This window comes from Pelophylax lessonae (genome assembly GCF_965119305.1).
Source record: "Pelophylax lessonae genome assembly, chromosome: 2".
Taxonomy (NCBI): Eukaryota; Metazoa; Chordata; class Amphibia; order Anura; family Ranidae; genus Pelophylax; species Pelophylax lessonae.
The window spans coordinates 296585422-296721955 of record NC_138769.1 but is presented as its reverse complement, the minus strand read 5'-3'; the positions used below and the strand labels follow the sequence as shown (position 1 = coordinate 296721955).

The following is a 136534-nucleotide window of genomic DNA, read 5'->3' as shown; positions in this document are numbered from 1 at the left end:
TGGTGGACAGCCATTTTTAGGTCTCTCTAGAGATGCTCAATTGGGTTGAAGTCAGGGCTCTGGCTGGGCCATTCAAGAACAGTCACGGAGTTGTTGTGAAGCCACTCCTTCGTTATTTTAGCTGTGTGCTTAGGGTCATTGTCTTGTTGGAAGGTAAACCTTCGGCCCAGTCTGAGGTCCAGAGCACTCTGGAGAAGGTTTTGTCCAGGATATCCCTGTACTTGGCCGCATTCATCTTTCCCTCGATTGCAACCAGTCGTCCTGTCCCTGCAGCTGAAAAACACCCCCACAGCATGATGCTGCCACCACCATGCTTCACTGTTGGGACTGTATTGGACAGGTGATGAGCAGTGCCTGGTTTTCTCCACACATACCGCTTAGAATTAAGGCCAAAAAGTTCTATTTTGGTCTCATCAGACCAGAGAATCTTATTTCTCACCATCTTGGAGTCCTTCAGGTGTTTTTTTTAGCAAACTCCATGCGGGCTTTCATGTGTCTTACACTGAGAAGAGGCTTCCGTCGGGCCACTCTGCCATAAAGCCCCGACTGGTGGAGGGCTGCAGTGATGGTTGACTTTCTACAACTTTCTCCCATCTCCTGACTGCATCTCTGGAGCTCAGCCACAGTGATCTTTGGGTTCTTCTTTACCTCTCTCACCAAGGCTCTTCTCCCCCGATAGTTCAGTTTGGCCGGACGGCCAGCTCTAGGAAGGGTTCTGGTCATCCCAAACGTCTTCCATTTGAGGATTATGGAGGCCACTGTGCTCTTAGGAACCTTAAGTGCAGCAGAAATCTTTTTGTAACCTTGGCCAGATTTGTGCCTTGCCACAATTCTGTCTCTGAGCTCTTCAGGCAGTTCCTTTGACCTCATGATTCTCATTTGCTCTGACATGCATTGTGATCTGGAAGGTCTTATATAGACAGGTGTGTGGCTTTCCTAATCAAGTCCAATCAGTATAATCAAACACAGCTGGACTCAAATGAAGGTGTAGAACTATCTTAAGGATGATCAGAAGAAATGGAAAGCACCTGAGTTAAATATATGAGTGTCACAGCAAAAGGGTCTGAATACTTAGGACCATGTGATATTTCAGTTTTTCTTTTTTAATAAATCTGCAACAATGTCAACAATTCTGTGTTTTTCTGTCAGTATGGGGTGCTATGTGTACATTCATGAGGAAGAAGAATGAACTTAAATGATTGTAGCAAATGGCTGCAATATAACAAAGAGTGAAAAATTTAAGGGGGTCTAAATACTTTCCGTACCCACTGTATATATTATATATATATATATATATATATATTTTTTTTTTACGTGTATATATATATATATATATATATATATATATATATATATATATATATATATATACATACATACATACATACATGTGTCTGTATATGTGTATATATGTGTGTGTGTGTGTAACTGCTTGTATAAATGCAGTGTTAGCTAGAGTTTGGCCTAAACTTGATAGTGTATTTAAATCCACTTGCACTCCCCTCCCCCCAGACTGACATGCTGCTGTTCAAAGGTGCCCCTGTGCTCCTTCATCCAAAATGGGGGACACTCTAATACAGGAGGTGTGTTACTGGCCAGATCACTAGGTGAAAACAGAGGGAAAAAGCTAAAAAATGAAATCTAATGCAGCCAGCACATTTAATGATTGGTAAGCTGCAATTTAATACATTTTTTAAAATTAATTTTAGGTTTATTACTGTTTTAACTGTATAAATGCTGTGTAGGCGTCTGTCTGTGTATATATATATATATATATATATATATATATCCATACATACGTGTGTGTGTATATGTGTATATGTTTGTGTGTGTCTGCGTGCCTCTGTGCATTTGTGTAAATCCAGGAAGTGAACAGGCAGCAGCTTCAGCAGCCCACAGTTAAAATGGCCACAGCCAGACTTAGTGGAGGGAGATTTCTGCAGTATATTTGGTAAGTACAGAATCAAAGTTTATATAAAATAATATGCAAAGTGGTTGGAAGGAAGCTTCAAAATGGCAAATATGTTTTTATTACAAATTATGTGAGCAGACTGCATTTCCTCTTTAAGTTGTTTGCAATGCCGTCAGTAAAGGTATATAAAACACCTGGTGATCATGTGAGTTTCTGTAGTCTATGGCCTTTCCTAAATAAGCTGACAAACATAACCATAAGCTTTTGATGCTGTGGTAGCACTGTTGTTCTCCCCTGTGCTCTCCTGCATGGGAAATACAGGATGTTGTGCTTATGCGCAACCTGCCTGCAAGGTGTTACTAGCGGTGGGAATTATTGCAAAAAAGCCTGAGACATAAGGTCCTGAACCTGACAGTGATGTGTCAAGCATTTGGAATCTGGTATAGACAGTGAATTTAGAATGCCAAAAATTGTATTTTATTGTGATTTCACTTATGAAAAGTAATACTTATAGCTCCCAACTGTCCCTAAATTTGAGGGATTGTCCCTGATATGGAACAAAGTCCCCCTGTACCTCCTTCCTCCTCATCTGTCCTTCATTTTGGTGGGATCTATATACAGTAGTTGTTTATAAAATGCACTATTTATCTATCATAATGTGTTTCACAATACCAAACCTTTCATTCAATTTCTAAATTGCTGAATTTGTACATTTCAAAGCCAGTATAAAGCAATAATAGCGGGGGGTAAAAAAATACTTTTGGGTTTAACCAATTATTTTTTTTTTTTTTTTGTATAATTCATGCATGTTTCAGCATAATTCATACAGATCTGTATAATCCTATTTGTGTAGAATGATGCAAATTCACTCATCACCACCCAACAACACAGGCCTAATCGCATGTTATATTCCTATTTTTTTTATATAGGGCAAAAGCTCAATCTCTATATGACCAGATATATCAACTGGAGGCTGAGAAATTTGACCTTCAAGAGAAATTCAAAATGCATAAGTATGATGTAAGTTCTCTGTGCAAAAACCTATCAACCAAATAAAATTTGGGTTTATTTGACTTATATGATCTTACAAAGTATGAAGGTGTTTATATGTCTAAACAAATCTTTCTCCTTCTTGCAGATTAATGTTCTAATAAATCGAGTCACTGACCACCAGAAGCTGTAAGCAATTTTTAAAGTTATAAGTTTATATAATGATAAAAGGAAGTGATATCTGTGCTTGGACATATAAATCAGGAAAAATAAATGCATACATAAATATGAGAAAAGGCAGCCAGCTACATAGGTGATATACAAAACCTATAAAATACATCATAGAAGCAGCGCCAATTGGTATAATAAATCAAATATATAATATATATATATATATATATAAGAAAAGTCCCAACAGGCAATATGAATGCAGTCCAAAAGTCCTTGAACCAGGAAAAGGTAAGTAAACTTGAGACAGGATCCCAATCACCAGTGACACAGTATAAGATGAATGAACACCCAAATGTGACAGCCAGAGGGAACTCTTACCAGATGTAGTTGACCCTCATATAGAGAAGTCAAAACAGGCAAATTGTAATCAGGACTACAGGATCATCTGAATATACAGGGTAAATCCTCCTGAACTGATCATAAGCAATCCTAAACTCCTTCAGGCTGCATATCAATGACACTGTACATCCTCCGTTTCCACGGTCCCAAATGACCTGCTTGTACAGAAGGCTGTTGACTTCCCACAGAAGGCTCAGGACAAACTTACTGGGTTTACTACTACCTCTGAGAAACAACCTGCACCAGCGTATGGGAGGGGGTGCAGCTGGCAGGGGGCACAGGTTTGGGGGGGGGGAAGGTCAGAGAGTCTCTGCGGTGGTCTGCTTTGCTTGGGAAAGCTCAGAACGCCTTGTGTCTTCTTGGCTGAGTCTGGGATGGTCGTGGCAGGCGATGTGGGGTGGTCAGGTGGTGACTCGGGTACTCATAATGTAGCTAACAGAGAGAGAGAGAGAGTCAGCGGTGGCTGCTGCTGCTGCTATGGACTGTGGCAGTCTTTATATATTAAACTATATTCATACATGTACAGTATGTATGGTATATTTTTTCATATATTTAATATGGTTTCCTGTACAAGCTGTACGTGTATCTGGCATGTTATACATTACTTAGCATGGTATATAGGGTTATTTGCACTGTACATTGAATCCTGGTTTCTGTGGTTCCTATACAACCTCATTTTTATCAGATGCTATTTAGCATTTAAAAAACGTTGTAGCTTAAATAAATAAACCCATGCAAGTATTGGGAAAGCATGCAAATTCCATGTAGAAAATATCCTGATGAAATTCAAACCCAAGACCCCAGCACCAATCAATAAACCACTTTGTTGTAGAGGTTACATGAAAAAAGCTTTTAAATTATCATTTCACTACACCATATTTAAAGCTGCACTCAGACATAACTCAGGCATTTTTGTAATTTAAGTGCAAAAAAAAAAAATTTACCTCTGTAATAAATGTGCAGATCAATTTACTCTACTGTACAATTCATTCAGTTATACATCCCAGATACTACAGCTTGTGCTGTTATTTCAGCCTGCTGTAGCTTTAAGGGATATGGCTCTCATACACAAAGGCAGTGGGGCCATTTATTCACCTATTCTCTCTTCTTGGTCATTCTTAGATCTCCATGTGTTCTGTGAATGGGTCACAGAATACACAGTGTTTTGTATTTTCTATACCGTTCAGGCAAAGTGGCCTATTGATTATTGCTGGGGTCATGAGTTTGATTTCCATCAAGATAGTTTTTATATTCGGTTTGCATGCTTTCCCAGTATTTGTACAGGTTTACTGCAGTTGCTGAAAATAGGTATCCAACATAAAAAAAATGTATGAATTGTACATGTAGCACCCTACAGGTAGGTGCTAGGTAAAGATCTAGTGGGCCTTGTCTGCCTAACAGCGGGGCTGTGATTTAGTAGTCAGGGTGTCATGGTTTCCAGATGTGCCTGCTGAAGGGGGAGTCTCCCCACTGGCTCCTGTGAGAGGCTTCTCATAGGGCGGTGGAGGAAACACAGTCAGGGGACACATCCAGGCTTGTAACTACCCCAGGAGGCAGATTGTGCTGCAAAGGATTCTGGGAGTGGGTACAGGTTTGGGGGTGGCACATGACACAATGTCTTTGGCGGGAGCAGAGTCCCAGGAAGGAAAGTTTGGCTGTCTCTCCTCCTGTCTTAGGAAGGTGGATGTCTCGGGGTGTCGCCTGAGTGTCCAGAGCGTGCTGAGTGAGCTGAGGGGATCCGGTGTGCCGAGAGCCTGCGGAGAGAGAGAGGGGTCCAGTCCCAGGAAAGCCTACACAGGTCGTGAGTACTGAGGATTGCCCCTGGGGGTCTGCCTGAAGTTAGAGGGGACCACTCCAGAAGAGGTTCTGGGATCCAGTGCCAGCTAGTTTTAAAGGGGGTACCTAGGTTGAGGACCCTGAAGCTACAGAGGGGGTACATAGTCAGTGGACCCTGAAGAGTTCAAGTTAAAGGGGGCGCCTGCGGTTGGACCCTGAATTGTACAGAGTGTGTCAGTTGCATGGACAGCTATACAGAATTCTACTTCATACTACCTCAAGCTAGTCAAAGCCGGGGGACAGTATTCAGTAACTTCCACAGCACAACAGTGTCAGGAGTTCTACAGTTCTCAGTCCTGGATCTTCTGGCTACAGAAGCTACATACAGTATACAGCACTGTGTTTCAGCAGTGGGATGGGAACTTCCTGTCTGGCTCCTGTAAAAAAAACTGAGTTGGCTGCCATTCACAGGAGGCTTTGTATTTTTTGAATGAATACAGGGTTTCCCCTGATTGGCTGATGTGGAGAGCCCGGCAGATGACATCACAATCTCCTCAGCCAATCAGAAGAAGCTTTATATTTATTGAAGGAAAATACAAAGCTTACTATGCCTGAATCAATTTTGTCCCAGGAGCAGTACTGAAAGTTCCTGTCCCACTGCCAGAACACAGCACTGTGTAATATATGTAATTTTAGCTACATACAATTTATACAGCAACTGCTGCATCTCTTAGTGAAGGAAATAGTTTGTTTGGACCATCCTCCTCAAAACAAATTATTAAACGTGTATCTAAAGGCTGTATTGTTTTTAAATAACAAACATGTTATACTTACCAACTCTGTGCAATGGGTGCACAGAGCATCCCTGATCCTCTTCTCTTTGGGTCCCCCGTCACGAGCCACGCTCCTGTAAATGGACATTGCTCACATGCACATCCCGGGATCGAGATGAGGCTAAGGTAAGTATAAGGAGGGGCTGCAGGGGGGGGGGAGCTTCACCCAGAAGGTTTTTTTTATTTTTTCACCTTAATGCATAAAGGTAAAAAACATTCTGCCTTTAGAACCAATGTAAACTTTACTAAAACCTGGAGTTAGGCCTAAATATCCATGGATATTACTTTTTTCCTTTCTCCTAGTTGACTGTAATACTTATTTAACTTGTTTCTAATTTGTGTGACAAAAATAGATTACAATTCGATTTTTGCAAATTAAACACCCCTCTCTCTTTTTTTCCTACTCTCTGTCTCTCAACTGTCTTCATCTTACCTTTTTTTCTCTCCACCTATGTTCCTATCTTTCCCCATCTCCTTGTTTCTTTTTTTAACATGGCTGCTCCCAACAGTAAAAGGTAAGTGGTTTCCATTGTTAAATTAGTTAATTAAACTTAGTTAAAATATACACAAATTACCGGTTACTGTTAATAGGGCAATTTTGCATTATTACTGTTTTTAGATACTTGTTAAGGATATCTGCTTAAATTAAATAGATTTATTATGGGTTGAAGCCCACTTGAAAGTCAAAAGCAATTGGACAAGGTGCATGTAAATATTACACAATCTCCCCTTGTCCAATGATAGAACTCCTTGTATTTTTTAAAAAGAATACAAGAAGTTTTCTGGATGGAGAAGCTAGACCCAGGGGACAGGACCCTCTGTGATTGTTGTGCTCTAGTCCCTTTTGTCAGTGTCACTTCCAGAGCAGCACTGTCATAGACCGCATGTAAGCACAGTCCTCTTATCTGGAATTCAGTTACAAAAAATAACCAATGCTATATGTATGTTGAAGTAGCAGGGTCCAAAATGCCCAATGCAGGGCCAGCACAACAGGTCTGCAGTCAGTGTTGCTGATTAAAGAGCTCTATCTCTGATTCAGTAGACTCTACTGAATAAAGGATATATTGGATGCTGCAGGGAGACTGCTGCTTCCAGACATAGTAATAATAAAAAGTGCAGTGCTAATAAGTAAATCGTGAAAAATGTACAATTGTGATGAAAAGATTGATTCAAGAGACCAATAAATGAAGTAACAGAAATTGGTCTACACATGTGGAAGTGATGTAAATCAATGAGTCCATACAAATTAATATAACCAAATGAGAACACACAGTCCAGCCAGCAAGGTGTAACTTCTGTTGTAGGTGTGAAGTTCAATCCACTGCAAACAGATAAAGATGATGAAATCTCATACTGATGTAATAATATGCGCTTACCGCAATATATGGACTCACAATACCTTATGGTAAGTAAGTCAAAATAGGCCAGTAGAAACCACTGTAAGGAAAGTAGGACATAGATCTCGCCACTCCTCCTTGATGTATGTTTCTCAGATAGGGAGCAAAAAAGAATCTCTCATTGGCCAGAGGTATATAATCCACCCAAAAAAAAAGGAAAAGTATATAGTGTAATATTGCCAGGGTATGTTACACTAGGCATACATATATATCACTCCAAATCAGGTGAAAAATTGGTATCACTTAGTGATACAGACAACCGTCACCAGACATGTAAGTAAATTGCAAGTACCAAACAGATGATGACAATCGTGCAAGAAGGAAACTCCGAATTGAAATGGTCTTCATACGGAAAGAACCTTCACAATCCATCCATAAGGGTTGTGCTAAGTAAAATAAGTCCCATAACCCGCTAGAGGATAAATGAATACGCTTACCAAATATAGTGAACCTATACTGCTATAAAGCAAGATAGGTCAAAATAGGCACTCATGAGGATTAATCCTCATGCAAAGTGTTCAAAATCTAAATATAGGTGAAATGGTCCAAAAGAGTGTGTCAGGTCCCATCACAGAAAGAAAGAAGCTCATGCACGCTTACCAGAAAATGTAGACCTGTGTGACCATATAGCCAAAACAAGTCAAATACAGCATGGTAAAACCAGGGATTCCTTTGGAGTTTTGTTTACACAGGATGTATCAGGACTTCTTCCAGAAGGGTGCAGACATGTAGGCATACGAGTCCCTCAATCAACAGCCATGTAAGCAAGCCAAATAAAAAACATAGCGTAATACTGCTATATAAAATTTATTAAAAGAAAAGACTTGTACTTACAAAACATCCATTAGTAAACAGCAAGGTAAAATCAAGAAAGGACGGTTAAAAAATCCTGACGTGTTTCGTTGTAAACAACATTATCAAAGGATATAGCCTTTATAGCTTCCATACATAGGCCCTACCTCCTGTTTAGTAGGGCTGCACAATAAACAGTAGCTGTGCTTTATTAGTCCTTCAACCTTAGTGCAAGTCTATCAGAAAGGTTTAGTTCAAATGAAAACAATATACACTCTGCAGTCTTTAAACCCTTCTTGCCCCTTCCTAGTGGCCCTTTAACTGGATTTTAACGCCGGGATTAGGGACAAACTTCTCCATCCTATGATTACTGTAATTGGCTGTGTAACTGAAAAAGTTATCAAATGCACCAACCACCTCCACAACATGAACTGTAACATTCTTTAGGTTTCAGTTTAACAATAGAAGCAGTACCTAGAAATTAAACATAGCAGGGATTATTCTTTGTGGAAGGGGCAGTGATTGGAGAAAATTATCATCAGAGAATCATAGGATTTGTCATTAGTAACCTTTCTTTCTGGAAGTACTGTATGTAGATAAGGATTTCTGACTTATACAGTATGTGATTTCCTCATCTGTGTACTTGTTCTGGGTCATTAAACCAAGGAATTTCATTTGTGTCACCATTTTTGATCATGAGGTCTTGAGTGACTGGTAATCAATTTTACTGAGGACAGTCAAAGCTTCAATACATATATATTTTAGAGAAAATTACTTACAACTACCTGAAATGTGTTTATCGGAAACATTACTGAATTACTGACTTCTTTCATCCTGGGGATATTTGTATGCTTCTGACTTAGAATTAACATGGACCTAATTACGGTAGGTCTTTTCAGATGGGTATGTTTGGTCAGTGTTAAGTTAAGCACAAATACCTCCTTACTGGGCTATGTCTAAATAATGAGTCCAGATTATATCCTGATAATGTCTACTGTATATATGATACAAGAATAGAATATTAAGAAGTATACTTTCAGGGAAACTGTATAAGCTTACAATTTATACTTTTTTTTTTATTCTGTAGCGCTAAGGGTCCCAGATCTGGCAAGGGAATTTTAGGAGGAAGATGGAAATAATCTGGAACAACGGACAGATATGAAAATAATGAAGAAGAATCCTCCTGAAATTCAAGCTTGTGAATCCACATTTTACTCTCCTCATGACACATAAATGTTCATTGTTTGTTCATTGCACATAGAAAGCTTAAAGGCAGTTTAGCTTAATTTACAATTTAAAAAATGGTGGAATTTTAGTAGAAAAAAGACTCTCTAGGTTAACCATTCCAGCTGGAATCACAAAATATGGAGTGAAGTAAAATATTTATGCAACACCTACCACAGAACCGCTTTTCCTCTCCACCCCATCGCAGCACCTGGAAGATCGTGACCATCACTGTAGTAGCTTGGGCTGCTACAGTGATTCACAGCTTCCACAGAGTCAGATCAGGTATCACATATGAATACTTACATTGAGCTAAAATATATCATTGCTGGAGTTTAGCTTTGTAAATAAGTAGTGACCCATGGGGGAAAGAGAAGGGAAAGGGGACAGGGACTTGGGGAAAGGGGTGATTATAGGGACAGATAGCGGAAAAGAGAAGGAAAAATAATAATAGAACTACTTTAAAAGTGTAGAAACCAGTTTTCCAACACCTGAAATTACTTCTGTATTCCCTCAACTAGTTTTGAACTACTAATTTTATTTATTTTCACTTTCTTCTCTTCTTTGATATAATGATCCTGCTCTTAAGTCCTCTAGCATTCGAGTACCATTAAACAAAACTTGTTCCATGACAAAGACAGCTTCTAAAGGTGAAGATGTGTTTAGAGGGATCCATGTACCTAATGGAAAAAACAATAAATTTGAGAACATCACAGGCTAGAAAAAAATCTTGCTCAAATACCCTGAATAGATGAACAGTTCATCTTGGTGTTACTGCCTAAGAAAGAATCTCCTGAAGTTTTCCTTCAGTTGCTGTCAAACTAGAAACTCATTTTAAGGTCACAGTACTCACTTTTGCTCTAATATTGTGCAGAGCTGCACTCCGAGCCAATCTAGGCTCACTTGTTAGGTACAGTGCCCGTTAGCCATAAAAGTGTCATGCTTATATGAGAGGAGAGCAGACTCATAAGGATTGATTTACTAAAACCGGAGAGTGCAAAATCTGTGCATGGTAGCCAATCAGCTTCTAATTACAGCTTGTTCAAATAAACTTTGACAAAAAAAAAAAATAAAAACCTGGAAGCTGATTGGTTTCTATGCAGAGCTACACCAGATTTTTCACTCTCCACTTTTAGTAAATCAACCCCATAATCTCATCAATATGCTATTATTCCTTCACTGAACAGTCATTGGCCAGATGAGAAATACAGCAGCCATTTATTTCTATAGTCACTAAATGTATTGAACCGTGCTTACAGGAGAGTCTTGGTCCAATACAAAACTAGAACTTATATATGGTGTGCAACTTCCATTCGAAGATTAATATTTTTCCCTCAGTTCTGCTTTAAGGCTGAATTCTTAAGTCTCTTCTCACTTCATATTTTAATAAACTATTTTACTAGCAGAAATTGTCTTTAATTTTCAAAGTTATTCAAATAAAACACGCAATAATATATATTTTTTGCAATTGAAATGTCTTTTTTATTGTGAGATTGATCATTTGTGCTGCAGGTTGCAAATCAGTTGTAAGGAAATGTGCAGGTCCCCTTTTTGGTGATTTGGAGGATAGATTATTTGATCCATTCTCTAATGTATAATAGCTAGTTGTTTCATTCACTACCCTTAACAATGACATTTTGGAGGTAAGCTTTATTTGTTATTACCACTTCTTGCAAAAGCATTAAAGTGACTATTGAGCTTACTTGTTTATGACTTTCTTTTTGCGTTTTGCTCTAAAAATGTGCTTGGAAAACATTTTTACTGGAAGCACAACAATTATGAAAAAAGATGGCTATATATACACAGTACTTTCACCAAGGTGCCCCAATAGCCACAAATCCCAAAGCAGTAAACTATGCAAGCAGTGACTTCACTCCTTTAAACCAAGGGTTGGCCCCTTCACTACAACCTTCACCATACATTGCAGGAAAGGGAATCAGCACTCCAGGTGAGACATAGAAAATAATCCCAAAGCAGGCACTCTCAACAGGTGCTGACCTGCGTCACCACCACAATACATAGAACAGGGGTGTCAAACTAAAATTCTTCTCAGGCCGCATCAGCATTATGATTGCCTTCAAAGGGCCGGCTAAATCTGTAAGACTAGTTGTCCAGAGCACCCCACTCCCTCTTACATCAGATGTCAAGGTGCCCCCACCATCAGAAGTCAAGAGTTCCCCACCCTCCCTTACAGGAGAGTACACCCCCACTTACCTTGAGCTGCTGCTGGGAAGAAGTTGGGGCATTGCAGGGAAGCAGAGAGTGCACGGTCATGAGGAGGACCAAAGGGGGGCTGGAACTCTCCTGCAGCTGCAGGAAAGGTGTGCGGGCCACATGAAATGGCCTGGAGGGCCGGATTCGGCCCGCGGGACTTGTGTTTGACACATGTGACATAGAAGAACTCAGAATAGACAGCCGCACACCCTAATGGGATACCAAACGTGAACTTCTTTATTGTAGTGTAGACAGATAAAAACCCAGGAATCTACAGATATAATGGTTAACACATTTCACACAGCTTTGTGCTTAATCATTACATTATAATTGGGCAGAAAGCTGTGTGAAACGCATTAACCATTATATCTGCAGATTCCTGTTTTTTTTTCAGATGAGACACAGGGTATATCAGTCAATCAATCTGAAGTATGGCTGCAGTGATAGTATGGCGCCCAAATCCGGTAATTCGGCCAGTAGAGAGGCTCTTACATCTCTGCTAATGATCGGGGTGGCTGGGGGAGAGGTCTGTAATATCTGGCAGAGTCTCGGTGGAGGTGGATCGGGTAAGAGAAACGAGAGCTCTCACCGGTTCTCGGATTGTCTTATCACACTCCCCCGCAGGAAAGGCCTCAATGTCCCCAAGATGTGTTGCGGGTCCCGAATGTTCCAATATGCAGGATGCAGAGTGCGAATAAGCGTGTGGAGCTTTCCTGGTAGTTTTGAGCCCAATAGCCAGGTGTAAAATAGAGGATGGAGCCCGATAGAAGGTTTCACCTGCGGAGCTCCCTGCCAGTGCGTCCTCCTCCAGATTACTGTTTTTTTTATCTGTCTACACTTCAATAAGAAAGTTCACTTTTGGTATCCCATTACGATGTGCGGCTGTCTATTCCAAGTTCTTCTTCACCATATATTGGTCCTTCACAATTTCATAATAATTATGAAATGTATAATATTCATGTGTATATGTGTAATAAGTAAAAAACTGCCCTAGTGCTACTAGTTAAGTCTGACTGCAGTTGGAAAAAACAACTTACACTTCAAAAAACAGAATATCCAGTTAAGAACATAAATATGACCATCGCATGCAATCATTAAGCAAAAAAGTTTTTATTTTTATGTAGCTTTTATACAGAATGTTGTCATATCACAGTGCAAATTAACTATGGAGAGCCTATAATGTAAGCTCCTAAACATTTTACATGACATATGTATAACAACACATGCACAGCAGCCGAATCCCAGTGAAGCTGTGTTAAAGTGCAAAGATACCCTATTATTGAGCCAAAAAGGAAAAGTAAAAAAAAGCACCTGTATACTGTAAATCTGTAAATAACATCCAACTAATGATACCATATAATTGTTATTATTGATAGCTGTACTATGCTCTTAGAATGTTTAGCTCATCCAAAAATTCTAGAAATAATGGAATTTTAACTTCTAGCCTGTGCTTGGTAGTTAGAATACGATGATCATACATTACAGAATATAACATTCCCTATAGTATAAGAATCCTGTACTGAGAAAATATGTAATGCCTTTACTGGCCTCCTTCTGAAAATTCTAGTGACCTGGCTAATTCTGGATCCACTACTTTCTGTTTTATGGACCCAGAACTTGTGTGGTATAGTCAGGTGTAATCAGAACTCCTGACCTGCATATTTGTCCCCAGCCAGTGACTTAACCCCTTAGATCCGGCGTCTGCCGGCCCTTTAAGGGGCTTAGAATGCTGGGAGGTGGGCCTTATGGTCATTCAACCGCTGTGATTTGCTGCCACAGCGGCCACATGAATGAAAAGCTCCCAATCACAAGCAGCGAACGGCATAGCTCTATCGGCATTATTGCATGCAAATATGCGTCCGCTCGGCACCAAGACCCGGCCGCAGAGAAGCTGCATAATTGCGTGTGCTCAATGCGAAGAGGTTTAAGTATTAATTGAAGCTGCATCCTTGGCATGACATCAATACAACTGGCATCTTCAGAGGAACAGTCTGGCAATAGCAACCTGTGTTTCCCTTAAAAAGTGTTTTATTTTAAATACTCTTGAAAAAACTTTTAATGGGGGAGACATGAAGAATGTTGTTTTTTGACTTCTCTTTGAGCAATTGCCAGTTTCTTTGTCTTCATTAGAACTCTTAGTGCCGGTTCACACTACTCCGACTTGTCAGGTCGTGCTCCATTCTGTGCAATGGGAACCGTTCTAATAGGAGCGATTCAAGTTGCTCCGACTTAGAAAAAGGTTCCTGCACTACTTTTGACCGAAGTCAGAGTGACTTGCATTGACTTCCATTATGTGCACGGCAACTTGTTCAAGTCGCCCCGAAGTCGTGTCGCCATAGTGTGAACCGACTCTTATACTTCAGTAGTTTGAGTTGCTAATATAGAAAAGGTAAATAAATAAAGTTCTGACTTTCCTGATATGCATACTAATGCTGGGTCTTAGATATAGAAAACAAAGCCAGGGTCAGCATAACAGCCAGTCAACCAGTATTCTTTGAAGGAGCTCAACAATGGCAGCCCCCATATTTGTCTTCAATTAAAATTCACACCATTACAATGCATGTGTATGCATATCTTTTTAGGACATTCCATAGACTATGGTATGTACATCAAAAAGCAGGGCTAATATGTTTCTTATTCACTCATGCTTGCATAAACAAATGTTACCAGAATGGATGTTTTTAAGACCTATTATAAGACGTCTGCTAATTTTACTAATTTAAACCCAACATTTGTTGGGTTCGGTGCCAATATATTTTACTATTGCACAATCATTTAGCTCTGTTGTGTATTGGTACTGTTTTAATTCCCTGCAAAAACTAGCTCAACTTGCTCCTGAATACTGTTCATCTATCCATTATTCACTGTTACATCATCAGGTTCCCATCAATTATCTGCCTCACAAACATGTTTGTTCAAATATTTTCTATGATTAGTCTTGGTACTGTTCTAACCTGCTAAGCAATCCATTGCTGCTGATTTGCCTATTCTTGTATTTAATCTGGCTGTTCTCCATCAGCTCTAAGGGGCTGATTCTCTGTACGATAGATACATTCTTAATGACACATTTAGGTTTTATAGAATCCATGTGAACCAAAATCTGCTTGAAAAATATCAAGTTCTCCTAACTATACACTGGGCAGAGGTAAAGTTTACCCAATTTGATAAATCAAATAAATTGTGCCTTGATTTACAGATGATCTGTGAGCACAGATGTAGCACATAAAGTCAACAACATAACCTCTGTATGCGGTTAACAGCCCTTACACATCATGATTGTCAAATCAAATACATAACATGTAGTCATTCATACTTACAGTATATGACTGACTGCTTGTAATGTTTTTGATTATATGTATTTGAATATATGTAATAAAATATTGTGGCGATAGCTTGCAACAACAATACTGGTAACACGTACAGGAAGCTGGATTTATTAATCCTATCATCCCATCAAGTGTATATCAGGGCAAAAAGAGAACACACCCAATACATATCTGCCATACATGAAGGTTCCTTGTGCGTTATCCCTTTACAAATACTGGAAGTATCCCTTTACAAATACTGCATGTATTCCTTTACAAATACTGCATGTACCAATAAGTGCATATCCTTACATACGGCAAAGCCTTTCAAGTGCAAAGTTCTAAAAACATAGGTACAAACATCCTCTGGCTAACATTTAAAAGAGTTTACTTAACTAAAGCAAGATAAAAAGAAACCCCCTTGAGCTATAAATAATGAGACTTACTACATACATTTAAGGCCCGTACACACGTACCGATCGTCGGCATACAAACGTCGGTGGACGAAGGATCTGCCGATTGTACGCGTGTTAGTATGGTGCCTCCGACAGATGTCTGCGCACAATCCGCGGACAAAAGTCTTTCGTGCAAACATGAAAATATTTGTATGCCGACACCAGAACGGACGATTGTTCGCCTGTCAGTACACAATTCGGCCGACAGACCGCAGATTTGCAAGACTGGGCATGCTCAGAAAATAGAAAACACAGGGAAAGTTAACCATTACATGACATCACTTCTGCAGTCGGCGGACAAAATTCTTGTGCTGTCCTTGTGCTGTCTTTGCACTTTTCAGCAGACACCGACATCCCGGGGAGAAAAGAGGAACATTTGTAAGCCGACCATCGGTACGTGTGTACGGGGCTTTACATTATAATATACTATAATGTCTACTTGGTGTTGTCTCATAAGCATAATGAAAATTAGGATCCTTTGAGAAAAGTGACTTTCGCTATGGAAAGCAGTTAAAGTGACTAATCGAACATTAAGAAGTTCCTAGCTCAGCATACTAACTACAAAGTGCTTATAGCCATAGTGCATACTACATAGTATTTAATAGATTTGTATAATTTGGTTATACTGCCCATCCAAAGACTTGTTGCCACCTTAGCCAAGACCCTAGGATCATCTGGACAACTTCTGCATACCAACACATAATACTAATGTATGTACTTTATCTATATCAAAATGTACGTCCCAATATCTGCCTATTTCAGCCTCACACAGTATGCAGGCTAACCAAGCTATATGGGACTTTAAAGGGAGGCTTTTCTTGTGAAAAGTGTAAATCCCTGTACGGCAGTTTCAAGTGAATACATTAACATTTCACTTATAGGATCCTAAATAATCAATTTATTACATTATCATTGTACTTGTTTTTACACATTCAACAGAATTATAGAAAAAAAAATGCTTTACCACAACAAAAAACATTTCTATGTCGTTTTTGAAACCTGTTTTTCTTTACACATTCTATATAAATTCCTATATTAAAAACATTCTTTTCTCCAGGCCTTGCATTGTGCAGAATTCTGGCTACACAGTTTGCTGGCTCTTAGTTTCATACCAACAGATGCTAGACTTGTTGATGGAGTTGATCTGCATCGCCAACACTAATTAATAAATTATTTTGCTTTTTGTTATAAAATAATAAATCACATGACATTTCACTTAGTAACTTATTTTTCAAAAATACCTTTTCGTACTACAAATATTTTTACAAAAATAGACAACTAGACCAAAACACTTTTTATTCATTTGTTAACTACCGGTTAGGTGAGGAGATCGAAGAACTAATTTAAAACAGTAAAAAGAAAACACAAATGTAATACTTTCACATTTGCAGTTTAATGGATGGAATTAATGGAAAATAAGTGCTTTCCTTTTTTGTTAGGCTTGCCTTAAAGACATATTTAGGTTTAATGAATTATGACTGATTTCAAATAATTAAGCCTAGTTTCAGGAAATGTGCAAAGTCATTAGGCATGGTTACAGATGGTATGGGTTTATATTAGACAAGTGCTATGAGTAAGAATTTCCTAGGATCAGTGATTTAGAGTATAGGCATGCCAACACCTAGTCATGTTGCATACTTTTAAGCAGATAAAAAAAGAAAATTTGTCAATAGCAGTTATGATGATACTGACAACTTTTTGCTCGGAACTATCATAACATAAGAATTTTTTATTAAAGCTGAAAAGAAAATGACATTACTGCACTGAGGAATATTTTTTTTTTGCTAGTATAACTTTCAATTTACACAAGAATCCCCCATAATCTGCCTCCACACCTACATATGTCTCCAATGGAGTTTGGACTAAGTGCATCCATTGATGAATCCTGTATAACCTAAACAATGTGCCTACATGTAGTTCACCAATAAGCAATTCTGTACAGTTCATCAGACAGTTACAATGTCCCTCCACCTGTATGATTAAGTAAAAGATAATGTGAAGCTGAAGGTAAAGGTAAGACTGGAGTTTGAAGAGATGTAACTGCAGGTATGGCCCTCTTTTAAAAGAGAAGGACCACACTGCTACTTGGGAGTTTGCTTGATTACAGAGCAAACCAAGGATGTTGCGTCAGAAGATAATAGCATAATCTATGATTCATAAAAAGACCCTGTATAGGTATATTGTTTTGATAGTGGCATAAGTCATGATTTCATCAGACCCATCCCGTGTTACAAATATACAAATATGACTAAGAAAAAAAAAGCTAAAATATGTACACATATTTTAAAACCCATGTAAAAGCAGCCTATTGCTATATAATATTGCAAAGCTTTGGCTGTAATATACTATGGGGGTCCCTGACAACCTTTGACCTTTACAATTTGTTTTAATGTCTGTAAAATGAAAGTCCCAGTTTGTAGATCACGTCCCAAAGTAAAGTGTGGCATTAAAAAAATATATGTTATCCAAAGGCAATTTTTTTGAAGTTTCTTAAGGAGATGGCTTGTCATCACCCCAATACTTCTGCAGATTACACAGTAGAAGTCTCAGTTCTGTGCAACAGTTGAAAGGAATGGCAATCTGCTGAAAAAGAAAAAAGAAAATACATTAACCATCTAGTGAGAAAATCAATTGTAAACAGCTAAAAACAATTCTATTGTTACCAACTTTTTCAGTCTAATTGTAAAAATTGGAGAGAAAGAATTATAGGAACAAAAGTGGACAGCGAGATCAAACTTGATCAATTAGATCTCAACTTTTATTCTCTAAATCAGGGATCCTCAAACTACGGCCCTCCAGCTGTTGAGGAAATACACATCCCATGAGGCATTATAAAACTCTGACCTTCAAAGACATGACTAGGCATGATGGGAATTGTAGTTCCTGAACAACTGGAGTGCCATAGTTTGAAGACCCCGGCTCTAAATAAATGAAACAAGGAATCTGAATGCTCACTATGCACACGTACATCACTTAAAGTGGACCTTTACCCATAACAACTTGATAAAAAAAATAATGTTCTTTAGTGAGAAACATACATTCCACATTAATAATTATGCTACCAAAATTAGTGTGTGCTGTAAATAGCCTCCAGCATTGCTGTTGTTTCTTCTTGCAGGAGGCAGGACCGGCGCTACCTATAGGCAAGGTAGTCGCCGGCCTAGAGCGCACATCATTCAGACTGCTGGGTGCGGGCTGCTGTGTGCAGGAGCCCTTTCCTGGGACACAGGGCTCCCAGCCCCACTGCTGTATTCAAAACTCTGCCATGTGTTGCTAGGTATAAGAGGTTCGGTTCGGTGGTGTGGCTCACCAGTTGGACGGGGCTGTGAGCAATGGGGCAGAGAGCAGGCAGAGGTGATCCTGGGTTCTGGGCTGCTGCTAGCTTGTGCTGTCAGCACTGTACAGAGCAGGGAAGCCACCGGGATGCAGCCTCCTCCACAGAAAGTGAGTGGGAACTGTCTGGGGGATTAGGCTGGAGGGGAGGTGATGGGGACAGAGGAGAGAAGTACCTTCTGGGCTCTGTACTAGGGGTCATAGGGCAGAGGGACCTGATTGGTGGAAACAGTCATCTGATTGTCTATTGTGTCATTCCCACATAGAACTGTGTGTGTTTTATATTATATGTAGAATATGATCCACACCAGTGTCTGCTTACTAGAGAAATCTCCTGCACACAGGAATATAATCCGATCACGGATCAACATAGGGAAGGCTTCCATTTTCTACCCTAGCCTGTCTATATACTACCCTAACCTGTCCATTTACTTCCCTAGCCTGTCAATTTACTACCCTAGCCTGTCTATAAACTACCCTAGCCTGTTTATAAACTACCCTAGCCTGTCCATATACTACCCTAGCCTCTCCATATACTACCATAGCCTGTCCATATACCTGCGGACCACAGATGGTTTGAGGAAAAGATCCGATGCTGCCATTATTTGTCTTCAGTCTGGGTCCAGAGGCGCAGGTCCAGGCCTGCAGACCACAGCTGAAGAAATATGTGGAGAGGCGCCACAATAACCTCTACCCCATGCCACCTCCACCGTATACATGGGCATGGCAAAGGGGGTGGAGCCAATGGAGGGGTGGAAAAATTAGGTTTCACCTAGGGTGTCAAAAATCCTTGCACCAGCCCTGGCCAGAGGCTGCCATTTTGCTGAAGCCCAGAGCCCCTGAGTAGCAGTAAATCTTTAATCTGTCAGCAGATCAGCCTCTAGTGGCTTTGCTTTTCGGCACAATGCCAAAAATGAGGGGCAACTCATACTTTAATTCTGAAAACTGTGCTGGAACCTCGACTTTAGTCCAGAAGATCCAGGACTGAAGAATACTTGACTTCTGACACTGCTTTGCTTAAAAGTCACTAAACAGCTCCCTCCAGCCTTGCGCTAGCTTGAGGTAGCTCTTTGTAAATTCCTGTACTGCTGCAACTCTCAACTGATGCACTCTCACTGTGCACTGACTCTTCAGGACCCAAACTGCAGGCGCCCCCTTTAACTCTTCAGGGTCCTCAACCTAGGTACCCCCTCTATCACTTCAGGGCCCTCTAACCAGGTACCCCCTTTACAGCTAGCTGACACTTGGATCCCAGAACCCTCTCCGGAGTGGTCCCCCACTGACACTAGGCAGACCCCTAGGGGCAATCCTCAGTACTCATGACCTGTGTAGGCTTTCCTGGGACTGGACCCCTCTCGCTCTTCGCTGGTTCTCCGCACACCGGATCCCCTCAGCTCAACTCAGCACCCTCTGGATTCTCAGGCAGCACCCAGAGACATTTCTTTCTCTAACAGGAGGAGAGACAGCCGTTCTCTCCCTCCTGGGACTCTGCTCCCGCCAAAGACGCTGAGTCACGCACTCCCCTCAAACTTATACCCACTCCCAGAATCCTCTGCGTCAGAATCTGCCATCTGGGGTAGTTACAAGCCTGAATGTGTCCCTGATTGGGTTTCCTCCACTGCCCTATGAGAAGCCTCTCACAGAGCCAGTGGGAAGACTCCCCTCTCAGCAGACACACCTGGAAGCCATGACACCCTGACCAAAAAGAAATCATGGCCCTGCTGTTAGGCAGATAAGGCCACTATGCATTTACCTAGAACCTACCAGTAGGGTGCTACACCTGTATTGTATAGGTATAGACATTTATGAGTTAGATTATTGAGTTAATAATTTACATTTTTATTTATTGGGATAGCACATATATTGGAATGTTAAAGTATAACTAAAGGAAAACCTTTTTTTTTTTTCGTTTTGGATAGATTGCAGAAAGATTAGAACACCTGTCTGTTTTTATCGCTGTCTGTGTCCCCCGTTAGAGAGATTCTCTCTCTCTCTCTATTTGTCCTGTTTACCATTATATTTGAAAAGTGAAAGTAAAAGAAAATCCCCAATTTTGAGCTGTTCCCAGAAAAGTAATAGAGGAGACATCTTCTAATGGGGACAATAGTTCAGGTGAACTGGGGGTCCCCAAGGAATTCAATTAATTTGCAAGGATTTCCTCTCACTTCCTGTTTTAGCTATGGGACAAGAAGTGAAGGGACATCTCTGCAATAGGACACTGATGGCAAAGGAAAAAAAAACATTTTTCATGGGCACCTACTGCTTTTAAAAATATGTTTCATGTAAAGGATAAGTTCACCATTATTATGTTACTGTACATGTTCCACCCGTTTTTAGGGTGGTACAGCCAGGTAACATGTTCCCACTCCTGCAGCGTCTCCTGGATCCTCTGCATCTAGTGACAGCAAGTGGGGGATCTTCTCCCCACGCTTGCTGTCACTATTTAAAAAACTCAGTTTTGTGGAGCTCTGCGTCTCAATTTCTGGTCTCGGTGGAACGCAAGCCGGGACCAGCGCAGCCCGTGCAGTCACCGCAAGTCCGGAAGTCCTCTCTGCATAGGAGATTGTATCTTTGCAAAAGGCTTGTTCTCACTCCTGAAATGTGAGTTTAATTTCTGCTTTATTTAATAAAGTTTATGAAACGGGATTACACTATTGTGAGTTTTCCTTCCTATGGTCCCACATTCTTTGGCCCACTGCGGAAAAGATTGGGTATTGGAGTCCACAAGACTAGCCTCAAAAGAAAAGAAAAGATCTCACTCCACAACGGACTAAGTGTGTTTGACCCACATGCAGACTTGTATAAAGTACTCGAAATTTCTACTTGAGTAAAAGTACAAGTGCTCGAAAAGTGACTTGAGTAGAAGTGGAAGTGCTCGCAGAAAAAGTTACTTAAGTAGAAGTACTAAAGTATTCAACATTTTTTTTACTTAAGTATTGCAAGTAGTTTTTTCAAAAAAATTGCTACTTAAGTACTAAAAGTAAAAAGTACCAGTAGTTTTGAAAAAAATTTCTACTCAAGTACTGAAAGTAGAAGTACAAGTACTGTGTTATGTAGTTATTAAAGAAAGAAGTCAAAAGTTTGAACATCATATTGTTTTTATTATTTCAAATTATTTATTCAAATGATTAACCTGTGTTTGTTAGTAGTTTCTTGATGCACTTTAAGCGCTGTAGCACCATTTATTTGTTTGTTTCATATTTTCTTTTTATTGGAAAGATTTGGTATAGCAGCTTTTATTATACACAGCCTTTATTTTCGTATGCGCTGATTTACAAATGACATTATACACATTTTTTTTAGCTTTATGCAACCTGCCATCTACTGTTCTGGCAGTGGTAATTTTTTTAAAAGTAACGAGTAACTATGCAGCACAAAAAAAAATATCGGAGTAGAAGTATCGAAATCATCGAAAAAATGTAGTGAAGTAAAAGTAGAAGTAGGAGAAAAAAATTCTACTCTATGAAAGTACAGATACCTAATTTCGGTACTTAAGTACAGTACTTAAGTAGTTCTACTTCGTTACTATACATCTCTGCCACGCAATATTGCTAAGGGGTCCTGGCAGTCTGGTAAGTGGAAGTATCCATGGGGAGTGGACCTTCTCACCATTGCACTTTATCTTTTTGGCACGGATTGTCACCAGTTTGAACATTAAAGAGCACTTAAGCACACCACACCTTCACTGGTTACTTGCTTAAGGACTTTTTTGGGACGTTTTTGGAACTTTATTTATTCATGTATTTATTTATATTTAATTAATGTATGCACTATTTTAAGGCATATTGGTATATAGACAGGTAACTAGTGTTTTTAGAAGGAGAGGTCAGCAATGACAACCTCTGTATTTATCACTTGGGTACAGGCCTACTTATGCCTGGTACACAGGATGAGATTGTCGGACGAATAATCGTCTGTTTTTTTTTTTTTTTTTTTTGTATGGTAGTCTCATATCGAGAAAAAAAGAGTTTACTAATGTGACGAAAATTCTTGTACAACTGCATAAATATTCGGAAGTGATTTAGTGTATTTGTATTGCATTTTTGAAAGACAACTGTACTGATTAAAAGAATACCCTACAATCTGGTATTGTACGAGAATAATTTTCGTGTTTGTCCGATCAGATAATATAATATGGTCATGATCGGCTCTCGAAAGCCGTGTATTAAGGATCAGATTATGGTACGACTGCTTTTGATCGTCTGTACGGCTCATGTAACACACTATTGCCAATGCTTTATCACGGTGACTTTAGACTTTATTGGACAATGCTCAGATTTGCACAGAGGCAGTAGTATTAAGGGCAATAGATTACAGGAGGATGTTAGTCAACATACTGTTCTTACAGGGTATGGCAAATTTATAAAGCTGTTACTTTACCTCACAGATAGGATGTCCTTTAAATGTGAATTAAAAAACCCGTGAAACTGTGTTTCGAAGAGCAGAACTTGCTAGTGATCCCATGAAACTCTTATCCAGTCCTTGCTGTAGTGGGAAAAAAGTTTGTTAGTTAATGGTAACACGGAGGTGTAAAATCTGGCAGAAGCAGAGTAAGCCAATAGTAAAGTCAGTCCTGATTCAATAAAGTTCAAAGTGGATGTAAACCCCATTAGTGGCACATTAAGTGCCATTAGGGCACATATATCTGTAGTGTTTACTTATCCCTCTCCAAGGCCTTACGTTCTGTGTCTTTCTGCTGCTCCGTTCCTCTGTTATCAGCACGATAACTTCTGACAAGTTCTCTGACACAGGAAATAAAAGCAGCTGGAAATTTGTGTCGGGGAGGTAATTTAGAGACAGATAAGCAGAGAGCTTGTCTATTTACAGCACAGCCCTGCACATTTCTTCATTCCTCTGCCTATAATGGAGGGGGTGTGTGCGCCTTTCCTCCAATCACCTCACACACAGTGTATGCCTAGACTTCCCTCTATCCCTCCCACTGCTCAAACAGAAAGAAAACTTTGTAACACAATATGCACTTTCCAAAGGATATAGAAAGAATATAGAAAGTTGAAGACAGAAGATAAACATATAAAACTTATGTAGGGAGATTTGTTTCATCACTGTGTATCTTCTGAGGCTGTTCTTGAGGCCTCAAATCCATTTACCAAGCATGAACAGAGATCATTGCAGAATTGTTGCAAATTGTTGCAAATAGTTGCAAACTGTTCATTAACTTAGCATGCAAAAAAAACACATATAAACATCTAGATAGCCTGCTGTTTGCGGTTTATTGCCAACTAACTGAAGCACAGGAAATGGCTGAATCACCTCTGTTTTATTTATGGGTGTACATGGGGCAGCAATAATTTCCTCACCTGTTTAAGTATTCCTTGCAGCTCTCTTTGGGACCACATATCTGTCAGGAAAAGACGAGCAGCTTCTGCAGCCTTGGGGGAAGCTCTGTAAAACATGCATAAATGCATAAATGTAGTAAGCCTTTTTCTTATGTGTACCAGACTAAAATGAAATGTTTTACCTAAAAACACCTGAGCCACAGGAGTGACTCATGCCCCCTCTCTCACCCTTTCTCTGTGCTATGAACTGAAATTTAGGTAAATAGGGTCTAAAAGCAAACTTTCTTTTGGATAACTCATAATGCTCAGTGACCACAGTGGCATTGACGAGCTCTGTATTAAATATTATTTTTTTTTAATTAAGTTGATATAAACTGTAAAAAAAAAAAATGTTTAAAAAATATAAAAAATGTAAAAAATGAAATTAACATTGATTCATATCTATTATAGTTTCCCATTATAAAGTGATCTGGTTCTGAAACAATATTTGTTTAAAATGCTAATGGACTGTTCAGAGCATATGGTTCATTCTAAAAATAGGTTGGCTATACATGACTTGACCATAGGAGGAGATGGGACCAGCTCAAGGTTTGGTATTGAGCATTTGAAGTCCTTTGAGGGTATTGCACAGAAAGAAACATTTTAGCAAGTTTTCATTTTTTTTGTGATTTATTACCAATCATTTTAATTACAGAAACCTGCATTTTGTGAGTTGTTTAAAGACAAGCATGTACCGAATTTTCTGGCGTATAAGACGACTGGGCGTATAAGACGACCCCCAACTTTTCCAGTTAAAATCTAGAGTTTGGGATATACTTGTCGTATAAGACAACAAGCCGAGGGCTGACCCGATACAGCTCACCTTCCTTTCTGCCCTGCTGTAGCCATGAAGCTGTGTATCCCCATGAAAGTTGCTATCTGAAAGCTGCTATCACTGCATGCTGATCCAGTGTCCATCTCCCTGTACTCCACACCTCTCACCTTCCTCTCCTCTCCGCCCGCTGTAGCCATCCATCTATGAAGCTCCGTCATCTAAGGCTTAATATGCGGCTGTATCGGCTCGGCTTGTTCTGCCGAAATCCGGCGCATGCGCACTTGCAGCAGGGATGCCAACTCTCACAGGGAGACTTAGCAGGCCTCAGGAGCGATGCAGGGACGCAGAGAAGAAGGTAGGGTAATAGGATACAAGGGCGGGCGGGTCAGACGGGTGAAAGAGGCATGTTTTCCCGACACATCTGGTCACATCGCCGCTCTCTCTCTCTTTTTTCCATACCCCGGGCATACCGCGGATGTTTTTGAGCCCCCCCTCCACCGCATATTCTCCAGTTTCGGCCTATAAGACGATACCCGGCGTATAAGACGACCCCCCGACTTTTGAGAAGATTTCCAGGGGTTAAAAAGTCGTCTTATACGCCGGAAAATACGGTACTTTAGCCCCACATAATTTTCTGTAAAACATTTAAAATCTATTATTCCCATACATAGGCATCTGATTTTCGTCTCTTAAAGGGTTACTAAACCCTGCATTCAATATATCTGCTCTCCCACAGCACAAAGGAACATGGAAATAGAAATAGAATAATTTTATTAAAGCGGAGTTCCAGCCATTTACTCACCTGTCCAACGGTCCAGCGATGCGGCCGCCGGAAGCCTCGATCCTCTCCCTCGGCGCCGGCATCACTGCTGTGGGCACCCGGCTGTTACAGTTTGCGGCTTCACAGCCGGGTACCCACTGCGCATGCGCGAGTCGCGCTGCGCGCCGTGATTGGCCGGCAATCTTCTGGGACCTCTGACGTGTCCCAGAAGATTGCAGGGAGGGAGGGGGAGAGGAGAACTTCCGCTCAGGGCGCCGCGGCGCTCCGAGCGGAAGTGGGAGCGGGTACCTGTCAAAACTAGGTACCCGCTCCCCCCCCCAAAAAATGACATGCCAAATGTGGCATGTCGGGGGGTCAGGACTCCCTAAAGCGGAAGTTCCACTTTTGGGTGGAACTCCGCTTTAAATATAAACTGCTAAATACCTTTTCTCATCAGCAGTTATAGCAGTCTTGTGACTTCTATCAGTGTCTGGCCAAGCACTGGTTAAAGCTTGTAGGAGGAGTTCTCTTTCTCCTCTGACTGTCCTATGAGCCCTGACCCTCTGTCTGGACAGTGCTGATTGGCCCTGTGCTAATCACATGCACGCTCCCAAAAAAAAAAAAAAAACTCTCTAGCAATACACCAAACTGAGCATGTACAGAATGCCTCCAAGGCTCTATACTATCAGCAGATGTATTGGGGACAGTAAAAGAAGAGGCAATCAGAGAAGACAGGATCAAACAGAGTTTTTACACAATGCTGAGGATTCACACTGTAGGTTCCACAGTGAGTATAGCAAGTATGCTTTAATGCATATACAGACTAATTTTACTGTTGTGGGTTTAGTAACGCTTTAAGGTTATGTTATTTCTCTTGCACATACACACACACAGCCTAACCACTTTGCTAGAGAATTGCCTCTATTCTCAACCAAAATATGTAAATATTATTTACAATTGGAACAATACAGTTTAGGAATCTGTCTCAAAAATCCTTTCTTAGACTGCACCACAGTGTCTAAGTCCCGGTTCACACTTGTGCGATGCGGGAAGGCTAAGAATTTGCAGCCTGTTCCCGCATCGCAAACGCACATCTGGCAGTTCACACTGCCATATGCGATATGCAGGGGGTGTCAATTAAATGTTAACGACACCCCCAGTTTGATCGCATATTGCAGTGCGATCTGACAGTTCGCACAGGATCGGATCGCACAAGTGTGAACCACTGAGCGATCCGATCCTGATGCGGCTGGAAAAAAGGGTCCTGTGCGTCTTTTGTGCGGGTGCAGTGCGAATTTCAGCCATATAAAGTGTATGGCTGAATTTGCATCCGCACATCCGATCGCATGTAATGAAGGAGCAGTGCGCTCTGAATTACATGCGATCGCCGCACTCGCAAAAGTGTGAACGGGCCCTAAATGTTTCTAGCAAGTCTCCCTGACCTCTTTTCTATATAGGATAGAGCTTAAGACCTCAAAAACCAGTGCTGCTGATTAGTTTATAATTTATTTACTCTTAAAAATACTGAGCATCTCCTGAGATCAGCTAGTTTATTAGTAACTGGTATGGATAGGCTAAAAGAGATTAAAAAATCATGTATTTGCATTAGGCAATATGCCTTGTAGCAAACAGGCAGATGTGACTCAAGTTGTAATTTATTGAGACTCACATAAGACAAGGCAAGTCGTGTGATTGTCTCTGGTTTTTTGGTATTTATATTCATTCATCTGTGACCACAGATGGCCTACTGGTAACATTATGGATAGCCTTAAAGCCATTTCCAGTCTACAGATATTAATCAATTGTTTCACAGCTGTGCTGATACAGTATACTGTATATTTAAAAATGTTGAACAGTCCAAAATATGGCATGTCAAAATATGGAATTGAGGTAAAACAAATAGTAAGACTTTTGAAGGATAGGAAGGCTAAGAAATCTAAGAAGCCACGAATAGTTTAAATGTAAATGCCTTACCCACTCTTACACATGTTGACCAAATTTCCCACTAGGTTGGGAGAAAGGCTCTGCTTTGCCAATTGAGGCTGGGACATAACAAGGTTTCTCATGGTGTAACAGGCTGATGACAAGATATCTTCTGAGTTTGTTGTACTTGTAGAGGTTTGGGACAGGAGGCGAGAAACATCTGGAAGCACCTGGGTACCTGATGGAAGAAGTAAAGCAAAATTAATGAGCATTTTAAAAGAATGAGTGTTGGAGAATTTGGGAATATATATTTATGTGCCACTTACCCATGCTTCTGTGAAGAGATGGGTGGCGAGACATGTTGCTTAGCAAAGATGCTCCTGTTTTTACTACATCTGAATTTCCAGATTGAAGCAATCGTGTAATTTGAGGGAGTCCATTTTCTTTCACACCAATAATCTGACTCATCCCATTAGACATCTGAAAAAAAAAAAAATAAAACTTAGAAAACGTGTGTACAAGATTAACCAAAATGCAAACAAAAAAGCATCCTCCAGGTCCTATACTACTTTTAGGTTTTAATTATTCAATTCTACCCACTACAGGAAGGAGAACTGTCCACAAAGCATACTTTGAAAAAAATAGCAATAATATATGGATTACTCACTCTACCTACTATCTATAAAATAATTTAATTCTGTTTACTTAAATGCTTACTTAAATGCTGTATATCCAATGAATCAGACATCTCCTGGCAGATATAGTTACAAAACCCTTATTATACGCAAATATAAAAGATACTAAAAAAAAAAAAAAAACACACACATTTAAAAGACATGCTAAATGCCCTTGTTCTATGATAGATATGATATGACCTTAAGTGGTCTAAAGGACTTAATCCTTATATATATCCAGGATGTAAATGAAGCCTGAAAGAATCATCATTTGATAATGGTAGTTTAATTATCCCCGTTATGGGCCTTGTCCTCAAATTATACTGAACAAAATTATAAAACGCAAAACTTGTTTTTGCCTCCATTTTTCATGAGCTGAACTCTAAATCTAAGAAAACCGGGATTCATCCATGAAGAGAATCCAAAGTGCCAGACGCCATTGAATGTGAGCATTTGCCCATTCAAGTCAGTTACAACGACGAAGTACAGTCAGGTCGAGACCCTGATGAGGACGACGAGCATGCAGATGAGCTTCCCTGAGACGGTTTCTGACAGTTATGCAAACCGATTGTTGCATCAGTTGTCAGGGTGGCTGGTCTCAGACGATCTTGGAGGTGAAGATGCTGGACGTGGAGGTCCTGGGCTGGTGTGGTTACACGTGGTCTGCGGTTGTGAGGCTGGTTTGATGTACTGCCAAATTCTCTGAAACGCCTTTGGAGACGGCTTATGGTAGAGAAATGAACATTCAATTCACAGGCAACAGCTCTGGTGGACATTCCTGCAGTCAGCATGCCAATCACACGCTCCCTCAAAACTTGCGACATCTGTGGCATTGTGCTGTGTGATAAAACTGCACATTTTAGAGTGGCCTTTATTGTGGCTAGCCTAAGACACAGCTGAGCAATAATCATGCTGTCTAATCAGCATCTTGATATGCCACACCTGTGAGGTGGATGGATTATCTCGGCAAAGGAGAAGTGCTCACTAACACAGATTTAGAAATTTGTGAAAAATATTTGAGAGAAATAGGCCTTTTGTGTACATAGAAAAAGTCTTAGATCTTTGAGTTCAGCTCATGAAAAATTGGGGCAAAAACAAAAGTGTTGCTTTAGAATTTTGTTCAGTATAAATGAAAAAAGTGATTTGGTCAATTTCATAAGTTTTCACAATAGCTTAATATATGAACATTTAAAGGATTCACCATGTGCTCAAGATATTCTCGCTAATACACTACTTTTGAAAGTTCAGGTGCGTCTTGCATAGACATCTGTGCATGAAGTTGCACCTGAAGTCACACTGAGAGGCATTTTAGAAAATTGTGATGAAGAGTTTGAAGTGAAGTCGCATGATTTCCAAGCCACGTTCGTGTGACCAAAAGACTAAGTGTCTAGAGTACTGTTTAATAAATGGGTTAGGTGAACACTGGCACTTGTGACAGGAAGTCAGGTAAATCTGTGGGTGTTGTCACAGACGGGAGATACATTTCTGCCTTGTTTAGACAATTCACCAATTACTATCAGGTGTCGGCTGCAGAGATAGCCAGAAAGGTTTAAGGACGTTGGAAAGCTTCAGCTATTCAGAATGAGGCAATTAAGGCCTCTATAAGTTATCCAGAGGATGACTACTGATTGCTGCATCCTGAGGCTGTGTGCATGAAGGAGAGCAGTGAGCTGAGAGACTTCTGAAGGTGAGGTGGTCTTGACTTTTTCTGTGTGAAAAAGAAAACAAATAGACTATTGGTTTTCTGCTGTATGACCAGCAGTGTCTGCCCAGCAGTAGGTTGGGACAGACACCATAGGTAGGTTCCTGTATTGTGAAGGTAGACGCCCCAAGTGGCCAGGGTTTATTTTATGTTTGTTTGATTTATGCTGTTTGGATGCTTGCACTTGTTTCTAGCAAATTGGAAGAATAAACCATAGACCGTTGTTTTCAACCACTCCTCGGCTGTCTCTCTGTGTAACGAACCCCCCAAGGGGGTCACCCACACCCGCTACCGAGCTAACCCCTTACACACTATAGTCAGGAGCTAGCTTTGGGCATAACATTTCAATTACTTACACAGTGCTTAAAACGGTATTAAACCCAAAACCAAAAATGTAATATATTGCAGCTTACCAGTCATTAGATGTGGTGGCTGAATTTGTTTTTTGTTTTTTTTTAGGCTTTATTCTCTGCATTTTTACCTGATGATCTGGCCAGTAACACACTTATTTTATTAGGGTGTCTACAGGAGGAAGGAGCAACAAAGACACCCTTAGAGAGCAGCATTGCCAGTCTCGGGAGAGGGAAGTGTAGGATTTAGATACACTAGCAAATTGAAGATAAACTCCACCTAACACTTTATACACAGTTACAGCAACAGTTTTGATCCTTTTGGGATAAAGACTTTATAAAAATAAAGAAAAGTTGATCATTGTAAGCCCCCTGTCAGCGGTAAATGGTTTGTCTCAACCTTCTAACTGCTACATCTGCAAAATAGGTTGTTCTGTTGAAAAACAACAGTATTACAGGCAAAATCACCAGGTGAAAATAAAAGAAATAAATCATAAAAAAGAAAATGCAGCCATCACATCTAAGAATTGGTAAACTGCAATATAATAAATGTTTGTTTTTGGGTTTTATACTGCTTTAACTTTCTTTGTATTTCAGTTACTCACCGGCCCCTTGCTTGCAGTGAGGTTCTGAAGAGCTCCAGCACTTGCTTCCAGGATGGAGTCCTTCTTACTCTGCCCCAGAAGAGACAGGTATGTCTTTATAGCGCTGGAGTGAGACAGCAGAGCAGACCCTTTAGGATTAACATCTTCTTCTGGAAGTGGCAGCTCAAAGTTATTATTCTATGGAAAAGACAAGGTAATAGAAATTATATACTGAATTGAATTTCTGCTCCCGTAGAAGTATTGTGCAAAAGGCTCTAGGAATATTTCATATTTTTTTTTAAACATCATTTAAAGTTAAAGTTTAGGTACACATATTTTGCATAGTTATATTGGTCTAGCTTGCACCAATATAAGTATGTATGCCCTGAAAGACACCTGTGGAAGCTAGAAATTACTGGAGTAGGCATAATTACTACAGTGATCACTGCTAGTTTTGGGTCCTATGCTGAGCAGCGACCCTGCTGCTTAGTAAACACATGTATGGCAGGTTCATGTAGTTCCTGCAGATCTGATTCTGAGAATAGCCAGACATTAAAAGGGGCAAAAGAAAAATAGTGGAATATGGGTCAAAATACAAAAAAGTCCCAAGGAGAAGTTTATATATTTTTATCTTTTCCTGGGAGCACCATCTCATAAAAAATACCTAAATATCAATGAGGAATGCTCACAGGAAAGTATAAATAGACCAAAACCCCTATAGATAAATGTAAATTTTTATTCACATATTGACCATAAAATCTCATTTTCTCAGAGATGTAACATGCATAAAACTCGTACAATAGTTCTAAAAAATATATAGATTATATCCATCGACCATCCATTTATAGTAGTACCGCATATTTTTGTTGACGGTAAAATGGCTTCTTCAGGACTGGGCCAAACACAAAACATTTAGGTTATCAAAGAACTAATCCATCTGTAGGTATTTTATTATTCAACTATCCTATAGAGTCCCTGTGTAGATCCATAAAGTGGCCAATCAGTATGCCAAGCAGAAAGAACTGTAACATAACAAATCCCAAAGAATAATAACAAATAGAAGTATAGGCTCCCACCAAAGAAAAAAAAAAAACAAAGTTGCCTCTCAGGGATGTATGGCTGGCTCAGCTTGTTGAAGGACCAAAAGGAAGCTTTTCCCCCAAGAGAGGTATAGATTAAAAGGTAATACGTTATATGTGATTCACATGTTTTAAGGGGCATGCAGTCTATAGACAGAGCTGGCTCAACAACATTATCTTACAACACCAGATCACAGATGTATTGTCTATGTGTATCTGCCTTCAAAAGCAAAAGGAAGGGAAGGAAAAGGCTGTGTCGTCTAAGATCTATAAAAGTGGGAGAGCAACCCGCAAATGTCATTACCAACAGCAGCCAGAGACCAGCAAACACCAAGGCCAGAAATTATTTTAGAAAGCTAAAGGGTACTATGACCAATGCGATAAAAAAGTGGCACTACAGTCTGGAGATCATTTTCTTGTAAGGGATATGTCAGAAAGGGGAGACCTAGGAAAATGAATTCACTGGGAATAGGAAGTGTACAGAGTAGTGGAGCAGATAGTGTAGGAGCATATCTACAAACAAAAACTTGAAAATGACAACAAACCAGCAAGAGCAATTCATTGCAACTTGCTAATGATTTGTCTTTAGAAAGTGTTACACCAGACAGGACAAAATAAAAATACCACTAAGACTATACCAAGAGCGGAAGAAACCAGAGAGCACAAATTCAGATACCTCTGAAGGTCAGTACTATGTGAATTGTCCTGACAATTCCGAAACGGTGAACAGCGTATTAATTGTGAGTTGAACCTGAAGAAGTCTATACTAGACCCTAATCCTTCTCCCGAACAGCTGGAAAGGCATCAACTCACTAAATAAATAGTTTTGAAGCCTTCTTAAGAAACTGAGGAAGAAAGTGTAGCAGAATCATCTCAGAGGGAGGCAGAATTACAGCTACAGGATGAGACAGCTGCACCAACCTACTATGAACCAATGAGAGAAGGAAGCCTAAACAAAGTTATACTCAAAGAACACAAAAATCAAAGGTGAAACTAACATAGGATTCACTGGCAATACCTCTTTTTAGAGCTGCACGATTCTGGATAAAAGGAGAATCACTTTTTTTTGCTTAGAATAAAGATTACGATTCTCAGCGTAACATCATCTTTCACATTATACAAAAAATATGGGCTAACTTTACAGTCTAGTTTTTTTAATTCATTGAAGCGTATTTTTTCCCCAAAAATTGTGTTTGAAATACTGCTGCGCAAATACAGTGTGAAATAAAATATTGCAATGACTGACATTTTTTTCTCTAGGGTCTCTGCTAAACATATATATATATATATATAATGGGGGGTCCTAAGTAATTTTCTAGCAAAAAATACTGATGTAAGCAACAAGTGTCAGTAAAAGGCTTAGTCTTTAAGTGGTTAAACTGCCCTCATTTGCAGACCAAAGTTCATCCCTTTGATTTAAAAGAAACAAATGATACATTGTTTCTTTTTATCTCTCAGCGCTGAGCAATGTTGTGATATACTTTGCCGGCATTTTTTTAATTTATTAATTTTTTGACAGCGCTGAGCAGAGAACGGCTCTGCACTTAAATTGTTTAAATGCCAGATTAAGTTTGTAAGGGGGGGTTGAATCGAGATCACGATTTTTTAGCAATTAATCATGCAGCTCTATCTCTTTCAAATGTGTTCAAATATGTTTGAACAGCACTGTAACTGCAAACATTGAATGGGCCAGTTAGAAATTCCCTCATGTTCATATTTCTTGCCAGGAACATATGCCGGTTAGTTATTTACATGAAACAGGCTAGAAATCATTTTCAATTATACTAAATGTCAGTAGTCATTATTTTAAAAAGGTTAAGTATTATAGCAGGTAAATGAATAGACCTCCAGACAATATTATTAGGCTACAGCTAGGGGGAGTGCTAAGGTTTAGAATGTAACAACAGGAAAGCGATACAATCAGGATCATGTTAAGTTCAGCAGACAAAATGAACAACGCATGTTCTGAGCTCTCTTTTGGCAAATACAATTACTGCAAACTGCATCCTTGTTACATCTTGCACTCAGACTACCGTCAATCCCATAATATATCTATATCTAAAAGTGTTATATACTGTAAAAATCTATTTACATTTAAAGGGTAAGTCTCCGTTCACACTAGGTCGGATCCGACTTCGGGGCGACCTGTGAAGTCGCGTGCAGCGTGACTTCGGCGCGACTAAAATGAATGGCCATACATTTCTAAATTTTTCAGTGAAAGTGTATCAATGGTGTGTGCACCTTCATTTTGCATTAGGCTTAATCAGCTTCAGATAGTGGGACTAATATAAATGAGCTATGCACTTTGTAAAACAGTTGGGAATTTGTGGGGGTTTCATAAATAATAAAATAAAAGATAGGACTCTTATGACAACTGATTACGTTAGTTCCACCATAACTGATAAAACATCATAAACAGTTTGCTGTAAGACTAGGCATAATAGACTGAGGCCAAACAGTTATTTCCCCATTTTATGTCACTACCAATGATAACAGTTTGAAGTTGTTGTTTCTGTAGAACATTCGTAGAATATATAGCTGCTTTTGAAGTATATATGGATATTGTAAATGTGAATATTTTACCTGTATCTTCTCACTCTTATTGCTGAAACAGCCAGTGGATGTTTTGTCTGTTTGCTGGTTGCGCAACATTTGCTCATTCAGCTGGGAATACTTATTGGGCACCTCCGAGTCCAAATGGTAAGAGAGATTGTGCAGAATACAGGCACAGTTCTCCACTGACTAGAGAAGAAACATATTAGCAAAAAGTTGAGGTATTTGCAAAGATAATAGAAACTTAATATTGTCTAGCATTAACTTGAAAGAGCTCATTCAACCCCTACCTTATCATCAGGGTTGTTATTGGCCACTTGTTTCTGAATGTAATACATCAGGGACTCCACCAACCCTGGAGTTTTACGCATGGCTTGACGACCAACTTCTGATGAACTAAGATTCCTGAAGATAATCAAGTTTTGTTATAGCACAAACAACAAAAGGAAAGGTTTGATAGCATTGTTCACATTACAGGAGCTAATATGCAACATAGAGCACAATTATTGTATTTAACATCTTACCTTAAACACCCAGTGGCATTGAAAAATATTTCAGGGTGCATATTACATTTCTGACCAGGCACTGAATTCTCTGTCCAGCCAGAGAATGGAATTACTACACATTCATTCAGGACAGGAAGAGCTTCCCTAACAAGTTCCTCTTTAAGTTGGTCTGTAGAAGATAAATTCCACAAAAGACCTGTATAGTACAAAAGAAAAAGTTGGAGTCAGCTGTAGGTCATTTATAAGGGATATAAATGTAGCACTGCCCCCTTGAGGACTGCTGGAAAATACACTCTCGGGTCCCCCTAGGTTACTGTTAGCAACACTGGCATTCACAGATTAACACTTTCCTTCTTGGCTCAGTCAATGATCAGTCCAAGGGTATGTAGTTGTTTTTGGTGTTTTGTTTAAATTAGGGATGGGAGAATGGAAGAGTGGGATACTCCAAATTAAACTATTCACAATGGATGAGGACTCCTGTCTGAAGATGCAGCCCATCTTCAGATTCACCTTGCCACTAGATGAATTTAGTTTAAGTCTCTATACAGACGACTTACTTGGGTAGATTATCTTCAGGATACCTTCCTAGTGTCCCCCTTTCACTCCGCAGAACCCGTCCTCTGACTATCCTACACTGGGGTGGCCCCCCTCAGGTCAGGCCCCTAGACATGATCCCCTGTACTCACAATACTGTTTTTCGAGGGTCTCCAGCATCTCTACCCTTCCAGTCAGTTCCCCTGGACCTCTGGATTTAGTTCCTTTCCTCTGGTCCCCAGGTAGACTGCCTGGGACCACTTGCCACTTCTGCAGAGGAAGAGGCAGCCGCCACCCTCCCTTCAGGACTCTGCTCACCAAAAACCCCCGCAGCACATGTGCTCCTGGCTTTTATACAGTATCCCATAATGCACTGAGACAGCCAGTCTCTACCAATCACTGGGACTGTATCAAGGCCTGTGTACTCATTGGTCAGGTTTCCTCCCACTGTCCAACATGCCTCCCTATTGGACCAGTGTGAAAACACTATCTAGACCTAATGAATCACACACTGAGTACACTGAGCAGACCTAACTCACAGATTCTGCTCTTTGGTAGGCAGAAAGCAATATAGATTTGCTTTCTCACTAGCACCTACCTAGGAGATTGCTACATAAAGTTAGGCTGTTTTTACATCTTCATTCTAAATCCTCATGCGTTATTCTTAACAACATGTATAAAAATATTTCAGAGAGCAGCAATTACTTTTGGCTGCTATAACAAAATTAGAAAAGTTAATGGCCTGTCCAAGTATTACATCATTTTGGTCACTTGTGAAAAAACTATATTGTTTTAAGGACTCTAATGGGCATTGTTCTCAAATGCAGCCATTTTCATTCAAATATAGCTGCATGTGTTTGAATGGAAAATGTCCTATTTAACAAGAAAAGGCTGTATTTGTCTTGTTTTGCCAGCAGTTTATATGTACATTCGTAGGAAATGCTGCATTCAAACAAATTCAGGGCAACTCAAAGCAGGTCGGACTTAGCGTGTGAATTGTCAGTGTACTGTTCTATTGGATTCAATAGCAATTTGCTGACCTGTGTTTCAAACACACATAGCACACAGGAAAACTTTGTCCCTATACATGAGCTCTAACACTTCATAGAAGACACTCAAACCTCCAAGGAAACATAATATACTGTGTCACTACTGCTGTTTTAAGCACACAGCATGATCTACTTGAGTTGAAAAGACACCAGATCACCTACAGTAAACCCACGCATAGACAGTTCCATCCTCAGGACTGTAAAGTAACACTGCTACCCATTTAGTCATCATGCTCTCCAAACTGTTATGAAAGTATACAATTATTTTAATAATTACTCCAAAGACCAACATTTACTGAATATAGAAAAGTGGGTTCTATATTCTAAATGAAACTGGCACAAACAGTGTTCCTGAGATGTGAGCCCATGTAAATACACAGCCACACACTGTTTTGCTTATGCACAGAAGTTAATGATAAGTCTACTTTATGGAAATACAGTACCCAGATTTAACCCCTGCCACCACCTACTGTAAACAGCAAATTCCTAAACCTACTAATTAACCAGAAGCTATTTCGCCTGCCTGTGGCTTGGTTTCAGACCTCTGGTACTTCTAAATTCATTCAATTTGAAATTCAGTTTATGTGCAAGGGGGGCATGTCATTGAGAATATTGAATATTCTTCATCGCTAGGTGGAATCATGTACTAGCCACAGCTACTTTTCTATATTACATCTTCAGATGCATAAACTTGCCTTTAAAGCAGCAATGGGGGCTTCAGAGCAGTGTTAATTTCGTAGATTAAAACCGACTAAAACGTTTTCGTCGACTAAATTAACACAATTTTAGTCGACTAAAATACGACTAAAACTAAAAGAATTCAGATGACTAAAATATGACTAAAACTAAAATGGCATTTTAGTCAAAAGACTATAACTAAAACTAAATCGAAATTTGCTGCCAAAATGAACACTGGTGCATGCTCAAAGCTTAATACCATAAATAATAACATATTAGATTTTTCACTCCAGGACCAGCAGTAGTATATAATGAGTTTGGAAATTGTAGAGAAATGCTTAAATAATGCATTACAAATTATAATTGAACTACACCCATTCGATTATAGATGACTAAAATGAGTTTTAGTCGACTAAAATGTAGGACGTTTTAGTTGACTAAAATGTACTGGAGTTTTAGTCGACTAAATACGACTAAAACTAAAACACTTGCAGAAGACTAAAATGGGACTAAAACTAAAATGCCATTTTAGTCCTAAGACTAAGACTAAAACTAAATTGAAATTTGCTGCCAAAATTAACACTGCTTCAGAGGCCTCAAACACTGTCCCAGCCCAGGCAGACCCAAAAGTGAAAACTACAGATTATATACATTTGATGTAATTATTTATTTATTTAGAGCAAGGGAGAGAGTGCTACTCATTAAAAAAGAGAACATTTTTACATGATTAAAGGTTGAAGTGAATTTTCACATCAGTTCACCCAAACTTGTAAATTGAGTTCAGACACTTGCCTGTTAGTTGTTTCTGAGTTTCTTCATTGGGAGTCCTCCTCAAAAGGTTGACAGCTGCACGGACACCTCCTTTCTGACTTGTTTCAATTTTATTCGGGTTATTTTTGAAGACAAGATTCCTTAGTGCACCAGCTGCTGCTTGCTGTACATTTTGATTGGGGTTGTCTAACAGAGTGATTAGCTTCTGGATTCCATTGTGCTGGTATACCTGGACAAATACCATGAAAAACATCATACCCATGGTAATCTTACTCTTTTACTAAGAGATGCCCCAAGAAAACAAGTATGCTTTCATTATAGTTTTATTTAAAAAAGAACATTTTAGGTTAAATTGGATCAATTGGCTTAGGGTCACATATCTCATGCCAAGCAAAAGATGACAACTTACAGTCAATACTTTATTTTCATTAGATTGTAAGCTCTTCTGAGCAGGGCCCTCTTAATCCTCTTGTATTTTATTGTATTGTATATGTACTGTCTCCCTCTAATATTGTAAAGCGATGCGTAAACTGCTGGCGCTATATAAATACTTAATAATAATAATATTTTCCCCCTTTGCACTTCTTAACCACTTAAGCCCCGGAAGATTTTACCCCCTTCCTGACCAGGGGGTATTTTGCAATTTCGGCACTGCATAACTTTAACGGACAATTGCGCGGTCGTGCGACGCTGTACCTAAACAAATTTGACGTACTCTTTTTTTCCCACAAATAGAGCTTTCTTTTGGTGGTATTTGATCACCTGTGCGATTTTTTGATCATGCGCTATAATCAAAAAAAGAGCGACAATTTTGCAAAAATAACAATATTTTTCACATTTTTTTATATGAAATTCCCCCCCCAAAAAAATGTAAAAATCTAATTTTTTTTACATTTTTGGCCAATTTGTTTCCTGCTACCTATGTTTGGTAAAAAAAATCACAATAAGCGTATTTTGATTGGTTTGTGCAAAAGTTATTGCGTTTACTAACTAAGGGAAAGATTTTTGTCATTTTTTTTTGTCATTTTTGTTGTTTTTTTTAACGAGTAATGGCGGCGATCTGCGATTTTATTTGCGGGACTGCGACATTGCGGCGGACAGATCGGACCCTTGACTGACATTTTTGACACTTTTGGGGGTACTAGTGACATTACTACAGTAATCAGTGCTATAAATATGCACTGTTACTGTAAAAATGACACTGGCAGGGAAGGGGTTAACTTTATTGGGGAAGGAGGGGTTAAGTATGTCCCTAGTGGCGTGTTTCTAACTGTGATTGGACATGGCTACTGGTGTAAGAACAGAGATCAACGGTCCTACATAGCAGAACCGTGTGATCTCCATTTTTACACAGGGGAGAATGACAGGCGGCTTTGTTTACATTAGCCGCCTGCCTTTCTTCCTTCACAGCGAACGATCGCGAGTGACCGGCGAACATCGGGTCCGCCGGTCACACGCACTGACTTGTTAGGGAACGAGCCAGGGCGGGCGTGCGCCTCGGCGGGCACGCGCTCGCCCGCTATTGGCACACAAGCTAGTGACAGGCTAGTGATGTACCGGTACGTCACTTTGCCTGGCTGGGGCTGACCGCTGCAGTATATGTACTTGCGGAGGTCGGCAACCGGTTAATACCCAATAAAAATTCCTTAGATAATAACAAATGAACAGGGGTAGCAGAAGTTGCAGTTGCAACCTGGCCCTGTTCCTGGGGGACTATATCCAATCACCTTCTCCACTGTCATGACTCTGAACAAGTGTGTGGCTGAATCTCTACTGAAGGAGAAAAGAAATACTATGTTTGAATGAGTTGAGGGGATGAGATCTTTTTTAGGTTTAGGTAGTAGAATCTCTAATGCCCCATACACACGTGCAGATTATCTGCAGACTTTTGTCTGCAGACTTACCAAAACCATATAATATGAGGTCAAACCTAAACACTTTCAATTTGTATGCAATCAGACAGGCCCTTGCACTACATAGAAAAGGTAAGTCTGCAGACAAAAGTCTGCAGATAATCTGCGCGTGTGTATGGGGCATAACAATGTTTTATTTCTGTCTCTGTCCTTATATGGGTGTAAAACAGAACAGCAAGAAAAGAAAATTGTGTCTATGCGGACACAGACAGCATTTAAATCCTGTCAAAGAGAAAGTGGAAAACAAAGATGTATTTGTATATGAATTTGATATATTATTTAAGTGGTTTCATGCATGTTTTTTTTAAAGTATTTATTTTTAACTGTAGTGTACTTGGAAATCCTATCAATGGAATCCCTCAGGCAGCAAATAAAACCTGACAAAGTTGTAACACTTCCTGATTCTATCTAAAGCTAAGAATAGGATATGGGTATAGGATTAAAGCTTAGGGACCCTGGACCATATCTCGAACCTGAGCCCATTTGAATCAAGCTAAGCCAAAGCACTAGATAAGCTAAGCTATTAACATGTAGCTTGTGTCTAATTGCATGATTGGCTGGGAACTAAGAGAGGAGGGACGATACGTTTGCATTAAAGTTGTGGTCTGCTCCTCCCTTGCCTCTCTCCTTGGGAATACGACTGGCCCTTTGGCCTGGTAGGTATTATCTTGAAGTCATCCCCTAAATTTTTGTTTTTATTCTGATATTGGTGTTTATTCTATGTTTTTTTTTTTGCAGTAGGTAGTTGGTTCTCCTCCCAGGGGGGGGTCTGGTGTGGCTAGCGGTCCCCAGGCTTTTGATCCCATATTTGGGTACTAATATTATAAAGATATATGGTATAGCAAAGATACTTAATATTATGTAAATGTTTGCTTGAATGGATATTTATGTGTTTTTTTTTTTAGTTTCACAGAACCTGAAGAAGTGGGGTGTTTGGGACCCACAAAAAGCATTGTGATCATATTATTCCTCCCTGCAAGAACTATTTTAAGGTTATTATTGAGATCCAGCAAAAATAAAAAAGTCAAGTAAAAATGAGCAGGGTGCAAACAATAACAATATGCTGTTTGCTATGTTTTTTGGAATATACCAGAACTTGTAATGCTTTTGTAAGCATAATAAACTGATGTATTTTAGTAGTACTGCATATGTATTGTGTGAATAGACACATTTAAAGTCCCAGACGTAAGAAATTTACTGTTTATTTGGTTATAATTTTGGGGATGATGATGCCTATCGAGGCAACCCTGACAACATAGATATACAAGCTTCTTAAAGCTAAGATTATCATTTGGGTATAGAATTGAAACCTTGGGACCCTGGATCATATGTCGAATCTGGGCCCATGTATACCAAGCTAAGCCAAAGCACTAGACAAGCTACTATCATGTAATTTGTGTCTAAAGGCACAGTACAGGAATAGGGGACATTTCCATATATTAGGTAAATAATGTATTCACTTTGCTAAGTGAACAATCCGCTATTTTTAATTATTCCAAAAAAGTATTACTACTTCTGCACTAACTGTTTAGCAACCAGTTAGGATTCAGCTCTGTTGAAACCATACCAAGGCAAGATGAATCCTGATTTATTACTATAGGTGCAGTGAGCAATTAGCACTAAAGAATTGGAGTTTTTATTTAAAAAGGTTTTATGTGTGAGCTCCTCTAATTTATGTACATACCACATTCTTAGCATTCTCATCTTGATAGCATGTATGTTGTATATAATTTGCTCCAGAAGTCTGGTATTTGTCAAAGGAAAGAAGTTCCACTGCCTTTTCTATGGTCATAGATTGTCCATCAAATTCATCACGAGACTCCATCCTAATTTATTTATGCATAAAATAATAGATCAGTAGAGAAAAAAAGTAGTATTAAAGGACATTTGCACTTCTAAACAAAAGTGCATTTTTCCCTAAAGCCCCCTTCCCTGACCAAGCCTAAACCAACTCACCCTTCCTCTCCACAGATACATACTTTGATCCAAAGGATTCAGTTCTGTTGTTTGTTTACATCCTGTGGTGTTCAACAGTCTGTGCTTCACCTGCGCATTAGTGTATCACAGACTTCTATAGAGCTGTGCCCCCATAGATGATCAGAAGCAGACCCTTAAGCCCCGTACACACGCAACGATTATCGGCCGACCGATCGGCCGACTTTTGTCCAGAGTTGTGTTTTGTTGGTTGGAATGTGCCTAGACTGCACACGAATTTTCCTGCACGACAAAAATCTACTTCAGAAGTGATGTCATGTGTTGGTTTGATTTCTTTGTGTTCTTTCTTTTCTGAGCATGCCCAGACTTGCTCATCAGATTTTTCCCTGTCGAAATCTGTACTGACTGCACGAAAATCGGCCGTGTTTTGACGGCCAACAAAAATTTTATAGTCTGCACACCAGATTTTTTTCGGCCAAAAAGTCGGAGTCAGTTGTCGGAAGCATCATACTAACAATCCGAAAATCGGCAGATCGGACGTTGGCCGAAAATTCCCTGCCAATTTTCGACGCGTGTGTACGGGGCTTTAAGCCCCGTACACACGCGTCGAAAATTGGCAGGGAATTTTCGGCCAACGTCCGATCTGCCGATATTCGGATTGTTAGTATGTACGGGGCTTTAAGCCCCGTACACACGCGTCGAAAATTGGCAGGGAATTTTCGGCCAACGTCCGATCTGCCGATTTTCGGCTTGTTAGTATGTATGGGGCTTTAAGCCCCGTACACACGCGTCGAAAATTGGCAGGGAATTTTCGGCCAACGTCCAATCGGCCGATTTTCGGTTTGTTAGTATGATGCTTCCGACAACCGACTCCGACTTTTCGGCCGAAAAAAATCTGGTGTGCAGACTATAAAATTTTTGTTGGCCATCAAAACACGGCCGATTTTCGTGCAGTCAGTACAGATTTAGACAGGGAAAAATCTGATGAGCAAGTCTGGGCATGCTCAGAAAAGAAAGAACACAAAGAAATCAAACCAACACATGACATCACTTCTGAAGTCGATTTTTGTTGGGCGAGAAAATTAGTGTGCAGTCTAGGCACATTCCAACCAACAAAAAACACTCTGGACAAAAGTCGGACGACCGGTCGGCCGATAATCGTTGCGTGTGTACGGGGCTTTAGAAGTCTATGGGGCCGTAATGCACAGCCAGGACAGTGAAGATTTGCTGTGCTGAATGAACACAAACAGCAGAACCACGGCTGTTGGATTAAGGTAAGTAAACAGCTGTTGAGGGGGAGGTTAGGTCAGGAGAAGAGAGGAAAAAGGATTGTTTTAATTACACCTATGCTTTAAAGAAGAAGTAATACAAAAAAACAATAAATACACAAATTAGGATGAAAAACAAAAAGTGAAATGTTATACTATTGTGCATAGCAATAAAACTCAATAAAACCCAATATGAAGACCCCACCATAGAACAATGTCAGTTGAAGTCTGAATGTCTGCTGCAGGAAAACATTCCCTTATCCTTAGTTCTAAATGAATAGCAAACTGCCCCATTCAGACATTTACTCAAAGATTTCATTTAGGCCCGTTAAACACACCATAACTGACCACTCTGGTGTAAACAGGCCTGCCTAAATAAGGCCCCTTTCACACTTGCGAACTGTTCAGATTCGCCTATCAGTTTTTCAGGCGGATCTGAACGGATGCACCATGCATCTCTATGGGGCATCGGATGTCAGAGGAGACATGTTCGCTGACATCCGATCCGATCCTGTTCATCAAATACGGACGGATTGGAACCCTATTTTCAATACGTCTGGCGGATCTGATCGGATCGGATGAGAACGGACATGCGTTCCGTTCTCACCCGATTCCCCCATAGAGAAGAACGGGGACCTGACAGCTCTGTCTCCGCACACAGCGCAGAGACAGAGCTGCCATCCGCCTGCTCAGCGGGGGATCGGCGGATCGATTTCCCGCTGAGAAAAACGGAGTCCGTCGACGGAGCAAAAGTTTGCTTCAGGGTCACCACTAAAAATTCAAGAGGAAAAGACATTTAACCTCCACATATAGGAAAGGTTCTCTCCTGTAAAGCTGGCCATATATGTGGCTTTTCTACAAGTAATTTAGTTTAAGAGTGAACTTATCTTGAGGAACTGAAGGCAAAAATTTGTTTTGATTAACTGCAAGGAGATTGGTTTGAAATTGCCTTGATCAAACTAATCAAACGTTATGGTTGCAATTGAATTTGAAATAACCTTTAGTTCTCATTCACATTAATCGCGGGTTTGAAATCATGCATTATTCAACTGAACGCACACGATTTCAAACCTGCATTTTAGTGCGAGTTCGGGGCTTTTTGAATGAAATCTGTGCTGGTTCATGCACAGATGTCTATTGAAATCACCCCCGAAGTTGCCAAAAGTAGTGCAGGAATTACTTTTGCAACTCGGTGCAGCGCCGCACCGATTGGGACAGTGCCGTTGCCGGCAATAGGCTGCGATTTGACATGTCAAATCGCATGTCAAATCAGGCTGATGTGAATAGGGGCTTATTGAATCTGGTAATTTATAGCCCAGTTGGATCAATTAATGTCACATAATTCAGGTGATATATGTGATAAACTTTTGGGTGGTAGAGTGTTTGTTTTCAGGCACCTACTTTCGATCTTCTCTTCGAAAAAAGTGAAACAGGAATAGGTTCTAGTCAGTTAAGAAGTTTGTTTTAAAAAAGGGCTGGATGTGTTACTAAATGTAATATTACTAGCTACTAATAATAATAATAAGCAGTACCACTAGGTAATGTTGACCAGGGAAGCTATATGTTTGCCTTTGGAATAAAAAAAAAAAAAATAATTGAAATGTGCAAGGTTTAATCTGTCTTTTTTTAGCCCTCCTAACTATCAGGGAAGCACTGAAAACTTTTGGCCTGGGGGGCAAACAAAACCAACCTTTAGGCCTCATGCACACGTTTTTACAGCTGCTGTTTTTGGTGTCAGATGTTTTTTTCTACAGCCAGTAAACTCCCCAGCATGTTATCTATCCTATGTGGCCATGCACACATAGGCTGTTATCAGCAGTTTTTGGCAGGGGCATTTTCAGGCTGGAAAAAAACCCAGAACTAGTGGGTTTTAGGTTCCATTCATACTTGTCATGCAATTTTGGACATCAGAGTTGCATGACATGTCGTTCCCCATGTTTTCCAAAGATACACATTCATATATGCGCAACTTAAAGTTGCAGCAACTTCAACTTTGGAGTCGCACAAGTGTGAAAGAGACCTTAAGAAGAGTTTTTCAGAGATCCTGCTAAAAAACACTGAAAAACGCTGAAAAACTCACTCTACAACTACAGCTTTCTACAGCTAACGCTACTGGCTTTTTTATAACGTCCGATGTGCATGAGGCCTAAGTAGGATTCCTCTAGACTCAAGCCTCGTACACATGATCAGATTATCGGACGATTTTTGTCTGTTCTTTTTGTTGCATGCTAATCTCATATTGAAAGTGAAGAGGTTACATTTATATGAAAAAATTCTTGTATGACAGAATTAAACTTCAGAAGGGATGTCATGTGTTAAATTGTTTTGTATGTGTTCTTTCGTTTCTGAGCATGTCTAGTCTTGCTCTTATGATTTTTTTTTTGACGAAACCTGTACTAATTAAATTAAAATCGGACGTTGTGTTTACATACGATAACAATTTTACAGCCTGCACGTTCAGTTTATGTCGCTTGAAAAATCATAATCGGCTGTTGAAAGCACCACACTAACTAAAAATCAGCAGATCTTTCGTTGGACGAAATTTGGACGATTTTCTTATGTGTAAAAGAAAGCACACCACACGAAGTTTAGATCAGTGTCTGTTGTCCTAAAAAAACATATTGTAACACCCTTTAGCCCCCGTTCACATTGGAGGCGGGTTTGTCAAATCTCATGTCAAATATATATATATATATATATATATATATATATATATATACAATCAGGACTGAGAGAACCCAGATATATCCCAATCACCCAGCGCTCATATATCACAAAATTGTTAGATTATTAAAAAGTAATCAAAGAAGCTGCTGCCTAAAAACATATAAATCATAAAACCAGGTGCATATTGCTCCTCATAGAAGATGTATCTGAAGCAAATATCCACAAGCAGCGCTAAAGATGTTCCATAAAGGACCACCTAAATATATAAACACAGTCCATGAAGTCCATAAATGGTTTCAAGTAAGACCATGTATATCAGATAAAGGTCCACGGGAAATTATAGGCCTGTCAGTCTGACATCAGTAGTATGTAAACTTCTGGAGGGGATGATAAGGGACTATATCGTAGAGTTTGCTAAAGACAACAGCATCATCAGTAGTAACCAGCACGGGTTTACAAATGGGCGTTCTTGTCAAACCAATCTCTTAACATTCTACGAGGAGGTGAGCTGTGAGCTAGATAGGGGCAGACCAGTAGATGTACCTAGATTTCGCTAAGGCGTTTGATACAGTTCCCCATAAGCGCTTAATTTATAAAATAAGGTCTGCAGGTATCGACAGCAGGGTTTGCTTTTGGATACGGAACTGGCTAAAAGGGCGTGTCCAAAGGGTGGTAATAAACAGCGCATACTCAGACTGGTCTGAGGTAGTAAGCGGGGTCCCCCAAGGCTCAGTCCTGGGACCAACCTTGTTCAATTTATTCATAAACAGCATTGAGGTCGGGGTCAGTAGTTCGATATCAGTTTTTGCAGATGACACAAAAGTGGGCAGGGCAATAACTGCACAGCATGAAGCAGATATCCTACAGGATGACCTGGACAAAATAACGGAGTGGGCAACGACTGGGCAAATGAGGTTTAACGTAGAGAAGTGTAAGGTTTTGCACTTGGGGACTAGAAACATAAAAGCACAATACACGTTAGGAGGGGAACCCTTGGGGGAATCAAAAATGGAGAAGGATCTGGGAGTCTTGGTTGATGATAGACTAGGCAACAGCACGCAATGTCAGGCGGCAGCTGCCAAGGCTAGCAGAATATTAGCATGCATAAAGAAAGGGATGTATTCCAGAGATAAGACTATAATCCTTCCACTTTATAAAACTCTGGTCCGACCGCATCTGGAGTATTCTGTCCAGTTCTGGTCGCCAGTCCTCAGAAGGGATGTGTTGGAGCTGGAGAGAGTCCAGAGAAGGGCAACTAAACTAATTAGGGGATTGGAGGACCTTGGTTATGAAGAGCGTCTGCAATCGATTGATTTATTCTCCCTGGAGAAGAGACGCCTGAGGGGGGACATGATAGCAATTTTTAAATATCTCAATGGGGATCTCAGCTTAGAAAAAAAGCTGTTCAGTCGAAGGGATTGCATGAGGACTCGGGGGCATACAATGCGATTAGAGGAAAAGCGTTTTAACCTCAGGCAACGTGGGGGGTTCTTTACTGTTAGGGCTACAAGATTGTGGAATTCTCTACCACAAGAGGTGGTTTCTGCGGGTAGTATGGTGGCTTTCAAAAGACTATTAGACGTACATCTCAAGGATCAGAACATTCAGGGGTATGTGAGATGATTACAGCCACATACACCTACACAGGTTGAACTGGATGGACTATTGTCTTTATTCAACCTCACCTACTATGTATGTAACTATGTGTCTGTATGAGGTCCAGGGATGGGATGATCACCCGTGCTGAAGCAAAAAAAGGTATCCCCTTCACCTCATCATGTGTACCACACCCTTTAGAAACTCACTCACCAGAACCTGGTGAAAATAAGGCCCTTATTAACCTCCATCCGGACTGTAAACATCCACCACTCCACATCCACCGCTCCACTCAGATATTAAAACGATCCCCCTGTTCCTGATGTGATTCTCATGGACAGGTAGTGCATTGGGGAGAAAGATAGAAGGCACATAGGGCAGTATAGTCTAAAACAACTTATGCTTTATTGGTCCTTCACCCCCACATATGCACTTACAATCAGGCAAAATACAAGAGTGTGGAAATATTAATGGGGCATCCGCAAACCCCAACTCAGCCTACCGGGCATCCGTCCCACTCGTTAGAGTCCCGAAGTCCACGAGAGAGTACGAGACTGCCGCTTAGCGTCCCGTTGCCCAGCTAACCACGTTGCTTGTGGATTTCCAGATACTGACGAGCAGGACGGATGCCTGGTAGGCTGAGCAGGCGTTTGCGGATGCCCCATTTATATTTCCACACCCTTTTATTTTGTCTGATTGTAAGTGCATATGTATGGGGGGGGGTGAAGGACCAATAAAGCATAGGTTGTTTTAGACTATACTGCCCTATGTGCCTTCTATCTTTCTCCCCAATGAACTACCTGTCCATGAGAATCACATCAGGAACAGGAGGATCGTTTTAATATCTGAGTGGAGCGGTGGATGTTTACAGTCCAGATGTACCGTGGAGGTTAATAAGGGTCCGATTTTTACCAGGTTCTGGTGAGTGAGTTTCTAAAGGGTGTGGTACACGTGGTGAGGTGAAGGGGATACCTTTTTTTTGCTTCAGCACGGGTGATCATCCCATCCTTGGACCTCATACAGACACTGTGGACCTTTGTTATCTGATATACATGGTCTTACTTGAAACCATTTATGGACTTCATGGACTGTGTTTATATATTTAGGTGGTCCTTTATGGAACATCTTTAGCGCTGCTTGTGGATATTTGCTTCAGATACATCTTCTATGAGGAGCGATATGCACCTGGTTTTATGATATATATATATATATATAGATATATATATATATCTATATATATATATATATATATATATATACATATACACCAAAAGGGTGATTGTAAGGGATGAATTGTAATAGGATAAGACATTTATGAAGTCATTGACAGTCATTGCTGTTCTGTGAAAATGACATGGACACACCTAATAAAACTACCAAATAAAATGAGTTCTGCTGTGTTTTTGAGTTGCCTGCACCTGTGAAAAATGGATACGTGACTCCAAAACACACCAAAACGCAAATAGCGGTGCATTTTTACCGCAATGTTACCATGATTTCCATTCATTTCAATGGGATGCTGCTTTTTTGGTGCGGCGTTCAATACTGCACTAAAGATGCAGTAAGCAGGACTTTTCCAAACACAATAGATCACATGCAAAGTCTGTGCAATGCGATTTCAGCCATACAAACTGTATGGCTGAAATTGTATCGCATTTGCACCACAATGGTACAGGACCCCTTTTTTGGTCCGCACTGGAATCGGATCACATGGGTGTTGAGGTGCGATGCGGAAACTGGCACTGAATCGCAGGGTTTCCTTCATCGCACCAGTGTGAACCGGGACTCAGACTTTAAATGAGGACTGAATGGGGGCGTTTCTTCACCCATGGCCACCAGCCCAACATACCGTGTATTGTTAATTAAGGCTAGGGGCGGGGGGAGATAAATATACCCCTGTCCCTTTGCCTAGTCCTTCTCTGATAATTATATCACTTTTTACATACAGTATTAACTCCATATGTATGCATTGCAGTATTCAATGATTACTAACTCACCTGGATGGCATTTGTGGAGGTGCATAGGTTTCCTGCTTCTGACTCTGAGCACACCCTGCTTCATATCTCGGCATAGTGGAGTAAGGTATCTGACGTTGTCCAGTTGAGATGGAAGATGGTGTGCGTGCTGGCATGTTTGCCGTCTTCCACTGTGAGCTTTGCTGACTATAGAAACTTGAGTTATTGGCATTTCCCCTTACAGAACGGCGTTGTTGCTGTGGATTCTGATACTGAGCGTTATAGATGGTCTGGCGGCGCTGGGCAGGTCTTATACTGGGACCTGTGAGGTCTGGCTCACTCCGACTGCTTTTGAGGGTTTGCATATAGCCATAGTCACTTCCTGGACTGACAGGGGCTCCTACAGACATGAATTGCTGTCGACCATAGTTGTCAAATTGACTTTGTGAGCTAAAGCGCTTGGTTTCCTTCTTTAGCGTGCCATTATTATACTGAGGCTGTCAATAAAAGAAGACATTACAGAAATTTATAAAAAATCAATAACGATATGAATATATTTTTAAGGTTCATTACATCATAGTGATCTACAAATTTGTGCCTTTTAATATGTTGATTACATACTACAAATATATAAAACACAGTTTGTTACTACTGAGGAACCACTTTTTCTATAAGGGATCATTATTTTCCTCAAGATGAATTTTTTTCTAATGTTTATTTTTGACATTTATACATTTCCCTATTCATGTGCAATAATATACATAGTTTATATGAATTTGACATAGTTTTGATATGCATACATACTAGAGGGTTTCTTCAATAAGAAAGTGCAAAGAAAACAAAAATCATGTATTTCTAGCTGAAACTTTCCCAGCATGATTTATTAAGTATAAGAAGCACATTCCAAGTGCAGAAGTCTGTAAAATGTAAAACCCTGAGGAAAGTAAAGGAAGGCTGGAGCTTTGAGGAAAGAATAAGCGTAGGTCTGGCATGACAGGGTGGAAGGGAAAACCAGACAGCATAGAGTTTACGTGTTTAAGAGAAGAGATGGGAGGTTTACTTACGTGATTGGTGGAGTAGATGGGGTGATGGGGAGGAGCGTAGACTGTAGGAAGGGGTGTCCCACAACAACAATTAACAATCAGAGTTGGGAACCTACCTGATAAACGCCCCCCTCCCTCCTTGAGTTAAGGTGAGTGGGTTGGAGGATGTAGGTGTTGAGATGTCAGTTGGGATCCCTTGGATGGAGTTACCATCTGTTGGTGGTGATACAAGTTGGTATGGTATACTCGGGTTTGGTGTGATCCAAAAGGAGGGACCAGGTAGTGGTAGACCTGTAAGATCTGTGGGCAAGTGTTTATGTCCCCAAGTCAGTGTTTTGCGGCTGGGGACATCTACAGTGCTTTGCGAAAGTATTCGGCCCCCTTGACCTTTTGCCACATTTCAGGCTTCAAACATAAAGATATAAAACTGTAATTTTTTGTGAAGAATCAACAACAAGTGGGACACAATCATGAAGTGGAACAAAATGTATTTGATATTTCGAACTTTTTTAACAAATAAAAAACTGAAAATTTGGCGTGCAAAATTATTCAGCCCCCTTAAGTTAATACATTGTAGCGCCACCTTTTGCTGCGATTACAGCTGTAAGTCGCTTGGGGTATGTCTCTATCAGTTTTGCACATCGAGAGACTGAAATTTTTGACCATTCCTCCTTGCAAAACAGCTCAAGCCCAGTGAGGTTGGATGGAGAGCATTTGTGAACAGCAGTTTTCAGTTCTTTCCACAGATTCTCGATTGGATTCAGGTCTGGACTTTGTCTTGGCCATTCTAACACCTGGATATGTTTATTTGTGAACCATTCCATTGTAGATTTTGCTTTATGTTTTGGATCATTGTCTTGTTGGAAGACAAATCTCCGTCCCAGTCTCAGGTCTTTTGCAGACTCCATCAGGTTTTCTTCCAGAATGGTCCTGTATTTGGCTCCATCCATCTTCCCATCAATTTTAACCATCTTCCCTGCCCCTGCTGAAGAAAAGCAGGCCCAAACCATGATGCTGCCACCACCATGTTTGACAGTGGGGATGGCGTGTTCAGGGTGATGAGCTGTGTTGCTTTTACGCCAAACATAAAGTTTTGCATTGTTGCCAAAAAGTTCGATTTTGGTTTCATCTGACCAGAGCACCTTCTTACACATGTTTGGTGTGTCTCCCAGGTGGCTTGTGGCAAACTTTAAGCAACATGGATATCTTTAAGAAACAAAATAAAAATAAAAAAAATAAAATAAAAATAATAAAAAAAAAGAAATGGCTTTCTTCTTGCCACTCTTCCATAAAGGCCAGATTTGGGCAGTATACGACTGATTGTTGTCCTATGGACAGAGTCTCCCACCTCAGCTGTAGATCTCTGCAGTTCATCCAGAGTGATCATGGGCCTCTTGGCTGCATGTCTGATCAGTCTTCTCCTTGTATGAGCTAAAAGTTTAGAGGGACGGCCAGGTCTTCGTAGATTTGCAGTGGTCTGATACTCCTTCTATTTCAATATTATCAATATTATCGCTTGCACAGTGCTCCTTGGGATGTTTAAAGCTTGGGAAATCTTTTTGTATCCAAATCCGGCTTTAAACTTCTCCACAACAGTATCTCGGACCTGCCTGGTGTGTTCCTAGTTCTTCATGATGCTCTCTGCGCTTTAAACGGACCTCTAAGACTATCACAGTGCAGGTGCATTTATACAGAGACTTGATTACACACAGGTGGATTCTATTTATCATCATTAGTCATTTAGGTCAACATTGGATCATTCAGAGATCCTCACTGAACCTCTGGAGAGAGTTTGCTGCACTGAAAGTAAAGGGGCTGAATAATTTTGCACGCCCAATTTTTCAGTTTTTTATTTGTTAACAAAGTTTGAAATATCCAATAAATTTTGTTCTACTTCATGATTGTGTCCCACTTGTTGTTGATTCTTCACAAAAAATGACAGTTTTATATCTTTATGTTTGAAGCCTGAAATGTGGCAAAAGGTCACAAAGTTCAAGGGGGCCGAATACTTTTGCAAGGCACTGTATCTTTGGTTAATGTTATTATTATGGATTTGTTATTTATTATTTATTTGTGAATCAAAGGCCCGACGGCCATTTAACTCAACCTTGTGTCAAGTGTTTTAATGGTGGGTAAAAGGGGGTGGAGTTTTATAAAGGGGTTAGGTAGGAGTTTGATGGCGACCTCTGAGCTACCCTAGTCATGTTTTTCAGCAGCTACCAAAGGCCCTAGCACAGTGGTCAATTTAACCTAGGCAGTACACATCAAGTTCAGCCCCTTAGATGTCTGGAAGATTGCACAATAGATATGTTTTATTGCAAATTTGCTATTATTATTTAGTTGATTGTTACTGGATCAGTTACTTATTTAGTTAACAATTTACTATCACAGTATCTAGGATGATATTAAATAGGTATTACAATCAAAGCATTACAATCTCATTTTGGAAAAACAGGTGCTTTTCTAAGGGAAAAAAAAGCAGCAGAATGCTGCTGTTTTAGAAGCTTTCCCCAACAACTCTTTATCTGCTTGGCTATACAACAAACAGTTTAAATTTATTGGATGAAAGATTGCGATGTGGAAATTTTTTTTTAATGTAAATTGTTATTGTAACATGCAGATACAATTAGGCCTGTTTGTGCTGAAAAAAATGATAAGTGGGATATTTTATCAATGTTATGTGTCATTTATTGCATTTAACTGATTTATTTTTATTTTATTATTTTATTTATAGAGGATCTGGAACAGGACAGGGAAGATATAACCAAAGCCCATTCCCATGCACCTCTGCTGCAACCGATGACTAATAATAGTGACTGCTGTTATCAATGGCAACAGATCACTCCTGAGGTGACCTGTTGCTGATGTGTTAGGCATAGCAAAGCTGTTTTAGTTCTATTCCATCTGAACATACATTCTAGGGTTTTCGCAAATAGAAATAGGTAGCTGCAGTTGGCAGAGCATTTTATTTCCAGTGGGCTCAATTGCAGGTTAGCAAGCCCAGGACTTGATCTTTTCAGATCTTGGGCGAAGTGCTGGACCACAACTGTCACTGACAGACCATGGTTCCAGCACTGCAATGTGCAAAACCTGCTGTGCTCTGGTTCTGAATTGAAGCCTGAAACACACTGAACTGAATGCCGGGCTCTCTGGGCTCTTAGATTAGATAGATTGAGACAGATCTGTCTAAAACCTCACAAGCCATTATTATACTACTCAAATCCAATTTTACATTTGATTTAGTGATTAAATAGTTTTACAGAGAAGGTAAATGGCCAAATAATCAGACAAAGAGTAACTGTAACTTACAGTTCAAACATGTGCAAAGTTAAAATCAATATTGCAAAACAGGCTCAGAGCCGGTTCACACTGGTCCGACATACGCTCCAAATTCCAGAGCACATGACATGTCAAAATCAATGGTTCTCTATAAGAGCGGCCTTAAATGGTCCGATTTTAAAAATGCTTCCTGTACTACTTTGGTCATACTTTGGGCATGATTTCAGCCCATTGATTTGAAGTGACGTGACGTCAAAAGGGGCAGAGTCTCATGGTGATGTCAACGTATGGCCATGTCCCATGGCTATATAAGAACTGGCAGACATCAGAGATGACACAAAGACAGCAGAGAAGACAAGAGCAGAGTAGAACACAGGGAGAAGACCGGAGGAAGAATACATCACTGGAGGGAGAAGACAGCAGCGGAGGGAGGAGACCGGAGGAAGAACAAATCGGTGGTGGAACTGGAGAAAAAAAAGACACATTGGAGCTATGACAGGGGACAGTCTTCACTTTTAATAGAGGAGATGTCAAAAATCATCTCTTGCTTTTTTTACACTACACTGCTTTTTTTTAGGGGTGAATGAGTAGGGGTACAATGTATCCCATACTAAAATGTAGGATATCCAGCGCACTAAAAGCTATCAGTCCCAATACCTGGATAAATAAAAACAACACCAAACAGTCACGTAGAAGGAGAGTCCAATGTGCTAGCTTAGTGGCAGCTGTTGTAGAGGAGCTAGAAGTAACTCTGCAAGGAAGACAAGAAGAGAGGCAGCGCCATCTAAGAGTAGCAGTATGAGACTTTAATAGCCATAATAAGTAAATAACTCACAAGATGATGGTATGTAAGTGCTCGTCAAAAGAATGAGAGTCCCCAATGTGTACAACGATGGTCAGCGGTCCTAGTCAGTGAGGCCAGATAGAGCCTTCGGCGGTGTGGGTGGATAGCAACACTTCCTGGAGCTGGTCCGAGGATCCTGGGTGGAGCTGGGTGTCACAAGCGATATACGTGGCACACGTTCATGCGTGCGCCTTCTAAAGGCCGCCGACTCCATACTCATCACATAGGAGGGGCCAGGATCTGGGGGCCCCCTATTAAAGGGGGCTTCCAGAGATTGATAAGCCCCCTGCCAGCAGACCCTCACAACTACCAGCCAGAGTTGTCTGGAAGAGGCTTATGCCCCTATCAACATAGGCAAGAGGCACCACCCCCTATATTGAGGGCATGTGGCCTGGTATGGTCCGGGGGGGGGGGCGCTCGCTTATCCCTCCTTTCCTGATCTGCCGAGCTGCATGCTCCGATAAGGGTCTGGAATAGATTTCGTATTTTACATTTTTTTGGGGCGTGGGGTTTCCCCCTCAAGATTCATAACAGACTTAAAGGGTCTGGTATGGTCGGATCCCGTTCATTGAAGCCGGACTTTAAGTCCCATGGGAAAATTCGCATTGGAAGTCGTATAACTTTTGTGTCATATCAGTCTGAACATAGCCTCAGTAAGGCAAAGAGCATGCATACACTGCAGAAAAAGTATGGAAGCTGAACAAACATGGGCTCTTCACAATAATGCCTCTATGGCTCAATCAGGCTAACGTATGGGTGCATAGCATAGTTGCTATAAGGGTCTAAAGAAACACAGTCTAGCTGAGAATCACTTCTTAAAGGAGAAGATTAGGCAAAGCTTTTTTGGCTGTACAAGCTGCTAAGAGCCTGATCCAGCCACTCCGGCCCACTCCACAGCCCCTAAGACCGAGAGCTGTTCAGAACACAGCTACATGTGATAAATCCTTAGAAACAGCATCCCTCTCAGTGGAGTCTAGGGTAGCTCTGTTAAAGATGGGGGTCATTCAAGAACAAGGGCTGCTCCATGCAAATGCAGTACACTGGTAGCATTTGGGGAGCTGCTGCCCACAGTAGCTGGGTGTTGTGAAAATCTGCATGCTATTGAGCTCCTGCCCATCTGCCTGCATGCTGGTTCTGATAGTTGAAGGCCTCTCATCTGACTGCAGATCATATGCCCAGCTACCTCTGCCGCATAAGGCCTCCCTGAGCCTCTGAGGGAGGTAAGCTGAAGAACTCATCTTCCCTAGGTTTGTTCTGAGTCCAGGGAATTGTGGGAAATTAAGTTAAAGGGGACTGTGTCTGCATCTAAGCATGATAAGTAAATGAGTACCCCTATTCCTTTCACTAAAAAATACCCAATTTTTCCTTTCTGCACATACCAAGACTACTTTGAAATTGAATGTAAATAACGATACTTGGTTGGCAGTTAATGTTCAAGCCACCATGCTGCTCCAAGGTACTGGTCTATAAATTTACAGTAAAAGACAATATCGGTTAAATCAAATATTTTTTTCACAATAAATCAAATATATATATAATAAAGAATTGTAGGATATAAAGAGGGGCACCTATTAAAACATATCCTAACATTGGAGGAATGGTCTCAAGAAATATTCAGGAAAATGTTGATACTGAACAACTACTTAAATCTCTAAAAAAGATGTAAACAGCACAATGTTAATATTTGGCTGTATCTGTGCTGTAAACTGCCAGTTATGGATGCACAGTGAGCCCAGGGGCATAAATGAATGATTATCTAGGGTCCACCAACTATAAGTGATGAAATAGATACCAGATACCTTTTGTTTTATGAAGGCTCTACTGTGCTTCTAATGCAAATAGACAGATACAACACATATTGGAAACTTTAATATATATTTATTGAAAAAAAAAAACTTATGAGAGTATTGCTGATTCAAGCTTCACCATCAAATCTCTGAATCATCTGATAGCGTAATTTAGGTTTGGTGTGCATTATAATATTGCTGACACATATTATTGGCCAAACCTAAAGCTCTTGGAATAAAGAACAAGGCGTTGGGCCAATGTGACACATGCTAATAAAACAGGTGGATCATCTTATTAAAATATGTTTTATGTGAAACTTTGTCTCTTCAGCTTTGCTTATTAGTCATATACACTGCCTGGCCAAAAAGAAAAAATGCCACCCAAAAAAAAAAAAAAAAAATTCACACACGTTGGACCGCCTTTAGCTTTGATTATGGCATGCATTCGCTGTGACATTGTTTCGATAAGCTTCTGCAATGTCACAAGATTTATTTCTGTCCAGTGTTGCATTAATTTTTCACAAAGATCTTGTATTGATGATGGGAGAGTCGGACCACTGCGCAAAGCCATGTCCAGCACATCCTAAAGATTCTCAATGGGGTTAAGTTCTGGACTCTGTGGTGGCCAATCCATGTGTCTCATGCTCCCTGAACCAATTTTTCACAATTTGAATCCTGGCATTGTCATCTTGGAATATGCCCGGGCCATCTGGGAAGACTATTGATGGAATAACCTAGTCATTCAGTATTTTCAGGTAGTCAGCTGACTTCATTCTTTGGGCACATGTAGTAACTATCCAATAGGATAGTTACTGCATGCTTAATTTAGTTATTTGCTTAGTTAAGTCCAGGTGGTGACTTTTTTTAGCCAGGCAGTGTATATTATTTATGACAACAATCATATAATGTAACTAAAGTTGTAAAACTTCAGCACAGAGAGAAAATAATTCTTCCAACATTATTGCAAAGTCTATCCAAAATTATATTTCTGTTATGGCAGTACACTTACTGGTGTCCTCCATTACTTGCTAACTCTATCATCTTGAAATCCAAGCTCTGCCTCCATTATTGCATCTGTGTAATTTGCCAGTATCCACCAAAACTGAAAATACTGACTTTTAGTTCTGTGCATAAGATACACACCTTGCCAATTCTTCCTCTTTTCTTTATAACTACTAGCATACATTTTAGTTCTAGGTTGTATATTACCCATTCCCAGAAAATCACATGTGATTCTACCAAAAACCTTCCCACTATTTCCATGCATGAGTCTTCATTCATTTGCCACAGAGTGCTTATAAACCCCATGAATACCCAAAACCTACATCCATAACTAAGTTCCGTAATTTTAGAAATAATTAGTTTCAGTTATGTAGATAGACATTGTACACACTGCCATGTTTTAAATTGTGCTTACCGCACCTGAATCCAGTGTTGTTGTGCATTAGGGACAGTTTTAGTGTAGAGCATAGTAAATTTGCATTATCAGCAGAAATGATTACCTCTAAAGGGAATGGCAGCAAAGTTGGAATGCACACATAATAAGAAATGTAATACAAATGTAATGTTAAGTCCATTTCAAATACTCTTTGCATCTGGAGGAAAAGAGGTTTAACCACTTCCTTACCGAGTCATGTAAAAATGACGTCGGCAAAGTGGTTGTCTAGATCCGGGCCGCCGTCATATGACGTCGGCCCGTTCTAGCTGCTACTGCGCGCCCCCGGCGGCGCGCAGCGGCGCGATCAGGGATGAGGCTCGTCCCTCGGACATAGCCCATCACTGATCAAGGTAAACAGCCAATAGAAATTGGCTGTTTACCACGTGATCGGCTGTGTCAATCACAGCCGATCACATGAGCGGCTCCAGCACGAGCCGCTCGTTCTCTCTGCAATGCGCGCCCCCGGGGGCGCGCAGAGCAGCGATCGGGGACGAGGCTCGTCCCTCGGACAGAGTCGATCCCCGATCTAGGTACAGAGCCAATGAAATTGGCTCTTTACCACGTGACCGGCTGTGTCCAATCACAGCCGGTCACAAATGTCAACAGAGAACACGGTAACTAGCTGTCACCGTGTTCTCCTCCTCACACACTGATCCTGTGTGAGGAGGAGATTGTGGTAACAGCTAGTTACCAAGTACAGTGCACCCCAAACACACTGATTGCCCCCCCCCAATAAAGAGCACCTGTCACTAGCCCATCAAAGTACCCGAGTACCTGTCATCAGGTACTCAGATGACAGGTACTCGGGTACTCTGATGGGCTGGTGACAGGTATTCGGGTACTCTGATGACAGGTACTCGGGTACTCTGATGACGGATACTCTGATGACAGGTACTCGGGTACTCTGACGGGTACTCGGGTACTCTGATGACGGGTACTCGGGTACTCTGATGACAGGTACTCGGGTACTCTGATGACGGGTACTCGGGTACTCTGATGACAGGTACTCGGGTACTCTGATGACGGGTACTCGGGTACTCTGATGACAGGTACTCGGGTACTCTGATGACAGGTACTCGAGTACTCTGATGACGGGTACTCGGGTACTCTGACAGGTACTCGGGTACTCTGATGACGGGTACTCGGGTACTCTGACAGGTACTCGGGTACTCTGATGACAGGTACTCGGGTACTCTGATGACGGGTACTCGGGTACTCTGATGACAGGTACTCGGGTACTCTGATGACAGGTACTCGGGTACTTTGAGTACCTGTCAACGGAGTACCCGTCATCAGAGTACCTGAGTACCTGTCACCTACCCATCAGAGTACCCGAGTACCTTCCACCTGCTCATCAGAGTACCTGACGCCTGAAGTACCCAAGTACTTGCCGCCTGCTCATCAGTACCCATCACTACTCATCAGTACTCATCAGTACCTATCACGTATCAGTACTGATCATCAGTACCCATCAGTACAGTATCACCTATCACCTATCAGTCAGTGAGTACTACTCATCAGTACCTATCACCTGCCTGTCACCTGCCCATCAGAGTACCCGAGTACCTGTCACCTGCCTATCGGAGTACCCGAGTACCTGCCACCTGCTCATCAGTACCAGAGTACCTGTCACCTGCCCAACAAAGTACCCGAGTACCTGTCACCCTTCATACAGCCACCATGTCCAAGTCCAAAAAGGTTTATATACGTCGTCCGTTTAAACCTAAATACCGGTGTTATGGTAGCAGATAGCTGCCATAACCCTGGTATTTTTTTAAACGGTGGACGGTTGGCTTTCCGATAAGGGTGGTCCCAGCGGCGGATTCGCCGTGGGATCACCCTTCCGGGATGGCGGAAGAGGCGCCCCCCCCCCTCCCGACGCGTTCCGGTCCCTTTCCCCGCTTACCGGACCCGCCGGCAGCGGGGAAAACGATCCGGTCCCGAATCCTCACAGACAGGATGTCGAGTGAGGGCAAGCTTGCCCTCACTTGACTCTATGGTCTTGGAGGACCGGAGCTACGGAAAATGTTGTTGCCTAGCAACCGGTTTAAAGGTCCTTTTTTTTTTTTTTTCATTTTATATTATAATTATTATTTTTTTTTTTTTTTTTTCTATCTTTTAGTGTACTTGTGAGATCTGAGGACTTTTTGACCCCAGATCTCACAAAAAAGAGGTCCTGTCGTGCCTATTTCTATTACGAGGAATATTTACATTTCTTTTAATAGAAATAAAAATGATCAATTTTTTTTTTTTTTTTTTAAACGGTGTAAAAATAAAAAATAATAAATAAAATAAATAGTAAAAAAAAAAAAAAAAAAAAATTAAAGCGCCCTGTCCCCGTTAGCTCGCGCGCAGAAGCGAATGCATACAGAAACCCCGCCCACATATGTAAACGGTGTTCAAACCACACATGTGAGGTATCGCCGCGATCGTTAGAGCAAGGGGAATAATTTGAGCCCTAGACCTCCTCTGTAACTCAAAGATGGCAACCTGTAGAAATTTTTAAATTGTCGCCTATGGGGATTTTTAAGTACCAAAGTTTGTCACCATTCCGTGAGCGTGCGCAATTTTGAAACATGACATGTTGGGTATCTATTTACTCGGCGTAACATTATCTTTCACATTATGGAAAAAAATTGGGCTAACTTTACTGGTTTCTTATTTTTTAATTAAAAAAAGTGAATTTTTTCCAAAAAAATTGTGTTTGGAAGACCGCTACGCAAATACGGTGTGATAAAAAATAGTGCAATAATCTCCATTTTATTCTCTAGGGTCTCTGCTAAAAAAAAATATATAATGTTTGGGGGTTCTAAGCAGTTTTCTAGCAAAACAACTGATTTTAGCTTGTAAACACCAAATGTCAAAAATAGGCCTAGGCAAGTGGCTAGGATGCATGATGATGCTCCTTGGATGTTCGGCCCCTCTATATGGCTAGGCTGTGAAAAAGTCTCACACATGTGGTATTGCCATACTCAGGAGGAGTGGCAGAATGTATTTTGGGGTGTCATTTTTGCTGTGTACATGCTATGTGTTAGGAATATCCTATAAATTGACAACTTTGTGTAAAAAAAAAAAGTTTTCATTTTTTTCCCACATTTTCCAAAAACCTGTGGAAAAAAATGATATGTTCAAACGACCCATAATGCCTTATAGAATATACGTTGGAGTGTTTGCTTTCCAAAATGGGGTCATTTTGTGGACTTTTCCATTGTATTGGTGCTCTAGGGCCTTGAAAAGTGTGATAGGTAGTAAGAAAGTTTTATGTGTATTTATGCTCCTAGAACGCCTGAATGTGCTTCTTGGACGTGGAGTCTCTTTTTGTGGCCAGGCTGTGTAAAAGTCTCACACATGTGGTATCGCCATACTCGGAAGGAGTAGCAGAATGTATTTTTGGGTGTAATTTTTGCTGTGTACATGCTATGTGTTAGAAATAGCTTATAAATTGACAACTTTGTGGGAAAAAAAAGAAAAAAAAAATTTTTTCTTCATTTTCCCAAGAATTGTGGGAAAAAATTACAACTTCAAAAAACTCACCATGCCTCTTACTAAATACCTTGGACTGTCTACTTTACAAAAAGGGGTCATTTGGTCGGTATTTGTACTGTCCTGACATTTCAGGGCCTCAAGAAAGGAGATAGGCAGTCAGTACATCTGGTGTGATCAATTTTCAGTAATTGGTACCATAGCTTCTAGACTCAATAACTTTCACACAGACTAAATAATATACACTAATTTGGGTTAATTTTACCAGAGACATGTAGCAGTATACATTTTGGCCCAAATGTATGAAGAAAAATTTATTTTTTGCAAAATGTCATAATTGAAACGAAAAAAAAGTGTTTTTTTTTCAAAATTTTTGCTCTTTTTTTGCATATATCACGAAAAAAAAAAACCCCAGTTGTGATCAAATACCACCAAAAGAAAGCTCTATTTGTGTGAAAAAAATGATAAAAATTTTGTTTGGTTATAGTGTAGCATGACTGAGCAATTGTCATTCAAAGTGTGAGAGTGCTGAAAGCTGAAAATTGGTCTGGGCAGGAAGGGTGTCAAACTGCTCTGTATGGAAGCGGTTAATCTTTGTATACGGAAAGGCTTCTTTACAGCAAGACCTGATAAAATTTAGAATAGAGATTCGCAGGAGAAATTTCTAGCCAGCTCAGTAAGTTGTTTAAAAAGGCTAGATGTGTTACTAAATGCACAAAATATGACTGTTGCAACAAATAGGACCATGATTTATTTATTTATCTATTTTTCTATTGTTCAACTTCGATAGACTCATGTCTTTTTTCAATCTGATTAACTATGTAATGCAAAACTCAACTGAACCACCAGAGGTCAGCTGTTGGGATTCATATACTGGTAGTTATCAAGTGATATTGTAAAAACTGTCTTGGAAACTATTGGAACAAAAATAACTTACATGCAATTGGAAGAAAAATAACTAGCATGTAATTAGAAAAAGATAAGAAAAATACTTCAGTGTTTCAAAATGACCCATAACTGTTACAAAATGCCCTTAAATCACTTTTTGTCTTACCAATTTGTCCCTCAGATAGAAATAACAAGCAACCAATTACTGGAAACTATCTCCACTGCTAAACAAAAGCATTTATTGGCTTTGAGTGTAATGACAACACAGAAGAACATTATTAGTGGTTTTTAAGTCAAGCCTCCCTTAGAAGAATGACAAGTTTATTGGTTAGTATACTGTTGTTGCTGTGCCAACTCTCTTGCCTGCCACAGAAAACTCAGGTGAGGTACATACATTGGGTTTCTGGTCACTGTGTTGCCTACTCCTGATTGATATACCCATCCCTCTACTGGCTACCTCACACCCTTTAGCTCAGCCTTTCTCAACCTTTGAACCCTTGGTCTTGGGAAACCCCTGCTAAAAATCTACAACTCATGACACATTAGTGTGACAGTCAGTGGGAAGAAGGCTTCTTACTCTGGTCATCATTGGGTCGAATTACCCCCTTACAGATAGCTAAAAGGAACAATGGTGTCATTGGAAACGTATCTGAGAGGCAGAAATTGCTCATTGCTCAAGGAACCCCTAGAAACCTCAGGAGGAACCCTGGTTGAGAAACCCTGCTTTAGCTCAAAGGAAGAGGCAGACAGGACATTATCTAGGAATTGTCCTGCTTTGGTTGCATTCTGCTCTACATTCCAGAGAGAAAATCTAACTTACACGGTTTTTCTTTACATCCGATGACTATGAACATGAACAAGGAATATCTTTATGTTTGCCAAATGCTATGCTTATATTGCACAGTAGATATAGACAGATAAGAAAACAGTAACACTCAAAAAATATGAATGGCTGAAAACTAACAGAAGTATTTTTTAGTGCTGAGATAAATAGTATAGATAACCCATAGAGGGCTCCATTATCCATAGCAGAAAACATAGAAAAAAGAGGAAAGAACTGTTGTTTTGACAATATAAATTTTTGGTTGTGGGGAAGTGTTTACCGCATGGGTGTGGTATTTAAGCCTGAATGTATTATTTTTTCTCCCCCTTCTCTATTTTCTTTCAGCCCTGTGCTTCTGGGGGTTTTACCCAGGTTGTGCCTCACATGTCCACCATGGGGGAGATTTGTGGGTTCTCTGGCTGTTGGATCGCCTTCTTTGTAAAGGCCCGTACACACGTACAGATCGTCGTCATACAAACGTCGGCGGACGAAAGATCTGCCGATTGTACGCGTGTTAGTATGGTGCCTCCGACAGCTGTCTGCGCACAATCCGCGGACAAGAGTCTTTCTTGCAAACATGAAAATTTTTGTCTGCGGACACCAGAACGGACGATTGTTCGCCTGTCAGTACAGAAATCAGCCGACAGACCGCAGATTTGCAAGACTGGGCATGCTCAGAAAATAAAAAACACAGGGAAAGTTAACCATTACATGACATCACTTCTGCAGTCAGCTGAAGTCTGCGGACAAAATTCTTGTGCTGTCCTTGTGCTGTCTTTGCACTTTTCAACAGACACCGACATCCCGGGGAGAAAAGACGAACGTTTGTATGACGACGATCCGTACGTGTGTACGGGGCTTAAGACTCTCTCTAAAGCCCCGTACACACGCAACGATTGTTGGCCGACCGATCGGCCTTCTTTTGTCCAGTGTTGTTGTGTTGGTTGAAATGTGCTCTAGACTGCACACGAATTTTCTCGGCCAACAAAAACCAACTTCAGAAGTGATGTCATGTGCTGGTTAACTTTCCGTGTGTTTTTTCTTCTCTGAGCATGCCCAGTCTTGCTCATCTGATTTTTGTCTGCCGAAATCTGTACTGACTGTGGAAAATCGGCCAACAAAAATTTTATAGCCTGCACACCAGATTTTGTTCGGCTGAAAAGTCGCAGTCGGTTGTCGGAAGCATCATACTAACAAGCCGAAAATCGGCCGATCGGACGTTGGCCGAAAATTCACGGCCAACAATCGTTGCGTGTGTACGAGGCTTTAGTCTGGGTCTTAGTCTGGGTAAAAAGATGCCATTTACTATGCATGATAATTATGGACCTGTATTGTACAATTTTTGTTATATTGTATTCATTGTTAATTTTCATGTGTATTTTGTTATAGATGATTTAAGGTTCATTCCTCCTGAAGAAGCGACAAAAGTCACAAATCTGTAGAGGATTTAACGCATTCTACTTTCCCATCCTCTCCATCCGGAAGCTCTTATTTTTAGTGGATGCTACACAACATCATTTGGGAAAATTTGTACAGTTTGATAGGAGCTCCATTCTTGTACAATGTCATATTGATGTTTTTAACTGTGTGTTTTTTTTAAATAACCATTTTGTAATAAAAATTACATTTTTATTAATCTGTATGTACAATCCTATGTTATCTTTCCCCTGTTTTTCAGACTGTAAACTAATTCTACATATTATGCACAATGGAATCATAATTAAATGTTCCTATTATTCCAAGTAAGACTTTTGGGGTTCACCTAAGAATCTGCCTATATGGCTAACTCCAATGGCACTTGCATTATGAAAAAGACCTTTAAAAAATTAATCTACATTGCTAAACACAAAATATGCTATTGCTGCCTGCTGCCACTATTCTCTGCAAGTACTATATAGATACAAGTATATTATAAATTGTTTTATAGAGAAATAGAGGTTTATTCACTAAAACTGGAGAGTGCAAAATCTGGTGCAGCCCTGCATGAAAAAACATTTTTTAGCTTTTTTTTTTGGTCAAAGTTTGAACTTGGAAGCCGATTGGCTACCATGCACAGCTGCACCAGATTTTGCTATCTCCAAATTTAGTAAATCAACCCCATATTGTTGCATCCAAAAAGCCAATGCAAGATCATCACAATAAAAATATTAAGCAGGATAAAACAAAATTAGTTACCAAAACTGATTTATTTTAGTGTATAATATGCTAAGTATATTGTTTGAAATTCATTAACAATGTCATAGATATCCTTTAGAAATCATTTTCCCATCCAGGTAACAAATGGCACAACTTCTGATAGATTTATGTAACCATTGGTAAGGTGTATATCTCCCGCATCTCCTGTAGGATTTACACAGAAATTGGTCTCAGGCAGAGTTTTGCTTACGACACAATAAATTATACATGCAGCGCAACTTATGCCAGCATGAAAGAGGGCTTATTTACCCGATATGGAGGTATTTCCTAATTAATTTGTCACAGCCGTAGAGCTAAAAGTGGCGCACAAAAGAACTACCTGAATTTGTCACAGCATCGGAATTAGCAAACAAATTGTCACACTGCTTTCAAAAATTTTGTGCAGGACTTAAAAATGACTAATACAGTCATAACGGGAAAAAAATGCTTTATTGAACCGCCCCCTATATGCTTAGCCTTAATAATCTTAGCTGTGAATTATTTGGTACCAGTATTTTATTGGTTGAACTAGATGGACAACCAGACCATGTAACTATTTTCCCCAAAGCAAAATAGGAAAATGGTAAAGAGAAAAAAGCCATCTGTAGGCTTAGCAATTACACTGCTCATTCCATCTGTAGGAATACAGGGTCTCTTTATGTGGTTAGAATAAGAGTGATAAAACACAAAATGTATGACCTGCATACTGTCTGAGATGTCTCACCATAGGAGTCATCTCCAGACAAGAACCTTGGGGAAAAGGGGGATCGTTGTCTAACAAGAATTCCTAAAATTAGCAAACTGATAATTTAACATCATTGGGCAATTAGGCTACTATAGTCAGGTGAAGTAAATCCGTATTAGCATATTGGCATATAGAGGTTTTTATGTAGATTATTCATGTTATTTAAATCTGTGCAGGAATGCAATGTATGTGCATCATATTGTAAGTGCCTCTGGCCGTAATAAACATTTCTTCCTACATAGACTGACTTTTAGGTCTGTTCTACAAGAGTTTGGTGAGCTCGGATGGTAAATCCTGGTACCTGTTAGGTCCTGAGCCACAGCCCCAATGTTAATTCTACAACAGATGCACATTGGAAGGTTTCCCCATAAAATTAACAGTCATGGCTAGCCAACAATAAACGCAAATAAAGTCATTCTGGTTATTTTATTTAGGTTAGGTTGAAGTAGTATTAAACCCAAAAGCAAACTTTTATTTTATTGCAGCTTACCAATTCTTAGATATGGTGGCTGCATTTGTTTTCTTTGTTATGCTTTCATTCCTTTATTTTCATCTGGTGATCCAGTAACTTTGTTGTATTTCAACAGAACAAGCTCTCCTAGAAGTGTAGCAGTTAGAGGGTTGGGACGAACCATTTAAAACTGACAGGGGTGCTTACAATGGTCAGCTTTTAATTATTCATGTAAAATCTTTGCCCCAAAAGCGTAGTGTATCTAAATCTTCTAGTCCATCTAACACTCACCTCCCCCCAGACTGACAATGCTGCTGTCCAAAGGTGCCCCTGTGATCCTTCATCCAGAGTGGGGACACTCTAATACAGGAGGTCTGTTACTGGCCAGATCACTGGGGAAAAAGCTTTTGAAAACTAATACAACCACCACCACATATACTGATTGGTAAGCTGCAATATATTGTGTTTGTGTATATATGTTTTGGGTTTAATACCACTTTATATAGTTCCCGACCACGCTCTAGCCAAAAGACGGCTACAGCGCCGCTCTTCAGTTCTGGAAGGACGTTCATGGAGGTCCTTCCACATGCGTGCCTCCCGTGTGCCCTGTAATCACAGGTTGCGGTAAAGGGCTAATCACAGTAGCCCTTTTACGATGTGAGGAGATGTGTCCAATCACAGCTGGTCACTTGTTATCCGACTTGCTGGTTATTGGCATTCCTTTCCTCACACCCTGTCTATGTGAGGAAAGGAAAGCCAATACTCGGCTGAGTCTGACAGGGCACAGTGAGTACATTGTTTAGATTGATAATCAGGGCACTGATCATTAGTGCTCTGATTTTCAGTGCAGTGTATCAGTGCTGTTTATCAGTTCTGCTTTTCAGTGCTGCCTCAGTGCCCATCAGTGCAGCTTCATCAGCACCCATCAGTGCAGCCTTCTCAGCGCACATCAGTGAAGAAGAAAAATTACTTATTTACAAAATTTTATAACAAGCTAAGAAAAACTTTTTTTTCAAAAATTTTCATTTGTTTAAAAAAAATAAAAACCCTGTTGTTGAAAGCTCTATCTGTCTTAAAATTTTTATTAAAATTATTATTTTTATAAAAATTGAATTTAGGTACAGTTTTGCAATTGTCATTCAGAGTGTGACAGCTATGAAAGCTAAAAATTGGTCTGGGCAGGAAGGGGGCGAATGTGCCCAGTATTGAAGTTTAGGTTTGTGTTTTTAAAGGTTACATGCTAAATTAGTTTTAGGGTTAAGGCTCAGGGGTGCTAGGGGTTAAGATTAGGTAGGGTCAAAATGTAAGTGTTAGAGTAAAGTTAAGTTTTCATGTTTAGAATAAGGGGGGGGGGGGTGTTAAAGGGGAGATCCGGCCGCAAAATCGTCACAATAGATTTTGTGCCATCTGCTTCCTTAGTGTCACCTGAAAAACAATTGGATATTCCCGATTTTTTTTTTTACTTACCTTGTTTCAGAAGAAAATATACTTACATTCCTTCCACTTCCTCCCTCTGTGGCTGCGGCCCGCGCCGTCACTTCCTGTTCTGCAATGCGTCCTGGGAGCTCTTACTCATCACTCCCAGGAGGCAATGGGCAGTGACGTAGGCGGCCGGCCGCTCCTCTCATCGCGTTATTTCCTGTTTGCACGTCCCTATGGAAACCATTAATATGCCGATCGCATAGTACTGGGCATGCGCAAGATTTTGCGCTGCATTTATCTGCCCCATCCAGCAAGAACCAGGAAGCAGGGCATACATTTTCATACTGCGGCTTCGGGTGACCACAACAAAGATGGTGGCGCTCAGCAAACGATTTCTAAAGTGAGATTTTATGATTGCAAATCACTTATTAAACTGTGTAAAACCGGATTAGTGGATGTATGAAGGGCTGTGGATCACTATTTGGGAATTTAAAAAAAAAAACGATTATGTGGCCGGAACTCCGCTTTAAACTGTAATATTGTTGAAATATTTATATTTATTATCTACAACTATTTACCCATGTCTATGATAGGAGAAGTAAATTTGTAGGAAAAAAAATAATTTTGTACCTCATGTTTTCAAAACCAAAATGTGATCGGCAGGCTAGATAAAGCCAATATGAAGTCATGTTTAGTATACAAGCAGCATAAGAATGTACCATTGCTAGTAGCATAGAGAAACAAAAAAGCAGAACAGCAAAGGTGGTGTTTCTCTCGCCAATAAACCTAGATTTATTTAAAAAAATGTGCACGACTTTGGCTCCACTTGCTATAATTTTCAAAGATGCTGACAGTTAGGATTTTTCACACTTGACAAAGACAAACACTCAGATTTCACTATACAGTGCAAAGTTACTCCAAACCATGGCCTGCATCCTATTGGCCATTCATAAAATGCAGTCTAGAGCTTGGAGCTTGTGGTGTGCTGTAAAACTCTCCAACCTTTATGCAGCTCAGTAATTAGAGGAGAGGCTGGTTACATGAGTGACTGAGCTCTCCTACAAGCTTTTTTTTTTGTTTCCTCCCATTCCTTTTATTTTCACCCTATTCAATTCAACGTAGCATAGTAAGCAGAGAACTAAAAACGTTTGTATAGAACAGTGGTCTCCAAACTGCAGCCCTTTGCCTGTATTAATCTGGCCCTTGAAGGCAATATTACCCCCACTAAAACCAATGATGGGGCACAATTCCTCCCAATGACAGCAGCGATGAGGCACAGTTCCTTCAAGTGACACCAATAATGGGGCAGGATTTTTTCTCACCAAATGACACCAATAATGGGGCACAATTTCTCTCACTGACACCAAAGATGGGGCATTATTTACTCCCAATGATGCAGGGACATTTTCTACTCCCAATGGCCACAGTTCAGCCCCCCTAAAGCCTGAAGGACAATAAACTGGCTCTTTGTTTAGAACGTTTGGAGACCCCTGGTAGAGAATATCATTGTGCTTTATACATGTGTCTATCAATGAACTACGAGGATGATGTAATAGGTGAGTTTCAACCCACAGGATACAGAAGTAAGTGTCGGCCTGTATAGGCCCCAAAAATTAGCTCACATGGGTTTAACTGACAGCAAAGAACGTAGTGTATTTGATGGCTAGAGGTACATTAGGCATTCACAGTATACAGAAGTAAGTGTTGGCCTGTATAGGCCCCAAAAATTAGCTCACACGGGTTTAACTGACAGCAAAGGACGTAGTGTATTTGATGGCTGGAGGTACATTAGGCATGGACAGAAAAAATAATTGTCAGCCCTGAAAGGCCCCAAAAATTTGCCATTCAATGGACATGAAATGCCTTTTATGTCGCTGTATGTAGCGAAGCCAAGGACCAGGAATTGCTGTGGGTGGATGGCGGTCTGGCGGATATTTGTGGCCTGGCATGAGGAATTTCAATGAAACATGGTCTACTGGTCACATGTGTTGAATTCCTTAGAGATCCATGCACTTAAAGAGTACCTATATTTATTTTATTTCTTCCAAGTGAGGGCCTTTATGTATGTGACATGCCTCTTAGCACCTCATGCAGATGTCCCTTGATGTATCTTATCATGGGGAATACATTTCAAAAAATGTGTCTGCTTAACACCATCTTGGCACTGAAGCTTATCGGTAATCCACGCTCAGTATTACTCTCATTATAAATCTCACAAGACCACCTATAGAAGAAACTAACTGTATGTCCATGACATGATCAGATGGGGTGGCTGCACTGATAGGGTAAGCATTTCTCACTCAGTTCATATATAGTCACACACTCATGTGAACCTGCATTGCATTGGTCTTTACAGTATTTTCACTCTTGCTCATTTGCTTTTAGTAAACCTGTAGTACTCTTAATTTGGTAGTTGTAAATTACATTTGTAAAAAATTACAAAACTTGGTACTGTGTGGTCTAAACAGAAACAGATCATTAAAAATGTCACTGACGTGTAGTTTCATGTTTACATTGCCTGGAGGTCTGCTCTCTACCAAACATGCCAAGCGGGCAACATTATTATGTGGTTGTAACCCATTCCTGTACAACGGGATAAAACTAATAAAAAGTGTAATTGTAAAATGGTGTAACCTAACTATAAAATATTGTAAAATACATTTTTAATCAGCTGTGGGGCCCTAGCACTATCATTATTTGTGGGTTCATGCAAAACTTGATAGGCCCTATTCACACACATTTTCTGATCAAGTCCGCCTGTCAGTTTTTCAAGTGGACCTGAACGGATGCTCCATGCACCCCTACGGAGCAGCGGATGCCAGCAGAGACATCTCCTTTTTTACCTTTTTTTTTTACCTTAATGCATTTACTGTGTCACAGACTACCCCCATGACCCCTCCCCTATACTTACCTGAGCCCCTCGAGATCCAAGTTCATGAGAGCTGCGGCTCTCCTGGCTTAGTCTCTCCTACCTGGGCAAATTGATAAGAGCGGGAGCCTATGTCAATCAAACAACTTCATTAACTCCAGTGACGCAGGAGCGGGGGGCGGGGCCAAATCGCGCTGTCTGTGCCAATGGATGCAGCAGCGGGTCTGGTGAGCGAGCCCGCACAAGTGCCCCCGTAGGAATCTGCATCCTATTGGGGACACTGGCAAGAAAGGAGAAGCCAGGAGCGTGGGCAGGGGACCCTGAGAAGAGGATTGGGGCCACAAGAGCAGGTAAGTATAGACGCATTTGTTATTTTATTTTTCTTCTATTTCCTTTACAACCACTTTAATTCATTTTCATACAATACATAATGCGCGGGACATGAAAAAAAAAAGAGCTCTGCTCTATAATATAGTTACATTTATACCAGTTCTGTTTCTGTATTAGCTCTGCTACCAATGTGCTTGTAGAAAAGGTATTCACACAGCTTTTGCGCTGGTTACCTAAATTGTTCAGTGCTTTGACAATGAGTATATATGGCAATATGAAAATTTTTAATTTTACTTTCAAACTTTTACAAATTTGCGTTTTTGTTATTTGTATTACTCCTTTAAGTTTAGAGGTCTGTAGGTTGGCCACTAGATAGAGCTATCAGGTTTTGTGTGAAATAACTGTGTCCCTCTTTTTAAGTGTTTCTAAATACAAGAACAACATTTTAATACATTGAAACTTACAAGTCTTTAGATATAGTGGCTGCATTTGTTTTATTTTATTAGGCTTTTTTCCTGTATTTTCACCCCATGATCCAACCAGTAACATACTTACTGTACTTTATCATTTATTTATTTACTGTACTGTTTATGAAGCAGCAGAATTTTTATCTTAGGATAAGTGTGTTAGGACTATAGTAGGGAGATGTTCTGTACTAGTCAGGGGTGTTAAAATGGTGTAAAATACTATTACTACAGGTAATACAGTGCCAACAATTTATGTAGAACTTTTACATTTATTATGCATTCACATCAGTCCCTGCCCTTATGGCACTTTCAATTTATTGTCCCTACTTCTCATGTCAGGGCCAAATTTAGGCAGGAGCCAATCATTCTACCAACATGTAGGTATTGTTTCTGCATTTATCAACCAAAATGCTTTCAATGGCGTGTTTAACAGACGTGTACACTGCAGCTTCAAAAAGCTTGGTACAGTTTTTGGTTTACTGATCTAAAATGCAGCGCTTGTTTACATGGTGCCTGTGCATTGCGTATTCTTGAGCAAAAAAAAAATATATATAGAAAAACCAGTGTTCCCGGTCAGTATTTTGCTCCAGTACGCGCAAATACACGCATAAATGTGCGCAAAACAAAGCATAAACATGAATTGATTTTCCCTAGGAATGTATTGTGAGTTTGAATGTGTGAATTGCCATATATGCACAAATGCAAGCCTAAATACGCGCAAAACAAACACCTTAAATTGCGTCCAAAAAAGCAGATGCTTATACATCAGTACCGTGTGCAAGAGGCCTAGGATCTATGCACACTGGGCTTAAAAAATGCTGATTCTACAGGAGTTTTGCATTTTTTCAGCCTGTAGAAGCACCTTATTGTTATCCTATGGGTCAATGCACATTTAGGCTCAGTGCACACTAGCCTGACTCAAAAAGTTGAGCGACTTTCAGTGCAACCTTGGAATATGACTTTGATGTGAATTTTTACACTCTGTGGCATTGAAGTCGTATCAAAGTCGGACCAAAGTATTGCAGGAACACTACTTCGAACCGACTTGTTTAGTATCAGTTAAAGCGTTTATTACCCCAACATGTCATATCCCTGATATGGGCCTGCTGTACTATGTACTTGTATTATAAAGTATCATGTCCTCTTTGTATAGCTTCCTTTGTGTGAAATCTCTGGTGTTCCTGCCTGTCCCTCTGCTTCCCTATTAAAAACTGACCCCACTAAGCAGGAGAGCACACCGTGGTCAGTGCTCTAGCTATGCTGGGAACTCTGTGTACTCGCCTCCAATGATCAGACTTCTCCTGACATGCCCCCACTGCATAGCCATTCACTGGGAAGCTCAGTGTACAACATGTGTACAAAAACACTCTATATGAGAGTTTTTTTCTGCCAAAATAACTGGTGTTTTTTAACCCAGTGTGCATGGACCCCAATAAGGAGCAAATAAGAGAAGTCCACAATTAGGGTCTGTACACACTTTAACAACATTTAAGATTTGAAATTAGCTAAATAAAGAGTGTGGGAAGGAGCAGTACTGTCAAACCTTTTTATAGCACTGTAAACCTGGAAGCAGAGACTGAATATGTAATTAACTAATAGGAAGATCCTCTTGAACAAATACAATTACCATAAAGATAAAAAAAAAAAAAAAGATTAAATACAGTTGTAAAAAAACTGTTTTGATATACTGTAAGCCATATTTAACTTACTATACTATGGACTCTGGCTCAGAATTGATTGGCGTGGCAGCCTGCATAATGGTTGCTTCCTAACAAGGAATAGTCCAATCAATAAGGCAAAAAAATGTGCAGCACTATTATTGTGTGTTTTTTAAATCCTTCCTTTGTGATCCTGAAAAAACTATAAATAATCAATTTATATGTTAACTCATATGTCATAAAGTGCTAAAAATGTGCAATCAATGACAACTCATATATATTATAAAGTGCTAAGATACAGGTACCTGTTCCCCCGTCCCCCCGTCCCCCCTGAAAGGTGCCAAATGTGGCACTGGAGGAGGGGAGGAAACAAATGAGCGGAAGTTCCACTTTTGGGTGGAACTCTGCTTTAAGGTCCATAATTCCAAAGTGAAATGTAATCTGAGAGGTGCTGTGTTCAGTATTACCTTTACTGCCATCTACACTGTGCTTTGTTGCTGCAATTTTAAAAGTAAAATGTCTTTTTCAAATATTTTTCATTTTAGGGTTGATTTACAAAATGTTTTCTTATGAATAAAGCCTAATTACTTTTGGTTCCCTAATGTACATACAAATGACCCCTTTATTTATTTATTTTTTTCTCACTTTGGTAAAACTTTAGGACTGATCACTTTGTGAGGACACAAAGATCACTCTTCAAATGTAGAGTTAATCCCTTGTAATTTTATGATTAAGTAGTAATGTGGGTGTGGTTCCAATAGCTCAAGGCGCAGGAGGGACACATTCTTCCTCTCTGTCTGTTACTAGGGAAACAGCAGTGAAAACAGGCAAAAACCAGGAGCAGCTACAAAAGCAATAGGGTGTATTATCATATCTCATACTGAACGCCCCTGGGTTACTGCCACTATCATCACAATATATGATGAATAGAAATACTCTTTGTTGTGTTTTTTTTTTCCGAAGGTTTGCTGCACTTGTGTTGCCAAGTCAAAAGTATTAAAAGTGCTATGGGGAAACTATGGAAACAAGTGCAAAAAAGTATATACAGCACTTCAAAGCACCACTGTTAGTATTACTTTTAAACCTGCACCTGGAAAAGATATTTGATCAGGCAGGCAAAGAGAAACATGAGATTCCGATGTTAAAACTGGAAAGGGAATGTGTTGCCTATAGCAACAAAAGTCACAATCCACTTGATCTTTTTTTTTTTTAAGTCAGGTTGGAAAATTAATATGGGTGCACTTTTTCTTTCCTAACCGTCAGCTTTTCTACCTATTTTATTATTGTTCAAGCTTGGATCTCTGAGTCATTTTTTTTAAAATATACCACAGTGGATGTGCACACAGTCAGAAGGCAATGCTTTGGCAAGCTTGCATGTAGAATTTTGAAAAGCACATTTAACATTGCATAAAAATAGACACAGCAACATAATGGACAGCGTTATTTCAGTGAAGAACCCTAGGAACATGTGTCGGTAAAGCAGAGTTGTTTGGAGAAGTCACGTACTATTGGGCTCTGACAGTGTAGGGCCTGCCACCTGGCTGCAGATCACTGGCCCATATACCACTGATTCATAAGGTGTGGCTTCTCTGAGCCTCTGAGGGAAGGAAGTAGAAAAACTTCTTTTACCTGGGCATATTAAGGAGTTTCAGCATGGTAAGTAAATTGGCACTCTGCTACACTCCACCCCACTTGAACATGCTGATCCTACCATCTTTGCAAAGCATTCAAATTAATCTTGTGTAAAGTGTACAGAGAGTCTCCTGAAGTTAGACAACCCCTGAGGCACATCTAGGGCATCCAGGACAAAAGGTAACATGTCTCTATCTTCGGGCTTGTCAGTGAAAGGTGGTTTAGAGCAGTGGTCCTCAACTCCGGTCCTCATGGCCCAATAACAGGCCAGATTTTAAGTATTACCTTGGGGAAATGCAGACTAGAGTACTGCAATCACTGAGCAGCAAATGATATCACCTGGGATGTATTTCAGTTATCTTGCAAACCTGGCCTGTTAGTGGGCCCTGAGGACCAGGGTTGAGGACCACTGGTTTAGAGGGCTCCATAGCTGGACCATGGACCTGAGCTGGGTGACCTTGGGGCTGTGTAATATCATCAGGATCCATGGCTTCTTCTGAGGCGTTTGGAGACAATGGTGGAAGAGCAAAGGGCAGCCACCAGTGAACTTCTGGTGGCAGAGATGTTTGGGATTCACAGACTTGGACAGGTTCTTTGAAAACCCCAAAAAGGCCTCTCTGTGGGTCTCAATAGGTTTGAGGCATTTTATAGCACATGTGGCTCAGTTTTTCTTGGGTTCCTTCTATCACATCAGTCATATCATATATTGGAATACTTAGAATAGGCTGTTGTAGGACTTCAGGGGCCTCTTTTAACAGGTTCTTCAATTTTCCTTGTTTGTATGTGCCTTTACATCGGGCTAGCACTCTATCCCTAGGTTGATGGTCAAAGTATTATTCTTCCAGCTCTCCTTACGCCACCCAAAACTGGTATTGTTGTTTCAATTGCAGAATTCAGGAAAAAGCTCCACCCATGACCAGTCCTGTTGTTTCAATTCTGGAATTTAGGAAATAAGGAACAGTTAAAGTTATTCTGTGGACATTGTGGCCCAAAGGTCTGTGAGCCCCCCATAAGCATGGCAAAACATAACATGGTAGGGTGGACCTTGTACTGTATAGTTGTATTTCCAGACCACTTTTGCTAGGTAATGTGCTCCGCCTCCTTCTCCCTGCATTCACAGGACAGAGGCGGTAGTGGGAGCCAGTGGCTCCTGCTGCTGTAAATCAAATCCTATGAGGGAAGAGCTGTGGAGCTGAGCCACACTGTGTGTGTCTACACATGCATACAGCCTTGCTCGGGAGCTAGCCCGCAGGTGTGCAAAAATTGGAAGCGCTAAGCGCAGAAAGAGGAGGAGCCAAGAGCGCCAGAAGGGGACCTGAGAGGAGGAGGTCCAGGGCCGCATTTTGAAAAAACCATTGCACAGAGCAAGCAAGTATAATCCTGTTTGCTATTTTACTTGGAAAAAAAAAGACTTTACAATCACTTTAATACATACTAAGTGACAACATTGTTGCAAGAACTTTAGAAACAGCGTTGCTGGCCAGAATGTATCTTCTGCAGAAAGTCATAAGCAAGGCAGACATGCTTCCACACCATCAGGGTGGCAGTCTTGGCGGTCTAGTCGCAGGTCAGTATTGCCCCTGCAAACTTGTTAAAGTGGGCCAATATGCTCAGAACCGAATAGTATTGTCACAATTTATCCTGCAGTTTCCTGCCTGTGAAATTCTTACCCTCCATGCTGCAGTGGTTCTGCTAGACAAGTGATTCCATTTACATGTATTGTTTGACTTCTGTGTTCACCTATGGGCATCCTGGATCTTCTTCTGTCTCCTGCTTTTTGTACTCTACACACACGAATAGTCTCCACATCTTCAGCTGGGAGTACCTGGGGCCATGATCTGGTACCAGCTTGCTGCAAGTCGATCCTCACCATCAGGGGCCCTGGTAAAGAAGCAGGCTGGGACTTAGAATCCGCGCCCTGGGGAACCCTGAGTTGGTGTTCTACAAGGGCTTATTACCACGGAAACCTGACAACTATCTGTCTTCTGACATGTCAAAAGTAAGAAAATCTATAGACAGTACTTCAAGTGGGGCAGATATGTACCAAGTCAGAGGTAGAATTTGAGCCTTCGCACTCTTTGGCACTGTCTACACCACACAGGCCTTCCTCCAGTCAAGTCAGGAATTACCATACTTTCACCTTCATCCAAATCTTCAGTTCCTGGATGGAGAGTTGTTTCACTCTGCCACCCTACTAATTGACTCCTGATAGTGAGGTGTTCTAGTTTAATAACTTTCACTGTATATATAGCTGAGGCTGTCTCTGCCCTAACTTGATACCTCCAGCATCTCCAGGACTGTGACCTTGCATGCCTCCAAGGTGTTGTTATCCTTTTCCTCAGTGGGGCATCCCCTCCTTGCCCCTCAGAGATGTATTCCTATCTGCTTTTTAACCTCCCTGGCGGTATGATTCTTTCATTGCTAGAAGGACGGTCAGCTGTTGTAAACACAGCAGACTGTTCTCTCTGAAATTATCACAAAGCGCCTGTGATCCTGCTATATAGGATCACATGTCTCTGTGATCATTTCAGAAGCCCAACCCCCATACAGCTAGAATCACTCCCGTAGGGTCACATTTAACCCCTTGATCACCTATACTGTTAACCCCTTCCCTGCCAATGTCATTAGTACAGTAACAGAGCATATTTTTAGCACTGATTACTGTAGTAATGTCACTGGTCCCCCCAAAAGTGTCAAGAATGTCTGTTAGAGGTCCGATCTGTTCCCCGCAATGTCGCAGTACTGCTAAAAATCCCAGATCGCCGCCATTACTAGTAAAAAATGAAAATAAAAATGACATAAATCTTTCCCCTAGTTTGTAGACACGATAACATTTGCACAAACCAATCAAAATACGCTTATTGGGATTTTTTTTTTACCAAAAATATGTAGCAAAATACATATTGGCCTAAACGGATGAAAAAAATTGATTTAAAAAATTTTTTTGGGAATGTTATATAGCAGAAAGTGAAAAATATTGTTTTTTTTTTTTTCAGAATTGTCGCTATTTTTGTTTATAGCGCAAAAAATAAAAAAAATCGCACAGGTGATCAAATACCACCAAAAGAAAGCTGTATTTGTGGGGAAAAAGGGACATCAATTGTATTTAGGTACAGCATCGCATGACCGCGCAATTTTCTGTTAAATGAAAATGCAGTGCCGAAAATGGCCTGGTCATTAAGGGGGCAAATCCTTCCGGTCCAGAAGTGATTAAGAAGCTAAAGACAATTAAATATATTCTTAGAAGAGCAAACACTTACTCAAATAGCCCATTAAAAGAATAAATGCTAAACCTGGGTGAATATGTCTGAATGGCTGTGTACTTCTTAAACTAAGCTCTCTACAAAAAGATCTCAAATTCACAAACTAAAACGTCATCGGAATTTCTGTCTGATCCCCAAGCCTTAGGCAGTAGTCAATTTCCTAAAACTGGCCAAACCACCCAGACTGACAGATTTACTGGACTACTCTGAGCAATCATTGCACTTCACTACAGCAGAGCTATGTCAGTTATAACACTGTTAAAATTACCAAATCTCATGATCAAGCACATTCTTATCAAAACAGGTTAAGACATAAATATATTAGCGTGTATAGTCCCATACTTTCAATTCATAGATTTTGAACGTATGACAAGAATAATGGCTAGTAGACTTTAAATGTTTTACCAAACGAAATCACTCTTTGAGGAAACATTATCAGAATAGCTTTAACTCCTTCACGCTGGCAGAAAGCAAATATGCTGCCTCAGCTTCAGGCTTGCAGCTAGAGGCATCACGCCGGTACCGTTGTTTAGAGCCAAGCAGCAGCTCGATTGTCATTACAAGGAGCGGGAGGGGATGCCCACCTCCCACCACTTTCCGCGGCTTGCCCGGGTCTCTTGCCCTACCGGGAGACCCGAGTATCCTGCCGGCAGGTCTGCTGGCTGGCCAAAGACCCGAACAAAGCCGCATTCAGCTCTGATCGGGTCTCTGATGTAAAAACCCGCAAGCGATGTCATGACATCACTCGCGGGTACTAGAGCCTTAAATGCACCAGATATAAAAAAACAAAAAATATAGCATTCAAAACAGCCAAACTTGGCATTTTGAATGCTTTTAAGGGCAGAGGAGGGATTTGGGGTCTTTTAGACCCCAGCTCCCCCCCATAAAGAGTACCTGTCACTGCCTATTACTGTCAAAAGGGATGTTTACATTCCTTGTGACAGCAATAAAAATTATCAATTTTTTTTTTTTTAATGGAAAATATATAAATAAAAAAAAAAATTAAAAAAATTAGGAAAAAATTTTAAACGCCCCTCCCTCCGTGCTCACGTGCAGAAGCGAACGCTTACACAAGTCGCGCCCGCATAGGTAAACGGTGTTTAAACCACACATGCGAGGTATCACCATGATCGTTAGAGCGAGAGCAATAATTCTAGCACAGGCTCTCCTCTGTAACTCTAAACTGGTAACTGTTAAAAATGTTTAAAGCATCACCTATGGAGATTTTTAGGTACCGTAGTTTGTCGCCATTCCACCAGTGTGCGCAATTTTAAAGCATGACATGTTGGGTATCTATTTACTCGCTGTAACATCATCTTTCACATTATACAAAACAATTGGGCTGACTTTACTGTTTTGTTTTGTTTTTTATTCATGAAATTGTATTTCTTCCCAAAACATTGCATTTGAAAGACCGCTGCGCAAATACCATGTGACATAAATTATTACAACAATCCCCATTTTATTCTCTAGGATCTCTGCTAAAAAAATATATATATATAATATTTGGGGGGTTCTACTTCATTTTAGAGCAAAAAATTCTGATTTTATCTTGTAAGCAACATTCAGTATGTCAGAAAAAGGCTTAGTCTCCAAGGGGTTAATAAATTATTTTTTCATGCCAAAAGGTATTCGGCAAGAACTAAATCACACTGTTTCAAAGAAAAAAAAAATAATAATCAATAAAGTTTTATAAATAAAATCTATGGGGAGATTTCTTTCTTTGAATATCAAATCAAGTGCAAGGACAATTACAAATTGAGTTTTAATGGATTTGATGATTGAATTAAAGTAGGCAAAACTTTTTTTTTTTTTCATTTTGGATAGAGTAAGGAAGGGTTAGAATTCCAGTTGATTTATTTTTGCCATCTGTGTCCTATTGGGGTGGTTTACTTTCACTGCCTGTCCCATAGTCAAACAGGAAGTGAGAGGAAATCCCTGAAAATTAAGGCAATCCCTTGGGGACCCCCATGATAGCAGAACTAGTGTCCCCATTGGAAGAATTCCCCTCTATTACTTTTCTGGGGACAACCCAAAATTTGAGATTTTCTCTTACTTTTACTTTTAATGATAATGGGAAACAGGACAAACAGAGAGAGAATGAATATCCCTAACAAGGGCACAGGCAGCCAGAAAAACCTGACAGGTGTTCTAATACCTCCCCATTCTATCCAAAACTGAAGAAAAGGTTTTGCCTTTAGTTATACTTTAAGCTAAGTGAACATTCACTTTTCAAAATTATGAACCCCATTAAGTCAGGGAAACGCCAACATTATGGCAACACTTCCACTGAAATCACTTCGGATATGGAGGATGTCCCCTCTCCCCTGACCCAGGGACACAGTAACAAAAAAGCTCACAGTCACGTCACATATAGAGATATGAATAACTCACACAATTTGAATGCTTCGGCATCTAATTTGCAGGTCTCCACGTCACTGGCCAAACCTTTTTGGTGGCTATTAACGTAGAGGCTCTCTATAGTTCCTACCCCATGACAAGGGCCTATCTGCTATTCAACATGTTCTTTCTCAAAAAAGTAGTTATGAGCGCAATGAGTTCATTATTCTATCCTTAGAATTTATTCTCTAACAAATCTTCTTTTCATTCCTTGATTCCCACTACCTCCAGGTGCAGGGTGTGGCTATGGACACTTGTTGTGCCCTCTCCTATGCCACCCTATACCTGGGGGAGTGGGAACCTTCGTTATTCGCGGATGAGGATGTATCGTTGTAAACGGACCACGCTGTTGCATGGTATTGATACTTTGATGACAACCTTATGACATGGGATGGATCTGAAAAATTACTCCATGATTTTTTGAATGACAAATCAGCATAACACCTTCAAGCTTAAGTTCCCCATGGCATATGATAGATCCACTATACCATTTTTAGACACATCCATACAACCAATGGCGGGTAATACAATTCTAGAAGAAAATTGTTTCCATCCTAAACCCCTCCTTAGATCAATTCCCTATGGACAATACATTAGACTGAGACGTAACTGCTCAAGAGACTTTCTGTTTGAGCAAGAAGCAAGGAAATTGCAATCCAGGTTATTAGAAAGAGGATACTCGAGCAATATTCTGAAAAAAAGCATACAAAAAGGACAAAAGTAAACCTCGAACTGCCCTATTATTCATGCAACATACCTCCAAAAAATAACAAACTACACGCATCATCACGCAGTATTCTTTACAACATGAACAAATTAAAAAGATATTTGGTAAATATGGCATCTTCTTAGCATGGATCCTTCTCTGTCTGCCTTTGTACTCAAACAGCCAATGATGATCACCTACTGTATAGACGAGCTCCTTCGTTGAAAGACAAATTGGTCTATAACAAATTCAAAAGAGATAGAAAAGATAGATGTAAAATCTTGGGACCCTTCAGATGTGGCAGATGCAGCTACTGCACATACATGGACACATCACTGTCTCACCCAACGCACAAAGGTCTCCCCTCCATCTTCCCGAGGGAGGCAGGACCTTGTATAGCAGATTGTGTGAAGTGTCGCCTCTGGCCCCCTCCCTATTTGCATTCCATCTGGAATGCAGGCACTCTGCTTTATTGCGTCAGTGGCGGCATTATGTGGGATGTCACCTCGCCCCATGTTACTCCACCAGAGGACCCGACATAGATGCTGCTCATCGCCATGGTGACGAGTGCTTCCAATCTCCCAATCGGCCAGCTGATGATCCTAATTAGGAAGGATGCACACCTGCGGGCAGGGTATATCACCACCGCCCCTCTGTGTGAGTTTTCAACTGCACAGAGAAGGCGGTGGTGACCTGTTTGCCTGCATTAAATGGATACACCTTGACTTGCAGGTAGGATCTGACTGCAATCTACTTTAAGGGATCCCAAGCACCCCAAACATCTCTGTTTGAGAGGTTTTACCATACTTATTATTCTACACATTTTTTTCTATATTGATACATAATGGAAAAACACTATTACACAGTCTAGAGCTTGGGACCCCTTTGCTAAGACCCCCTAGGAAGTCTTCCTAGGTATACATCATCGCATAGATGTAATTTGCACTTTCTGTCTATTAGTCTATACTTTATTTCATCTACTTTTAGACCCCTACCTGGCGGTTGAGTACAGAGGTGATATTTCACCCTCTAGGGTCTTTGGGATTCAGCCTCGCTTCTGGATGAGTGGCCGGTCAGTCTCGCACACATGTCAAAGTCAGGACATCCTGACTTTGCTAATTTTTTTTTTTTTTTGTGCAACTCCTACTTTGTGACTCTATACCATGTGCTAAGTGGTTGTTTAGTTTTGTGAGTATAACATTAGCTCGCTATTTAATATATTTACAATGTTATTATGTCACTATTGTTATAGAACTATATGATTTTCTATTGATATTAATGTATGATGACTAATAGTGGCTACTTATATTTCAGAAAGTAATTAGTACCCTTTGAGACATCTCTGAAGAAGGACTCAACAAATTTCAGTCTGAAACATGTAGGATATCTACTCATCACAGTCTGCCCATGTTACTCACCAGGCGGTGGCAGAATTTGGATATATTTGTATGATATCCTATGGGTACTTCTTTGGTTTTAACATAGTCCCCTGTGGGACGTCTGTTATTGTATTTGTATTTTTGTTTTCCATTGACACTTTTATCATGTTCATTGAATAAAATGTTTTTTATATTTATAATTTTGGTCTGTCTCCTATAGTCCATTAAGGGAAACCAGCACAGTTCTTCTGCACACAATTTGCAATTATAATTTTCTATGGACAGGACTGACCTTGATTCTCTTCATGGTTTACAGCTTTATATTTACATTTCACTACCTCATCTCATCAAATCAATCTCCATTAAGTCAGGGAAATGTACTAGGTTCTAATTACAAATGAATTTGAACAGGTTCCGCTTAAGGATGGTTTATATACCAAATGCAAAATGTGTTTAAAGTGGTAATAAACCCAAACCAAAAAATGTTATATATTGCACCTTACTAATCCTTAGATGTGGTGGCTGCATTTGTTTTTAAATGGGGGGGAGGGGCAGCAGCGCTATCCCACGGTACATAGTCTACAATGTAACTCAGGCAGGCTTGATGGAAAACCTTGAAAAGTTTATTTATAAAAAATATAGTGATGATTAAAACATAAAAGAATGTATTCCAAACCAGATCTGTGGCGTTGCTGGGGGTCACAGGATGACAGAGCCGCTGGGTGAGCCGGAACTGTGTAGATGATCACAACATGGAACCAGGCATAAGGGAGAAAGATCTTATGTGCCAAAAGCAGACCGGACCAGCCGGTAAGGTGGCGTGGCTTCCTCCCACCCGATAGTGTGGCTGCTCGCACCGAAGCAGTGTAGACATGCCGCCAACAAGAGGTATCCACAGCGGAGGTCGCTACTCGGAATCGGCGTCAGTAAGCGGCGGGACCCGGCCTGGAAAGCATCAGGGTTGCCGTGACGACATGTTTCGCACTGCTGTGCTTTGTCAGACTTTGACTAGTAGACTAGTAGATTTAGATATACTAACAAATTGAAGCCAAACTCCAGATTATACTTCAGAAGCAGTTACAGAAACCGTTTTTATTTCCTTTAAAGGTCTTACAAAAAAAAAAAGGTTTTACAAAAACAAAAACTAATCAGCCCTGCATTGTTGAATGGTTTGTCTTATCCCTGTAACTGAATCTGCAAGAGAGCTTGTTCTTTTGAAAAGCAACAGACTAAAGCTGGATACACACTATACAACTTTTGTTGATAGATTTCCTTTAGATTTACCTTCACCTGTGTAGTGCAAGGGCCTGCCTGGTTGCATACAAATTGAAGTGTTTAGTTAGGTCTGACCTCATATTATATGGTTTTGGTAAATCTAAAGGAAAAAAATCTAAAGACATTTGTATAGTGTGTATCCATATCCAGCTTTACTGACCAGATCAAAAGGTGAAAAGAAGGGAAAGAAACCTAGAAAAAAAAAAAAAAATGCAGCCACCACATCTAAGGATTTTTTTTTCTTTTTTTTATTTCAATGTGTTTGTTAAAGTTTTTCATGTTACAACAGCTCTGACATGTAAGCAATATAAATCTCAACAAGGAAAAGCATTAGAACCTTAACGACAGTAAAAACCAATTACCTTCAAGGAAAATACAGCGAAGGGTCATACACAAGTGGAGTGAGATGCAATCATTGCTGAAATCCACAAACCGTACAAAGGAGACCTTCTCGGGACCTCGCTCCACGTATTGCGGAGCTCTGTCGTAGGTGGGATCGATCTAGACAATAGAATCCCCAGAAGGGTGCAAGGTGGAATAATGAGATATGCGTAAAACGGAAAGATAGGCAGTACAGAGAGAAGATAGCAAAGAGAGAGAAAAAAAAGAGGGGAAAGAGAGAGAAGAAGGGAGAGAGGAAAAAAAAGAAAACACCTCAGGACCATGAGTAGCTAGCGCGCGGTACTAAGCATGCTAGTGGACCGACACAATTCATGTCCGGCACCCCACCCCATCCATTGTAAGCTGAGACCGTCCAGCAACAGCTATCACTGGTCAGCTTGGGGGTCCCCCTCCAGATACCGTAGCCATGGGTTCCAAACTTTTTCAAACAATTGCACTTTGTCATTGAGTATAGCCGATAAACGCTCATTAATCATTAACCAAGACAGTTTTGCTCTGAGCAATTCAAAGGGTATGGCGGCTGACTTCCAAGACCGTGCAATAACTATTCTGACCGCCACACATATAAATCTAATGAACAGTTTAGCTCCTTTTGGGGCATCCATTACCATTTCCCCTAACAACGCATGTCTCCGGGACTTCCGCAGGTTCACCTGGGTCAAGAAATAAATTAAATAATATACCCGTATCCAGTATCGTCTCACCTTGGGGCACTGCCACCACATATGGAAAGCTGTGCCCAGCTGACCACAGCCTCTGAAACATAGCAGAGAAGCCCCCGGGACATACGTCGCCAACCTAGTGGGGTCCATATACTACCGTAAGAGTACCTTGTAATTGGCTTCAATTATAGAGGTATTAATCAGGGCCCTGGACGCAGTGCAAGCTAGCTTGTGCTAATCCTCCAGGTCCAATGACTCCTGTAGGTCTCCTTCCCATGCATCCATATAACTCAATTTCTTAGAGTCAGAAAACGTGAGGATAGCATATAATTCTGAAATATGACCCTTCAGCTTATCAAATTTTTCACACAGAAATTCCATGCGGGTTCTACAAGCAAGGTCAGAAGTGCGTTTCAAAGCATTGGCATAATGACAAAATAATTTGTCCATTAAAGTTTGTTTGTTATACAGACCCCTATGATCACATATATCGGCAATGCGTAATACTCCCTTATTCGTCCACCATGAGAAGGCCCGGGGCTCAAGGCCCAGGTCGAAGTCAGGGTTTCTGAACAGAGGGGCCAGCGGTTTATGAGGAGACCCAAATTGAAAGGCTTTGGAGAGCCTATCCCACAATCCCAGGGAGAGAGAGAGCGAGGGGCACATAATAGCCGGGCGAAATTTCAGCGACAGTCATAACAGATGTGAAATCGGCCATCCCCCACTCGAGCTAGATTCCATTTGCAGCCACAGTGGGAGTGTGGCCCGCGAGTGGGATCTTATAAGCTGAGAAAGTTGAGCAGCGTAAAAATATTTAATGAGGTCCAGGACCCCAAGGCCTCCTCTCCTCCGGCGTGAAGTATACCTTTGTTTACTCACGGTTTCTTCATTCCCCAGATAAAGGAAAGCATTTTCTTCTGGAAAGAAACAAAATCAGGTCTATAAAGCTGTATTGGGAGGGTGCGAAATAAATACAAAATGTTTGGAAGTACCAACATCTTAAGGGAGTGTATTCTGCCAAACCACGATGGGGGTCTAGATTGCCACCTCGTTAGGTCCTCTAAAAGTTTCCTAAGCAATAGCGGGTAATTATGGGAGTATAAGGTGTGCAATGAAGAGGTATGTTGAACTCCCAAATAGGGGAGGATCTGAGTTTTCCATTGAAAAGAAAAGTTTTGCCACAAGGTTTCCACTGTGCAATGTTATGTTGAGTATGTTCAGTGCCTGTGATTTTGCATGATTGACCGTGAGTCCCGAGATCTGAGAAAAATGGCTAAGCGTCCGATATAAATTAGGAATAGAGGTGACCGGAGAAGACAACATCAATAAAATGTCATCTGCAAAGAGCATGCATTTATTTTCCACTCCTCCACATAGGATACCCTGGATATCTATATTATTCCTGATCTTAATCTCTAGGCACATCTAAGGATTTTTAAGCTGCAATATTATGAATGTTTGTTTTTGAGATTTTTTAACAGCACCAGGGATGGTACTTACCAGCAATAAAGTGTATCCCATGTGTTAGGTTTCCAGTAGAAATCCTCTTCCCCTGGATACACCTGCAGCAGTAATCGTTTGATGCTGCAGAGGTTAATATAGGCAGCTACACCCGTGACAGGCACGAAAAGTGCTGACTGTGTATGTCTTTTCCACCCCCATGCTGCATTTATAACCCCCATATTATAGGTTCCAACAAAGCAAAGCATTCCATGAATGGAAGACATGCAGATTAATTAAATATCTGCCTCCTCCAATCACAGAATGCTTTGCATGGCAGACCTGTAGCAGTTGCAGCTGCTGATAGTAACCCCCGCAGCACCAGAAGATCACTGCTGCAGGGGTATCCAGGGACAGAGGACTGAAGATTTCTACTGCAAACAGCTGTCACCAACACACAGGATACACTGCATTGCTGCTAAACCTCATCCCTGGAGCTTTTATTTTGTGCAGATGTACTGTCTTCCTTGTTTATATGTAAGGCACACCCATTATTTGAATGCTTTTCATACCATTTTTAGGTTTCATACTTCTTTTTTATCCACTTATTGGAATAACAAATTAATTTAATGCTTTTATATAAGCTGTGCCTGCAGGGAAGAATTTGTGCTCAGCAAGAATGTACAATAAAGACCTTTGTAAAAAATGAAAGACTTTTTAGGTAATTGACGAGTAAAGAAATGCACTCCTAAATGCTCCTGTAATTCCACCTCTGTTTGTTATCCAAACTCTCATCTCTACACACAGTAGATATGTGCAGTTCATTTTGTTCCAAATTGAAATTTGGACAAAATTTTTAGTTATTCTGAAATGTGGATGTATCTGAATTTCTGAATTACAATACTGTAGTATTGAATTTAAACGAATCCAAAATAACTAAACAAAATGTCAAACAAAATTCGAATGCAAACATTTTTAAATTGAATTTGAATCGTTTTTGAATTGAATTTGAATCCTTTTCTAATCTAATTCAAATTTTGGAAGATAAAAAAATATAGAAAATAAAGGAATAGAACAGAAAAGAATAGAACAGAAAAGAATAGAAAAGAAAAGAATAGAATAGAAAAAAAATAGAAGATAATAGGGTAAAACAGAACAGAATAGAAAATAAAAGAATAGAATAGAAAAAAAAACCCAGAAAATAAAATAAAGGGATAGAATAGAAATTAATGGAATAGAGTAAAGCAGAATAACATAGAATCGAAAATAAAAGAACAGCATAAAATAGAATAGAAAATAAAGGAATATCATAGAATAACAAATAGAATAGAATGGAATAGAAAGAATATAACCATCTTCTGAAATTCCTATTTCAAATAGAATACATTTGAATTTGAAAACAATAGAAAAGAATAGAATAGAAAAAGAATAAAATAGAAATAAAATAACCTTCCGAAATTTCAAATTTCAAATAAAATAAATTCAAATTCAAATAGAATAGTAAAGAATAGAAAAGAAAAGAATATAACCATTTCCCAAAATTTGAATATAATAAATTCAAAATTTGAATAGAATAGAAAAGAAAAAAATAATAGATTAGAAAAAAATAATTGAATAGAAAATAAAAGAATATAACTGACCAGAATAGAAAAGAAAAGGATAGAATAGAATAAAACAATAGAATAGAATAGAAAGAATATCTTCCGAAATTTGAATTGCCAACAGAATAAATTTGAATTAGAAAATAATAGAATAGAAAATAAAATAATAGAATAGAATAGAAAATAATACACAATAGAAAAGGATAGAATAGGATAGGAAGATTATAATAACCGTTTTCTGAAATTTGAATTTTGTGTAGAATTCTAATAGAATAGAATATACTAGAAAATAATAGAATAGAAAAAATAGAATAGAATGAAATAGAAAGAATACAACCATCTTCCAAAATTCGAATAGAACAAATATGATTTTGAATTCAATGTGATTCAAATGGAATGGAATTCGGTTACAGTTCACATGCAGTTCAAATGTAATTCAAATCGATTTAAATTCTCAAAATTCAGTCAAAAAGATTTCAATTCAACCAAATTTGGAAAATTTGAATCGATTTTATTTTGAATAAACAAAATCAATTTAACTAAATGAATTTGTGTGAATAACGAATTGAAACAAAACAATTTTTTTTTTTTCTGCACATGTCTAACACACAGCACCTCAGCATAATTACCCTGCATTTAAAATGGACTATTCTGCTATGCACAGTTTTATCCCCACTCATCCCCTCAGGTATAAGCCAACTTCTGTTAGGTAACATGCACTCAGGACAGTAAAGTACCTTCATACGATCATGCACAGATGCACAAAATCATGTTCTGAAGCCTGTGTAGTTGCAGCATAAGAATGGCTATGCTCTGGATAACCTTGATTCCAGGGGCCTATGTATGAAAATTGTGCTACCATGGACATTTCCGACTATCATTTCTACAGTCCTTGTTTTGATATGAGTAAGAAGAACTTTCATTTCACTTAGCCCATCTACATATATACAGTATGTCAAACTAGATACTTTAGAAGAAGCTGTACAGTAGCAGACTACATCATGCAAAGAGCCATAGTATTTCCCCTAACTTTGCAGTTTGCTGATTATAAAACTGATAATTATATGTTTCAGACAGTAACAATTCTCGCCTTTATGGCATGTTATGTCTTGCTCTTAAGCATAAGAAAGCAATAAATAAAAGGCAGGTAGGCAGGTAATGTTTAGACCACAGAGCGATCTTAAAATGGAGAACCAAGACATTGCAGCCAAATCAATAATATAAATACCACAAACAAAGCTCAATGGCATTACACCTATTTATGTGTATTTTAAGGCTCTATAATATTCATGGAAAAAGTCCAAATACAGCTTAGCCTACAACACATACAGTGAATATAAAAAGTCTACACATCTGCCATCATTTAAAGTGCCTCTGATTAACCCCAAATAAAGTTCAACTGTTCTAATAGGTCTTTCCTGACATTTTCTTAGTCACATCCCACAGCAAAAGCCATAGTCCACAGAGAGCTTCCAAAGCATCAGAGGGATCTCATTGTTATAAGGTATCAGTCAGGAGAGGGGTACAAAAGAATTTCCAAGGCATTAGATGTACCGTGGAACACAGTGAAGACAGTCTTTATCAAGTAGAGAAAATTTGGCACAACAGTGACATTACCAAGAACTGGACATCCCTCCAATATTCATGAAAAGACAAGAAAAAAAATGGTCAGGGAGGCTGCCAAGAGGCCTACAGAAACATTAAAGGAGCTGCAGGAATATCTGGCAAGTACTGGCTGTGTGGTACATGGGACAACAATCTCCCATATTCTTCATGTGTTTGGGCTATGGGGTCGAGTGGCAAGATGGAAGCCTTTTCTTACCAAGAAAAACATGCAAACCGGGCTAAATTTTGCAAAAACACATCTGAAGTCTCCCAAAAGCATGTGGGAAGATGTGTTATAGTCTGATGAAACCAAGGTTAAACTTTTTGGCCATAATTCCAAAAGAAATGTTTGGTGCAAAAACAACACTGCATATCACCAAAAGAACACCATACCCACCGTGAAGCATGGTGGTGGCGGCATCATGCTTTGGGGCTGTTTTTCGTCAGCTGGAAAAAGGGCCTTAGTCAAGGTAGAGGGAGATATAAACAGTTCCAAATACCAGTTAATATTGGCCCAAAACTTTCAGGCATCTGTTAGAAAGCTGAACATAAAGAGGAACTTCATCTTTCAGCATGACAACGACCCAAAGCATACCTCCAAACCAACAAAGGAATGGCTTCACCGGAAGAAGATTAAAGTTTTGGAATGGGCTAACCAGAGCCAAGACCTGCATTGGATTGAAAATCTTTGGGGTGATCTGAAGAGGGCTGTGCACAGGAGATGCCCCTGCAATCTGACAGATTTAAAGTGTTTTTGCAAAGAAGAGTGGGCATATATTGCCAAGTCAAAATGTGCTATGCTGAGACTCATACCCAAAAAGAGTGAGACTGTAATAAAATCAAAAGGTGCTTCAACAAATTATTAGTTTAAGGTTGTGCACACTTATGCAACCATATTATTTTAGTTTTGTTTTTTTACTTCCCTCCACCTAAAATATTTCAATTTGTTGTTAAACTGAGTTATACAATTTATAGGTCACATTAACCTCCCTGGCGGTATGATTCTTTTGGATTTTAGGTGCTGAAAGCAGTACCATTATTTTGCATGTAATTCTTGTGAATGAGCAGCCCAAACCAACTGTATACATTTATTATATATATATTATATATATATATGTATGTATACATATATTATATATAATGTATACAGTTGGTTTGGGCTGCCTATTCACAAGAATTACATATATATATATATATATATATATATATATATGTGTGTGTATATATATATATATATATACATATATTTACATAAAAAGTACAGTAAAACTGCAGGAAAGGGCACTGGGGGGCAATGTAATGTGATTTTATTTTATTTTGAATGGTATCAGTGTGTTTGGTGTGTTTTACATTTGAATTTGCCGCCGTTTCCACCCCCCGGCGGACGTCACGTCGCCGGAGACGGAAGCCGGGGCTCGCAGACGATCGGGAGGAAGCTCAGCCGCCGCATACCGCCCGCATTCTTCGCTGGATCCCGGAGAAAAGGTAAGTAAAACCTCTCCCAGGATCCAGCGATCTTCCTAGCGGTACCCCGAGTGTGGCTCAGGGTTACCGCTTTTGGCTCTAAAATCTAACCCCGAGTCACGATCGGGAATACCGCTAGGAAGGTTAAGGCTCGGTTTCCACTAGTGCGACTTGCGGTGCGACTTGACACATGTCAAGTAGCACAGCAAGTCAAAACCCATTGTTTTCAATGGGGCACGTTTCCACTGCCGTGGCTTCAGTTGCCGCGACCTCAAAAGTAAATCGTGTACTACTTTTGAGCGCGACTTCCCTCTATATATGAGGGACAAGTCTAACTGAAGCCGCGGTTTACTTTTGCTACGAAGTCGTGCTAGAAGTAGCACGACTTCGTAGCCGCACTAGTGGAAACCGAGGCTAAGGGTGGAAAAAGTTCAGAAATTATTTATCTTTGCCTAATTTTTTTTTACATCACAGAAACCTGACATTTTAACAGGGGTGTGTAGACTTTTTATATCCACTGTATGTATGAACCGTATCACACCTGTTATTGCTAGATGTGTTTTCCATTATAATAAATAGAAAGCCATTAAAATGCATGTCCAAACGTATTGGTGTACGTTTAATGCACTTTTCATTTCACATTAATGCATGTAATAACAATAAGTCAACATATATGAACAAGTATTATTGCATGCCTACACATTTTTTTATGAATGTTGCTGGCACATTGAGGTGTTTGCTGTGTTTCAGTTGATTTCAATGCAAAATGGGCCTGGAAAAAATGGGCAAGCATGGTACTGGCCTTAGAGTACAAACCTAGTTTCTAATATGTACTGATAGTCCATACGTTATACTAAAGTTAGCCAGACACTTATTTTTTTTTGTTCAGCCATCGAGCTAAACAAAAAAAAGGTTAAAAACAGGTTCTTCCATCTACATAAATAGGGTGGATAGAGGAACTACCCCCAGCGGGAACAATGTTTTCTTACAATGGCACCCACTGCTGTCAAAATACATTGATCAGTGGCTAAAGCCACTGACCAATAGATACATTTCCAGAATTTCCCTTCAACGGAAATTGATTAAACAATCGACTTCCGATAGGTGGAGGAACCCACACACTGATCGAAATTCAGCCAGCTTTAGTGAACAGACCCCATTTTTAATTTACTTTACTAATTTACTAAAAAGTATCCATTTCTTGGAGGAAATGAAAAAATGAAAAAAGAAAATGATAAAACTATTATTCCTGAACAGCCAAGCATAAACAGTCTATATTACATGATCTCTAACTACCAATCATTACTCCAGAGAGTCTGTTACATTTTTTCAGCAGGGAGATGAGAAGACCAAAAAACTGCTGCATATTTATGGATAATAACTACACTATCAGTCAAAAGTGTAAAAAAAAAAAAAAAAAAAAACATTTTTCACGTTTTTAATGATATTTACGCATTTTAATGTCTCAATGTACTCTGAAAATAGAGCATAGAACAAATAAACAATTGAACATAAAAAAGAAATCATGGAATCATTTTCTTTAACAAAATGTAATCTACATTTTTGACTTATCAAAGTAGTTACACCTTTTGCAAATATAACAGCCGAACATGTGCGTGGCATTCTTTGTACAACAGAAATCAAATATTGTTCATTTTTCCTTTACACTGTTGTAGAATTTCCCACAAATGTATTGCACTTGTAGGTTGCTTTGCTTCAACCTTTTGTCCAGTTTATCCCACTAGCTTGATGGGGTTTAAGTCCAAAGATTGTGCTGGCCATTTCCTGATTTAAAGCCTACTGTCTTGCTGTTTTCTTCTAAGGTAATTCTGACTGTCTGGAGGTATGTTTAGGTCATTATCTTGCTGTAGGATGAACCCCTGACCAACCAGTACATTCCAGAGGGTATTGCATGTTGCTGAATAATGTTGTGGTAGTGGTTTTGGCTTAGGGTGCCACTCACTCTGTGCAAGTCGCTAGCTCTGGATCCAGCGAAAGAGCCCCAGACCATCATGATTCCTACTCCATGTTTGACCGTTGGTGTCCGTTGTGGCTTTGGGTCTGCAAGATCTCCTCCTGTCAGAGTTTCCTCCAGTTTCCAAGTGCCTTTTGATGGTGTAGGATATCTTGGCTTTCTTTGACATAAAGGAAAGATCTACACTTTTAAGGGTTTTAATGGTTTGTCTTTCTTTTTTTGAGAGCAATATACTACTTCCTGCAGTAAAATACTGTCCAAATCTAAAAAGGTGTGGTAGCACAGTCTGTTTCAACACTGCTTTTAGGCTAGGTTCACACATGTCCGGTGCAAATTTCCCCTGCATTTTCACTGCAAATTTATTAAGCTGTTCAGTGGTTCAGCTGCAATTTTAGATGTGGTTCAAATGCAAATTTTTGGAGCTGGCGGTTGGTTGTTAAGGAGTAGGCCTGGGAAGCTGACTGCCACGTCCTTAGCAACGGACGACTCCTCAGCTGTCAGCAGACTAACCCCCTGACAGCTGAATGTAAAAAAACTTTTACTGGGAATAAAAAAATCGTACAGAAAATGGTGTTGTGGGTGTCCCCCCATCCATGCCAGGCTCTTTCAGGTCTGGTACAGATTTTAAGGGGAACCCCGCATGGTGTGGGGTTCACCCAATATCCATATCAGACCCTTATCCGAGCATGCAGCCTGGCAATGATGGGGCGGTGACTTCACAAGGGGGCTGGGTCTCTTGATGATGTCATCAGATGGCCATGCCCCATGGCTATATAAGAAATGACACACGCCAGAGCAAACACAACAGTGGGAGCTAGCGTCGGGAGAAGACATCAGAGGAGGGAGAAGAACCAGCAGAGGAAGAAGACAGCGGAGGGAGAAGAACCGGAGGAGGAACTAGAGGAAGAAGACAGTAAAGGGAGAAGAACCGGAGGAAAAACCAGAAGAAGAGGACAGCAGAGCGAAAAGAACCAAAGGAAGAGGACTGTAGGGAGATGACCAGAGGGGGAAGATGTTGGAGCTAGTTTACTTGGTAAAAAAAAAAACAGTTGTGTGCTATTTTTATTTATTTTTGACACTTTTTTGGGTGAATAAGTAGGGGTACCCCTAATTATTCATATAGGGGGGCCTTGGGGTGGGGGGCGCAGAGCCCCGCTTCCTGAAAGCACCCACCCCCTATGTTGAGGGCATGTGGTCTGGTATGGTCCAGCAGGGGGAGTGCTCGCTCCCCCCTTTCCTGACCTACCAGGCTGCATGCTAAGGGTCTGGTATGGATTTGAGGGGGGGGGGCCCCATACAGTTTTGTTTTTTTAAATTTGGTGTGGGATTTCCCTTCAAGATCCATACCTGGTATATAATTGGGGGGGGGGGCCATTCTTCTTCTTTTTTTTAATGTTGGCGTGGGGTTCCCCTTTAGGATTCTCAGAGCACAAGTCAGGTCAGTTAAGATGATTATCCGACTTCAATGATATTGAATGGGCATAAATCTGACCAAAGGAACCTTCTTCAAAGTTAGATCGCTCCCAAAGTTTGTCTGTATAAGACCCAGTTCCCACTGGTGCAACATACGCTCTAAGAGCTTGTAAGTATATAACAAAAGTTGGGACACCTGTAGGAATTGTTAGCATAAACTTCCAAGAATTACTTACATAGCTGAATGGGATAATTGCTGTTAACTCATTAACTCTAAAAAGGGCTGTACATTTTTCAGTTTTTGTTAACCTAATCTTTTATTTTTTTCTTCACCTTCGGGCAGTTGATCGCTCACCTTCGTACCACTTTAGGTTTTTTACTGGACTTGAACTGTTTAAATGTCAATATAAATTTGTAAATATTGGGGTGCTCTAAAACTTTTGACTTATAATATACAGTGTGTATATATACCTATATATTATAATATAATGTACAGAAGCGTAAAATCTAAAAGCAGATCAAAGTTTCAGAAGAGAGATGAAATCTAAACTTAAAATATCACAGTTCTATTATATATATCAAATGTACCTGGTACCCCCAGGAGCTTCCACTCTGGTACTTAGAATACTGATTGCCTGAAACTGAACTGTTACGATTCGTATTGTAAGAATCTTCCAGGTTTTCATACGCAGAAGAAGCTGTCAAAGAGAAGTATAACAAGAATTAGCACCACACTAGTAAACTTTACAATAAATAATTATCGCAGCGAAAAACATTAGGAAAATTAATGGAATGTAAAAATTTTGTATAAAGAATTATGGCTTGTTCTCCCTTCCCTTCTGAATGCAGCCCACCCAGTAACATAAGTATTCAAAAGAACATTGCTCTGAAAACTCAGAGCTCTCGCCGTGGTGAGGTTTGGAGAGGGCTATAAAGACCAAACTGGGACTTTACGGGTACCAAATAGGGATCAAAGATTGACAAATATGTATAAAATCATTTACATTTTATTCAATATAAGTATAAAATCAAACAGGTACAAATACAAAAGAAGAAAAAAAGGAGAAAAGAGCATGAATATATAACATAGAAGAGTTCATAGGTGTAAATAGACCATAAACACAATTAGTCATATTTAAATGGCTGATCCGGATGGTAACCCAGCTAATATCCACCAAACAGCGCCCGACATGTTTCGCCGACATTTTATACATATTTGTCAATCTTTGATCCCTATTTGGTACCCGTAAAATGTCCCACTTTGGTCTTTATAGCCCTCTCCAAACCTCGCCACGGCGAGAGCTCTGAGTTTTCAGAGCAATGTTCTTTTGAATATCTCATATAGGGACGTTGGTACCATTCTGTACTGCATAATATCTTTTTGATGCTCGTATAGACACACTTTAACTCTTTACAGTAACATAAGTACCTTTCACCCTGATCCAGCAATGTTTGCTGTGTAGGCCTGCCAGGCCCTGCCTGAAATTCACAAAGAAAATCTCTAGCTGGCTTTTATTTTTCCTGAGTATGCGTGTCACTGCCCCATTCATGTCTATAGGAAGGCCATATTAATATTACTATTATTATACAGGATTTATATAGCATCAACTGTTTGCGCAGAGCTTTACAACACACAGAACAGTTACCATACAATACAATACAATATAGGAGGAATCAGAGGGCTCTACTTGTTAAAGCTTACAATCTAAAAGGGAGGGTCAAGTGATACAAAAGGTAATAACTATGGGGAATGAGCTGATGGAGAAAGTGGAAGTACAGTGGTGGAGGTGGGATAGGCTTCTCTGAAGAGGAGGGTTTTCAGGAATCGCTGAAAAGTGGACAGAGTAGGAGATAGCTGGACAGATTGGGGTAGAGGATGGTAGAGGCTCAGGAAAGTCCTAGAGGCGAGCATGGAAGGAGGTGACAAGGGAGCTAGAGCAGGAGGTGTTGGGAGGAACTAAGAGAATGATTTGGTTGGTATTTTTGATTAATGATGTAGCTGGGGGGTCGAGTTGTAGATGGCTTTGTAAATTATTGTCAGTATTTGGAATTTAATTTGTTGGGTGACTGGCAGCTAAAGGAGAGATTGGCAGAGGGGGTAGCAGACACTGAATGGCTGGTGAGGAGTATGGGTCTGGAAGCAGCATTCATGTTGCACTAAAGGGGGGATTGCCTATATAAGATAATCCATTAAGGAGGGAGTTGCAGTAGTCGAGGCAAGAGATGACCAGAGAGTGAATTAGAAGTTTTGTGGTGTTGTTTGTTAAGAAGAGGTGTATTTTGGAGAGGTTGCGGATGTTGAGGGGGCAAGCTTCAGCCAGTGATTGGATGCGGGCTTAAAAGGAGAGTTCAGAGTATAGGATTACACCAAGCACCCTGGCATAGGGGGGACAGGTTGATAGTTGTGCCATTGATCTTGAGGGTGAAGTCAGGAGGCCCATTGGGGAAGAAACATTATAAGCTTGGTTTTGGATAGTCTGAATTTAAGTTGTGTGACATCCAGACTTAAATGTCAGCCAGTAAATTAGTAATGCATGAGAAGACTGATTTTGTGAGCAGAGATGTAGAGAGAGAGATTTGGGTGTCATCAGTGTAGAAATTATATTGAAAGACATGCAAGGCTATCAACTTGAGAATAGGAGAGGTCCAAGTACAGGACCTTGGGGGACCCCGACGGAGAAAGTAAGTGTAAATGTAAGTGACACTGAAGGCGCAGTGGGATATGTAGGATGAGAACCAACGAAGAGTACATATTCCACAAAACTGCTGGATGCAGCCAATAGTTTGATAATTTCATAAGAAAACATGGTGCTGCCATACCCATGTGCAGTATGAAGTGGGGTCTGGGAGGCTATTTTTGGTGAAGGCTATGCAGCTCCAGACAGGGCACAACAGCGGCAATCACTGGATTGGGGCTGCAGGTAAATATGTTACTGTGGGGGCTACACAGAGGGGGGTAGGAGGGCATTAAACCTATGAGGCACGGTCTTTTTTAAAGTCCAGTGTACAACCCACTGATGTGGTTAATTTAGGTGACAAGTAGTATTAAAGATAGATATTCCTACTGTCCTACAATAAACAAGCCAACTCCTGAACCTATTAAATGCATGTACAGTGAAGTAACTTATTCTCAATTATCCTCAAAGAGCACAGCAAAGACTCTAAAGTAGGGTTTTGGTCACTTTCTTACAGCTTATAAGCAGCTGGTGTTTGTTTACATTATAAGGAGTGGCAGGCTACCAAGATTATATTCTTAATAAAAATGAAAGGGGAAAAGAAATATTATTTTAGTGTCACTGTTGAGCATTGAAGATTTATTTCTCCACAATGCTTACAGCTGCAGCGGTGATTGTGGCTTATGTTTGATTTACTTCAATGTGATTGTGGAGAATGGGACAGTAGAGGCACACAAGGAATATAAGCAGAGAATGCCAACTGTGCTTCCTCTTTATTTGCTTACTATAAGAAATAATTCAGATTCAGCGCATTAAGCAAATTGCAGTCATGAATAAAAAATGGGTTGGAGGTTCTAATGAAGTGAGTTAATTAGGAAATCTGCACACTTAGAAACAAGTAAACAGTAAACTGCAATGGAACCTAAAAATAGGTCTTTAAATGCACTTAGGGAACTAGGCCTACCTGGACGTGGCTTACACTTATTATCAAGGCCTGCCACTACCTTTTGTTATTACCTGCTGACCTGGAAACCCCTTTTTGCTGACCTGTTTGTAACACAAGAAATATATTTCTAATATGCAATATCCTTGCGGTCTTTTACATTCAGAAAGTCTAAAAGTGTTAGTAAAAAAATGCATTATAGACGCCATTAAGATTCAAAGCAACCATGGTGTGTTGATACATCAAGAAAAAAAAAACCCACCATAGACTGCCTGAAGAAAACTATAGGGAGGGAAGAGACAAGACCAGTCACCCTGCACAAGGAGAGAGAGCATCAGTGACTGGTCTTGATTACAGATCCTCCTGCACAAAGGAAAAGTTTCACATTTGATTGCTGCACAAATCTGGAAAAAATACACAAAAGCAAACCAAGAACACATTTGACTCGTGTATTTAAACAATATTTGGTTATTTGCCTTATGTCGCCTCCTCGCTGCCTGTTTTAACCTCTAAAAACCCAGCACAGATACATTCAGTTTAAAGGGATGTGTCTGGTCAGCAGTTCTGCCCACCTAGCAGGACTAGGGAATCATTTTTGCTATGTCACGATGCTTTGCATCATGGCCATGGCATGTGTGCGCACCTATCTACACTTTTGCAGCTTTAGGCTGGCCATAGAGGAGTCTTTTTTTTTTTTTTTCGCTCAACCAGCAGATTGAACTAAAAATAAATGACTCGATTCCCTCATCCACATATTTAAGATATGGGAAGCCTCCCTGCTGAGGCTTTCCCGCAGTCAGAATACACCGATCAGCACTCCCGGATACAGCCATTTGTGCTGATCGAGTAGTAAAAATCCGACAGAGCAGTACAACCACCATGCCCATACAGGGAACATACATGGATTGAAATTTGAATTCCATGTATGGCCAGCTTAAGGGGGATCAGATGTAGGATGGTACAAATTTGGCTCAACTGCATTTTTATACTGTCCCCCAATCACAAGTGAAAACAAAGCCTAACTAACCTAATTCAGGAAAAATTCCAATCAACAAGAGAAAGCAATTAGTCAGCTACTAATGTATTCCAGCTAAAATCGCAGTTTGTGCTGTGAAAATAATTCTGTTTACTCTAATCAGTATCCTGTTTTAGGCCCCTTTCACATGAGAGGTCTGACGGGGTCCACCTGTCTGTTTTATAGGCGGACTAGATCGCACCCTTCGTTCTTCTCTATGGGCGAGCAGATGTAAATGGACTTGTGTCCATTTACAATCAGCTACCTCTGATCTGGTCCAGATCAGAGTGCAGCTGGGTGTAAATGGACAGCCGTTCTGTTTACATCCAACTGCCCATAGAGCAGAGGGGGCTGTGTCTGTGTCCGCTCCGCTTATGCATGCTTATGCTCCGCTCAGCTCAGGAGTACATCAGGGGATGGATTCCCTGCTGAGAAAAAATGGATCGGCTTGTGTAAAAGGGGCCTAAGGCACTGCAGCTGTCTAATCAAAGGGACACTGGAAGTATATTTCCTGAATTTGTTCTTCTTTTTGAAACTTGACATATCAGCACCGGTCACCTTAACACTTCCAGGTTTGTATAGGATTAGTGGCTCAGAAAAACAACTTCGTATTGACATTTTTAAATCAGATGAGAGAAAAAAGTGAACCGTGTGATTCCATGTGACCACTGCAGGCATTTCACAGTTCTTGGTGTGTAGAATACCTACTTCGCAGCCGCGCGTTGTGGCTCATTTTGCCAGCTCCTATGTCTCTACAGGAAATACAATCCAGTGATTGGAACCACAGTGAGTGACAGGGGAGGGGTTTTGGGCTGGGTACATTTGCAGGATTTTGACACACCCAGAAGGGTCAAATACCTGCAGCGCCTGGGCTCAGCCAAAGTGGTGGCATTTCACATGGGTCTCCAGAAAAATAAATATATTGCCTCTTCTTTTACAGGGTTCCCATTGTGTACAAGTATTCCATGAGTCATTTAAATGATGTCAGTGAAGAAACAAAATTCATGCCCGACTTAAGCTGGCCATACATGGATTGAAATTCTGCTGGTTCACCAAGGACCAAGGAAATATCCCTCAATGTGTGGCCATTGTAGTTGATCTACTGATTGCCATGGGTCAATCAGTATATATACATACATTTATATATATCTATACACACACACATGCTCTCACAGAAGTGAGTACACCTCTCACATTTTTGTAAATATTTTATTATATCTTTTCATGTAACAACACTGAAGAAATTACAATTTGCTACAATGTAAAGTAGTGAGTGTACAGCTTGTATAACAGTGTAAATTTTCTGTCCCCTCAAAATAACTCAACACACAGCCATTAATGTCTAAATCGCTGGCAACAAAAGTGAGTACCCCCCTAAGTGAAAATGTCCAAATTGGGCCCAAGTGCAATATTTTGTGTAGCCACCATTATTTACCAGCACTGCCTTAACTCTCTTGGGCATGGAGTTCACCAGAGCTTCACAGGTTGCCACTGGAGTCCTCTTCCACTCCTCAATGATGACATCACGGAGCTGGTGGATGTTAAAGACCTTACGCTCCTCCACCTTCCATTTGAGGATGTCCCACAGATGCTCAATAGGGTTTAGGTCTGAAGACATGCTTGGCCAGTCCATCACCTTTACCCTCAGCTTCCTTAGCAAGGCAGTGGTCATCTTAGAGGTGTGTTTGTGGTCATTATCATGTTGGAATACTGCCCTGCAGCCCAGTCTCCGAAGGGAGGGGATCATGCTCTGCTTCAGTATGTCACAGTACATGTTGGCATTCATGGTTCCCTCAATGAACTGTAGCTTCCCAGTGCCGGCAGCACTTATGCTGCCCCAGACCATGACACTCCCACCGCCATGCTTGACTGTAGACAAGACAAACTTGTCTTTGTACTCCTCACCTGGTTGCCACCACACACGTTTGACACCATCTGAACCAAATAAGTTTATCTTGGTCTCATCAGACTTCAGGACATGGTTCCAGTAATGCATGGCCTTAGTCTGCTTGTCTTCAACAAACTGTTTGTGGGCTTTCTTGTGCATCATCTTTAGAAGAGGCTTCCTTCTGGGACGACAACCATGTAGACCAATTTGATGCAGTGTGTGGCGTATGGTCTGAGCACTAACAGGCTGACCCCCCAACCCTTCAACCTCTGCAGCAATGCAGGCAGCACTCATACATCTATTTCCCAAAGACAACCTCTGAATATGACGCTGAGCACATGCACTCAACTTCCATGGCCGACCTTGGCGAGGCCTGTTCTGATTGGAACCTGTCCTGTTAAACCGCTGTATGGTCTTGGCCACCATGCTGCAGATCAGTTTCAGGGTCTTGGCAATCTTCTTATAGCCCAGTCTATCTTTATGTAGATCAACAATTATTTTTTAGATCCTCAGAGAGTTCTTTGCCATGAGGTGCTATGTTGAACTTCCAATGACAGTAAGAGAGTGAGAGCGATAACACCAAATTTAACACACCTGCTCCCCATTCACACCTGAGACCTTGTAACACTAATGAGTCACATGACACCGGGAAAGGAAAATGGCTAATTAGGCCCAATTTAGACATTTCCACTTAGGGGTGTACTCACTTTTGTTTCCAGCGGTTTAGACACGAATGGCTGTGTGTTGAGTTATTTACGGGGACAGCAAATTTACACTGTTACACAAGCTGTACACTCACTACTTTACATTGTAGCAAAGTATCATTTCTTCAGTGTTGTCACATGAAAAGATATAATAAAATATTTACAAAAATGTTAGGGGTGTACTCACTTTTGTGAGATACTGTAGACATACATACTCACCGGCCACTTTATTAGGTACCCCTGTTCAATTGCTTGGTAACACAAATTGCTAATCAGCCAATCACATGGCAGCAACTCAATGCATTTAGACATCTAGATGTGGTGAAGACAACTTGCTGAAGTCGAAACCAAGCATCAGAATGGGGAAGAAAGGGGATTTAAGTGACTTTGAACATGTCATGGTTGTTGGTGCCAGATGGGCTGGTCTGAGTATTTAAAAAACTGCTGAAATACTGGGATTTTCAAACACAGCCATCTCTAGGGTTTGCAGAGAATGATCCGAAAAAGAGATAACATCCAGTGAGCGGCAGTTGTGTGGAGGAAAATGCCCTGTTGATGTCAGAGGTCAGAGGAGAATGAGCAGACTGGTCCAATATAATAGAAAGGCAACAGTAGCTCAAATACCCACTCGTTACAACCACCGTATGCTGAATACCATCTCTGAATTTACAACACATCAAACCTTGAAGTTCACCAAAATTGAACAGTAGAATGTTGAAAAAACGTTGCCTGGTCTGATAAGTCTCAATTTCAGCTGTGAAAATCAGATGGTAGGGTCAGAATTTGGCATAAACAACATGAAAGCATGGATCCATCCTGCCTTGTATCAACAGTTCAGGCTGGTGGTGGTGTAATGATGTGGGGAATATCTTCTTGGCACACTTTGGGCATCTTAGTACCAAGTGGGCATCGTTTAAACACCACAGCCTATCTGAGTATTGTTGTTGACCATGTCCATTCCTTTATGACAGCAGTGTACCCATCTTCTGATGGCTCCTTCCAGCAGGATAATGCACCATGTCACAAAACTCACATCATCTCACTACTGGTTTCTTGAACATAACAATGAGGTCACTGTACTCCAATGTCCTCCACAGTCACCAGATCTCAATCCAATAGAGCACCTTTGGGATGTGGTGGAACAGGAGATTCCCATCATGGATGTGCAGCCAACAAATCTGTGAACAAATGGGCCCAAATCACACAGCAAAGAATCACATGCAATTTAAACAGGAATGCTGTGCGATTCCTGTCTGAATTGCATGCAGTTTCCCTGTGTTTAAAAACACAGATGTAGCACCCTCCTAGGTGAGTGCTAGTGAGAAAGTATAGTTTTGAGCTCTGTCTGCTTACCAGAGGGGCTGCAGGTAAATCTATATTGTTCTCTACCTACCAGAGAGCAGGATCTGTTAGTGAAGTCTGCTCATTATGCTCAGTATGCAATTCAGTCAGTCTAGAGAGTGCTTCACACTGGTCCAATAGGGAGGCATATTGGACAGTGGGAGGAAACCTGACGAATGGGTGCATAGGCTTTTGATACAGTCCTGATGATTGGCAGAGGGCAGGACGCCTTGGAGCATGTTGGGATACTGTATAAAAGCCAGGAGCACATGTTTTTGAGGTCTTTTGTTGGGGAGTGGAGTCCCAGAGGGAGGGGGTGGCTGCCTCCTTCTCTGTAGAGGTGCCATGCGGCCTCAGGAGGTCGTTCTGAGGGCTGGAGGAGAGGTCGAGAGGAGCTGAACCCAGAGGTCCAGGGAAGCTGCAGTTTCTGCAGTATCATGAGTACAGGAACTTTTGTCAAAGGGCCTGACCTGAGGGGAGCCACCCCTGCTAACAGGATAGTCAGTGGACGGGTGTCAGCAGCAAGAGGATGCTAGTGAGAGTGTTCTGAAGATAGGTTATCGTCCATCAAGTCACCTTGTTAGAGACCATCAAGTCACCTTGTTATAGAGAGTAAAGAAAACAAGAGACTGGACCCCATTTATCTCAGTGGCAGGGTGAATATACAGTCTGGCTGTTCCATATCTACCAGCAGAGATTTTAAGATAGAAGTCCTTAAATATTGTGAATAGTTCAATTGGGGTATCCCACTATTCCCTTCTCCTATCCCAACTACAAAATAAACAAACAAAACCAATACCCCTAGACTGTTTATTACTGTGAGGCGCCCACATGAGCAAGGAGCTTGATTTAATGACTGTGTGCTCGTAACCAAGGGGGCCCATCAAGGCAATTTCCAGCAGTCCCTACGGGGGTAGTGCTACACAGATACTGCACATTTTATTTTTATGTAAGAGAGGGGATTACAGGATTTTTCAGTAGTGACTTTACAACCACAAGATAATAAAATCTTAAAGAGATTTTTTCTCAATATCTACTAGCGGCCAATATTTAGAGAATATGACAACCAAGAATTTCATATTTCTGATATGTGCCTGCTGTACCATGTACCTGTTTTCTTTGTATTGCTTTCTTAGTGTAAATTCCTTGGTGCTCCTTCCACTCCCCCTACTTTCCTATTAAAAACTGACCACCCAGCATGTGAGCACAGCATGGTCAGTTTTCTAGCTATGCTGGAAACTCAGGATGCTTTCCAATGATTAGACTTCTTCTTACATGCCCCTTCCCCCTGCATAGCCATTCACTGGAAAATGTGCTGCTGCTTTTCCTCGTCTAGCTCTCTATGTTCCTTATCCTTTAAAGAACAGAGGGTATGCGATGATCACTTCTAAAAAAAAAAGGGGAAATGCGGTAGTTATTTTAGTATTTATATGTATACCGAAACGTTTTGCTTTTTATTTCTGTTTTACCCAGTTCAGCTCTAGAGAAAGTTTTTTAAAAATATTTGCATACATGTCACAATCTTCATTGTTGGCAATAAAATGACTTAAACCCCCAGAACATTATATATTTTCTGAAAGCAGAGGCCCTCTAGAATAAAAAGGTAATAGTTGCAAATTTTTTATGTCACATGATATTTGTGAAACTGTTTATTAACCGCCTTAGCGGTAAACCCGAGCGTGACTCGGGGTAGGAATTTTCTGCTATTAGCGGTATCCCCGAGTCACGCTCGGGGTCAATGGGCAGAGCGTGCAGACAGTGCAGCGGAGCTTCTCTTACCTTATCCTGGCGATCCAGCGATGAGCTCTCATTGCTGTGACCGCCAGCGAGATCTCCGCCGCTCGTCTGTCGGTAGGAGGACTTCCTAGTTCCGTTCCCTGCAGCAGCAATGCTGCATGGGAGCGGAACTAGGGAGGGAAATTAAAAAAAAAAAAAAAAAAAAAAACGTTGCACAAAACACATAACACATTTTATATTATATATATGCATATATATATATATATATATATATGCATATATATGCATATATATATATATATATATATATATATATATATATATATATATATGCAGATATATATATATATATATATATATATATATATATATATATATATATACATATATATATATGTATATATATATACATATATATATATATGTATATATATATATATATATATATATATATATATATATATATATATATATACCTATATACACACACACACATATATATATATATATATATAAAATTATATTATTGATTCGATTATAATTCATGCGTTATATATATATATACATATATATATATATATATATATATATACACACGTATATATATATATATATATATCTATATCTATATACACACATATATATATAATATATAGCGCATGAATTATAATCTAATCAATAATATAATTTTATTATATATATTATATATTAAATAATAAAATAATATTATTGATTCAATTATAATTCACTTGTTTGTGTTTCAAATTTATCACATCTGGGATGTCTACTAGAGTCTTGTTTTGGTCAGGTTTAAGTCAGTAATTACTAAGAATTGTAGGCCTATAATACATAACGCCAAATTTCCATGAAAAGAATTGTACCGCTTTTGGAACAGAATTCCTGACAGAATCATACCGCCAGGGAGGTTAAACGCAAATTTTCAGGAAAAAAACAATAAAATGAATTTTAGTGAAAACGCACAATATAATACCCATTTTTGTTGGTAAAATATAAAAGATGAGGTTGCATGAAGTGAATGGATACCCAGCATGCCAAGTCTTAAAATTGTGTGTGCCCCTGATATCGCAAAAAACTTTGGTGCCCAAAAACCTCCATAGGTGAAGATTTAAACTCGGAAAAAATGTGGCTGCCACTGCATCACCTTGTCATTTGAGGTTCACTCTTTGGATGTATGTAGTACATCCAAATAGCTGAACTAGTTAAACTGAATGGATTGTTTAATAACAGCTCGAATATAACAAAAAAGGGAAACAAATGCAAAAAGCAGCAACATAAAGGTTTTCATAAAGTCATTTTTTTAAATCGCCATTAACTGCCAAAAACTTGAAAAACTTGAATTTTACCCCAGGCCACAACAATCATGAACTTTACACTGCCTCGTAAAATGGAACAAAGAAGAAAAAGTGAAGGTGGAAGAGGAAAAGTCAGAACTTAGCAATTAACAAGAAATGCCATGGGGCTTTACAATGTGTTCAATTTTAGTTTATATAGAACAGACATTCTTTATCTGGTATACTGTAAACACTGTATATATTTTGAAATATATTTACTTTGACAGGTTGCACCGATATAGATATCGGTACTCTTACTGAGTATTTTCACCAGTACTGAAAATGCTCCAATACCCGAAACTGATACCTTTGTGGTGCGATTTGAGCCTATCCAAAATAAGTTCCTGCACCGCTCCTGTGGGAATCCAGGCTTGTCATAGTGATTTCAACCTGGTTTCACACAGGAGCAGTGTGGGGAAGCTGCATTCCTGTTCAAATCATTGTGATTCTTTGCAGTGTGATTTGCGCTCATTCATGTTTTTTGGGCTCAAATTGCACCGCAAAGGTATTGGAACTCTGCAATGGGGTGTACTGTTTTAAAAGAATCGGTACTAGTACTTGCCAGTAAAAAAAATGGTTTCGGTGCAACCCTAATTATAAGCTAATTTAGCAACTAATCAATAGTAATAAATCATTGCCAAGATGAAACTAAAGTCTCTCTGTGGCATAAGCTACACCAGTAGTAGCGATAAATTGCACAATGCTTTAATTGTGTGTGACCAATCACAACTTCATCTTGCTTGTAAAGCTTACAGTGCAGAGAGTCATTTTACTCTATCTTTATAGTGAGTAGTAGTGCAACTGAGCTTTTGAAGCTTGCCCACTTAGCTTTATCCTAGCTAAAGTGATTGTAAAGTCTTGTGTCTTTTTTTTTTTTTGTTTTTTTTTTTAAAAATAACAAACAAGTTATACTTACCTGCTCTGTGCAGTGGGTTTGCACAGAGCAGTCTGGATCCTCCTCTTCTCAGGACCCTCTTCGCTGCTCCTGGCCACTCCCTCCTTTCGAGTGCCCCCACAACAAGCAGCTTGCTATGGGGGCACCCAAGCCAAGCTGCAGCTTTGTGTGTCCATCCAGACACAGAGCTGCTGTTCAGCCCCGCACCTCTCTCTCTCCTGATTGGCTAGCTGGCTTTAAATGACAGCAGCGGGAGGCAATGGCCCTGCTGCTGTGTCTCAGCCAACCAGGAGGAAGAGTCCCGGACGGTTGAGGGACTTGTGGACATCACTGAATAGAGATGGCGCTCAGGTAAGTATTTTTATTTTAATGCATAGAATCTCCCTTTACAAGTCTAATACTGTAAGGCCCCTTTCATACGGTCCGCATTCCGTTGCGGACCGTGCTCTGCTCAGCGGGGATCGATCCGCTAATCCCCGCTGAGCCGGCGGATGACAGCTCAGTCTCCGCACTGTGTGCGGAGAGGGAGGTGTCACAGCTCCCGCTGCTCTCTATGGGGAATCGGATGAGAGCGGACCGCCTGTCCGCTCTCATCCCATCCCATCCCATCCCCAGGACGGATGGAAGATAGGGTTTCCATCCGTCTGGATTTCACGGACAGGATCGGATGCGGATGGCAGCGGTTGACAGCGGACATGTCACCGCTGACATCCGCTGCTCCATAGGGATGCATGGAGCATCCGATCAGATCCGCCTAAAAAACTGACAGGCGGATCTGATCGGAACGCCCGTGTGAAAGAGCCCTAAACAATGTGATTGCAGTATATTTATTTGTTGTGTAAGTAATAAATGTGTTACAAGTAACAATGACCAATTGAATGATTAAAGCGGTAGTATCCCGCTTTTTGACACTTTTACCTACAGGTAAGCCTATAATAAGGCTTACCTGTAGGTACAAATAATATCTCCTAAACCGGCATGGTTTAGGAGATATTTACAGTGCATGCAGCTGCTCTCGCGAGCGGCGCATGCGCTCGGAAGGTCCGGGGGGACCTTCAATTAATTTGCCGGGAGCTTGCGCGGGAGTGACGTCATCGCGGCTCCGGCCAATCATCGCGCCGGAGCCGTCTCTTCCGGCCAATCACCGCACCGGAGCCACCGAACCCGGAAGAGACGGCGAGGGATCATGGTAGCGCCCGCAGCGATGTCCGGGGGTCCGTGTGGGGGCTTCGTTCTAAGGTAAGTTACACATAATGGGCTAGTATGCGATGCATACTAGCCCATTATGCCTTTGTCTTGCAGGTTTTTTTTTTTTTTTTTCCTAGGGTTTACAACCGCTTTAAGACCATCACAACAAGTGCAATAAAATATGAGCAGCTTCATTTGTGCCAATGTGATAAAACATTGCTAGAGCTTAGGTAGTATTAAAACATGCTTTCCAAGAAGCATTTAAAAAAATGTCATAACACAGGAAGCCAGATGCACTAGTGCAAAACTCCCAACTGTCCCTGATTTGGAGCAAAGTCCCTCTGTCCCTCTTTCCTCCTCATTTTGTCCCTAATTTCGGTCTGATCTATATAGCTGTATGGAAAATGCACTTCTTATCTATCAAAAAGTGTTTTACAGTGCTAAACCTTTCATCCAATTTCTAAATATAAAGAAATAGTCATGGTAAAAAAAGTGGGTTTAAGCAATCATTTTTTTTTGTACAATTCTCCTTTAAGTAGGGCGTGGCAGGGGGTGTGTCCTATGCCTACATACCTTTGCAAAATAGGTGTCCCTCGTTCCCATCTCAACAAGTTAGGAGGTATGCTAGTGGCCTCTTACAGCAGGCCCCACAACAACCTTCTAGGTAACAAAATCTTGACTGTGCATAACAATTAAAAGGGAAAAAAAAAGAAACAAAGAAGAAACACAAGAACACTTTTGTAGATTCTCTCCTACTTGAGATTGTATGACTGCACACATCTTATTCTCTCTCCTTATTTCTGTATTCACAGGAACTACTTCCTTGCACTCAGTCTTCTTCTGGGCGAGCTCTGGAAGCACAACCCCTCTGCTGCTGATGACTTAAGGCTGCTACACACTATAAGATAATCGGGCAAATGATCGCCCGGTTTTCCTCTATGTTTCACAGCAAGTAGGAACCGAGAAAGTAAATAATGTGTAAAAATTCTCGTATGACAAAGGTTTTTTTCTGTTGTTTATTTTTTCTGATCGTATCTGATTTTTCTTGTGCGAAAATGGTACTCATTAACCTCCCTGGCGGTATGATTCTTTCGGATTTTAGGTGCTGAAAGCAGTACCATTATTTTGCATGTAATTCTTAAGAATGAGCAGCCCAAACCAACTATTTACATATGATTTTTTTTTTACTGTGCGTTCTTCTTTATAACATCTCGGGTATGATAAAGTTTGAAACACAAAATCATAAATTATAATATGCACACACATATATATATATATATACACACGTATATATATACATAAAAAGTACAGTAAAACTGCAGGAAAGGGCACTGGGGGGCAAACTAATGTGATTTTTTTTTATTTTGCATTGTATCAGTGTGTTTAGTGTGTTTTACATTTGAATTTGCCACCGGTTCCACCCCCCTGCGAACATCACGTCGCAGGAGACGGAAGCCGGGGCACGGAAAGGATTGGGAGGAAGATGCGCTGCTAGACACCGCCTGGATACATCGCTGGATCCCGGTGACAAGGTAAGTAGCCCCGCTTTCAGGATCCAGCGATGCTTCTGGTGGTACCCCGAGTGTGGCTCGGGGTTACCGCTTTTGGCTCTGAAATTTAACCCCGAGCCACGCTCGGGAATACCGCTAAGAAGGTTAAACGAAAATCGTTCATTCTGTTTACATACGAGAAAAATTTAGGGATTTGTCCTTTTGGATTTTTTTGTTTGCAAAGTCTGAATCGGATGAATGAAAATTGTGTACACACTATACGAAAATCGAACGATCGTGCCTTGTACTGAATTTTTCTTCCAATTTTCTCATAGGTTGTACTCCCCTCTAGTTCACCGGGGAATTCAAGAGAACATTTTTTTGCACAATGTGGTCTCACCTGCCTTTGCTGCAGTGTCTCTACTATATGGCTGATCCTTCTGCATCTAGAAAACCACCTGCTGCTTACAGTGTCTAATTTTTCATGTACAGAGCTAAAATTACTATCTCTCATGTTCACACTGGCCCATCTATGGCCTACAAACTCCTGCTGCCAGTACCTGTTTTGTATGGATTCCCATGGAGTAGGGAAGGGCCCACCAGTAGCATAGACATGTACCCAGCACCTGTTATCTATTCACATTCTAACAGATGTAGGTGGTACATGATTTTACACTACGTAAAAATGCTTGCTTTTGCATGCTGTATATATATAAGTAATGAGATCACCTAAATATATTAAGTAGTTAAAGAGGAGTTCCAGGCTCCCCACCCCCCACCCCCACAAAAATTAAAAGTCAACAGTTACAAATACTGTAGCTGCTGACTTTTAATATTAGGATACTTCCCTATCCAGGCATCCAGCGGCGTCCCCTATCCAGGCATCCAGCGGCGTCCTCACCCAAGCTGATTTTTCAAACCTGCCATCACCATCCTGACTAAGGCCCTGGCGGACTCCGTTATTCTCAGCAGGGGATCGATCCGCCAATCCCCCGCTGAGCAGGCTGATGGCTGCTCTGTCTCCGCGCTGCGTGTGGAGACAGAGCTGTCAGGTCCCCACTGTTCTCTATGGGGGAATCGGATGAGAATGGACCGTCAGTCCGTTCTCATCCGATCCGATACGATCCACTGGATGGATGGAAAATAGGATTTCCATCCATCCAGATTTGATGGATCAGATCGGATGTCAGTGGACATGTCTCTGCTGACATCCGAAGCCCCATAGAGATACATGGTGCATCCGTTCAGATCCGCCAAAAAAATGGACAGGCAGATCTGAACGGTCCGCCTGTGTGAAAGGGGCCGAAGGGAAACCAGCAGTGAAACCTTGTGGCTTCACAGCCAGTTTTCTAGAGACCTGCAAAGTGTCCCAGAAGACTGCAGGAGAAGGGGGGGTGAACTTCCCGCTCAGTTTGCTTCAGCGAACTGAGCTGGAGTGGGAGCGGATACCTATCAAAACAAGGGGGCAGACAAGTGGAGCTTCCCCTTTTGAGTGGAGATCCTCTTTAAGTTGCTTTTTTTCCTCTACATTGTTAGTACATTGCAGCTTTACCTTCTCACAACAAATCAATGCCAGGAATATATCACAAAGATACCTGTTTCATTAAAAATATTTATACAGTTAAAATTGTAAGCTCCCAACACTACAGATGCCAAATTTGTTTATTTATCAAGGTTTGATGTAGTTCTAAGCCCACTGGAAGAAGCAGACTTCTGGAAGCCCAATGTAGGAAAATAAATTGGGCTCTTTTTAGCACCATCTAGCCTCCTAGAAAGTTTACATCATCTCTGTTAGCTCCTCGACTTACTTTCCCATGATGTCGACAGCACTGATAAAACTGTCTAATAACATTGTTTTATCCCTTTACAGTGGTCACTTTCAGGGGCATCTGCCCTTTTTCCATACTTGCCAGCTTAGTTTTTCACAATGCTCCACTTGATACCCCAAGTTGAAGCAACTCTAGTGATTAGAACTGTAAAATTCAGTGATCTTAAGCATGAGGGGCAATGTTGAGGTTCTAATGCTCAAACATGGTTATGGCTATAAAAGAATCCTACTAAACAATATAGTTTATTGTGTAAGCGGAAGTGGGAACTTTTATATAGAATTTATGAGCCTTGATAAAAAAAGCCCCTTTAAATGTTATACAAACAGAATGATTGATTCCACAAAATCTCAATCTCAGTTCGGTTACTAAAAAGTACCCTACAGACACCAACTTTGCTCAATTAACTGGCATACATTTGGTCAATGGTTGTATGTTTGTAACCGCACCTTTACCTTCACAGCCATTCCCTGGCTGGATGGAATAGCATTGGTTGAGTGGATTTCTCAGTTATTTCCCCTAAAATACCGTGCGAATGTATTCATTAGCATTATGTCAGCTAAGAGTATAGACTGATTACAAGATGATTTCTAACCACTGTGCTCCTCCTCCTTTCTCCATAGGCATACATATGCATACTTGGCTGAGCCAAATGTTTAGGTATGTAGAAATATCTTTCAGTGGTAAGAAGATATCAAACAACGCATCATTATAAATTGAAAAAATAAAAAATGTGCAATGCATTGAATCGAATGCTCATGTTGTCCATTCAGCACATGCATATATAAAAAAAAAAAAATCCCAAAAATGGGTTTAGCAATTGGGAAACAATTGCACCACAACCATCTTGACGCATTACTTTTATTCTTTGTATCAAAAGTATAAAAGCGCCTTCCCATAAAAAAGTCACATAAATATCGCTATACAAAAGTATAACAACCAACACCAGACACAAATCACCATGTACAGACAAAGACATTTAGGCTGGGGATCACACTTATATGAACCCCCAACCCACACCCAATTCGCTTGACAGGAGAGTGTGACTCAATGAAGCCAGTTCACACAGCTCCGGGGCAGTCCTAGTCCGCATTTGGAAAAGTCCTGTGCATCTTTGGCTTTAGAATCAGGTGCGAATTCAGGCAGAAATTCGGACCTGATTCGCATCTGAATCGGTAAACAGGGAGGCATCGGACCCCCTGCTGTGAACCGCGGCTGCAGCATGTGTGAACCCAGTCTTAAAAAACAACATTTATCAGTAGGGTGTGAGGGAACTGTGCAGAAGCAGCTCACAACGTAGTTTTGAAAATATTATCCACCAACAAAATCTGCTACTTTTGGACAGAGTCCTATGGCTGTTCTGACTTTTGTAAAGGCACTAAATTACTGCATGTGCTATAGAGAGTACAAAATATACAATGCAATAACAGTACACTATGGGGGGAAACTATAAAGCTGCTGCACCACTTTTCTGGCATGAATTGCTCTTGTTAATGTGTTGCACCTAATTAAAAAAAAAAATATGCAACAGTTTTGGTCCTGACAACGGACTTGAGTGCAAAATTCAGGTAGTTCTAATTTGCTGCCGGTTCACTATATATATACTTTAACTTCTGTCAGTATTTTGTGATAATACAGAATTGGCTGCTGGTTTTGTATGGGATTTTGTCCCATTATTTACATCTTACCAACATCTACTTCCCTCCTGACTCCCTTCTTTCTTGTACCAGATTAGCAGCGCATAAGCCTTCATTCTTTTCTAATTTGCTCCACTTCTACATTGTGGTGCAGCATTTGTATCTTATGAAAGTGGAGCTAATTAAGACAAATTTTGCAAAAGTGCATATATGGAAGCAGCGCCGGACAAAAAGATAAGAGACTAAATTCATTTATTGATATTGTGTTATTGTGTTAAAAGACAGTCAATGCATTTTGGAGGTCAAAGGAACTCCCCCTTCATCGGGGGTTCAGTTAAAAATGAGTTGAATCAAAGTAAGGTTTTCTGGATTTCTAAGGATTTGCTGGATGAGGATTCCTGGCCATCAGTATCTGCATCAGCAGTAAAACAAATTTATATGCATGTCTTTTCCTGGTAACCTGCTTGAGTACTCACAGTAGTGTTGCCTTGACTGTTGTGAGCAGCCTAACCTAAGCAAGTGGGCTCTTCAAATGTCCCCCCCCCCCCTCACTACCTTGTTTAAACTTATATCATATTAAGTCCCAGCACCTTTTGGATGCCCTTTATTAAATTGGAGATTTTGCAAAAGTGGCTTCCATGCGTTGTAAAAGTGGCATAATATGTGCCAAAATCAAGTGCGGGTTCTAGACAGTTACATTAAATTTACGCACACTGTGGCACTTTTAGAATGCTTGTGAGAGGACTTTCTAAAAAACTGTCTGGGCCAATCTTTATGAATTTCAGGGTTTATTCACAATTGCTTAGAAATTTGATTACTTTTAAAATCAAGACCAGGGACTCTAAACAGACTCATGTGAAACTCAATGCTATGGATTTCACTGGAAAGCTCTGTGGGGTTTATTTACTAAAACTGGAGAGTACAAAATCTGGTGCATGGTAGCCAATCAGCTTCTAAAGCTGGCCATACATGGGTCGAATTCCAAAATAATTATTTCACGAAAATCATAACTAAAAAATCTTCTTTCGACTTTTGCACCATCAGTGGGCTGCAGCATTGGCCGATATCCATGCAGCCATCCAATTTCAGTGATCGGCATGCTGGAAAATTTGTTGAAGAACTAACAAATTTCTAATCATTGATGGGAGAATTGTGCAAGAAATGTAAATAGTAAAATAAATATGCATGAGCTGTGACCTGGAAAGAAAAGAAGATTCCTGCCCAAGAAAAGTATTTTCTGTAGCAACATGAGATGAAATTAAAGGCTTGGTTGGTCCGATTTCAAAATTGATGGTGGCACCATCGGATCATAAAACGCACAAAATTTCTGATTTTTAAAAGAAAATTCTTTCGAAATTCGACCCATGTATGGCTTGCATAACTTCAACTTGTTCAACTGTTCATAAGCTGATTGGTTTGTACTCTCCAGTCTTAGTAAATCAACCCCTGTGATCCTATTAGATCAAGAAGAAATAAACACATTCTCTGCCACACTACAGAACCCAAAGGATTCGTCTTCGGGTTTCTATGCAGAGCTGCACCAGATTTTGTACTCTCCAGTTTTACTAAATCACCCACTGTGATCCTATGAGATGAAAAAGAAATAAACGCATTCTCTGCCACACTACAGAACCCAAAGGATTCGTCTTCGGGTTTCTATGCAGAGCTGCACCAATTTTGTACTCCAGTTTAAGTAAATCATACACTGTGATCCTATGAGATGAAAAAGAAATAAACACATTCTCTGCCACACTACAGAACCCAAAGGATTCATCTTCGGGTTTCTATGCAGAGCTGCACCAATTTTGTACTCCAGTTTTAGTAAATCACCCACTGTGATCCTATGAGATCAAGAAGAAATAAACACATTCTCTGCCACACTACAGAACCCAAAGGATTCATCTTCGGGTTTCTATGCAGAGCTGCACCAATTTTGTACTCCAGTTTTAGTAAATCACCCACTGTGATCCTATGAGATGAAAAAGAAATAAACACATTCTCTGCCACACTGTACAACCCAAAGGATTCGTCTTCATCAAACATGTCCCTGTTACATCAGCCTAAGTAGAAATAAAAACTATTTAAAGATCTCTGTAACCTAAATGTATCAAACAAGCAAGCCCTGTAAGTAGAAGTGCAATATACTGCGCAGTAAATCATTCTCTTTGTCAAGTACTAGCTGAATCAGTACGCTATTTTAAAAACAATTCATCAGATAGATAGTGGAAAACTTTCCCCCATTCTCACAATGCTGATTTTGTGTTTTTATAATAATATAGAAGGTGATTATTGTCTCTACCTGCAATGTTAAAAGTAAAAGCAGAAACATTCACAATGCCTAATTTAAAAAAAAAATAGATTTTCTTTTTCAAAAATGATCTGTATCATTAAAGGACACTTATTTTCATAGTTTCTTCCTACTTAAGTCATGTGTTGCACCTTCATTTATTTTTACTGTAAAGAAGCAGTGGTTTTACCTCTGTTAGCATAATTCATTGTAGAAGACTGAGAAGATCTTGGCTTTTGCCTCTTGACGGTCATCATGATTTGTTCTTTGACCCGTTGGTCTCTGCTCGTCCCACTTTTCAGATGCATGTCTGAGGGCAATGCCAGAGAAGATTCATTTTGCCACACAAAGACCTCTGATGCTAAAGCCGTCTTCAGCGGAGATGGTGAATTCAACATGGCCAGAGTCTTTCCTATACGTCTATGAGCAGAACGATGTTGTTTTTATATGTTTAAGACTAAGTGTAAAATTGTACAGGACAAAATCCAGAGAAAAACGAATACTTGCTCTCCTCTACACTCCCAAAAGTGTTTTGTTCTGACAGCTTCCTTAAAGCCTGTACTGGTTTGAAAAGGTGTTTCTGCCTTTGTATGACACACCTCAATACTCCCAACCCCGCCCTGGCTGTGACTAAAAACGAGTTCATACAAAATACTGCTGCTAAAGAGAAAAGGTCTAATTTTACAAAATATTGGACGGATGGATGTGACAGTTATATATATGCTAGCAAAGTGATTGCTGCATTAATGTCCTGAATGCACTGTGAGTTTATCTTAGGAATGCAAACTACCAACTAGCAGATCATTAGCTAATACAATTACACTATGCTGATTTCCTATTTTGTTTTAGCAGATAGATATATCCTGGATCTTATATGCACATAGAACACATTCATGTGATCTGGAAGCTCTAAAGGTAATTTGGTTATTATGTAACATATGGGTGTCAGTTTTACACATAATACATTCACATGTTGTGTCACAGTTTGTTGGACATTCAGTGTTGTACACACACCCAAGTCACATGCATGCATAATCATGCTGTCATACACGCTTACTTTGTAGACGAAAAGCCACACCTTCCTCATCAGACACAACACAGACCTCAGACCTGCTCTCCCATATAACCTATGCCCTACCAGTGCTACATAATCGCGTGCTTTGTTCTCATTAGTTTACTATCATGCTGTCTTCGGTTACCTTATTCAGAATTGTAAGGTATGGAATGTGTCTGTAAATGTAGTCATTTTTTTGGGTAGTTTGGGCACTTTACTATTGCCTGTTGCCGACCAGAAACAATTTACCTGGGGCCACCTTAGCTCCAGAAATGACTCAAATACCCTGCTCTGACAGTAGGGATCTTTCATATGACATGACCCATTTTAATGCACAGGCAAATCTCTTAGAGGCCCCGTTCACACTTGTGTGACTTGTCCTGCGATTTGGGACTGCAAAGTCGCATGACAAGTCGTACTCCATGATTTGCAACGAGTACCACTCATATCTGTATGACTTCAAGTCGCAATGACTTCAAAGTAGTCCCTGCACTACTTTGGGCTGATTTTGAGGTCCATAGACATAAGCATTGCTTCAAGTTCCATCGAAATTGTGGCAAAATTGCATGACTTTTAGGTTGCATAAGTGTGAAAGGGGCCTAAGACGAACTTAACTGTATCTGAGGGCCACGAACTGAAAAAGCTATTTAATTCATTTTAATATTCAAAGCAAACATACCCATCTATCCATGACTCCTTGCCAGTGGCGGCCCGTGCATAGGGGGCGCCAGGGCGCCGCCCCCCCTACCCCTAAAAAAAAAAGAAAAAAAAAACGAAAAAAAAAAAAAAACAAAACGAACAAATAAAGTTGTTCAAAAAAAAAAAAAATTGGGTTCGCCGGCCTGAACCCAAGGAACTGGTGGCTGGGGGGGGGGGGGGGTGGGGTTACCTCCCAGAAGAGGCGCCGATTGGCTGCCTTCTGGGGAGGTAGGGGGGTATCCTGGGCGCAAGTCTTTGCGGTTGGACACCCCCACTTTCTGATATCCTGGCTGTGATTGGTCCAGTCTACAGCCTGGACCAATCATCATCCAGGATATCGCTGACGTCGCAATGGGGGCGGTGCCGGTGCGTGCGTCAATCACTCACCGTCACCGCCGCTCAGAGAAGAGGAGAGGCCGCCCGCCGGTTCCCGCCGCCGAGACGACGAGGGAGAAGGACCCGCCGCAGAAGAGGAGGAAGAAGCTGAGCCGCGCCGCCGCCAGGTAAGTTTGAACGGAGCACGCACGCTGACACTCTGCAATCATTGGGGGACAATGCTGTGGCACTCTGCAATCATTGGGGGACAATGCTGGCGCTCTGCAATCATTGGGGGACAATGCTGTGGCACTCTGCAATCATTGGGGGACAATGCTGTGGCGCTCTGCAATCATTGGGGTACAATGCTGTGGCACTCTGCAATCATTGGGGTACAATGCTGTGGCACTCTGCAATTATTGGGGGACAATGCTGTGGCGCTCTGCAATCATTGGGGGACAATGCTGTGGCGCTCTGCAATCATTGGGGGACAATGCTGTGGCGCTCTGCAATCATTGGGGTACAATGCTGTGGCGCTCTGCAATCATTGGGGGACAATGCTGTGGCACTCTGCAATCATTGGGGGACAATGCTGTGGCGCTCTGCAATCATTGGGGGACAATGCTGTGGCGCTCTGCAATCATTGGGGGACAATGCTGTGGCACTCTGCAATCATTGGGGGACAATGCTGTGGCACTCTGCAATCATTGGGGGACAATGCTGTGGCGCTCTGCATTGAAAGGGGCTCGCACGCTGAACTCTGCATTGTGGGGGCACAGCACAGTGTTCATTGCATTGAAGGGGGCACAGCACAGTGTTTATTGCATTGAAGGGGGCACAGCACAGTGTTTATTGCATTGAAGGGGGCACAGCACAGTGTTGCATTGAAGGGGGCACAGCACAGTGTTTATTGCATTGAAGAGGGCACAGCACAGTGTTGCATTGAAGGGGGCATGCACGCTGAACTCTGCATTGTTGGGGCACAGCACAGAGTTCATTGCATTGAAGGGGGCACAGTGTTTATTGCATTGAAGGGGGCACAGCACAGTGTTTATTGCATTGAAGGGGGCACAGTGTTTATTGCATTGAAGGGGGCACAGCACAGTGTTTATTGCATTGTGGGGGCACAGCGCAGTGTTTATTGCATTGAAGGGGGCACAGCACAGTGTTTATTGCATTGAAGGGGGCACAGCACAGTGTTGCATTGAAGGGGGCACAGCACAGTGTTGCATTGAAGGGGGCACGAACGCTGAACTCTGCATTGTTGGGGCACAGCACAGTGTTCATTGCATTGAAGGGGGCATAGCACAGTGTTTATTGCATTGAAGGGGGCACAGCACAGTGTTTATTGCATTGAAGGGGGCACAGCACATTGTTCATTGCATTGAAGGGGGCACAGCACAGTTGCATTGAAGGGGGCATGCACGCTGAACTCTGCATTGTGGGGGCACAGCACAGTGTTTATTGCATTGAAGGGGGCACAGCACAATGTTCATTGCATTGAAGGGGGCACGCACGCTGAACTCTGCATTGAAGGGGACATGTACACTGGTCTCTGCATTGAAAGGGGGCATGTACGCTGGTCACTGCATTGAAAGGGGGCATATACCATCTCCTGTACCATGACCTGTGACATGCCTATACCATATCTGTGCCATGCCTATACCATATCTGTGCCATGCCTGTACCATCACCTGTGCCATGCCTGTACCATCACCTGTGCCATGCCTGTACCATCACCTATGCCATGCCTGTACCATCACGTATGCCATGCCTGTACCATGACTTCAAAGTCACGCAATTTTTTACTGCGTTTTTTGACACGAAGCAATACCTATTACATTTTTCTTTTTGCGCCCCCCCAAAAATTTTGAGCACCAGCCGCCACTGCTCCTTGCTTTATTTTGTTCAGAACTTTGAAAAACATTCCTCTAACATTTTTAGCTGTTAAGAGAAATAAATAGAAGAAAATATGTTCACTTAGTTTTGGGCAAAGATTGCCATCATTCTGATCATTATGTCCAAGAAATTTAAATTCTATCATCCCTGGGACTTGGATGTCCCTTTCCACGTTAAACTGTGATTGAATAATATATGATTTACAGTTTAATATAGTATTGGGTATCACCACCATTGAAAAATAATGTACTATAATGTTGTATGAGCAATGGATGTTTTTAATATATTGGAGCCTCATGGAGGTTCTCTCTCCTTTTTAAACTATCAACAATAGAAAAAATGTATATGTTTATGTAACCTACTGGCATGATGGTATTGCTAATAGAGGAATACAGGAGAAGAATCAGGGAATTAGACAGGGAACGGGCCGCTCTGAATGTCTAATTATCTGCACACAAGAACCACCCCTCCTTTCCACATTTGAATAAGGAATTAGGGGAACACTTAGAACTGTTCAATAGAGACATCCTTATCAAAAAAGAAAATACATTTCATTGGTATAAGCTAGCTTTTCAAGACAACAGGGCTTTCAATTGGAATATCCCCAACTCCAGAACTGGGCCAAAATATCAAAAAGCTCAAAGTCACTCTGAACCAACCATGTCAGACACATCCTCCAATTCTTCTTCATCTTTTTCCTCCAAAGGATCTGTCAAACTTAAACAATCACGCAAAGTCAAAAGGAACTCACAAGGTAGTGGACCACAGGAAAGGTCTAACAAGAAACGGGGCACTGAACAGCCTTCTCTCACTTCTTCCTCTGGAAGTTCACATCCGGTGTCAGGTAACACTCCTGGTGGAATGGGTCTGTATTTTTCTCTTAATTCACGTGGGGGAGAATCATTCAATGTTTAATACCAGCACTTCTAATCACTCTCCAGTCAAACCTGGACTTTCAGACACCACACAAGGTTTTTTTTTAGACCTCAATCTAGACCAGTGGTTCCCAACTCCGGTCCTCGGGACCCACCAACAGGCCAGGTTTGTAAGATAACTAAATTACATCACAGGTGATCTAATTTGCTGCTCAGTGATTGCAGTATTCTAGTCTGCATCCCCCAAGGTAATACTTAAAATCTGGCCTGTTAGTGGGTCCCGAGGACCGGAATTGAGAACCACTGATCTAGACCATACACAAATACACCCTTAACCACTACTTCGAGCACGACCAATACACAAAAGAATGACTCTTTAAACATGGTCAATTTATCACAACACTCACTCACAGTTATGGAAAAATGGGTGGTAATGAGAGGTTTGAGCTTCTGTCCCAACGAGGACATAGATGAATTTGAGGTCATTAAGGATCTCCAATTGTTTGCTAAAAAAATTATATTGAAATTACTATACAACAAAAATCAATCAGATGTTTCACATCTTAGTTCCACAAAGATGAAAGCGGTTGACAATCTGTCTCTTGAAGGACAATAACCCCCCCCCCCCCCAATTTGATTGACCAGATTGATCTTGAACAAATACTACACTAAATTGATCGACCTGCGGGTACTTCAGACACCTTTACATCTTCAAATCCCAAAAACACAAAGAAATCAGATACATTTCCAGCCCAGAATTTAAATACAAACGTTCTAGCTTTGGTAAAACTCACCAGTAATGAAATATGTAAAATTAGGACCAAAAGAAATAATCAGGGAAATTTGTCATCAATTGGAATGCAGACTTTACTGGATCTGTCCTTAAACCCCCCTACTACTATCAAGCCTTCAGATAAGGGGGGACATTGTCATTATGGACAATGAGAAATACACAGATATGTGGTACAAGATTTTGAACAACAAGGAATGGTATTGTCGTATTTCAACCACAAAAAATTAGAAATTCCAGCTGGAATTTTATCAATTGATAGATACAGCATATTTACAAGGCTTCCTAGATAAATCGGATTGGGAATTTATTCGTACAGCATTACCATGAACACAAATGTTTTATTCCTTACCCAAACTGCATAAAAGTTTACAACATCCCACTGGGAGACCCATTGTCTCAGGCATTGGCTCAATGACAGAAAATCTTAGTAAATTTGTTGATGATTTTTTATGTCCTCATGTCCATAACCTTCCCAGTTATGTATGAGACACTATTCATCTATTTCAGAATATTGATGGCATATACATGTAGCACCACCCCCGCAGGAGCTGCTGATTATATTATTGGGTCTACACCCTGCCTAACAACCCAATCAAATTGGCTCGATCCCTCCTCAGGCACAACTGACCCAGAATAGGACTGGACTATCAAATAGATACACAGGTTGGAATACAATACTTCACTATGCAACAATACCTTGTTACCTTCTTGAATAGTAGTCCTTCTGGGTGACACAATGGAACAACGCACAAGATTGTAATTAACCAAACTTAGTTTACTATATATCAAATTGAATAGGGGAGATACAATACAATACAATACAAGTCCATAAAAGGTTATTTAAAACAGCTTTAAAAAGGTAAAAGAATACCCCCACACTCCTCCTGCATTAAGGCTAGACACAGTACCAGGTAGGTGGGCCTATCTGAGTCCCTCCCCCAGAGTTCTCTTCTTTCTTGTTGATCTTCGCTAGCAAGGTTATTGAATAGAGCTCATTTGTAATCCAGATTAGGAATAAAGATCAAGAGAGAGAAAACAACGAGCTGTTAGTTGTCACCGCAGGGTGTCTGCGTAACTGAGCAATAACTTCTGCGAGAGAGATAAGCCTCTGGCGACTCCTTTACAGACCTTATTGTTTGTCTATGAGTCTCCTGAGAGAGTATGGTGATAAACCCCGGGGTTTTATCACCTCCTGCTGCGCTACCGCTATCTGTAGATAAAACTGTCTCTTCAGCAGATAAAGTCAGTTATTGGGCATGTGCCCTCTCACCAACAGAAGTTTCTCCTTCGCGCGCTTCCACTGCGGTCTCAGTCCTTTGGCTATATGCCAGCCGCGCGGGGTCCTTCTGGCGGATGACTTCCGGTCTCGGCAAACAGCAGTATGACCTCCAGGAATGTGCCTCGTGCTTGAGATGGGACGGTTCCACGTCGTCCCTCCAGGCTAAAAGGCTCTGGCCCAATATCCAGTGTCAGTCCTTCACTCTCGCTCGCTGGTTCCTCAGAGTCCAGCGCAGAAAGGCCCCCCTTCGCGTGCTTCTCTCTCCTTTAAATAACCTCCCCCATAATGCCGTGCGGTGCAGCCGTGCACCCTGGATCTTGCAAAGCAGCCTGGGAGATGTAGTTTCTTCATCTTGTGAAAAGGAAGTCACAGCCCGGGAAATTCCATGCAGCTACCACTAGAGGGAGCCTAGTTCCTGGATCTTGCAAAGCAGCCTGGGAGATGTAGTTTCTTCATCTTGTGAAAAGGAAGTCACAGCCCGGGAAATTCCATGCAGCTACCACTAGAGGGAGCCTAGTTCCTTCCCACATATCAAACAGTGTCTTTAGGCATGTTTAACCCCGCTACACACTCCCCCCACTTGAGAAACTTTGGTCCCCAAAGAGGTCAACAGTATGTACCCTAGTGCATAGGTTGGCATTATACAACAAAAACATTAACATTTTGCTGAAATAAGTCAATCTGAATACATCCAATTTTGTATTCTAATAGCAGTGCAACAGTAAAACGATAAAGTGCAATTAATAAGCAAATAAGTGATTTCTACAGTGTTAATATAGTGCTGATTTCTAGTGCTTTTATATAGTGCTCCTTTAAAAAGCACATGTGCCTTTGCAATTTCTTAAACACTTACATCTTAAAGTTTGTGTTGAAAAAAAAACATCAAAAGGTGAGAAAGAGAAAAAAAACATATAGTGAGGTCAGAGCAACAAAATGTGCGCAAACATTAACTCACAAAGTAAACCAAATTGTGAACATCAAAAACTGTGCTTATTATAATGGCCAAACCCAATATCCTTATGTACAAACTTAAATGCAAACGTTTTCTACTTCAATACTTTGTTCTCATGATCTCTCACAGACCCCCCAAAACTTGGGTGGCTTGTACAGTTGTGCCTGGGGGTGAGCTAGGGTTGTCCCCCACCAAATCTACAGTGGAGGAACTAGGCTGGTCAGGAGACCTTTTGGAGATAAAAACAGCTTCTTCCGAACATTCACCCAATTGATCATAGGTCAGTCTCTTAGGTGGGTGAATGACTCTCCTTTCCCTCTGTTCCCGTGGAGGCATGCTCTCAGAGGTACTAGGATCAGGCACTTCTGAGGATTCTTCCATGTCCCCCTCCTCATGTTCCAACACAGAGGCACCTGATGGTTCAAGAGAGGTCAGTTCTTCTTCAGAGAAGGGTGCAACCTCCTCCTCAGGATCTTCATCCTCAGCTGCTTCTTCTGGAAGCATATGAAAGGGTATGAATTCAGGGGCTTCTGCCCGAAGGGCTCCTCTATCAGCCAAGTCAGACGAAGACAGGGAGGCAGGTGTGGGTTCTGGCAACTGAGATGACCACAACCAGTCGGGTACCTCCTCTTCATCTTCCAAATCTTCAGATGGAGAACTTCCCTCTCCCTCATCTGGGAGCATCGTCTGAGATCTGGTAACTGGTCTGGACCGGCGAGAAGTCGAAGGGGCCGCTGACAAGTCTTCCACAGGGGGCATACGAACCGCTTCAGAGAGAGGCAGCAAATGGTTCCGATGCCAAGCCTTCAATGGACCCACACTTCCCTCAGGCCGAATTTGGTACACAGGAAGGTTTGGCAGTTGCTTACAGATAACATAAGGTTGGGACTTCCAGCGGTCTGCCAACTTGTGTTTTCCCGGGACACCCAAGTTTCTCAACAAAACCCTGTCCCCTGGTTGCAGGTCATGGATCCGAACTTTTAGGTCGAAATTTTTTTTATTCCGCAGTCCACGTTGATCAGATGTGGCCTGAGCCTTGTCATAGGCCGCTTTCAGACTCTTCCGCAGTCGGTCCACATATCCTCTATGCGATGCTGAAGAGGTATGATCAGGCGAAATGCCAAAGGCCAAATCCACTGGCAACCGAGCCTCCCTTCCAAACATCAGCCGATAAGGGGAATATCCAGTAGCATCACTGACAGTGCTGTTGTAGGCATGCACAATGGCAGCTACGTGCCTGCCCCAATGCTGTTTCTTCTCTGAGCACAAAGCCCCCAACATATCCAAAAGAGTCCTGTTAAATCGTTCAGGCTGGGCATCCCCCTGTGGATGGTAGGGAGTGGTTCTAGTCTTTTGAATGCCTAACATATCTAACAGTCTCTTGATCAGTCTGCTTTCAAAGTCCCTTCCCTGATCAGAATGGAGGCGCTGTGGTAACCCATAATGTACAAAGAACTTCTCTACAAGAACTTTGGCTACCGTTGAGGCCTTCTGATCCCTTGTTGGGAATGCTTGAGCATATCTGGTAAAATGGTCTGTTACCACAAGGACATTCCCCTGGCCACTCAGATCAGGCTCTAAGCAAAGGAAATCAATGCACACCAGCTCCATGGGTCCCTGACTTTGTAGATGGCCCATTGGGGCTGCTTGACGTGGCAGAGTCTTCCTCTGTATACACCGGACACAAGAATGACAGTATCCTTCAACTTCGGCCCTCATACAAGGCCAGTAGAACCTGTCCCTGACAAGCTGAAAGGTTCTTTCGGGCCCCAGATGGCCATGATTATCATGAAGAGCGGCCAGAACTCCCTCTCTGTATTTAGCTGGTAAGAACAGTTGCCACTTCTCCTCCAGATCTTCAGATGGACCTCTCCGGTAGGCCACTCCTTCTCTGATCTGTAACCGGGTCCACTCTCTATGCAACAGACGGGCCCCCTGAGGGGAGTCAGTTAGAAGCAACTCAGGGCTCTGGATCTCCAGGGCTTCCAAGAGAAGTTTTCCCAAAGGGTCTTCCAACTGCTCCTTCCGCAAGTCCCTTTTGGACAGCCGGGGCAAACCCTCCCCTTCAACTTGGGTCACCTGGCAGTAGCATTTGGGTACTCCGATAGCCGAAACCCCAATCTCTTCTGCTCTTGACCCTCCTCGGGATCGAAATTCAGTTCCCTGATATAGGGCACGCACCCCTTCTGGAGCCAAATGAGTCCATTCTTCCGCAGGTTCCTGTGGAACATGCAACCTTCTGGATAGGGCATCTGCATCCCTATTTCCGATTCCTGGCCGATACTTCAGGCTAAAATTGAAGCTAGAGAGGGCAGCCAACCATCGATGTCCTGTTGCATCCAGCTTGGCCGTAGTCAACAGATAGGTGAGTGGATTATTATCTGTCTTGACAATGAATTCAGCTCCGTACAGGTAGTCTTTCAATTTGTCAACCACTGCCCACTTCAAGGCCAAGAATTCAAGTTTGTGAGTAGGATAATTCCTTTCAGCAGGCAGTAGGCTTCTGCTCACATAGGCAACAGGTCGCAGATGACCCTCATGCTCCTGATAAAGTACCCCCCCCAGCCCATCTCGGCTGGCATCAACATGCAGTTCATATGGTTTTGTGGGGTCCGCATAGGCCAACACAGGGGCAGTGGTTAGGGTTTCCTTCAGCTGGACAAAGGCCCCTTCGCATTCCGGGGTCCACTGATCCTGGATGGATTCCTTAGCCTTCCGGGGGCCTATGGTGGACTTCGCCGGCTTTACCAACTCAGGGACATCATCTTCTTCATTCTTCAGGAGCTCATTTAGGGGTCGGGCAATCTGGGCGAACCCCTCCACAAACCTCCTGTAATAGGAGCAAAAGCCCAAGAATGACCGGAGTTCGGTCACATTTGTGGGTCTCGGCCAGGAAGCAACAGCATCCAGCTTGTCCGGGTCAGTGGCCACCCCTTCTTCAGACACGATATGGCCCAGGTAATGGACCGAGGACTGATAGAATTGGCACTTCTCAGGAGAAAGTTTCAGACCTTCTTCATGTAGCCTCTTCAAGACCTTTTCCAACCTCTCCTCATGTTCTTCTAAAGTTCTGCCAAACACGATAACATCATCCAAGTATACCAGTACCTCTATCAAATTCATATCTCCAACGGTCCTCTCCATCAGCCTTTGGAAGGTAGCAGGGGCCCCAGACAACCCCTGAGGCATGCGATTGAACTCAAAGAACCCCACAGGGGTGATGAAGGCTGTTTTCTCCCGATCTTCAGGGTGCATGGGGATCTGATAATACCCACTCTTTAAGTCCATCACACTGAACCACTTCGCCCCTGACAGACTCTGTAGGGCATCTTCGATTCGAGGAGTGGTATACTGGTCTGGGATGGTTCTTCTGTTCAGCGTTCGGTAGTCGATACAAAGCCTCAAAGATCCATTTTTCTTCCGGACTACCACTATCGGGGAAGCATACGGGCTCCTGGATTCTCGGATAATCCCGATCTTTTTGAGCTCTGCCAGCTGTTGACGTAGATCTTCTAAGTCACCTAAGGGGACTCGCCGGACTCTCTCCCTGAAAGGCTTGTCCTCACTCAGGCGGATCTTATGAGTGGCGCTCCTGGCACATCCCACGTCAAACTCGTCCTTAGAGAATATTTCCCTCCATCGAGCAAGTTGTGCCTTGGCCCTCTTCACCCATTCCGGCGGGAGGGCAGCGTTTCCAGAGCAAAGCTCCTCTATAACCGCTTCACCCTGTTCCTTTTCTTTGAAATCAATGGGGGCAACTGGGGTAGCCGGGTTGACTTGGCCCAGGAGCACTCTGGCCGGTACCTTCACTGGTGTAATAGAGGTGTTTCTGACACTCACTAAAACCCTTCCACGGTTTTCCTGTAACACCTTCAAAGGGATCACCTCAGGGATCACTTCTATCCCTCTCTGTCTCTCCTTTTGACCTGATTCAAAGATAATGAAGGGACCCGGCTGTTGCCATGTGAGTTTAACAGAAGCCTTAAAACAGGCCACCTCTCCTGGCTGTAAGACCTTTTCTGCTCTATCCAGCTTCCAGAGTCGTCCAACTCCTTCTGCGGGGGTCTCTTGCTCCAACACTAATCGTTGGTAGGCCTGCCGTAGCATGGGATGGATCCTTGGCGCCTGAGCATCTTGTCCCTGGACCAGTTGTATCAGAAGGCGCCTTACCAGGTCAGTGTTTGTTCCTACGATGAGAGAGCTTTTGTTGGCCCCTGGTGGACGAGGACAGACCACCGCTAAGGTGTCGAAGGTTTCCGCTTCACCAGCCACTGATGGATCAAAGGTCAACTTGATTGGCAGATACCCGTCATAGGGAAAACTTTGGGTCCCAATACCCCATATCTCCAGATCTTCCAACTTCTGCAAAGGTAGATGGGTAAGATATTTATCATAGAAGTCTCTATACAAAAGAGTCACCTGGGCCCCTGTGTCAAGGAGGGCTCTTGTGTAAATTCCTTCCACCTGAACCGAGACCACTGGGGAGGGCCCGACCAAGTTAGTTGGGAATTCTCTTGATGTAGCCTTGTTATCTGATTCAGTTCTCTGTACCCTGGCCCTCTTCTCCTTTTTCTTCCTTGATCTAGGCCCCCGCCGAATCCGGTGTGCATTGACTTTCCTTCCCTCAGTAACCCGGAGTCTAGAACTGGGGGTGTTATATTTGGGTCTGACCCCCTGACTCAGTTTCCCTGATCCTGCACCACTTCTGGAGTCCCTTAAGACTGGCGGACACCCGGTTGACTCCTTCACCGGTGTCCTCTGAAGTTTCCCGCTGGCTCGCGAGGTTTCGCGGCAGCATTTCCTGAGCTGGGACATACCCTTCTAACATGCCCAACTCCCCCGCAGTTGAAACAAGTTAACAATCTTGCAGGCCGTGGCTCTGGATCTGTGCTGAGACTAACAGGTTCATCTGGCCTCTCCGATATACTCCCCTTGGGTAGAGTGGATACCTGACCAATCAGGATGGACACCATTTCTATCAACTGAGACACTTGGGTCTTTAGGAGTTCAACTTGAGAGTCACCCTCTTCCACACTTATCACTCCAACCCGGGCAGTTGAGTCAAACTGCCGACTTTTCTTCTTGTTGTCCAACATGACCTCTTCCTCTCTGACCATTCGAATCAGATCGGGGTATTCTAGAATGCCGCCATCTCGACGAGTTCGTAACAGTATGGCAATGGGATCTAAAGGTTGAGCCCCTTTCAGAACCTGTCGTGCACGAGTCTCATCTATTTTCCGGGGGTCTATTCCTTTCTTTAACAGAATCTGGTGGATAATCCTATCCAGACGTTTAATGAATTCGGACAACTTCTCCCCCTCTTCTTGATAACAGTGGTCCAACTGGTAGAGAAGTTCAGCCGCGTTCTCCGTCCGACCAAACACATCTTGCAGAATGTCCAAATAATCCTGTGCAGTGCAGTTCTTCTTGCTAAGCTTTAGATTACGTACAGCCTCTAATGCAGGTCCCCTTAAACTCTCTGTGATCCTCTGCTTCTTGTGCTGTTCTGGTACCTCCCATTCCTCCAAAGCCTGAGTGGCGGTATCTAGCCACTCTTCGAACCCATCTTCTGCTGAAGGCACAGGCTGTTTCCCAGAGAATGTCCGGAGCTTCCTATATCCAGTCATCAGATAGCTCGAGGAGTCCCTGCTACATTTTGCCACAATCTCCCCAAGAACAGCACACAGTTCTGAGCTAAAAGTCGACAAAGGTGATGACTCAGGATGCCCTTCTTGGACACCTTTTTCTTGGCTGGATACCCCAGGGGTGGTGGATGAGGGACCCGCAGTAGGAACTCCTGGATGTATCAGGAAAAGTTCTGTTTGGTCAATAGTTTTTACACTGTTTCCATTGAAATAATCAGGGACCCCTTTCCTCCACTCACACAGTGCATACGTGTGTGGGGCAGTGGTGTCAGTTTTTATGTCAATCACCCAGAATTTCCTGTCTGTGGATAGTGCCCTTAAAACAGGGAGGAGCTTTTCTTCAGTCCAGGCTTCTCCCTTGATTTCAACCACCAGGCCATTTTCCACTATGACATTCTCTTCCTTGCACCACTCAGCAGCAGCGACAGGATCCATTTCTGCGTGGGAGGGGATTCTGGGGCTGAGAGGGTTGTGTTGCAGGACTGTAGAAATCCCGGACGAGCCCCCACGTGTAGCACCACCCCCGCAGGAGCTGCTGATTATATTATTGGGTCTACACCCTGCCTAACAACCCAATCAAATTGGCTCGATCCCTCCTCAGGCACAACTGACCCAGAATAGGACTGGACTATCAAATAGATACACAGGTTGGAATACAATACTTCACTATGCAACAATACCTTGTTACCTTCTTGAATAGTAGTCCTTCTGGGTGACACAATGGAACAACGCACAAGATTGTAATTAACCAAACTTAGTTTACTATATATCAAATTGAATAGGGGAGATACAATACAATACAATACAAGTCCATAAAAGGTTATTTAAAACAGCTTTAAAAAGGTAAAAGAATACCCCCACACTCCTCCTGCATTAAGGCTAGACACAGTACCAGGTAGGTGGGCCTATCTGAGTCCCTCCCCCAGAGTTCTCTTCTTTCTTGTTGATCTTCGCTAGCAAGGTTATTGAATAGAGCTCATTTGTAATCCAGATTAGGAATAAAGATCAAGAGAGAGAAAACAACGAGCTGTTAGTTGTCACCGCAGGGTGTCTGCGTAACTGAGCAATAACTTCTGCGAGAGAGATAAGCCTCTGGCGACTCCTTTACAGACCTTATTGTTTGTCTATGAGTCTCCTGAGAGAGTATGGTGATAAACCCCGGGGTTTTATCACCTCCTGCTGCGCTACCGCTATCTGTAGATAAAACTGTCTCTTCAGCAGATAAAGTCAGTTATTGGGCATGTGCCCTCTCACCAACAGAAGTTTCTCCTTCGCGCGCTTCCACTGCGGTCTCAGTCCTTTGGCTATATGCCAGCCGCGCGGGGTCCTTCTGGCGGATGACTTCCGGTCTCGGCAAACAGCAGTATGACCTCCAGGAATGTGCCTCGTGCTTGAGATGGGACGGTTCCACGTCGTCCCTCCAGGCTAAAAGGCTCTGGCCCAATATCCAGTGTCAGTCCTTCACTCTCGCTCGCTGGTTCCTCAGAGTCCAGCGCAGAAAGGCCCCCCTTCGCGTGCTTCTCTCTCCTTTAAATAACCTCCCCCATAATGCCGTGCGGTGCAGCCGTGCACCCTGGATCTTGCAAAGCAGCCTGGGAGATGTAGTTTCTTCATCTTGTGAAAAGGAAGTCACAGCCCGGGAAATTCCATGCAGCTACCACTAGAGGGAGCCTAGTTCCTGGATCTTGCAAAGCAGCCTGGGAGATGTAGTTTCTTCATCTTGTGAAAAGGAAGTCACAGCCCGGGAAATTCCATGCAGCTACCACTAGAGGGAGCCTAGTTCCTTCCCACATATCAAACAGTGTCTTTAGGCATGTTTAACCCCGCTACATACATATTACCAGAAGCAATTCTGGTTGCAATAGATGTGGAGGCTCTATACAGCTCAATTCCTCATGACAAGAGATTGGCCTGCATCAAGCACATTCTATCACAGAAAAGCCGAAATGAATAGCAATTGAATAGTTTCATTATTGATGCTCTTGATTTTATCCCTAATCACAACTATTTTGTGTTTAATGGCTCCCATTACCTTCAAGTACATGGCGTTGCCAAGTGGACCTGTTGTGCCCTGTCGTACGCCAACCTGTACCTGCAGGAATGGGAGCGCTTAATCAACTCATCCGAGGCATTCACTCCATTCATGGAGCGGGTGGCTTTATGGTTTCAATTAATTGATGACCATTTTCTGGTTTGGGATGGTTCCACTGATGACCTACACTAATTAATTAATTGCAACAATTTCAATCTCAATTTTTTCATGGTCAATGATCCGGAGGTGATCACATTCCTTGATGTCCAAATACACAAAAACTCTGATGGCCTCTTATCCAGTAGCCTCTTTTGAAAACCCTCGGCTAGTAATTCAATCCTGCATGCAACCAGTTTTCACCCTCAACCACTCATTAGATCCATACCATACAGTCAATACCTTAGAATAAGGCGGAACTGCTCCAGTGAAGAAGTTTTTGAGAAAGAAGCAGATGAACTTGAGAAGAGACTTCTTATGCGAGGCTACCCCTCTACATGCCTCAAAAAGGCATATAGAAGAGCATGCAATAAATCCAGACATGATCTTCTCTATAAATCCCTTACTAAACAGGAAGAGAAGGATATATTACGAATAATCACTCGCTTTTCCAATCAACACACGATCAGACGCATTGTTCAAAAGTATTGGCATGTACTTACAATGGACCCCCTGATTAATCCACTAATACCCGAAAATCCAGCTTTTACTTTTCTACATGCCAAATCTCTTAAAGACAAATTGGTCTCTAGTGAATATAGGGAAGGAACCCACAGGGACCCATGTAAACGCACTGGTACCTTCAAATGTGGTGGCTGCAACCACTGTAGATATATGGAAACTGCAACTTCAGTAATATTACCTAATGGCAAAAGGTATAAACCATACCATTTTGTCAATTGTAAAACAAAGGGGGTCATCTACTTACTCAGATGCGAATGCTCTTTTTTCCTTGTGAGGAAGACAAGATTGCAATTCTGACAACATGCATATCGACACATACAAAGTATGAGAACAAATAATCCAGACCTCCCCTTAGGGGGACATGTCGCCACAGGGCACAGTGGAATTTTTTCCAAAAATATCTTTTCTCATTTTGGATCGGGCCCATCTGGGAATTCGGAGGGGGGTGACTGGAATAGATTTCTTTCGCAAAAAGAACAGAGATGGATCTTTAGACTCCATGCAACCCTCCCCCCCCCCCCCTGATTTGAATGACTCTATATCATACAAACACTTTCTAGAGGGTTTTGTGTCAGGAGGGTCAGAGTGGGAAAAAGTTTGATCTATTCTGATTTAGGTTTCCCTAATTATCTCCTTGCCAAACCCTCTTTCTTCCTTCAGCTTTCTCTTTTTCTGTGTTCCTCTATGCCATTCTATTTTCAATACATCATAATGTCGACTGTTCCCTATATGCCAAAAACCTTGTATCATTATTTCTCACATATGATTATAATACTTTTTTTAAACACTTGTACTACTGTGTTCAATATCATATGATGGATATATGCTTTATTATGTTTTCGGTGTTCTGTACAATTTTGTGAATCAATGCATGGTTCTTTGTGTTATGACTAGTTTCACTCGGGGGGGCACTAGTCACTTTGGTCCTCCACTGGGCGCACATAGTGTCACATTCTCGTGGTGCTGTCGGCCTTTTTTGGACTCTGTCGAACGGCGTTCCTGGTTGGCATGGTGTGCCTATGTGCGTCGGTGATCCTATGACACGTGCCCTGGTTCCACTGCGCATGTTGCCCGGCAATGGAGCGCGGGCCGCCCCCCTTTGACTTGCGTCATTGGAGGGTGGAGGATTGGAGGATTGGTCGACAGGTCAACATCTGGGGCCCGCCATGTGGTGACGGCGCACGCCACTGGCTCAGGTGGCTGGCTGCACAGCTGTGTCTCATCCACCTTGATGAGACACGGCAATCCTCCATATAAAGGGTCACTTTGGAAATATCTATTGATGCCATCTGTCCTGTGTTCCATCTAGGACCACGAACCCTGCTGGACCTTGATTTCAGATATCTGCAAGCTCTTGCTAGCCACTACCATTTGGGTACTATAGGCCCGTACACACGTACCGATTGTCGGCCGAAAATGTTCGGCCGCCGAACGATCGGCCGATTTTCGGCTTGTTAGTATGATGCTTCCGACAGCCGACAGCGCATTTTCGACCGAACAGAATCTGTCGTGCAAGCATTAAAATTTTTGTAGGCCGACACCAGAACGGCCGATTGTTCGCCAGTCAGTACAGATTTCGGCGGACAGACAGCAGATTTGCAAGACTGGGCATGCTCAGAAAAGAAAAAAGACAAGGAAAGTTAACCATCACATGGCATCACTTCTGCAGTCGGCTGTTGTTGGCCGACAAAATTCGTGTGCAGTCTTTTGCACTTTTCAACAGACAAGACAGCCCTCGGACAAAAGACGGCCGATCGTTCGGCCGACGATCGGTACATGTGTACGGGGCTTATGTCTATTTGGTCTGGTTGCTTTTTACAACAGCACCATAACGGATGATTATACATTTGCTATATATTTACACTTTTATGTGTATATCTATTTACATATATATATAGTTACTGATACTAAAATGCTCTATATATTGCTTTATTGTTCCTAGAGAGATCTGCAGAAACTGAGAAAAATTGGTTGATACAGTTACCATTCAAATTTCCAAATAGACATTTACTTTTTTACCATCTCTTATTTGGATCACTGGCCAGATACCCACATATACCAAATATAGGTATGATTACAATACATTTTCATTACCTTACTATATATAAGGATGATCGAACTTTTGAAAAGTTCGGTTCGACCAGAACACCCGAATTTTCCAAAAGTTCGGTTCGGATTTCAGAACCCCATTGAAATCAATGGGACCCGAACTTCGATAATCAAAAAACACCATTTTGAAGCCCTAAAACCCAATAAATGCCCCTAAAAAGTGCCTAGGGTTCTGGGTCATGCCCCATTAACTATTAATCACACAAAAAAAGTTCTTAAAAATTGTTTGATAAAAAAGCCAATTATTGAAAAAATTAAAAAAAAAAAAAAAAGAGAGATTTTTAGATTTTTTGGATTTAGTATCTGGGGGGGGGGGGGGGTCTAAAATGTATGCATGTGAAGTTTCAGCTCTGTAGCATGTCCAGAACCATGAAAAAAAAAGATAATTTTTCAGTAGAACAGGGATGTGGGTCGGGACCCTCCTTTAACTTTAACACCTATATGATCTTTTTTTCTGGTTCTGGACATGCTACAGAGCTGAAACTTCACAGGTACACCTTTTAGACCCCCCAGACACAAAATCACACAAAAAAAGTTCTTAAAAATTGTCATTTTTGATAAAAAAAAGCCAATTATTGAAAAATTAAAAAAAAAAGAGATTTTTTGATTTTTACTTTGGATTTCAGATCTGGGGGGTCTAAAAGGTGTACATGTGAAGTTTCAGCTCTGTAGCATGTCCAGAACCAGAAAAAAAAGATTGTTTGTATTAGAAAACTTTCTGACAGGGGGTTTGCTTCGCTGCTGTAACACCTTGCCGGTTTAATAGAAGGCATTTTTTTGGGATCTTTGCAGTCAGGAAAAACATCTGAACTTGTGTATAGTGGTACTGTGCACAAGTTCTGATGTTTTGCCTGCCTCCAAAAACCCCCAAAAAAATGCCAGCAAAAACACACCTGGGCATTTTTTTTTTGACGCTAGGGTTTTTTTTGGCATTTTTTGGGGTTCTTTTGAGGCAGGCAAAACATCTGAACTTGTGTATAGTGGTATATATACACACCTAGATATATTTATATACACACCTAGACATATATAGGTGTGATAGTAGCAGAAATATATTACTGTAAATGATTTCATTAGCGCAAGCATATATTTCTGCTACTATCACACCTATATATGTCTAGGTGTGTATATAAATATATGGATGTGTGTATATACACCACTATACACAAGTTCAGATGTTTTGCCTGCCTCAAAAGAACCGCCAAAAAATGCCAAAAAAACGCTAGCGTCAAAAAAAAAAATGCCCAGGTGTGTTTTTGCTGGCATTTTTTGGGGGTTTTTGGAGGCTGGCAAAACATCAGAACTTGTGCACAGTACCACTATACAACAAGTTCAGATGTTTTTCCTGACTGCAAAGATCCCAAAAAAATGCCTTCTATTAAACCGGCAAGGTGTTACAGGAGCGAAGCAAACCCCCTGTCAGAAAGTTTTCTAATACATACAATCCTTTTTTTTCTGGTTCTGGACATGCTACAGAGCTGAAACTTCACAGGTACACCTTTTAGACCCCCCAGACACAAAATCACACAAAAAAGTTCTTAAAAATTTTAATTTTTGATAAAAAAGCCAATTATTGAAAAAATTAAAAAAAAAAAAAAAAAGAGATTTTTTGATTTTTACTTTGGATTTCAGATCTGGGGGGTCTAAAAAGTGTACATGTGAAGTTTCAGCTCTGTAGCATGTCCAGAACCAGAAAAAAAAGATTGTTTGTATTAGAAAACTTTCTGACAGGGGGTTTGCTTCGCTGCTGTAACACCTTGCCGGTTTAATAGAAGGCATTTTTTTGGGATCTTTGCAGTCAGGAAAAACATCTGAACTTGTGTATAGTGGTACTGTGCAAAAGTTCTGATGTTTTGCCTGCCTCCAAAAACCCCCAAAAAATGCCAGCAAAAACACACCTGGGCATTTTTTTTTTGACGCTAGGGTTTTTTTGGCATTTTTTGGGGTTCTTTTGAGGCAGGCAAAACATCTGAACTTGTGTATAGTGGTATATATACACACCTAGATATATTTATATACACACCTAGACATATATAGGTGTGATAGTAGCAGAAATATATTACTGTAAATGATTTCATTAGCGCAAGCATATATTTCTGCTACTATCACACCTATATATGTCTAGGTGTGTATATAAATATATGGATGTGTGTATATACACCACTATACACAAGTTCAGATGTTTTGCCTGCCTCAAAAGAACCCCAAAAAATGCCAAAAAAACGCTAGCGTCAAAAAAAAAATGCCCAGGTGTGTTTTTGCTGGCATTTTTCGGGGGTTTTTGGAGGCAGGCAAAACATCAGAACTTGTGCACAGTACCACTATACACAAGTTCAGATGTTTTTCCTGACTGCAAAGATCCCAAAAAAATGCCTTCTATTAAACCGGCAAGGTGTTACAGGAGCGAAGCAAACCCCCTGTCAGAAAGTTTTCTAATACATACAATCCTTTTTTTTCTGGTTCTGGACATGCTACAGAGCTGAAACTTCACAGGTACACCTTTTAGACCCCCCAGACACAAAATCACGCAAAAAAGTTCTTAAAAATTTTAATTTTTGATAAAAAAGCCAATTATTGAAAAAATTAAAAAAAAAAAAAAAAAGAGAGAGATTTTTTGATTTTTACTTTGGATTTCAGATCTGGGGGGTCTAAAAGGTGTACATGTGAAGTTTCAGCTCTGTAGCATGTCCAGAACCAGAAAAAAAAGATTGTTTGTATTAGAAAACTTTCTGACAGGGGGTTTGCTTCGCTGCTGTAACACCTTGCCGGTTTAATAGAAGGCATTTTTTTGGGATCTTTGCAGTCAGGAAAAACATCTGAACTTGTGTATAGTGGTACTGTGCACAAGTTCTGATGTTTTGCCTGCCTCCAAAAACCCCCAAAAAATGCCAGCAA

General features: G+C 41.0%; 2 protein-coding genes across 2 annotated transcripts in view; one reads left to right on the top strand and one right to left on the bottom strand.

Annotated features, from left to right (window-relative positions):
- TNNT2 (troponin T2, cardiac type) overlaps window positions 1-9544 on the top strand; it is a gene marked incomplete at its 5' end in the record, with an annotated part of 83384 nt that extends 73840 nt beyond the window's left edge. The window contains 3 exons of the mRNA XM_082246787.1: window positions 2842-2932; window positions 3051-3091; window positions 9358-9544. Coding sequence (XP_082102913.1) covers window positions 2842-2932; window positions 3051-3091; window positions 9358-9409 — 184 coding nt within the window. The 3' untranslated portion in view covers window positions 9410-9544. The remainder of the gene's footprint in view (window positions 1-2841; window positions 2933-3050; window positions 3092-9357) is intronic.
- An 8083-nt stretch (window positions 9545-17627) lies between these two features.
- Window positions 17628-115865, bottom strand: PKP1 (plakophilin 1). The gene is made up of 14 exons (XM_082245591.1): window positions 115497-115865; window positions 94917-95026; window positions 49452-49906; window positions 41673-41814; window positions 38097-38304; window positions 35062-35239; window positions 34828-34942; window positions 34568-34726; window positions 30927-31103; window positions 27922-28075; window positions 27647-27833; window positions 24120-24204; window positions 23182-23286; window positions 17628-18051 (listed from the first exon to the last, which is right to left on the bottom strand). Exons 1-13 carry the CDS (start codon window positions 115702-115704, stop codon window positions 23212-23214), a joined length of 2253 nt encoding a protein of 750 aa, XP_082101717.1. The 5' UTR covers window positions 115705-115865; the 3' UTR covers window positions 17628-18051; window positions 23182-23211.
- Between the last annotated feature and the right edge of the window lie 20669 nt (window positions 115866-136534).

Bases quoted from the DNA above. Each gene is read 5' to 3' on its own strand.
- PKP1 (XM_082245591.1), bottom strand. From the start codon at position 115,704: ATGTTGAATTCACCATCTCCGCTGAAGACGGCTTTAGCATCAGAGGTC. The intron at 34,943-35,061 runs GTAAGATGTTAA...GATTATCTTCAG, and splicing joins AATGCCACTGGGTGTTTAAG to GAATCTTAGTTCATCAGAAG. The intron at 23,287-24,119 runs GTGAGGAAATTA...TTCCCACTACAG, and splicing joins TGCAAGGAATACTTAAACAG to CAAGGACTGGATAAGAGTTT.